The following is a 130,414-nucleotide window of genomic DNA, read 5'->3' as shown; positions in this document are numbered from 1 at the left end:
TGTCAACAGTAACCTTGGGAAAATCCTCTGCATTATTATTAACAGCAGACTCGTACATTTCCTCAATGAAAACAATGTACTGAGCAAATGTCAAATTGGCTTTTGACCAAATTACCGTACAACAGACCATGTATTCACCCTGCACAACCTAATTGACAACCAAACAAACCAAAACAAAGGCAAAGTCTTCTCATGCTTTGTTGATTTCAAAAAAGCCTTCGACTCAATCTGGCATGAGGGTCTGCTATACAAACTGATGGAAAGTGGTGTTGGGGGTAGAACATATGACATTATAAAATCCATGTACACAAACAACAAGTGTGCGGTTAAAATTGGCAAAAACACACACATTTCTTCACACAGGGTCGTGGGGTTAGACAGGGATGCAGCTTAAGCCCCACCCTCTTCAACATATATATCAACGAATTGGCGCGGGCACTAGAAAAGTCTGCAGCACCCGGCCTCCCCTGCTAGAATCCGAAGTCAAATGTCTGCTGTTTGCTGATGATCTGGTGCATCTGTCACCAACCAAGGAGGGCCTACAGCAGCACCTAGATCTTATGCACAGATTCTGTCAGACCTGGGCCCTGACAGTAAATCTCAGTAAGACCAAAATAATGGTGTTCCAAAAAGGTCCAGTCACCAGGACCACAAATACAAATTCCATCTAGACACTGTTGCCCTAGAGCACTCAAAAACTATACATACCTTGGCCTAAACATCAGCGCCACAGGTAACTTCCACAAAGCTGTGAACGATCTGAGAGACAAGGCAAGAAGGGCATTCTATGCCATCAAAAGAAACATACATTTCAACATACCAATTAGGATTTGGCTAAAAATACTTGAATCAGTCATAGAGCCCATTGCCCTTTATGGTTGTGAGGTCTGGGGTCCGCTCACCAACCAAGACTTCACAAAATGGGACAAACACCAAATTGAGACTCTGCACGCAGAATTCTGCAAAAATATCCTCCGTGTACAACGTAAAACACCAAATAATGCATGCAGAATTAGGCCGATACCCACTAATTATCAAAATCCATAAAAGAGCCATTTTTTAAAAAACCTTTATTTAACCAGGCAAGTCAGTTATGAACATATTCTTAATTTCAATGACGGCCTGGGAACAGTGGGTTAACTGCCTGTTCAGGGACAGAACGACAGATTTGTACCTTGTCAGCTCAGGGGTTTGAACTCGCAACCTTCCGGTTACTAGTCCAACACTCTAACCACCTAAAAGGAAGCGATTCACAAACCTTCCATAACAAAGCCATCACCTACAGAGAGATGAACCTGGAGAAGAGTCCCCTAAGCAAGCTGGTCCTGGGGCTCTGTTCACAAACACAAACACCATATTAGAGATACATATTTCCCCCAGATCACAAAGAATTCGAAAACAAATCCAATTTTGCTAAACTCCCATATCTACTGGGTGAAATTCCACAGTGTGACATCACAGCAGCAAGATTTGTGACCTGTTGCCACGAGAAAAGGGCAACCAGTGAAGAACAAACACCATTGTAAATACAACCCATATTTATGCTTATTTATTTTATCTTGTGTCCTTTAACTATTTGTACATTGTATATATATATATATATATATATATAATATGACATTTGTAATGTCTTTACTGTTTTGAAACTTCTGTATGTGTAATGTTTACTGTTCATTTTTGTTGTTTTTCACTTTATATATTCACTTTGTATGTTGTCTACCTCACTTGCTTTGGCAATGTTAACACATGTTTCCCATGTCAATAAAGCCCTTGAATTGAATTGAATTGAATTGAGATAGACAGACAGGCAGACAGAGAGAGATCGACAGACAGGCAGACAGAGAGAGATCGACAGACAGGCAGACAGAGTGAGATCGACAGACAGGCAGACAGAGAGAGATCGACAGACAGGCAGACAGAGTGAGATCGACAGACAGGCAGACAGAGTGAGATAGACAGACAGGCAGACAGAGAGAGATAGACAGGTCCGACAGAGACCGCGTACCAGAATAAGGCTGATATCTTGTGATTAATAATTGGATAGAATACGATGAGAGAGAGGGATGAGGGGAAAAGAGCTTGGTAGGTTGAACGTGGGAATAAACAGAGATATGGAAAATAGAATTGAATGGCTGAATGGAGTATGAGAAGTGGAGAGAGAGGAAGGACAAGAGAGAGAGAGAGAGAGAGAGAGAGAGAGAGACAGAGAGAGAGACAGAGAGAGAGAGACAGAGAGAGAGAGAGAGAGAGAGAGAGAGAGAGAGAGAGAGAGAGAGAGGAGAGAGAGAGAGAGAGAGAGAGAGAGAGAGAGAGAGAGAGAGAGAGAGAGAGAGAGAGAGAGAGAGAGAGAGAGAGAGAGAGAGAGAGAGAGAGAGAGAGAGAATAAAAAAAAATACAGAAATCTAATATTGAAGCTTCCGTATGTGTTAGGTGAAAAACCGCAGTGTGCAATCATCGCAGCAAAATCAAATATCAAATCAAATTTTATTTGTCACATACACATGGTTAGCAGATGTTAATGGGAGTGTAGCGAAATGCTTGTGCTTCTAGTTCCGACAATGCAGTAATAACCAACAAGTAATCTAGCTAACAATTCCAAAACTACTGTCTTATAAACACAAGTGTAAGGGGATAAAGAATATGTACATAAAGATATATTTTTTAATTTTTTATTTTACCTTTATTTAACCAGGCAAGTCAGTTAAGAACACATTCTTATTTTCAATGACGGCCTGGGAGCAGTGGGTTAACTGCCTGTTCAGGGGCAGAACGACAGATTTGTACCTTGTCAGCTCAGGGGTTTGAACTCGCAACCTTCCGGTTACTAGTCCAACGCTCTAACCACTAGGTTACGCTGCCGACCCATATGAATGAGTGATGGTACAGAGCAGCATAGGCAAGATGCAGTAGATGGTATAGAGTACAGTATATACATATGAGATGAGTATGTAAACAAAGTGGCATAGTTAAAGTGGCAAGTGATACATGTATTACATAAGGATGCAGTAGATGATACATGTATATACATATAAAGTATAAACAAAGTGGCAGTAGATGATGCATAGATGATATACAGTGCAGTATATACGTATGCATATGAGATGAATAATGTTGGGTATGTAAACATTATATTAGGTAGCATTGTTTAAAGTGGCTAGTGATATATTTTACATCATTCCCATCAATTCCCATTATTAAAGTGGCTAGAGTTGAGTCAGTGTGTTGGCAGCAGCCACTCAATGTTAGTGGTGGCTGTTTAACAGTCTGATGGCCTTGAGATAGAAGCTGTTTTTCAGTCTCTCGGTCCCAGCTTTGATGTACCTGTACTGACCTCGCCTTCTGGATGATAGCGGGGTGAACAGGCAGTGGCTCGGGTGGTTGATGTCCTTGATGATCTTCATTGCCTTCCTGTGACATCGGGTGGTGTAGGTGTCCTGGAGGGCAGGTAGTTTGCCCCCAGTGATGCGTTGTGCAGACCTCACTACCCTCTGGAGAGCCTTACGGTTGTGGGCAGAGCAGTTGCCGTACCAGGCGGTGATACAGCCCGACAGGATGCTCTCGATTGTGCATCTGTAGAAGTTTGTGAGTGCTTTTGGTGACAAGCCGAATTTCTTCATCCTCCTGAGGTTGAAGAGGCGCTGCTGCACCTTCTTCACGATGCTGTCTGTGTGGGTGGACCAATTCAGTTTGTTTGTGATGTGTACGCCGAGGAACTTAAAACTTACTACCCTCTCCACTACTGTTCCATCAATGTGGATAGGGGGGTGGCTGTTTCCTGAAGTCCACAATTATCTCCTTAGTTTTGTTGACGTTGAGTGTGAGGTTATTTTCCTGACACCACACTCCGAGGGCCCTCACCTCCTCCCTGTAGGCCGTCTCGTCGTTGTTGGTAATCAAGCCTACCACTGTTGTGTAGTCCGCAAACTTGATGATTGGGTTGGAGGCGTGCGTGGCCATGCAGTCGTGGGTGAACAGGGAGTACAGGAGAGGGCTTAGAACGCACCATTGTGGGGCCCCAGTGTTGAGGATCAGCGAGGTGGAGATGTTGTTGCCTACCCTCACCACCTGGGGGCGGCCCGTCAGGAAGTCCAGTACCCAGTTGCACAGGGCGGGGTCGAGACCCAGGGTCTCGAGCTTGATGACGAGCTTGGAGGTCACTATGGTGTTAAATGCCGAGCTGTAGTCGATGAACAGCATTCTCACATAGGTATTCCTCTTGTCCAGATGGGTTAGGGCAGTGTGCAGTGTGGTTGAGATTGCATCGTCTGTGGACCTATTTGGGCGGTAAGCAAATTGGAGTGGGTCTAGGGTGTCAGGTAGGGTGGAGGTGATATGGTCCTTGACTAGTCTCTCAAAGCACTTCATGATGAAGGAAGTGAGTGCTACGGGGCGGTAGTCATTTAGCTTAGTTACCTTAGCTTTCTTGGGAACAGGAACAATGGTGGCCCTCTTGAAGCATGTGGGAACAACAGACTGGGATAGGGATTGATTGAATATGTCCGTAAACACACCAGCCAGCTGGTCTGCGCATGCTCTGAGGGCGCGGCTGGGGATGCCGTCTGGGCATGCAGCCTTGCGAGGGTTAACACATTTAAATGTTTTCCTCACGTCGGCTGCAGTGAAGGAGAGTCCGCATGTTTTGGTTGCAGGTGGCACTGGCACTGTATTGTCCTCAAAGCTATTTCGTCTCCCTGGGAGCAAGACATCCTGGTCCGTGACTGGGCTGGTTTTCTTCTTGTCGTCCATGATTGACTGTAGACCCTGCCACATGCCTCTTGTGTCTGAGCCGTTGAATTGAGATTCTACTTTGTCTCTATACTGACGCTTAGCTTGTTTGATTGCCTTGCGGAGGGAATAGTTACACTGTTTGTATTCGGTCATGTTTCCGGTCACCTTGCCCTGATTAAAAGCAGTGGTTCGCGCTTTCAGTTTCACACGAATGCTGCCATCAATCCACGGTTTCTGGTTTGGGAATGTTTTAATCGTTGCTATAGGAACGACCTCTTCAACGCATGTTCTAATGAACTCGCTCACCGAATCAGAGTATTCGTCAATGTTGTTGTCTGACGCAATACGAAACATATCCCAGTCCACGTGATGGAAGCAGTCTTGGAGCGTGGAATCAGATTGGTCGGACCAGCGTTGAACAGACCTCAGCGTGGGAGCCTCTTGTTTTAGTTTCTGTCTGTAGGCAGGGATCAACCAAATGGAGTAGATAATGCGGTCGACATTTGATTGTGAGGAATTCTAAATCAGGTGAACAGAAGGACTTGAGTTCCTGTATGTTGTTGTGGCCACACCACGTCTCGTTAACCATAAAGCATACGCCCCCGCCCCTCTTCTTACCAGAAAGATGTTTGTTTCTGTCGGCACGATGCGTGGAGAAACCAGCTGGCTGCACCAACTCAGATAGCGTCTCTCCAGTGAGCCATGTTTCCGTGAAGCAAAGAACGTTAGAGTCTCTGATGTCCCTCTGGAATGCTACCCTTGCTCGGATTTCATCAACCTTGTTGTCAAGAGACTGGACATTGGCGAGGAGAATGCTAGGGAGTGGTGCACGATGTGCCCGTCTCCGGAGTCTGACCAGAAGACCGCTTCGTTTTCCCCTTTTACGAAGTCGTTTTTTGGGGTGGCCGGCTGGGATCCATTCTGTTGTCCTGGTTGAAAGGCGGAAGACAGGATCCGCTTCGCGAAAGTCATATTCTTGGTCGTACTGATGGTGAGTTGACGCTGATCTTATGTTCAGTAGTTCTTCTCGACTGTATGTAATGAAACCTAAGATGACCTGGGGTACTAATGTAAGAAATAACACGTAAAAAAACAAAAAAAACTGCATAGTTTCCTAGGAACGCGAAGCGAGGCGGCCATCTCAGTCGGCGCCATTCGATGTGACCTGTAACGAAAAGAAACGGGCAACCAGAGGAACACCAAAGTAAATCAAACCTGAACAAACTGAACAAAAATATAAACCCAACATGCAACCATTTATCAGATTTGATTGAGTTACAGTTCATATAAGGAGTTCAGTCAATTAAAATACATTCAGTAGGATAATCTATGGGAATACAGATCTGTTGATCACGGATAGATTTTTTAAAAAAAGGTAGGGGGGGGCGTGGATCTGAAAACCAGCCAGTATCTGGTGTGACCACCATTTGCCTTCATGCAGCGCGACACATCTCCTTCACATAGAGTTGGTCCGGCTGTTGATTGTTGTATTCGAAGATGCTGGATTTTGGTGGGAACTGGAACACGCTGTCATACACGTCGATCCAGAGCATCCCGAACATGCTCAATGGGTGACATGTCTGGTGACTGAGTATGCAGGCCATGGAAGAACTGGGACATTTTCAGCTTACAAGAATTGTGTACAGATTCTTGCAACATAATGCATATCATGCTGAAACATTAAGTGGCGGTGGATGAATGGCAGGATAATGGGCTTCTGGGATCTCGTCACGGTATCTCTGTGCATTCAAATTGCCATTCATCAAATGTAATTGTGTTTGTTGTCCGTAGCTTATGCCTGCCCCATACCATAAACACACCACCAGCATGGGACACTCTGTTCACAACATTGACATCAGCGAACCGCTCGCCCACACGACACTTGATCTGTGATTGTGAGGCCGGTTGCACGTAAAACGACATTGGAGGCGGCTTATGGTAGAGAAATTAACATTCAAATCTCTGGCAACAGCTCTGGTGGACATTCCTGCAGTCAGTGTGACAATCCCTCAAAACTTGACCTAATCTGTGGTATTGTGTTTGTGTGACAAATAAACTGCACATTTTAGAGTGGCCTTTTAAATGTCCCCAGCACAAGGTGCACCTCTGTAATGAATATGCTGTTTAATCAGCTTTTTGACACGCCACACCTGTCAGGTGGATGGATTATCAAGACAAATGAGAAATGTTCAATAACAGGGCTGTAAACACATTTGCACACACACACACACACACACACACACACACACACACACACACACACACACCAAAATAAATCCATAAACACATTTGGGAACTTTTGTAGAGAAATGAGCTTTTTTTGGGGCGTATGGAACATTTCTGGGATTCTGGAATGCCTCTGTAAACACACACACACACACACACACACACACACACACACACACACACACACACACACACACACACACACACACACACACACACACACACACACACACACACACACACACACACACACACACACACACACACACACAGACAATGAATCTGAACAAACAGAGTACCAAGGCAAAAACATTTACATTCCTGTATTACATCATCATACATGAAGTAGACATGACGCACAGGCCAGGGTCAAAGGAGGGAGGGAGGGAGGGGGAGAGGTGGAGGGAGGGAGGGAGGGAGAGAGGGAGAGAGGTGGAGGGAGGGGGAGACATGGGGAGGGAGGGAGGGAGGTGGAGGGAGGGAGGGGGAGGTGGAGGGAGGGAGGGAGGGAGGGGGAGACATGGGGAGGGGGAGGGAGGGAGGGAGGGAGGGAGGGAGGGAGGGGGAGGGAGGGAGGGAGGGAGGGAGGGAGGGAGGGGGGAGAGGTGGAGGGAGGGAGGGAGAGGGAGAGGTGGAGGGAGGGGGAGACATGGGGAGGGAGGGAGGGAGGGAGACATGGGGGAGGGAGGAGGGGGGAGGGAGGGAGGGAGGGAGGGAGGGAGGGAGGGAGGGAGGGAGGGAGGGAGGGAGGGAGGGAGAGACAGGGTCAGAGTAGGAAGAGAGAGGGAGGGAGAGAGGGTCAGAGTAGGACAGAGAGGGGGAGAGATAGTTAGGGAGAGAGAGTGACAGGGTCAGAGTAGGAAGAGAGGGGGAGGGAGAGAGGGTCAGAGTAGGAAGAGAGGGGGAGGGAGAGAGGGTCAGAGTAGGACGGAGAGGGGGAGAGATAGTTAGGGAGAGAGAGAGACAGGGTCAGAGTAGGAAGAGAGGGGGAGAGATAGTTAGGGAGAGAGAGAGAGAGGGTCAGAGTAGGAAGAGAGGGGGAGAGATAGTTAGGGAGAGAGAGAGAGAGGGTCAGAGTAGGAAGAGAGGGGGAGAGATAGTTAGGGAGAGAGAGAGAGAGGGTCCGAGTAGGAAGAGAGGGGGAGAGATAGTTAGGGAGAGAGAGAGAGAGAGAGAGAGGGTCAGAGTATGAAGAGTAGAGAGAGTGGGGAGAGAGGGAAGAGAGAGATAGAGAGACAGGGAGAAAGAGAGAGAGAGTTAGGGGAGAGAGAGATGGGGGAGGAAGAGAGGAAGAGAGCCTGGTTCCTCTCTAGGTTTCTTCCTAGGTTTTGGCCTTTCTAGGGAGTTTTTCCTAGCCACCGTGCTTCTACACCTGCATTGCTTGCTGTTTGGGGTTTTAGGCTGGGTTTCTGTACAGCACTTTGAGATATCAGCTGATGTATGAAGGGCTATATAAATAAAATTTGATTGATTGATTGAAGAGAGAGAGGGTAACGGAGGTACAGGCTACTGGAACACTGTCATTTGAAAGCAGGGAGAGGGAGAGAGAGAGAGAGAGGGAGTTAGGGGAGAGAGGAGGGGTAAGGGAAAAAGAGGACGGATTGAGAAGCTCATCTGGAAGCAATACATTCTAACACGTGGAAGATTCCACTACGAAAGAACACTGAGTCCTTGCCCTCTTCCCACAAACACGCAAACACGCAGAGACAGAAAAGTTGTATATCAGTGCCAGATACGAGACACGAAACTCTGTTTTGTCGGTACTGCGGCAGAAGGTCACAGAGCTGCGTCAATGAGTCTTCATGCTTCCACCAAATCTACATTTTGGTGATTGATGGCAGGAAACGTGGCAACAATTCACAACATTCTTGTCATGGAGTCAAACACAACATTTCTATGTATTATTTTTCCCTCCCTCCCTCCCTCCCTCCCTCCCTCCCTCCCTCCCTCCCTCCCTCCCTCCCTCCCTCCCTCCCCCCCCCCTCCCTCCCTCCCCTCCCTCCCCTCCCTCCCCTCCCTGCCCTGAGAATGACAGTGATATTTCAAAGTTTTCCCTAACGTAGCCTAGTATCTAACTCAAATGCTGAAAAGCTCTTTGGGTTCTTAACATTGCAAGAAAATTTAAGATGCTTTCCAATCTTGTCTTTATAGCAAACCATTTCTGGATACATAAGACAAGTGTGTTTAACTTGAGCTCCATCAACATGAAGTTCAGCTCTTCATTTTCAGCCATTTTCCTCCTCTGAAACCTCTAGGAAAGTTTCCATGCGTCTCCTTCCTTTAATAAAACCTGTTGAGAAACTCCTGGTAGGTCTGTCTGTGTGCCGAGGCCGCGGGCACAAAATGGCCACCAGGATGAGTCAGCTCCTGAGGCTCCTGGAACAGGGGGAGGAGCTCCAATCTCATCCTATCAGGAATGACCTGATCTTCCTTTCCGGAAACGTGCAGGGAGGAGATGATGAGTGGAGAGAACATGCAGCCAGACTAGATCAAGATCAAGAAGAACGTGTAGCCAGACTAGAACAAGATCAAGAAGAACGTGTAGCCAGACTAGAACAAGATCAAGAAGAATGTGTAGCCAGACTAGAACAAGATCAAGAAGAACGTGTAGCCAGACTAGAACAAGATCAAGAAGAATGTGTAGCCAGACTAGAACAAGATCAAGAAGAACGTGTAGCCAGACTAGAACAAGCACAATGTGCGCATGCCATTCGATTGAAAGAGACAGATCTGGAAGCACTCTGAATCCAGTCAGACCATCCCGAATCCAGTCAGACCTTCCTGAAACCAGTCAGACCTTCCTGAATCCAGTCAGGCCATCCTGAATCCAGTCAGGCCATCCTGAATCCAGTCAGGCCATCCTGAATCCAGTCAGACCATCCTGAATCCAGTCAGACCATCCTGAATCCAGTCAGACCATCCTGAATCCAGTCAGGCCATCCTGAATCCAGTCAGACCATCCTGAATCCAGTCAGACCACCCTGAAACGTCAACAGAGTTTGATCGTGTTCGGAACAGCCGGCTTGTACCATCTTTCAACGAAAAGGAGATGGGTATATTTATCCACTACCGTTCAACAGTTTGGGGTCACTTAGAAATGTCCTTGTTTTTGAAAGAAAAGCAAATTCTTTGTCCATTAAAATAAAAAAAATAACATCAAATTGATCAGAAATACACTGTAATTTTCAACCTCTCCCATCTCCCAGTCTGTAATCCCCACGTGTTTTAAATTGACTACCATAATTTGTGTTCCCAAGAACTCTTAAGGTTTCATGCCACATTTACATTTACATTTAAGTCATTTCAGACGCTCTTATCCAGAAGCCACTTACAAAGTGCATTCACCTTATGACATCCAGTAGAACAGTCACTTTACAATAGTGCATCTAAATCTGAGAAGGATTACTTATCCTATCCTAGGTATTCCTTAAAGTTTGGGGTTTCAGGTGTCTCCGGAAGCTGGTGATTGACTCCGCTGTCCTGGCGTCGTGAGGGGAGTTTGTTCCACCATTGGGGGCCAGAGCAGCGAACAGTTTTGACTGGGCTGGGAACTATATTTCAGTGGTAGGGAGGCCAGCAGGCCAGAGGTGGATGAACAGTTTGTTTGGGTGTAGGGCCTGATCAGAGCCTGGAGGTATGTGCCTTGTTTTGAAAGAAAAGCACCATGGTCTTTGTCCATTAAACTGGAAGCCAAAAAGCGGGGTGACATCAGAACTTGGGAAGGTTGAAACCATACACTGCGGCGTTCTGGATGAGTTGTAGGGGTTTAATGGCACAGGCAGGAGCCCAGCCTCCAGCAGTCAGTAATCCAGACGGGAGATGACAAGTGCCTGGATTAGGACCTGCATAATTTGTGTGAGGCAAGAACTCTGCGGATGTTTAGAGCATGAACCAATGTAGACATTGGTAATGTTGTAAATGACTATTGTAGCTGTAGTTTTGTATGGAATATCTACATAGTCATACAACATTAGAAAACTCTTTTGCAATTATGTTAGCACAGCTGAAAACTTTTGTCCTGATTAAAGAAGCAATAAAACTGGCCTTCTTTAGGCTTGTTGAGTATCTGGAGCATCAGCATTTGTGGGTTCAATTACAGGCTAAAAATGACCAGAAACAAATAACTTTCTTCTGAAATCAGTGTATTCTTGTTCTGAGAAATGATGGCTATTCCATGCAAGAAATTGCCACGAATCTGAAGATCTCGTACAACGCTGTGTACTACTCCCTTCACCGAACAGAGCAAACTGGCTCTAACCAGAATAGAAAGAGGAGTGGGAGGCCATGGTGCACAACCAAGCAAGAGGTCAAGTGCATTAGAGTATCTCGTTTGAGAAACAGACTTTTAACAAGTCCTCAACTGGCAGCTTCATTAAATAGTACCCGCAAAACACCAGTCTCAACGTCAGGCAGAGTTGCAAAGAAAAAGCCATATCTCAGACTGGCCAATAAAAATAAAAGATAAAGATGGACAAAAGAACACAGACAGAGGAACCCTTTCTTGTTGACATTGGGGGAGAGATTGTTGCTCCAGCATCACTCTGACCTCCTCCCCGTAGGCTGACTCATCATCGCCAGTGATCAGGCCTACCACCGTCAAGTCATCAGAGAACTTGATAATGGTGTTGGAGTCGTACAGTCATGGGTGAACAGGGAGTACAGGAGGGGAGTAAGCAGAAACCACTGTGGTAAGCGTGGAGGAGGTGATGTTGCCTCCCTACCTGGGGTCGGTCCGTCAAGATGTCCAGGGTCCAGTTGCAGAGGGAGGTGTTCAGACCCAGTCCTACGCTTGGTGATGAGCTTGGAGGGGACAATGCTGTTGAAGGCTGAGCTGTAGTCAATGAACAGCATTCTCACATAGGTATTCCTCTTATCTAGGTGGGTGAGGGCAGTGTGGAGAGCAATTGAGATTGCGTCATCTGTGGATCTGTTGGGGCGGTATGTAAATTGGAGTGGGTCTAGTGTGTCTGGGATGATAGAGTTAATGTGTGCCATAACCAGCCTCTCAAAGCCCTTCATGATTACAGAAGTGAGTGCTACAGGGCGGTAGTCATTGTGGCATGAAACCTTAAGAGTTCTTGGGAACACAAATGATGGTAGTCAATTTAAAACATGTGGGGATTACGGACTGGGAGTTGGAGAGGTTGAAAATTACTGTGAATATACCTGCCAGCTGTTCTGCACCTACTCTGAGAATGTGCCCTGGAATACCGTCAGGGCCCTCGGCCTTGCCGGTGTTGACCTTATTAAAGAGCCACTCACGTCGGCCTCAGAGAGTGAGATCACCCAATCCTCTGGATCGGTGACGACCCTCTCACCGGCTCGATGTTGTTGTTTTCAAAGCGTGCATAAAAATGCATTGAATTCGTCTGGGAGAGGCATTGTTAGGCAGATCACGGTTGGGTCTTCCTTTGTAATCCGTAATGGAATGTAGTCCCTGCCACATTTGGCGAGCATTGGAGCCTGTGTAATATGATTCCACTATATTGTCCTTTTACTCGTTTATTAACGCTGCAGCAGTCATAACGGGACTTCTTGTACTTATTCCTGTCTTCGGTCGTAACCTCAGGGTTGTTTACAATAGTTCTGTGTGCGGTAGTCATTTTCTTTAGTTCAGTGCCAACCTCTGTGTTAATCCAGGACTTCTGATTGGGGAAGCAGCGAATCCTCACCGTTGGGACAACGTAGCCGATACATTTTTTTTATGAAGTCGGTGACGGAGGTAGTTAGCTCGTCAATGTTATCGGGGGAGTCTCGAAACATATTCCAATCAGCGCAAAGCAAAGCAGTCCTGTAGCATAACCTCTGATTATAGAGACCATTTCTAAATGGAGCTTCTGCTTGTAAACAGGAAGCAAGAGTACCGAGTCATGATCTTATTTGCTGAATGGCGGAAGAGGGAGGGCCTTGTATGCTTGCTTGTGGTCAGAATAGAAGTGGTCTAGGACTTTATCGCCCCTAGTGGCATTGGAGACATGTTGATGGAAGTTGAGCATCATGTGTCTTAGTCACGCCAAATTAAAATCGCTGGGGAACCAGAAAGGCAGCCTCTGGGTGTAGGTTTTCATGCTTGTTAATAGTGCAGTTCGTTAAGCACCAGCTTGTTATTTCACTTGTCCTGAGGTGGAATGTATAACAACAGTCACGATAACTGCTGAAAACTCCCTCGGGAGGTAGAAGGGTCGGCATTTGACCATCAGGTATTCTAAGACGGGTCAGCAGCGGGTCGACACTTCCACCACGCTGGAGTTAGAACAACAGTTGGAGTTGATATAGAGGCAAACCCCTCCCCCCCTCGACTTGCCTGACTCCACTGTCCTGTCCGCCCGGTGAATGGAGATTCCATCGAGTTGGATAGTCGTGTGAGGGTATCTTGTCCAAGAGCCGTGTTTCTGACAAGCAAAGAATATTGCAGTTGAGAGTCCCGTTGGTAGCAGATCAACGATCAGAAGTTATCCATCTTATCATTGAGTGACTGTACATTGGCCAGTAGAAAGGAGGGAAGAGGTGACCGGGTTTAATAACTACCGATTTACCGGGTTTAATAACTACCGATCTACCGGGTTTAATAACTACCGATCTACTGATCAAAAGTTCTTGTTGGTTGTAAGAAAATAATAGCATGAAAATAGAGTAACATTAAATGACAAAGTAGTCACGTTACAGCCTTATTCTAAAAATGGATTCAATCGTTTTTTATTTCTCATCAATCTACACACAATACCACATAATGACATCCCAATACCACATAATGACATCACAATACCACATAATGACATCACAATACCACATAATGACATCACAATACCACATAACGACATCACAATACCACATAATGACATCACAATACCACATAATGACATCACAATCACAATACCACATAATGACATCACAATACAACATAATGACATCACAATACCACATAATGACATCACAATACCACATAATGACATCACAATACCACATAATGACATCCCAATACCACATAATGACATCACAATACCACATAATGACATCACAATACAACATAATGACATCACAATACCACATAATGACATCACAATACCACATAATGACATCACAATACCACATAATGACATCCCAATACCACATAATGACATCACAATACCACATAATGACATCACAATAGCACATAATGACATCCCAATACCACATAATGACATCACAATACCACATAATGACATCCCAATACCACATAATGACATCCCAATACCACATAATGACATCCCAATACCACATAATGACATCACAATACCACATAATGACAAAGCAAAAACAGGTATTTAGACATTTTTTCAAATGTATGAAAAAAAACCTGAAATATCAAATTTACATAAGTATTCAGACCCTTTACTCAGTCCTTTGGTGAAGCACCTTTGGCAGCGATTACAAGTCTTATTGGGTATGACGCTACAAGCTTAGCACACCTGTATTTGTGGAGTTTCTCCCATTCTTCTCTGCAGATCCTCTCAAGCTCTGTCAGGTTGGATGGGGAGTTTCTCCCAGCTTTTTCAGGACCCTCTCAGAGATGTTGGATGGGGGTTTTCAAGTTCTTCCTCAAACAAAGCATTTGGTTGGATGGGGAGTCCTCTCAGATCAGAGGCTGTCAGGGGATGACCAGGGATGTTCTCTGTTTAGTGAGTCCTCCAGATCAGAGGCAGTAGTGATGACCAGGGATGTTCTCTGTTTAGTGAGTCCTCCAGATCAGAGGTAGTAGTGATGAACAGGGATGTTCTCTGTTTAGTGAGTCCGCCAGATCAGAGGCAGTAGGGATGACCAGGGATGTTCTCTGTTTAGTGGGTCCTCCAGATCAGAGGCAGTAGTGATGAACAGGGATGTTCTCTGTTTAGTGAGTCCGCCAGATCAGAGGCAGTAGGGATGACCAGGGATGTTCTCTGTTTAGTGAGTCCTCCACATCAGAGGCAGTAGGGATGACCAGGGAGGTTCTCTTGATAAGTGCATGAATTTGACCATTTTCCTGTCCCTCTAAGCATTGAAAATGTAACTAGTACTTTGGGTTGTCAGGGAATATGTATGCAATAAAAAGTACATAATTTTCTTTTGGAATGTAGTGAAGTAAAAGTTGTCAAACATAAAATACAGATACTCCATTAAAACTACTTAAGTAGTAATTTAAAGTCTTTTTACTTTAGTAGCACTTTAAAGTATTTTGACTTAAGTAGTACTTAAAAGTCTATTTACTTAAGTAGTACTTTAAAGTATTTTTACTTAAAAGTAGTACTTTAAAGTCTTTTTACTTAAGTAGTACTTTAAAGTCTTTTTACTTAAGTAGTACTTTAAAGTCTTTTTACTGAAGTACTTTACACCAATGAACATCGGTAACATCCAAAATGACACCCGATCCACCTTAGGATTTCCTGGCTAAAAGTAGGGCACTCTAAAGTGACATTGCAGACACAAACATTTATTTTGTACTGTATGTATATTTCACTGTGACATTATTTTTGTACTTTTATTTTTTATTGATTTGAATGTACTGAATGTAACGATTAAAAAAAAACAACAACTACTAAATCAATGATTATTTTATGTCCTGTTCATCTTTACCCGTTAAACAATCAATCGGGTGCAGGTGGAAAAGGTTGAACAATAATGTCCTGAGAGACAAAGAGGAAACAAAAGGGTTCATATCAGAGCCGTGTGATTGTTGGTTGGTTGGACGGTTACATTCCATGCCCATAATTAGGAATATAGATAATGAAATCTGATCTCAGATCTGTCGTTGAAGGCAACATTTGCCTCAAAGGGAGAGATGGAGGATAACGATCATAGCAGCTCGCTGCCTCCATCTAGTGGATGGACACTGTTATTTAATGATTGTTTATTTAAAGGCAAACACACATACAAAGAGAGAGAGAGAGAGAGAGAGAGAGAGAAGAGAGAGAGGAGAGAAGAGAGAGAAGAGAGAGAAGAGAGAGAGAGAAGAGAGAGAGAGAGAGAGAGAGAGAGAGAGAGAGAGAGAGAGAGAGAGAGAGAGAGAGAGAGAGAGAGAGAGAGAGAGAGAGAAGAGAGAGAGAGAGGTTAGTATCTAATGCTTATGCATAATATTAAATCAATGTACAATTCGTGAACAAACACTCGGACGTGACTTTTCCCCGTATCAGCGCCGACTTTGCTGATAGCTACTTTGAGGAAAAATGTTTTTACTGCGACTGATATGTTTGTTCCACCTAGCTATCGTTACACGAATGCACTAACTATACGACGCTCTAGATAACAGCATCTACTAAATGACAAAAATGTAAAAATGGGTGGGAACAAGGTTCGGGAAATCTGATCCTAGATCTGTGGATAGGTTAGTATCTATCGCTAGTGACATAGCAACAGATACAATATAGACAGTTCAATCGAGTCCACTGGACTGAAGCTGGCATCGAGACCGCTGAACTGAAGCTGGCATCGAGTCCACTGGACTGAAGCTGGCATCGAGTCCACTGGACTGAAGCTGGCATCGAGACCGCTGAACTGAAGCTGGCATCGAGGCAACTGGACTGAAGCTGGCATCGAGACCGCTGAACTGAAGCTGGCATCGAGACCACAGAACTGAAGCTGGCATCGAGTCCACTGGACTGAAGCTGGGAAGCTGGCATCCACTGGACTGAAGCTGGCATCGAGACCGCTGAACTGAAAGCTGAAGCTGGCATCGAGGTCCACTGGACTGAAGCTGGCATCGAGACCGCTGAACTGGCATCGAGGCTAGCTGGCATCGAGACCACAGAACTGAAGCTGGCATCGAGGACTGAAGCTGGCATCGAGACCGCTGAACTGAAGCTGGCATCGAGGCAACTGGACTGAAGCTGGCATCGAGACCACTGAACTGAAGCTGGCATCGAGACCGCAGAACTGAAGCTGACACTGAACTGAAGCTGCTGGCATCGAGACCTGCTGGACTGAAGCTGGCATCGAGACCACTTAACTGAAGCTGGCATCGAGACCGCTTAACTGAAGCTGGCATCGAGAGACAGTCCACTGAACTGCATCGAGACCTCTTAACTGAAGCTGGCATCGAGACCGCTGGACTGAAGCTGGCATCGAGACCGCTGGACTGAAGCTGGCATCGAGACCGCTTAACTGAAGCTGGCATCGAGAACTGAAGCTGGCACTGAACTGAAGCTGGCTGGCACGAGACTGCTTAACTGAAGCTGGCATCGAGACCACTGAACTGAAGCTGGCATCGAGACCACTTAACTGAAGCTGGCATCGAGACCGCTAGACTGAAGCTGGCATCGAGACCGCTGGACTGAAGCTGGCATCCAGACCGCTCAACTGAAGCTTGCATCGAGACCACAGAACTGAAGCTGGCATCGAGTCCACTGGACTGAAGCTGGCATTGAGACCGCTGAACTAAAGCTGGCATCGAGACCGCTGGACTGAAGCTGGCATCGAGGCAACTGGACTGAAGCTGGCATCGAGGCAACTGGACTGAAGCTGGCATCGAGACCACTGAATTGAAGCTGGCATCGAGTCCACTGGACTGGAGCTGGCATCGAGAAGGCTTAACTGAAGCTGGCATCGAGACCTCTTAACTGAAGCTGGCATCGAGGCAACTGGACTGAAGCTGGCATCGAGACCATTGAACTGAAGCTGGCATCGAGACCGCTTAACTGAAGCTGGCATCGAGACAGCTGAACTGAAGCTGGCTGGCATCGAGACTGCTGGACTGAAGCTGGCATCGAGACCGCTGGACTGAAGCTGGCATCCAGACCGCTTAACTGAAGCTTGCATCTAGACCACTTCACTGAAGCTGGCATCGAGACCTCTTAACTGAAGCTGGCATCGAGACCGCTAGACTGAAGCTGGCATCGAGTCCACTGGACTGAAGCTGGCATCGAGACCGCTGAACTGAAGCTGGCATCGAGACCACTGAACTGAAGCTGGCATCGAGAACGCTGAACTGAAGCTGGCTGGCATCGAGACTGCTGGACTGAAGCTGGCATCGAGACCACTGAACTGAAGCTGGCATCGAGACCACTTAACTGAAGCTGGCATCGAGACCGCTAGACTGAAGCTGGCATCGAGACCGCTGGACTGAAGCTGGCATCCAGACCGCTCAACTGAAGCTTGCATCGAGACCACTTAACTGAAGCTGGCATCGAGACTCTCAACTGAAGCTTGCATCGAGACCACTTAACTGAGGCTGGCATCGAGACCGCTGGACTGAAGCTGGCATCGAGACCACTGAACTGAAGCTGGCATCGAGAACGCTGGACTGAAGCTAGCATCGAGACCGCTGAACTGAAGCTGGCTGGCATCGAGACTGCTGGACTGAAGCTGGCATCGAGACCACTGAACTGAAGCTGGCATCGAGACCGCTGGACTGAAGCTGGCATTGAGACCGCTGAACTGAAGCTGGCATCGAGAATGCTGGACTGAAGCTGGCATTGAGACTGCTGAACTGAAGCTGGCATCGAGACCGCTGGACTGAAGCTGGCATCCAGACTGCTTAAGTGAAGCTGGCATCGAAACCGCTTTGTCCTAAAAATGCTTTCCAGTTTCACTGACGCGCAGCTAACTCGCTTGTGATGGCTGATGCGCCTAAAGCCTCCCTCTCTCTTGTTTCACTTTGTAAAACAATGGATTGTAGCCCAATAACAAGGAACAGCGTTCCCGACCTAAGACTGTTCCTTGTTAATGGGATACAATCCACAGCTACGCTATTTAAAAACAAAAAGCCTTATCGTGGTGTAGTAGGCTATTCTGAATTATTTCTGAACAGACAGCAGTAATTATATAACTTTGGCAAACGTATTTACATTTATCAATGGTGATGCAGTTCCTTCAGAAACCTTCTCGCGATTCTATTAGGAAATAAATGACGAAGTGCAACGCTGGAGAGATGAGAGTTTGCAGCCTGATGTCTTATCAGAGCAGAGAGAGGGAGAGAGATCATAGAAAGTGGGTCTCGTTTTTGTTATGCGAGATATACTGGCGTGCTTCTCACACATAAGTTACAATGTTGCTCAAACCAAATAGGCTCCGGAACAAAACAGTCCAAAGCGTAGAAGATCCGGCTCAAATTAAGCACTGATGACGAGCCTTCAGATGGTGATGGTGGGGAGATTTTTAGTCTTCGGCAACTGTTGCTGTACCACAGCAAGTGAGCGAATGAGGGGTAAGTTGAAATATTTACATTTCAAAATGTTTACCCATTGTTATAAATATAAGAAATGGATTATTGCACAGAGTAATCGCAGCATTGTTTGAACTTGAACCCGAAAAGTTGCTGGATCGAATCCTCGATCTGACAAAGTAAACATCTGTCGTCCTGCCCCACTGTTCACAATTTACGTTTTATGGCTTTTGTGTCATGTATTAAAGTCTATGATACCCTGATGAAGACAGCTTGGCTGTCGTAACGTTGGTAATTACATGTTTGCATCTGAGCTCCTAGAGTGTGCGGCTCTCTTTTTATTTTGAAGTTTTCTACTCTGCATCGCCAGCACCTCGCCGAAATAGGTGTGCGTTTCTTTTTCTTCTAGATGTATTAAAGTCTCACCTTGGCGAAATGACCACATTTGGGCTTTTAAAAGTGAACTTATGAACGGCTGAACGTAAACGGAAGGCCTGCAAACGTCAATTATTCTATGAGGATATGATGGGAAGTCACAACGTTGCGGACTACGCCTCAACCTTGATCCCAGAAACCTGCCACAACTTGAACGTTCTGTTTTAAAACAATTGATCGTGTTGTTGGTGCCCCTCTAATAGTGATATTGTCGATGCGCAGATCTATTTGAACAGTTTTCACGATTCTTTACAGAAAATATAGACAAAATATTGAATCCCAGATTGACAGTAGCCAACCCACACCAGTATTTCTGGTCAGGGGGCACTTCAAGGCAACTATTCTGAGACCATCTACTGCTTCCTTTTCCTCATTTGAGTCTCTCCTTGATACTGTAGCTCACCACGAAGACCTGCCCCTTAGACGTGGTCCCTACTAGACTACTCAGAGGACTACTGTTGGCCCCAACATTGTGTCTATTGTTAGTCTCCCTGACCTCTAGTTCCTTTCCAGACTATTTTAAAACTGCTCTGCATAAACATCTTCTTAAAAAGCATAGACCCCCCCTTACTCACTGAATAGTTGACAAACCATACTCTAAACTTCTTAGTATCAACAACTTATTTTTTTTAATTGTCGGGCTTCCGCCATTGAATGCTCTATCCTAGTTCTCTATCCTAGTTCTCTATCCTAGTTCTCTATCCTAGTTCTCTATCTCCTAGTTCTCTATCTCCTAGTTCTCTATCTCCTAGTTCTCTATCCTAGTTCTCTATCCTAGTTCTCTATCACATAGTTCTCTATCTCCTAGTTCTCTATCTCCTAGTTCTCTATCTCCTAGTTCTCTATCTCCTAGTTCTCTATCTCCTAGTTCTCTATCCTAGTTCTCTATCCTAGTTCTCTATCCTAGTTCTCTATCTCATAGTTCTCTATCTCATAGTTCTCTATCTCCTAGTTCTCTATCCTAGTTCTCTATCCTAGTTCTCTATCTCCTAGTTCTCTATCCTAGTTCTCTATCCTAGTTCTCTATCTCCTAGTTCTCTATTATAGTTCTCTATTCTAGTTCTCTATCCTAGTTCTCTATCCTAGTTCTCTATCCTAGTTCTCTATCCTAGTTCTCTATCCTAGTTCTCTATCTCCTAGTTCTCTATCCTAGTTCTCTATCCTAGTTCTCTATCTCCTAGTTCTCTATCTCCTAGTTCTCTATGTATCCCTGTGTATGTTTTCCCTTTGTGACATCATCCTCTGTCATGATTCCGTTTCACTGCTATGTGGATGACAAGCAGCTTTCTTTACCAATCAGACCCAGTGATCAGGCAAATTAAATCACATTTTATTGGTCACAGTCACGTGGTTAGCAGATGTTAATGCGAGTGTAGTGAAATGCTTGTTCATCTAGTTCTGACAGTGCAGTAATATCTAACAAGTAATCTAACAACTCCACAACAACTACCTAATACACACAAATCTGAAGGGATGGAATAAGAATATGTACATATAAATATGTGGATGAGCGATGACCAAGCTGCATAGGCAAGATGCAATAGATGGTATAAAATACAGTATATACATATGATATGAGTAATGTAAGATATGTAAACATTATTAAAGTGACTGTAATCCCTTTATTAAAGTGGCCAATGATTTCAGTATATACGTATGAGATGAGTATGTAGACAAAGTAAACAGTGGCATAGTTAAAGTGGCTAGTGATACATATATTACATAAGGATGCAGTCGATGATGTAGAGTACAGTATATACGTATGCATATGAGATGAATAATGTAGGGTAAGTAACATTATATAAGGTAGCATTGTTTAAAGTGGCTAGTGATATATTTACATAATTTCCCATCAATTCCCATTATTAAAGTGGCTGGAGTTGGGTCAGTGTCAATGACAGTGTGTTGGCAGCAGCCTCTCTGTGTTAGTGATGGCTGTTTAACAGTCTGATGGCCTTGAGATATGAGCTGTTTTTCAGTCTTTTGGTCCCAGCTTTGATGCACCTGTACTGACTTCGCCTTCTGGATGGTAAGCGGGGTGAATGATCTTGGCCTTCCTGTGACATCGGGTGGTGTAGGTGTCCTGAAGGGAAGATAGTTTGCCCCTGGTGATGTGTTGTGCAGACCTCACTACCCTCTGGAGAGCCTTACAGTTGTGGGCGGTACAGTTGCCATACCAGGCGGTGATACAGCCCGACAGGATGCTCTCAATTGTGCCCCTGTAAAAGTTTGTGAGGGTTTTAGGTGACAGCCAAATTTCTTCAGCCTTCTCTGTGATGTTTACGCCGAGGAGCTTAAAACTTTCCACCTTCTCAACTGCTGTCCCTTCGATGTGGATAGGGGGATGCTCCTGCTTCCTGGAGTCCACGATCATCTCCTTTGTTTTGTTGACGTTGAGTGAGAGGTTGTTTTCCAAACATCACACTCCGAGTAAAATAAAATGGTGATCCTAACTGACCTAAAACAGGGGATTTTTACAAGGGTTAAATGTCAGGAATAGTGAAACTGAGTTTAAATGTATTTGGCTAAGGTGTATGTAAACTTCCGACTTCAACTGTAAGTATTCAGACCCTTTACTTTGAGACTTAAAATTGAGCTCAGGTGCATCCTGTTTCCATTGATCATCCTTGAGATGTTTCTACAACTTGATTGGAGTCCACTTGAGGTAAATGCAAATGCTTGGACATGATTTGGAAAGGCACACACCTGTCTATATATGGTCCCACAGTTGACAGTGCATGTCAGAGCAAAAACCAAGCCATGAGGTCAAAGGAATTGTCCGTAGAGGTCCGAGACAGGATTGTGTCGAGGCACAGATGTACAGAGGGGTACCAAAAATGTCTGCAGCCTTGAAAGGTCCCCAAGACCACAGTGGCCTCCATCATTCTTAAATGGAAGAAGTTTGGAACCACCAAGACCCTTCCTAGAGCTGGCTGTCTAAACTGAGCAATCAGGGGGAGAAGGGCCTTGGTCAGGGAGGTGACCAAGAACCCGATGATCACTCTGACAGAGCTCTAGAGTTCCTCTGTGGAGATGGGAGAACCTTCCATAAGGACAACCATCTCTGCAGCACTCCACCAATCGGGCCTTAATGGTAGAGTGGCCAGACGGAAGCTACTCCACCAATCGGGCCTTCATGGTAGAGTGGGAGAACCTTCCAGAAGGACAACCATCTCTGCAGCACTCCACCAATCGGGCCTTCATGGTAGAGTGGCTAGTGGGAAGCTACTCCACCAATCGGGCCTTCATGGTAGAGTGGCTAGTGGGAAGCTACTCCACCAATCGGGCCTTCATGGTAGAGAGGCTAGTGGGAAGCTACTCCACCAATCAGGCCTTCATGGTAGAGTGGCCAGACGGAAGCTACTCCACCAATCGGGCCTTCATGGTAGAGAGGCTAGTGGGAAGCTACTCCACCAATTGGGCCTTCATGGTAGAGTGGCTAGTGGGAAGCTACTCCACCGATCGGTCCTTCATGGTAGAGTGGCTAGTGGGAAGCTACTCCACCGATCGGGCCTTCATGGTAGAGTGGCTAGTGGGAAGCTACTCCACCAATCGAGCCTTCATGGTAGAGTGGCTAGTGGGAAGCTACTCCACCAATCGGGCCTTCATGGTAGAGTGGCTAGTGGGGAAGCTACTCCACCAATCAGGCCTTCATGGTAGAGAGGCTAGTGGGAAGCTACTCCACCAATCAGGCCTTCATGGTAGAGTGGCCAGACGGAAGCTACTCCACCAATCGGGCCTTCATGGTAGAGAGGCTAGTGGGAAGCTACTCCACCAATCGGGCCTTCATGGTAGAGTGGCTAGTGGGAAGCTACTCCACCAATCGGGCCTTCATGGTAGAGTGGCTAGTGGGAAGCTACTCCACCGATCGGGCCTTCATGGTAGAGTGGCTAGTGGGAAGCTACTCCACCGATCGGGCCTTCATGGTAGAGTGGCTAGTGGGAAGCTACTCCACCGATCGGGCCTTCATGGTAGAGTGGCTAGTGGGAAGCTACTCCACCAATCGGGCCTTCATGGTAGAGTGGCTAGTGGGAAGCTACTCCACCAATTGGGCCTTCATGGTTGAGTGGCTAGTGGGAAGCTACTCCACCGATCGGGCCTTCATGGTAGAGTGGCTAGTGGGAAGCTACTCCACCGATCGGGCCTTCATGGTAGAGTGGCTAGTGGGAAGCTACTCCACCGATCGGGCCTTCATGGTAGAGAGGCTAGTGGGGAAGCTACTCCACCGATCGGGCCTTCATGGTAGAGTGGCTAGTGGGAAGCTACTCCACCGATCGGGCCTTCATGGTAGAGTGGCTAGTGGGAAGCTACTCCACCGATCGGGCCTTCATGGTAGAGTGGCTAGTGGGAAGCTACTCCACCAATCCTTCATGGTAGAGTGGCTAGTGCGAAGCTACTCCACCAATCGGGCCTTCATGGTAGAGTGGCTAGTGGGAAGCTACTCCACCAATCGGGCCTTCATGGTAGAGTGGCTAGTGCGAAGCTACTCCACCAATCGGGCCTTCATGGTAGAGTGGCTAGTGGGAAGCTACTCCACCAATCGGGCCTTCATGGTAGAGTGGCCAGTCGGAAGCTACTCCACCAATCGGGCCTTCATGGTAGAGAGGCTAGTGGGAAGCTACTCCACCAATCGGGCCTTCATGGTAGAGTGGCTAGTGGGAAGCTACTCCACCAATCGGGCCTTCATGGTAGAGTGGCTAGTGGGAAGCTACTCCACCGATCGGGCCTTCATGGTAGAGTGGCTAGTGGGAAGCTACTCCACCAATTGGACCTTCATGGTTGAGTGGCTAGTGGGAAGCTACTCCACCGATCGGGCCTTCATGGTAGAGTGGCTAGTGGGAAGCTACTCCACCGATCGGGCCTTCATGGTAGAGTGGCTAGTGGGAAGCTACTCCACCGATCGGGCCTTCATGGTAGAGAGGCTAGTGGGAAGCTACTCCACCAATCGGGCCTTCATGGTAGAGTGGCTAGTGGGAAGCTACTCCACCGATCGGGCCTTCATGGTAGAGTGGCTTTGGGAAGCTACTCCACCAATCCTTCATGGTAGAGTGGCTAGTGGGAAGCTACTCCACCAATCGGGCCTTCATGGTAGAGTGGCTAGTGGGAAGCTACTCCACCAATCCTTCATGGTAGAGTGGCTAGTGGGAAGCTACTCCACCAATCGGGCCTTCATGGTAGAGTGGCTAGTGGGAAGCTACTCCACCAATTGGGCCTTCATGGTAGAGTGGCTAGTGGGAAGCTACTCCACCAATTGGGCCTTCATGGTAGAGTGGCTAGTGGGAAGCTACTCCACCAATCGGGCCTTCATGGTAGAGTGGCTAGTGGGAAGCTACTCCACCAATCGAGCCTTCATGGTAGAGTGGCTAGTGGGAAGCTACTCCACCAATCGGGCCTTCATGGTAGAGTGGCCAGACGGAAGCTACTCCACCAATCGGGCCTTCATGGTAGAGAGGCTATGGGAAGCTACTCCACCAATCGGGCCTTCATGGTAGAGTGGCAGTGGGAAGCTACTCCACCAATTGGGCCTTCATGGTTGAGTGGCTAGTGGGAAGCTACTCCACCGATCGGGCCTTCATGGTAGAGTGGCTAGTGGGAAGCTACTCCACCAATTGGACCTTCATGGTTGAGTGGCTAGTGGGAAGCTACTCCACCGATCGGGCCTTCATGGTAGAGTGGCTAGTGGGAAGCTACTCCACCGATCGGGCCTTCATGGTAGAGTGGCTAGTGGGAAGCTACTCCACCGATCGGGCCTTCATGGTAGAGGCTAGTGGAAGCTACTCCACCAATCGGGCCTTCATGGTAGAGTGGCTAGTGGGAAGCTACTCCACCGATCGGGCCTTCATGGTAGAGTGGCTAGTGGGAAGCTACTCCACCAATCCTTCATGGTAGAGTGGCTAGTGGGAAGCTACTCCACCAATCGGGCCTTCATGGTAGAGTGGCTAGTGGGAAGCTACTCCACCAATCCTTCATGGTAGAGTGGCTAGTGGGAAGCTACTCCACCAATCGGGCCTTCATGGTAGAGTGGCTAGTGGGAAGCTACTCCACCAATTGGGCCTTCATGGTAGAGTGGCTAGTGGGAAGCTACTCCACCAATCCTTCATGGTAGAGTGGCTAGTGGGAAGCTACTCCACCAATCGGGCCTTCATGGTAGAGTGGCTAGTGGGAAGCTACTCCACCAATTGGGCCTTCATGGTAGAGTGGCTAGACGGAAGCTACTCCACCGATCGGGCCTTCATGGTAGAGTGGCCAGACGGAAGCTACTCCACCGATCGGGCCTTCATGGTAGAGTGGCTAGTGGGAAGCTACTCCACCAATCGGGCCTTCATGGTAGAGTGGCTAGTGGGAAGCTACTCCACCAATTGGGCCTTCATGGTTGAGTGGCTAGTGGGAAGCTACTCCACCGATCGGGCCTTCATGGTAGAGTGGCTAGTGGGAAGCTACTCCACCGATCGGGCCTTCATGGTAGAGTGGCTAGTGGGAAGCTACTCCACCGATCGGGCCTTCATGGTAGAGTGGCTAGTGGGAAGCTACTCCACCGATCGGGCCTTCATGGTAGAGTGGCTAGTGGGAAGCTACTCCACCAATCGGGCCTTCATGGTAGAGTGGCTAGTGGGAAGCTACTCCACCGATCGGGCCTTCATGGTAGAGTGGCTAGTGGGAAGCTACTCCACCAATCCTTCATGGTAGAGTGGCTAGTGGGAAGCTACTCCACCAATCGGGCCTTCATGGTAGAGTGGCTAGTGGGAAGCTACTCCACCAATCGGGCCTTCATGGTAGAGTGGCTAGTGGGGAAGCTACTCCACCAATCAGGCCTTCATGGTAGAGAGGCTAGTGGGAAGCTACTCCACCAATCAGGCCTTCATGGTAGAGTGGCCAGACGGAAGCTACTCCACCAATCGGGCCTTCATGGTAGAGAGGCTAGTGGGAAGCTACTCCACCAATCGGGCCTTCATGGTAGAGTGGCTAGTGGGAAGCTACTCCACCAATTGGGCCTTCATGGTTGAGTGGCTAGTGGGAAGCTACTCCACCGATCGGGCCTTCATGGTAGAGTGGCTAGTGGGAAGCTACTCCACCAATTGGACCTTCATGGTTGAGTGGCTAGTGGGAAGCTACTCCACCGATCGGGCCTTCATGGTAGAGTGGCTAGTGGGAAGCTACTCCACCGATCGGGCCTTCGTGGTAGAGTGGCTAGTGGGAAGCTACTCCACCGATCGGGCCTTCATGGTAGAGAGGCTAGTGGGAAGCTACTCCACCAATCGGGCCTTCATGGTAGAGTGGTTGGGAAGCTACTCCACCAATCGGGCCTTCATGGTAGAGTGGCTAGTGGGAAGCTACTCCACCAATCCTTCATGGTAGAGTGGCTAGTGGGAAGCTACTCCACCAATCGGGCCTTCATGGTAGAGTGGCTAGTGGGAAGCTACTCCACCAATCGGGCCTTCATGGTAGAGTGGCTAGTGGGAAGCTACTCCACCAATCCTTCATGGTAGAGTGGCTAGTGGGAAGCTACTCCACCAATCGGGCCTTCATGGTAGAGTGGCTAGTGCGAAGCTACTCCACCAATCGGGCCTTCATGGTAGAGTGGCTAGTGGGAAGCTACTCCACCAATCGGGCCTTCATGGTAGAGTGGCTAGTGCGAAGCTACTCCACCAATCGGGCCTTCATGGTAGAGTGGCTAGTGGGAAGCTACTCCACCAATCGGGCCTTCATGGTAGAGTGGCTAGTGGGAAGCTGAGGGAAAGATGTATCTCTGATATCTGTGGTCGTCGTGTCTGACATAAAGAATGTATCACTGTGTTGTTCTCAATAAACCTAGTCCTGAACTAAAGAGCCTGGATCCTCTCTAGGTTTCATCCTAGGTTTTGGACTTTCTAGGGAGTTTTTCCTTGCCACCGTGCTTCTACACCTGCATTGCTTGCTGTTTGGGGTTTTAGGCTGGGTTTCTGTACAGCACTTTGAGATATCAGCTGATGTAAGAAGGGCTTTATAAATACATTTGATTGAGTTCAGTAGAGAATCTCTATGGATAATGATTTTTAACCCTGGACTAGGTTTAATCTGTGTCTGGGAAATCGGCCCTCTAGTGGTATAACTGTATCAGTACACCCGTAGCACTTTTATTTTTATCTAGAACTAAAAAGGGTTCTTCAGCTGTCCCCATACGAGAACCCTTTTGAAGAAACACTTTTGGTTCCATGTAGAACCATTTCCGCAGAGAGTTCTACATGGAACCCGAAAGAGTTTAACCTGGAACCAAAAAAAAAAAGAAAAAAAAGGGTTCACCTGTTTATACAGCCGCAGAATACGTTTGGAACCCTTTTTTGTTCTAAGTGTTCGGGAGTGCAGTTCACACAGACAGACAGCAGGGGGAGACAATGCTCTGCTCTATTGGACGGAACACTGCAGGCTTTTGTTCCATTCCAGCACTAACAAACTTGATGCTAACATAACTAAATGATCAGACAGACATTGTTTAGTTAAATCTGGGGGAGGAGAGTTAGTATGGGACTAGGACGGAACCTCCCTCCAGCCATGCTTGTACCAATCCGTTACTTTATGCCTGCTTGAGTAGAGTGAACGAGTGTATACTTCTGGAGAGAGGGAAGCTCAATGGATACATTTATTTGTACAGTGACGGGTTTAGACCGCTCCTGTAGATTATACTGTACATTCACCTGGGACCAGGTGATTTTTCAGGGACATCAGTCAAAATGCCTAGAAGTGAGTACAATTTAAAAAATCAAGTCAATAAAAATAAAAAAAACAAGTACATAGATGCTATTGGGCCTAAATGTAGATATGATAAGTGATATGATTTAGTAGATAAAATGGTTAAGGTTTGTTTTAACGAGTTTGGCGTTTTTGTGTTGTTAGAAAGAAAAAAAAAATCTATATCTATTAATGTAATTTTATTTTTTTGACGAAGCGAACTCATCCACTCACGTTTCGAACGCGCATGATTTACTTCCCCTTGCTTGGCGCGTTCATGTTCCCCCCTATATGCAGTATTTATTTGTTTACAACATCTACAAAATGTTTATCTTGTTGTTGTTTTAACTCGTTCGCAAATATCGTCAGTATTTACTGTGAGCTAATCATGTATGGAGGAAATGTTTGGTCCAGTCGCTATATGGTTAAATTCCTCTTGATTAACGGATAGCCATGTTGGTTTCTGCACTCTGAGATTACGACAAAGCTTTTGAAATCTTTTCATATATATATATATTTTTTGCAATTACTGTTTGGTCAACAAGGAATCACAAAAAAACTCAGTGTCACACAATAAGGCGAATGTCAACTATGATGTTGCGTTTGAATGGATTTATCAAGCTATCGGCTCGGGGGGGGGGGGGGGGCAGGAACATTTGTCATGAAAGTCTGGTTGGGTCATATCGTCACACTGATTTCGGGGCGTGTCATGTGAAACCTATTGAAACCTATTGAAGCCTCTGCATATCCATCACATGGGACAGAAGGCTCACATTTGAACTAATGTGAAAACACTCATTTACACACACATGCATATTTATGAATTTTATTAAAAATTCATTTTGTTATACCTTTGTTTCAACAAGGAACACAGAGTGAGATCAAGGTCTCTGTTACAACTGGGCCCTGACCGAGGTCTCTGTTACAGCTGGGCCCTGACCGAGGTCTCTGTTACAGCTGGGCCCTGACCAAGGTCTCTGTTACAGCTGGGCCCTGATCAAGGTCTCTGTTACAGCTGGGCCCTGACCAAGGTCTCTGTTACAGCTGGGCCCTGACCGAGGTCTCTGTTACAGCTGGGCCCTGACCAAGGTCTCTGTTACAGCTGGGCCCTGACCAAGGTCTCTGTTACAGCTGGGCCCTGACCGAGGTCTCTGTTACAGCTGGGCCCTGACCAAGGTCTCTGTTACAGCTGGGCCCTGACCAAGGTCTCTGTTACAGCTGGGCCCTGACCGAGGTCTCTGTTACAACTGGGCCCTGATCAAGGTCTCTGTTACAACTGGGCCCTGACCGAGGTCTCTGTTACAGCTGGGCCCTGACCGAGGTCTCTGTTACAGCTGGGCCCTGACCGAGGTCTCTGTTACAGCTGGGCCCTGACCGAGGTCTCTGTTACAGCTGGGCCCTGACCGAGGTCTCTGTTACAGCTGGGCCCTGACCAAGGTCTCTGTTACAGCTGGGCCCTGCGTATACATGTTTACACGTACAGTTTAGGTACAATGATTTAAGAAACTACACAAAACTACACAAAACACAATAAAAACATACAGCAACAGATTACATTTACACACAGGTTATTCTACTAACAGGTTATTCCACTAACAGGTTATTCCCCTTAACAGGTTATTCCCCTTAACAGGTTATTCCCCTTAACAGGTTATTCCCCTTAACAGGTTATTCCCCTTAACAGGTTATTCCCCTAACAGGTTATTCCACTAACAGGTTATTCCACTAACAGGTTATTCCACTAACAGGTTATTCCCCTAACAGGTTATTCCCCTAACAGGTTATTCCCCTAACAGGTTATTCCCCTAACAGGTTATTCCCCTAACAGGTTATTCCCTAACAGGTTATTCCCCTAACCCTAACAGGTTATTCCACTAACAGGTTATTCCCCTAACAGGTTATTCCCCTAACAGGTTATTCCCTAACAGGTTATTCTAACCCTAACAGGTTATTCCCTAACAGGTTATTCCCTAACAGGTTATTCCCCTAACAGGTTATTCCCCTAACAGGTTATTCCCTAACAGGTTATTCCCTAACAGGTTATTCCCTAACAGGTTATTCCACTAACAGGTTATTCCCTAACAGGTTATTCCCCTAACAGGTTATTCCCCTAACAGGTTATTCCCTAACAGGTTATTCCCCTAACAGGTTATTCCACTAACAGGTTATTCTACTAACAGGTTATTCCCTAACAGGTTATTCCCCTAACAGGTTATTCCCCTAACAGGTTATTCCACTAACAGGTTACTAAGGTTATTCCACTAACAGGTTATTCCCTAACAGGTTATTCCCCTAACAGGTTATTCTACTACGGGTTACAGGTTATTCCCCTAACAGGTTATTCCACTAACAGGTTATTCCCACAGGTTATTAACAGGTTATTCACTAACAGGTTATTCTACTAACAGGTTATTCCCTAACAGGTTATTCCCCTAACAGGTTATTCCCTAACAGGTTATTCCCCTAACAGGTTATTCCACTAACAGGTTATTCCCCTAACAGGTTATTCCCTAACAGGTTATTCCACTAACAGGTTATTCCCCTAACAGGTTATTCCCCTAACAGGTTATTCCCCTAACAGGTTATTCCACTAACAGGTTATTCCACTAACAGGTTATTCCACTAACAGGTTATTCCACTAACAGGTTATTCCACTAACAGGTTATTCCCCTAACAGGTTATTCCCCTAACAGGTTATTCCACTAACAGGTTATTCCCCTAACAGGTTATTCCCCTAACAGGTTATTCTACTGCCAGGTTATTCTACTGCCAGGTTATTCCCCTAACAGGTTATTCCCCTAACAGGTTATTCCCCTAACAGGTTATTCCCCTAACAGGTTATTCTACTTACAGGTTATTCCCCTAACAGGTTATTCCCCTAACAGGTTATTCCCCTAACAGGTTATTCTCCTAACAGGTTATTCCATCCTAACAGGTTATTCCCCTAACAGGTTATTCCCCCTAACAGGTTATTCCACTAACAGGTTATTCTACTAACAGGTTATTCTACTAACAGGTTATTCTACTAACAGGTTATTCTACTAACAGGTTATTCTACTAACAGGTTATTCCACTAACAGGTTATTCCACTAACAGGTTATTCCCCTAACAGGTTATTCTCCTAACAGGTTATTCTCCTAACAGGTTATTTCCCCCTAACAGGTTATTCCCCCTAACAGGTTATTCCCCCTAACAGGTTATTCCCCCTAACAGGTTATTCCCCCTAACAGGTTATTCCACTAACAGGTTATTCCCCTAACAGGTTATTCCCCTAACAGGTTATTCCCCTAACAGGTTATTCCCCTAACAGGTTATTCCCCTAACAGGTTATTCCCCTAACAGGTTATTCTACTAACAGGTTAATGGGCGACAGGGGGACAACAGTCTCAGGTTTAAGTTTAGTCTGCAGGCTATTCCACAGGCAAGGAGCGTAACAGGAAAAGGCAGCCCTACCTGTGGAAATCACATGGGCCTCAAGTGGAATCCATGCTTGAGACCTGGTTTTAGGAATTATAATTCTGATATTGATGAGTGATGTTAAATAAGAAGGTTATTAGCTTATTCAGAAGTGCTTTATAGACAAACACGAAGCATGTTGTTCTCCCCTAACAGGACAGAAGTTATTCCAACCCACATTATGATATAAAACACAGTGGTGAGTTCTGTAGCCAGCACCAGTATAAACCTGAGTGGTGAGTTCTGTAGCCACCGTTAATAAACCTGAGTGGTGAGTTCTGTAGCCAGCACCAGTAATAAACCAGGAGTGGTGAGTTCTGTAGCCAGCACCAGTAATAAACCTGAGTGGTGAGTTCTGTAGCCACCGTAATAAACCTGAGTGGTGAGTTCTAACAGGTTATTCCCCTAGCCACCGTAATAAACCTGTTATTCCCTAAGTGGTGAGTTCTGTTATTAGCCAGTTATTCCACCAGTTATTCCATAAACCTAACAGGAGTGGTGAGTTCTGTAGCCACCGTAATAAACCTGAGTGGTGAGTTCTGTAGCCACCGTAATAAACCTGAGTGGTGAGTTCTGTAGCCACCGTAATAAACCTGAGTGGTGAGTTCTGTAGCCAGCACCAGTAATAAACCTGAGTGGTGAGTTCTGTAGCCAGCACCAGTAATAAACCTGAGTGGTGAGTTCTTAGCCACCGTAATAAACCTGAGTGGTGAGTTCTGTAGCCACCAGTAATAAACCTGAGTGGTGAGTTCTGTAGCCAGCACCAGTAATAAACCTGAGTGGTGAGTTCTGTAGCCAGCACCAGTAATAAACCTGAGTGGTGAGTTCTGTAGCCAGCACCAGTAATAAACCTGAGTGGTGAGTTCTGTAGCCAGCACCAGTAATAAACCTGAGTGGTGAGTTCTGTAGCCAGCACCAGTAATAAACCTGAGTGGTGAGTTCTGTAGCCAGCACCAGTAATAAACCTGATTGGTGAGTTCTGTAGCCAGCACCAGTAATAAACCTGAGTGGTGAGTTCTGTAGCCACCGTAATAAACCTGAGTGGTGAGTTCTGTAGCCACCGTAATAAACCTGAGTGGTGAGTTCTGTAGCCACCGTAATAAACCTGAGTGGTGAGTTCTGTAGCCACCGTAATAAACCTGAGTGGTGAGTTCTGTAGCCACCGTAATAAACCTGAGTGGTGAGTTCTGGTAGTTCCAGCACCAGTAATAAACCTGAGTGGTGAGTTCTGTAGCCAGCACCCGTAATAAACCTGAGTGGTGAGTTCTGTAGCCAGCACCAGTAATAAACCTGAGTGGTGAGTTCTGTAGCCAGCACCAGTAATAAACCTGAGTGGTGAGTTCTGTAGCCAGCACCAGTAATAAACCCTAGCCAGGTAATAAACAGTGGTGAGTTCTGTAGCCAGCACCAGTAATAAACCTGAGTGGTGAGTTCTGTAGCCACCGTAATAAACCTGAGTGGTGAGTTCTGTAGCCAGGACCCGTAATAAACCTGAGTGGTGAGTTCTGTAGCCACCGTAATAAACCTGAGTGGTGAGTTCTGTAGCCACCGTAATAAACCTGAGTGGTGAGTTCTGTAGCCAGGACCCGTAATAAACCTGAGTGGTTAGAACACAGACACTGGACAGAGATATGGCTTTTTCAATCCTCTGCCTAGAAGGCCAGCATCCCAGAGTCCCTCTTCAATTTCATGGTTGTTTTAATGTGTTTTCTTTCAAAAACAAGCACATTTCTACGTGACCCCAAACTTTTCAATGGTAGTGTATACATTTTCACAGCGTTACCATGGAGTCTTATGAAGAATAATCCACAGTTCTGAAGCACCGTATGCTTACAGGTTAGCGCCTTCTCGTATATTCCTGCACTGAAAAACAATTAAATAAAACTGCTTTAATTGACATATTAAACATGTGTGTGTGTGTCTGATCTGCCATTCAAACATTTAGCTCTTACTAAAGATGGGAAAATGTCGAGAGACATTTCAGAACTGTTCACAAGAATTATTCCCTAACTGACTTTCCAGCTAACAGTAAAAGAGTTGAATTCTCAACTAGCTGCCTAACAATCAAAGGCTCAAAATCATTCAGGTGATTTTATTTTTACCTTTATTTAACCAGGCAAGTCAGTTAAGAACAAATTCTTATTTTCAATGACGGCCTGGGAACAGTGGGTTCACTGCCTGTTCAGGGGCAGAACGACAGATTTGTACCTTGTCAGCTCGGGAATTTGAACTTGCAACCTTCCCGGTTACTAGTCCAACGCTTGACCACTAGGCTACCCTGCCGCCTTATTCTACACTCTAACCACTAGGCTACCCTGCCGCCTCTACACTCTAACCACTAGGCTACCCTGCCGCCTCTACACTCTAACCACTAGGCTACCCTGCCGCCTCTACACTCTAACCACTAGGCTACCCTGCCGCCCCTACACTCTAACCACTAGGCTACCCTGCCGCCCCTACACTCTAACCACTAGGCTACCCTACCGCCCCTACACTCTAACCACTAGGCTACCCTACGGCCCCTACACTCTAACCACTAGACTACCCTGCCGCCCTACACTCTAACCACTAGACTACCCTGCCGCCCCCCTACACTCTAACCACTAGGCTACCCCGCCCCTACACTCTAACCACTAGGTTACCCTACCGCCCCTACACTCTAACCACTAGGTTTACCCTGCCGCCCCTACACTCTAACCACTAGACTACCCTGCCGCCCCTACACTCTAACCACTAGGCTACCTGCCGCCTCTACACTCTAACCACTAGGCTACCCTGCCCCCTACACTCTAACCACTAGACTACCTAACCCCCTACACTCTAACCACTAGGCTACCCTGCCCCCCTACACTCTAACCACTAGGCTACCTGCCCCCTACACTCTAACCACTAGGCTACCCTACTGTCACTTACATTTATCAACATCGGTATCTCTATTAAGACCCATTTATCGATGAATAGATTAAGGTATTGCCTAAATATTTGCTTTTCTCCTTGCAAAATTAAGTTCATACTCATGGAAGACACTCTGACCGTGCTTCTACACCTGCATTGCTTGCTGTTTGGGGTTTTAGGCTGGGTTTCTGTACAGCACTTTGAGATATCAGCTGATGTACGAAGGGCTATATAAATAAAATTTGATTGATTGATTGATTGATTGATGTGACAACTTGCCCCGTAGCTGACAGTATGGGGCAAGTTGTCACAATGTTAGCTGTGCTGTTTGTGTCAACAGTTGAATCAGTATACATCAACTGATACTATTTGAAGAAATATATATATATACACATTAGTTTTTTTTAAATTTTTTTAAATTAAGATTGCAAGTATATCTAAACGTCAATGCTTTATTGGATATTAATTGCACCTGATTGTGGCACATCCCTTATAAAATTAACTGAACACAAATAATGGGTTCTTTATTAGAACATATTAGAACAAACTTTGGTTTGACACAAAACATTCATCATTTTAAAAGCTGCGTGTGTGTGTGTGTATGTGGTGTGTGTATGTGGTGTGTATGTGGTGTGTGTATGTGGTGTGTGTGTATATGTGGTGTGTGTGTGTGTATATATGTATATGTGGTGTGTATGTATATGTGTGTGTGTGTATGTGGTGTGTGTGTATGTGTGTATATGTGGTGTGTGTGTGTGTATGTATATGTGGTGTGTGTGTATGTGTGTGTGTGTGTATGTGTGTATGTGGTGTGTGTGTGTATATGTGGTGTGTGTATGTGTGTGTATGTGTGTATGTGTGTGTGTATGTGTGTGTGTGTATGTGGTGTGTGTGTATGTGTGTATGCACCAGTGTATGTGTGTGTGTGTGTGTGTGTGTGTGTGTGTGTGTGTGTGTGTGTGTATGTGTGTATGTGGTGTGTGTGTGTATGTGGTGTGTGTGTGTATGTGGTGTATGTGGTGTGTGTATGTGTGTGTATGTGGTGTGTGTGTGTATGTGTGTGTATGTGTGTGTGTGTGTATGTGGTGTGTGTGTGTATGTGTGTGTATGTGGTGTGTGTGTATGTGGTGTGTGTATGTGTGTGTATGTGGTGTGTGTGTGTATGTGGTGTGTGTATGTGTGTGGTGTGTGTGTGTATGTGTGTGGTGTGTGTGTGTGTGTATGTGGTGTGTGTGTGTGTATGTGGTGTGTGTATGTGTGTGTGTGTGTGTATGTGTGTGGTGTGTGTGTGTACTACATTTATGTGTGTGTGTATGTGTGTATGTGTGTATGTGTGTGTGTGTGTGTGTGTGTGTGTGTGTGTGTGTGTGTGTGTATGTGGTGTGTGTGTATGAGTGTGTGTGTATATGTGGTGTGTGTGTGTGTATGTGGTGTGTGTATGTGGTGTGTGTGTGTATGTGTGTGTGTGTGTGTATGTGTGTATGTGTGTATGTGTGCCGCCTACGTGTATGTTATTTATTTATTTAATAATAATCATCTTAACTCCGTCCTCGCAGGACGTCTTTTGACTTCTGGACGGCCGTCATTGTAAATAATAATTAGTTCTTAACTGACTTGCCTAGTTAAATAAAGGTACAATAAAATAAATCAAATGTAGTAAAAACATACTGACGAAAAAAAAAAGGATATACTGGCCTTCAAGAACATGTCATTGCGCACTCAGGTTTATTACGGTGGCTACAGAACTCACCACTCAGGTTTATTACGGTGGCTACAGAACTCACCACTCAGGTTTATTACTGGTGCTGGCTACAGAACTCACCACTCAGGTTTATTACTGGTGCTGGCTACAGAACTCACCACTCAGGTTTATTACGGTGGCTACAGAAATCACCACTCAGGTTTATTACGGTGGCTACAGAACTCACCACTCAGGTTTATTACTGGTGCTGGCTACAGAACTCACCACTCAGGTTTATTACGGTGGCTACAGAACTCACCACTCAGGTTTATTACGGTGGCTACAGAACTCACCACTCAGGTTTATTACGGTGGCTACAGAACTCACCACTCAGGTTTATTACGGGTGCTGGCTACAGAACTCACCACTCAGGTTTATTACGGTGGCTACAGAACTCACCACTCAGGTTTATTACGGTGGCTACAGAACTCACCACTCAGGTTTATTACGGGTCCTGGCTACAGAACTCACCACTCAGGTTTATTACTGGTGCTGGCTACAGAACTCACCACTCAGGTTTATTACTGGTGCTGGCTACAGAACTCACCACTCAGGTTTATTACTGGTGCTGGCTCACAGAACTCACCACTAAAGCAGGTTTATTACTGGTGCTGGCTACAGAACTCACCATCAGGTTTATTACTAGGTGCTGGCTACAGAACTCACCACTCAGGTTTATTACTGGTGCTGGCTCAACAGAACTCACCACTCAGGTTTATTACTGGTGCTGGCTATCGGGGGGTCTTAATAGAGATAGCCTATGTTGATAAATGTAAGTGACAGTAGGGTAGCCTGGTGGTTGGAGTGTAAGGGGCGGCAGGGTAGAACTCACCACCAGGTTTATTACTGGTGCTGGCTACAGAACTCACCACTCAGGTGCTTCAGAACTGTGGATTATTCTTCATAAGACTCCATGGTAACGCTGTGAAAATGTATACACTACCATTGAAAAGTTTGGGGTCACGTAGAAATGTGCTTGTTTTTGAAAGAAAAGCACATTAAAACAACCATGAAATTGAAGAGGCGACTCTGGGATGCTGGCCTTCTAGGCAGAGGATTGAAAAATCCATATCTCTGTCCAGTGTCTGTGTTCTACTCACCACTCAGGTTTATTACGGTGGCTACAGAACTCACCACTCAGGTTTATTACGGGTCCTGGCTAGCCAGAACTCACCACTCAGGAAGTGGTCAGAACTCACCACTCAGCTTCAGAACTGTGGATTATTCTTCATAAGACATGGTAACGCTGTGAAAATGTATACACTACCATTGAAAAGTTTGGGGTCACGTAGAAATGTGCTTGTTTTTGAAAGAAAAACATTCACCATGAAATTGAAGAGGCGACTCTGGGAGGCCTTCTAGGCAGAGGATTGAAAAGCCATATCTCTGTCCAGTGTCTGGTTCTACTCACCACCAGGTTTATTACGGGTCCTGGCTACAGAACTCACCACTCAGGTGCTTCAGAACTGTGGATTATTCTTCATAAGACTCCATGGTAACGCTGTGAAAATGTATACACTACCATTGAAAAGTTTGGGGTCACGTAGAAATGTGCTTGTTTTTGAAAGAAAAGCACATTAAAACAACCATGAAATTGAAGAGGCGACTCTGGGATGCTGGCCTTCTAGGCAGAGGATTGAAAAAGCCATATCTCTGTCCAGTGTCTGTGTTCTTCACCACTCAGGTTTATTACGGGTCCTGGCTACAGAACTCACCACTCAGGTGCTTCAGAACTGTGGATTATTCTTCATAAGACTCCATGGTAACGCTGTGAAAATGTATACACTACCATTGAAAAGTTTGGGGTCACGTAGAAATGTGCTTGTTTTTGAAAGAAAAGCACATTAAAACAACCATGAAATTGAAGAGGCGACTCTGGGATGCTGGCCTTCTAGGCAGAGGATGTGCTTGTTTTTGAAAAAGCCATATCTCTGTCCAGTGTCTGTGTTCTTTTTTCCATCTTAATCTTTTATTTTATTGGCCAGTCTGAGATATATTTCTTTGCAACTCTGCCTAGAAGGCCAGCATCCTCTTCACTGTTGACGTTGAGACTGGACAGAGGAACTCTGCCTGGTGTTTTGTGGGTGAGACTGGTGTTTTGTGGGTACTATTTAATAATGCTGCCAGTTGAGGACTCTGCCTAGAAGGCCAGCATCATCTTCAGTGACGTTGAGACTGGACAGAGGAACTCTGCCTAGAAGGACAGCATCCCAGAGTCACCTCTTCACTGTTGTGAGACTGGTGTTTTGTGGGTCTATTTCAAACTGAGACACTCTAATGTACTTGTCCTCTTGCTCAGTTGTGCACCGGGGCCTCCCACTCGTTCTATTCTGGTTAGGGCCAGTTTGCGCTGTTCTGTGACGGGAGTAGTACACAGCGTTATACAAGATCTTCAATTTCTTGACAATTTCTCGCATGGAATAGTCTTCATTTCTCAGAACAAGAATAGACTGATGAGTTTCAGAAGAAAGTACTTTATTTCTGGCCATTTTGAGCCTGTAATCGAACCCACAAATGCTGATGCTCCAGATACTCATCTAGTCTAAAGAAGGCCCGTTTTATTGCTTCTTTAAATCAGGACAACAGTTTTCAGCGGGGCTAACATAATTGCAAAAAGGGTTTTCTAATGATCAATTAGCCTTTTAAAATTATAAACTTGGATTAGCTAATACAACGTGCCATTGGAACACAGGAGTGATGGTTGCTGATAATGGGCCTCTGTAGATATTTCATAAAAATTCAGCCGTTTCCAGCTACAATAGTCATTTACAACATTAACAATGTCCACACTGTATTTCTGATCAATTTGATGTTATTTTAATGGACAGAAAAATACGTTTTTCTGTAAAAAGGACATTTCTAAGTGACGTAAAACTTTTGAACTGTAGTATATCTTTAGAAAACTTTTATGCGGTCTACTAGAAAGAAGTTTGACCTGTCGACCATGATCGACGTCCTGGGCACCAATAGGTTTCTGGGATAATTGTGTTGAGGTGAGTAATTGTTGTCCTGATATCCAGAAGCTCTTTTCAGTCATAAGAGACGGTGACATAAGTGTTATGTACAAAATAAGTTAGAAATAACGTGAAAAAACCCCACACTAACAAAATTGGTTAGGAGCCCGAAAAACGGCAGCTATCTCCTCCGGCACCATATCTCTCCAACCTGATGGTCACTCTGACAGAGTTCCTCTGTGGAGGTGGGAGAACCATCCATAAGGATAATCTCTGCAGCACTCCACCAATCAGGCCTTTATTGTAGAGTGGCCAGACGGAAGCCATTCCTCAGTAAAAAGCACATGGCAGCCCACTTGGAATTTGCCAATTGGCACTTATAGGACTCTCAGACCATGAGAAACAAGATTCTCTGGTCTGATGAAACTGGCCTGAATGCCAAGAGTAATATCTGGAGGAAACTGATAAATTGGCGAACCTGCCGTAAGGGTGAAAAGACCAGAGTTTTTACATTCCAAAATCGCCAACTAATGTGTGTTTGACGCTAGCCTTAGCTCTAGACAAAAAATAGAGCCCGATTAGTGATGTTTTGTTTTCAATAAGTTATTGAAGAAATGTTTAATGAGTGAGTTTATTGGATTTTTAATTTGAATTTTATTTTATATTATATAAATATATATATATACTTTTCTATCTGTTGTGCATGTATGTATTGATGTCAGAGTATTATATATAATAATAATAATATATAATAATATATATGCCATTTAGCAGACGCTTTTATCCAAAGCGACTTACAGTCATGTGTGCATACATTCTACGTATGGGTGGTCCCGGGAATCGAACCCACTACCCTGGCGTTACAAGCGCCATGCTCTACCAACTGAGCTACAGAAGGACCAGTTCTGATGATGTCCATGTCCATGATGTCCATGGATTTCAACATATCTTGACATGCAACATATTTAATGTTTATATTATTTACAGTTGAAGTCAGAAGTTTACAAACACCGTAGCTAAATATATGAACTGCAAAAGTCTCTGAAGCTGGAGACTCATATCTCCCTCCCCTTCATTCATTCCCTCATCTCCCTCACTAGCTTTAAGCACCAGCTGTCAGAGCAGCTCACAGATCACTGCACCTGTACATAGCACATCTATCTACCTACCTCATCCCCATACAGTATTTATTTATTTATCTTGCTCCTTTGCACCCCAGTATCTCTACTTGCACACTCATCTACTGCAGATCTACCATTCCAGTGTTTAATTGCTATATTTGAATTACTTCGCCACCATGGCCTATTTATTGCCTTAACTCTCTTATCTTACCTCATTTGCACACACTGTATATAGACCTTTTGTTCTACTGTATTATTGACTGTGTTTTGTTTATTCCATGTGTAACTCTGTGTTGTTGTGTGTCGAATTGCTACGCTTTATCTTGGCCAGGTCGCAGTTGTAAATGAGAACTTGTTCTCAACTCGCCTACCTGGTTAAATAAAGGTGAAATAATATTTAAAAAATACATTTAAACTCAGTTTTTCACAATCCCTGATACTTAATCTTAGTAGAAATTCTCTGTCCTAGGTCTGTTAGGATCACCACTTTATTTTAAGAATGTGAAATGTCAGAATAATAGTAGAGTGATTTATTTCAGCTTGTATTTCGTTCACAACATTCCCAGTGGGTCAGAAGTTTACAACATTCCCAGTGGGTCAGAAGTTTACAACATTCCCAGTGGGTCAGAAGTTTACAACATTCCCAGTGGGTCAGAAGTTTACAACATTCCCAGTGGGTCAGAAGTTTACAACATTCCCAGTGGGTCAGAAGTTTACAACATTCCCAGTGGGTCAGAAGTTTACAACATTCCCAGTGGGTCAGAAGTTTACAACATTCCCAGTGGGTCAGAAGTTTACAACATTCCCAGTGGGTCAGAAGTTTACAACATTCCCAGTGGGTCAGAAGTTTACAACATATTCCCAGTGGGTCAGAAGTTTACAACATTCCCAGTGGGTCAGAAGTTTACAACATTCCCAGTGGGTCAGAAGTTTACAACATTCCCAGTGGGTCAGAAGTTTACAACATTCCCAGTGGGTCAGAAGTTTACATTTTGGCACAACATTGGAAGTTGGATGCTTGGGGTCATTGTCCATTTGGAAGACCCCATTTCGACCAAGCTTTAACTTAGCTTTAACTGATGTCTTGAGATGTTGCTTCAATATATCCACATAATTTTCTTTCGTCACGATGCCATCTATTTTGCGAAGTGCACCAATCTCTCCTGCAGCAAAGCACCCCCACAACATGATGCTGCCACCCCCGTGCTTCACGGTTGGGATGGTGTTCTTTGGCTTGCAAACCTCCCCCTTTTTCCTACGAACATAACGATGGTCATTATGGCCAAACAGTTCTATTTCATGTTTAATCAGACCAGAGGACATTTCTTTGTCCAGATGTGCAGTTGCAAACCGTAGTCTGTCTTTTTTATGGTGGTTTTGGAACAGTGGCTTCTTCCTTGCTGAGCAGCCTTTTAGGTTATGTCGATATAGGACTCGTTTTACTGTGGATATAGATACTTTTGTACCTGTTTCCTCCAGCATCTTCACAAGGTTTCTGTAACTTTAATGGGTTTAATTTAATTTAAATTAATTTAACAGAGTTTAATTAATTGAGCTGTATCTAAATACATTTTCTTTACAGTTATTTACATGTGTTATTGTATTAGAATTTGTGTGTTGGAGATTGAGAGAACTACATACATATTTTGTTGTATTGAATTACGCTTTTGACTGCAAGTTCCAGAATGCCTTGCGACAGGAAGTAGAGAGAGAACGCACCAGTTATGTGGATCATCCTGATTTTTCGCTTGCAACTTACTTTCATAGAATCTAAAGTTGTTTAAATGTAACGTGAACAAGTATTATTACTAAAAGAAGCTTTCAAACTCGACGTCCCGAGTCATTACTTTGAAGATAGTTATTCTATACAAGGTCCTTTGCTGTTGTTCCGGGACTGACTTTTTGCACTTTTCGCACCAAAGTACGTTAATCTCTAGGAGACAGAACGAGTCTCCTTCCTGAGCGGTATGACGGCTGCGTGGTCCCATGGTGTTTATACTTGCGTACTATTGTTTGTACAGATGAACCTGGTACCTTCAGGCATTTGGAAATTGCTCCCAAGAATGAACCAGAATGGTGGAGGTCTACCATTTTTGGTCTTGGCTGATTTCTTTTGATTTTCCCATGATGTCAAGCAAAGAGGCACTGAGTTTGAAGGTAGGCCTTGAAATACATCCACAGGTACACCTCAAATTGACTCAAATGATGTCAATTAGCCATTCAGAAGCTTCTAAAGCCATGACATAATTTTCTGGAATTTTCCAAGCTGTTTAAAGGCACAGTCAACTTTAGTGTATGTAAACGTCCGACCCACTGGAATTGTGATACAGTGAAATAATCTGTCTGTAAACAGATGGCGATGTCATGCACAAAGTAGATGTCCTAACCGACTTGCAGAAACTATAGTTTGTTAACAAGAAATGTATGGAGTGTATGTAAACTAGTTTTAATGACTCCAACCTAAGTGGATGTAAACTAGTTTTAATGACTCCAACCTGAGTGTATTAATGACTCCAACCTGAGTGGATGTAAACTAGTTTTAATGACTCCAACCTAAGTGGATGTAAACTAGTTTTAATGACTCCAACCTAAGTGGATGTAAACTAGTTTTAATGACTCCAACCTAAGTGTATGTAAACTAGTTTTAATGACTCCAACCTGAGTGGATGTAAACTAGTTTTAATGACTCCAACCTGAGTATATGTAAACTAGTTTTAATGACTCCAACCTGAATGTATGTAAACTAGTTTTAATGACTCCAACCCAAGTGGATGTAAACTAGTTTTAATGACTCCAACCTGAGTGTATGTAAACTAGTTTTAATGACTCCAACCTGAGTGTATTAATGACTCCAACCCAAGTGGATGTAAACTAGTTTTAATGACTCCAACCCAAGTGGATGTAAACTAGTTTTAATGACTCCAACCTGAATGGATGTAAACTAGTTTTAATGACTCCAACCTGAGTGTATGTAAACTAGTTTTAATGACTCCAACCTGAGTGGATGTAAACTAGTTTTAATGACTCCAACCCAAGTGGATGTAAACTAGTTTTAATGACTCCAACCTGAGTGTATGTAAACTAGTTTTAATGACTCCAACCTGAGTGTATGTAAACTAGTTTTAATGACTCCAACCTGAGTGTATGTAAACTAGTTTTAATGACTCCAACCTGAGTGTATGTAAACTAGTTTTAATGACTCCAACCTGAGTGTATGTAAACTAGTTTTAATGACTCCAACCTGAGTGTATGTAAACTAGTTTTAATGACTCCAACCTAAGTGTATGTAAACTAGTTTTAATGACTTAGTGGATGACTAGTTTTAATGACTCCAACCTAAGTGGATGTAAACTAGTTTTAATGACTCCAACCTAAGTGTATGTAAACTAGTTTTAATGACTCCAACCTGAGTGGATGTAAACTAGTTTTAATGACTCCAACCTGAGTGTATGTAAACTAGTTTTAATGACTCCAACCTGAGTGTATGTAAACTAGTTTTAATGACTCCAACCCGAGTGTATGTAAACTAGTTTTAATGACTCCAACCCAAGTGGATGTAAACTAGTTTTAATGACTCCAACCCAAGTGGATGTAAACTAGTTTTAATGACTCCAACCTGAGTGGATGTAAACTAGTATTAATGACTCCAACCTGAGTGTATGTAAACTAGTTTTAATGACTCCAACCTGAGTGTATTAATGACTCCAACCTGAGTGGATGTAAACTAGTTTTAATGACTCCAACCTGAGTGTATGTAAACTAGTTTTAATGACTCCAACCTGTTTTAATGACTCCAACCTGAGTATGTAAACTGGTTTTAATGACTCCAACCTGAATGTATGTAAACTAGTTTTAATGACTCCAATCTGAGTGGATGTAAACTAGTATTAATGACTCCAACCTGAGTGGATGTAAACTAGTTTTAATGACTCCAACCTGAGTGTATGTAAACTAGTTTTAATGACTCCAACCTGAGTATATGTAAACTAGTATTAATGACTCCAACCTGAGTATATGTAAACTAGTATTAATGACTCCAACCTGAGTATATGTAAACTAGTATTAATGACTCCAACCTGAGTGTATGTAAACTAGTTTTAATGACTCCAACCTGAGTGTATGTAAACTAGTTTTAATGACTCCAACCCGAGTGTATGTAAACTAGTTTTAATGACTCCAACCCAAGTGGATGTAAACTAGTTTTAATGACTCCAACCTGAGTGTATTAATGACTCCAACCTGAGTGGATGTAAACTAGTTTTAATGACTCCAACCTGAGTATATGTAAACTAGTTTTAATGACTCCAACCTGAGTGTATGTAAACTAGTTTTAATGACTCCAACCTGAGTGTATGTAAACTAGTTTTAATGACTCCAACCTGAGTGTATGTAAACTAGTTTTAATGACTCCAACCTGAGTGTATGTAAACTAGTTTTAATGACTCCAACCTGAGTGTATGTAAACTAGTTTTAATGACTCCAACCTGAGTGTATGTAAACTAGTTTTAATGACTCCAACCTGAGTGTATGTAAACTAGTTTTAATGACTCCAACCTGAGTGTATGTAAACTAGTTTTAATGACTCCAACCTAAGTGTATGTCAACTTCAGACTTCAACTGTAAATAATTATATTTATTTAAGAAATATGACAAAATTGGCATTTCTGTATCACGAACACAGTCATTTCTGTATCACGAACACAGTCATTTCTGTATCACGAACACAGTCATTTCTGTATCACGAACACAGTCATTTCTGTATCACGAACACAGTCATTTCTGTATCACGAACACAGTCATTTCTGTATCACGAACACAGTCATTTCTGTATCACGAACACAGTCATTTCTGTATCATGAACACAGTCACAGGTTTTATATTATATGGCTTGTTTGGCCAGATGCGATTGTGGAGTTGTGCTTTTAAATGCTTTTATAAAACTGTTACCAACATATTATAAATAACAATGACTGACATATTTTCATTAAAATTGTATTTTGATAATTAAATTCATAAAAGGTCATTCTTCCACCAAAAGATATAGGACTCTAAAATCGAGTTGTTCTTTTGGTTGTTGCTACAGTCGTTCATTTAATTTGGCAAAGCTTCTGGTTGTCTGTTTTTTAAATAAATAGGTGACTTTGCAGGCTGGATAACAGTATTGTCACTTGCTAGCTAACTTCAGTTAACTCACGTCAAACATTGAACCTTGAATGACTAACTGCATTTTTGTTTGTTAGAGCTTTTTTTTCCCCTATTGGCATTTACTTGGATATGTCCATGATAATGACGTTGAAGAGTGTGTTTTTTTCCCCTGGCTCAGAAACAGTTGCCTTGGCACCATTCACTCTATGTATGGAGATCACAATTCAAAACTGAAACCTTTTTTTCAGGGGTTGGGCACAGTCATTTCTGCTTCCACACAGTACACCAAACATTAGGAACCCCCAGGTTGCCCTCAGAACATCCTCAATTGTTGGGCATACACATCTATATTATACAGTATACACATCTTTATAATACAGTATACACATCTATATTATACAGTATACACATCTATATATTTTCAGTATACATATCTATATAATATATACAGTATACACATCTATATATATACAGTATAACATCTATATATATACAGTATACACATCTATCGTATATATACAGTATACACATCTATCTATTTTTAAGTATACACATCTATATATATATACAGTATACACATCTATATAATATACAGTTACACTCTATATATATACAGTATACACATCTATATATATACAGTATACACATTTATTTATATACAGTTTACACATCTATATATATACAGTATACATCCATGATAATGACAGTATACACATCTATATATATATATACAGTATACACATCTATATATTATATACAGTATACACATCAAAATATCAATACAGTATACACATCTATTTTATACAGTATGGGCACATCTATATATATACAGTATACACATCTATATATATATACAGTATACACATCTATATATATATACAGTATACACATCTATATATATATACAGTATACACATCTATATATATATACAGTATACACATCTATATATATATACAGTATACACATCTATATATATATACAGTATACACATCTATATATATATACAGTATACACATCTATATATATATACAGTATACACATCTATATATATACAGTATACACATCTATATATATATACAGTATACACATCTATATATATACAGTATACACATCTATATATATATACAGTATACACATCTATATATATATACAGTATACACATCTATATATATACAGTATACATATCTATATATATACAGTATACACATCTATATATATACAGTATACATATCTCCCGGGCATATTCCATTATTTATGCAGCAGCATAGAATACATTTCTGGACTCCCCTTGTTGTGCTGTGCTCACTTGAACAGGAAGGTGGCACGGCGGACCTTCTTGGGAAAATGTTGTCAGCCTTCTTGGATGGGCACTTCTAATGTAACTCTATGCCATCGCCCAAGGGGCTTGAATAATCTAGCTCTACCTGTGGATTTTGTGGTGACGTAGTGTCCCCATGAGTGACAGAACACTGAGCTGAAAAAAAACCCACAAAAAAAACAATGTCAAAATAAAACATAATAAAAAGTTTGAGGGGGCCGTGTTTTTTTTACAGCTAATGTCTGTTTGCCTGAGGCTGATGCCGTGCAGGTGTTTGTACACATGTATATACACACACTCTCAAATGCACCCATGTGCTCATACATGGGGACACACACAGGTAAATAATGCCATACAGACACTCAAACGTATCCAGCTGTTACAATGTTTTTGTTGCTGTTTTTGATGTCTGTTAGTTAATGAAGAGACAATTTATGCATATTTTTTTTTTGTTGTCATAAAATTAATTTAACTGGCTAACTTTATGGGTGTTGTGACCTGAGTATGAAATCGTAATTCGCGTTTAATGTTTTACGGACTCCTGAGAAAAACACCAAACCAGGCTGTCGTCTTGTGAAACAGTGGATGTAAGGAATCTAGCTAGCTGAAGCATTTACAGCCAATTGAATGTACAATTTTGTAAGCTTGCTGGTATTTGCCATGCAATGCAGCTGAAGTAGCGTAGCAAGCTAACTATTTTCTTGATTATTGTGCAGTGGAGAACACAAATACCCATATGCCTATGGATGTGTAGCTAGCTAGCTATCTAGCTGACCCAAACGTTTGTTTGGTATCAATATTAGTTCAGAACCGAGTTATGAACCTCGGCTTTCATAGCCGGCTGTATCCACTTCAAAACAGTCTGAATGGCATTAATGAAGCCAATGGATGGAGTAGAATATAATTTAACTTTATTGTGCTAATGATGGAAGTCATATACATATAGTTATTACCAAGCATGAGATCCCCACATTGTAGCCTGTACATTGAATATATCCACTGATCATGTGCTCTACCTTGGCAAATAAAGGTGCGGTTCAGGTCTTTTTCAGTCATATCCAACACCAAGAATATCAAACTCCAGTCTTTGAACGATGCTTTGTCTGCATGTTTGTATTACAATTATACACTTCAACCATGTTTACCAATCCTGGTCCATGTGAGAGTATAAAAGACAGAAAGAGGTGGGGAGAGAGGTGGGGAGAGAGGTGGGGAGAGAGGTGAGAGAGTGTAATAGGGAAAGAGGTGGGGGGAGAGGTGTGAGTGTAATATGAAGAGAGGTGTGGGGAGAGAGGTGGGGAGAGGTGTGAGAGTGTAATAGGGAAAGAGGTGGGGGGAGAGGTGGGGGAGAGGTGGGGAGAGAGGTGTGAGAGTGTAATTTGAAGAGAGGTGTGGAGAGAGGTGTGGAGAGAGGTGTGAGAGTGTAATAGGGAGAGAGGTGTGGAGAGAGGTGTGGAGAGTGTGGAGAGGTGTGAGAGAGGTGTGAGTGTAATAGGGAGAGAGGTGTGGAGAGAGGTGTGAGTGTAATAGGGAGAGAGGTGTGGAGAGAGGTGTGAGTGTAATAGGGAGAGAGGTGTGGAGAGAGGTGTGAGTGTAATAGGGAGAGAGGTGTGGAGAGAGGTGTGAGTGTAATAGGGAGAGAGGTGTGGAGAGAGGTGGGAGAGTGTAATAGGGAGAGAGGTGTGGAGAGAGGTGTGGAGAGAGTGTAATAGGGAGAGAGGTGTGGAGAGAGGTGGGAGAGTGTAATAGGGAGAGAGGTGTGGAGAGAGGTGTGGAGAGAGGTGGGAGAGTGTAATAGGGAGAGAGGTGTGAGTGTAATATGAAGAGAGATGTGGAGAGAGGTGTGGAGAGATGTGGAGAGAGGTGGGAGAGTGTAATAGGGAGAGAGGTGTGAGAGTGTAATATGAAGAGAGGTGTGGAGAGAGATGTGGAGAGAGGTGTGAGAGTGTAATATGAAGAGAGGTGTGGAGAGAGATGTGGAGAGAGGTGTGAGAGTGTAATAGGGAGAGAGGTGTGGAGAGAGATGGGAGAGTGTAATAGGGAAATAGGTGTGAGAGTGTAATAGGGAGAGAGGTGTGCGAGTGTAATATGGAGAGAGGTGTAATAGAGAGAGAGGTGGGAGAGAGGTGGGAGAGTGTAATAGGGAAATAGGTGTGAGAGTGTAATAGGGAGAGAGGTGTGAGAGTGTAATATGGAGAGAGGTGTAATAGAGAGAGAGGTGGGAGAGAGGTGTGAGAGTGTAATAGGGAAATAGGTGTGAGAGTGTAATAGGGAGAGAGGTGGGAGAGAGGTGGGAGAGTGTAATAGGGAGAGAGGTGGGAGAGTGTAATAGGGAGAGAGGTGTGAGAGTGTAATAGGGAGAGAGGTGTGGAGAGAGGTGTGGAGAGAGATGTGGAGAGTGTAATAGGGAGAGAGGTGTGGAGAGATGTGGAGAGAGGTGTGAGAGTGTAATAGGGAGAGAGGTGGGAGAGTGTAATAGGGAGAGAGGTGGGAGAGTGTAATAGGGAGAGAGATGTGGAGAGAGATGTGGAGAGAGGTGGGAGAGTGTAATAGGGAGAGAGATGTGGAGAGAGATGTGGAGAGTGTAATATGAAGAGAGGTGTGGAGAGAGGTGGGAGAGTGTAATAGGGAGAGAGGTGTGGAGAGAGGTGTGGAGAGAGATGTGGAGAGTGTAATAGGGAGAGAGGTGTGGAGAGATGTGGAGAGAGGTGTGAGAGTGTAATAGGGAGAGAGGTGGGAGAGTGTAATAGGGAGAGAGGTGGGAGAGTGTAATAGGGAGAGAGATGTGGAGAGAGGTGGGAGAGTGTAATAGGGAGAGAGATGTGGAGAGAGATGTGGAGAGTGTAATATGAAGAGAGGTGTGGAGAGAGATGTGGAGAGAGGTGGGAGAGTGTAATAGGGAGAGAGGTGTGAGAGTGTAATAGGGAGAGAGGTGTGAGAGTGTAATAGGGAGAGAGGTGGGAGAGTGTAATAGGGAGAGAGGTGTGAGAGTGTAATAGGGAGAGAGGTGTGCGAGTGTAATAGGGAGAGAGGTGTGGAGAGAGATGTGGAGAGAGGTGTGAGAGTGTAATAGGGAGAGAGGTGTGGAGAGAGGTGTGGAGAGAGGTGTGAGTGTAATAGGGAGAGAGGTGTGGAGAGAGATGTGGAGAGAGGTGGGAGAGTGTAATAGGGAGAGAGGTGTGGAGAGAGGTGTGGAGAGAGGTGGGAGAGTGTAATAGGGAGAGAGGTGTGAGAGTGTAATATGAAGAGAGGTGTGGAGAGAGATGTGGAGAGAGGTGTGGAGAGAGATGTGGAGAGAGGTGGGAGAGTGTAATAGGGAGAGAGGTGTGAGAGTGTAATATGAAGAGAGGTGTGGAGAGAGATGTGGAGAGAGGTGTGGAGAGTGTAATAGGGAGAGAGGTGTGAGAGTGTAATATGAAGAGAGGTGTGGAGAGAGATGGGAGAGTGTAATAGGGAAATAGGTGTGAGAATGTAATAGGGAGAGAGGTGTGAGAGAGGTGTGAGAGTGTAATAGGGAGAGAGGTGTGGAGAGAGATGGGAGAGTGTAATAGGGAAATAGGTGTGAGAATGTAATAGGGAGAGAGGTGTGAGAGAGGTGTGAGAGTGTAATAGGAAATAGGTGTGAGAGTGTAATAGGGAGAGAGATGTGAGAGTGTAATAGGGAAATAGGTGTGAGAGTGTAATAGGAGAGAGGTGTGGAGAGAGATGTGAGAGTGTAATAGGGAAATAGGTGTGAGAGTGTAATAGGGAAATAGGTGTGAGAGTGTAATAGGGAGAGAGGTGTGGAGAGTGTAATAGGGAGAGAGGTGGGAGAGGTAGGGGAGAGGTGTAATAGGGAGAGAGGTGGGAGAGTGTAATAGGGAGAGAGGTGGGAGAGTGTAATAGGGAGAGAGGTGGGAGAGTGTAATAGGGAGAGAGATGTGGAGAGAGATGTGGAGAGTGTAATATGAAGAGAGGTGTGGAGAGAGATGTGGAGAGAGGTGGGGAGAGTGTAATAGGGAGAGAGGTGTGGAGAGAGTGTAATAGGGAGAGAGGTGTGGAGAGAGGTGGGAGAGTGTAATAGGGAGAGAGGTGTGGAGAGAGGTGTGGAGAGAGGTGGGAGAGTGTAATAGGGAGAGAGGTGTGAGAGTGTAATATGAAGAGAGGTGTGGAGAGAGATGTGGAGAGAGGTGTGGAGAGATGTGGAGAGAGGTGGGAGAGTGTAATAGGGAGAGAGGTGTGAGAGTGTAATATGAAGAGAGGTGTGGAGAGAGGTGTGGAGAGAGGTGTGGAGAGAGATGTGGAGAGAGGTGTGGAGAGTGTAATAGGGAGAGAGGTGTGAGAGTGTAATATGAAGAGAGGTGTGGAGAGAGATGTGGAGAGAGGTGTGCGAGTGTAATAGGGAGAGAGGTGTGGAGAGAGATGTGGAGAGAGGTGTGAGAGTGTAATAATGAGAGTGTAATATGAAGAGAGTGTGGAGAGAGATGGGAGAGTGTGGAGAGATGTGAGAGAGGTGGGGAAATAGGTGTGAGAGTGTAATAGGGAGAGAGGTGTGGAGAGAGGTGTGGAGAGATATGGAGAGAGGTGAGGTGTAATAGGGAGAGAGGTGTGGAGAGAGAGGTGGGAGAGAGGTGGGAGAGTGTAATAGGGAAATAGGTGTGAGAGTGTAATAGGGAGAGAGGTGTGAGAGTGTAATATGGAGAGAGGTGTAATAGAGAGAGAGGTGGGAGAGAGGTGTGAGAGTGTAATAGGGAAATAGGTGTGAGAGTGTAATAGGGAGAGAGGTGGGAGAGAGGTGGGAGAGTGTAATAGGGAGAGAGGTGTGCGAGTGTAATAGGGAGAGAGGTGTGAGAGTGTAATAGGGAGAGAGGTGTGGAGAGAGATGTGGAGAGTGTAATAGGGAGAGAGGTGTGGAGAGATGTGGAGAGAGGTGTGAGAGTGTAATAGGGAGAGAGATGTGGAGAGAGGTGTGGAGAGAGGTGGGAGAGTGTAATAGGGAGAGAGGTGGGAGAGAGGTGGGAGAGTGTAATAGGGAAATAGGTGTGAGAGTGTAATAGGGAGAGAGGTGGGAGAGAGGTGGGAGAGTGTAATAGGGAGAGAGGTGTGCGAGTGTAATAGGGAGAGAGGTGTGGAGAGAGGTGTGGAGAGAGATGTGGAGAGTGTAATAGGGAGAGAGGTGTGGAGAGATGTGGAGAGAGGTGTGAGAGTGTAATAGGGAGAGAGGTGGGAGAGTGTAATAGGGAGAGAGGTGGGAGAGTGTAATAGGGAGAGAGATGTGGAGAGAGATGTGGAGAGAGGTGGGAGAGTGTAATAGGGAGAGAGATGTGGAGAGAGATGTGGAGAGTGTAATATGAAGAGAGGTGTGGAGAGAGATGTGGAGAGAGGTGTGAGAGTGTAATAGGGAGAGAGGTGTGAGAGTGTAATAGGGAGAGAGGTGTGAGAGTGTAATAGGGAGAGAGGTGGGAGAGTGTAATAGGGAGAGAGGTGTGGAGAGAGATGTGGAGAGAGGTGGGAGAGTGTAATAGGGAGAGAGGTGTGGAGAGAGATGTGGAGAGAGGTGTGAGAGTGTAATAGGGAGAGAGGTGTGGAGAGAGATGTGGAGAGAGGTGTGAGAGTGTAATAGGGAGAGAGGTGTGGAGAGAGGTGTGGAGAGAGGTGTGAGTGTAATAGGGAGAGAGGTGTGGAGAGAGATGTGGAGAGAGGTGGGAGAGTGTAATAGGGAGAGAGGTGTGGAGAGAGGTGTGGAGAGAGGTGGGAGAGTGTAATAGGGAGAGAGGTGTGAGAGTGTAATATGAAGAGAGGTGTGGAGAGAGATGTGGAGAGAGGTGTGGAGAGGTGTGGAGAGAGATGTGGAGAGAGGTGGGAGAGTGTAATAGGGAGAGAGGTGTGAGAGTGTAATATGAAGAGAGGTGTGGAGAGAGATGTGGAGAGAGGTGTGGAGAGTGTAATAGGGAGAGAGGTGTGAGAGTGTAATATGAAGAGAGGTGTGGAGAGAGATGTGGAGAGAGGTGTGAGAGTGTAATAGGGAGAGAGGTGTGGAGAGAGATGGGAGAGTGTAATAGGGAAATAGGTGTGAGAATGTAATAGGGAGAGAGGTGTGAGAGAGGTGGGAGAGTGTAATAGGGAAATAGGTGTGAGAGTGTAATAGGGAGAGAGATGTGAGAGTGTAATAGGGAAATAGGTGTGAGAGTGTAATAGGGAGAGAGGTGTGGAGAGAGATGTGAGAGTGTAATAGGGAAATAGGTGTGAGAGTGTAATAGGGAAATAGGTGTGAGAGTGTAATAGGGAGAGAGGTGAGAGAGTGTAATAGGGAGAGAGGTGTGGAGAGTGTAATAGGGAGAGAGGTGTGGAGAGAGGTGGGAGAGTGTAATAGGGAGAGAGGTGGGAGAGTGTAATAGGGAGAGAGGTGGGAGAGTGTAATAGGGAGAGAGATGTGGAGAGAGATGTGGAGAGTGTAATATGAAGAGAGGTGTGGAGAGAGATGTGGAGAGAGGTGGGAGAGTGTAATAGGGAGAGAGGTGTGGAGAGAGATGTGGAGAGAGGTGTGAGAGTGTAATATGAAGAGAGGTGTGGAGAGAGGTGTGGAGAGTGTAATAGGGAGAGAGGTGGGAGAGTGTAATAGGGAGAGAGGTGGGAGAGAGATGTGGAGAGAGGTGGGAGAGTGTAATAGGGAGAGAGGTGTGGAGAGAGGTGGGAGAGTGTAATAGGGAGAGAGGTGTGGAGAGAGATGTGGAGAGAGGTGGGAGAGTGTAATAGGGAGAGAGGTGTGGAGAGAGGTGGGAGAGTGTAATAGGGAGAGAGGTGGGAGAGTGTAATAGGGAGAGAGATGTGGAGAGAGATGTGGAGAGAGGTGGGAGAGTGTAATAGGGAGAGAGGTGGGAGAGTGTAATAGGGAGAGAGGTGGGAGAGTGTAATAGGGAGAGAGGTGGGAGAGTGTAATATGAAGAGAGGTGTGGAGAGAGATGTGGAGAGAGGTGGGAGAGTGTAATAGGGAAATAGGTGGGGCGAAACCCATCATCTGGTCGTCGTCCAGACTGGAAGATCTGGGCAGTAACTTAGGCAGATGTTAACAATGCACTCATGAAATATATATAATTACATTCATTCCCCAATGAGTGGCGGTGTGGCACTAAGTGATGGTTGTATGGGGACTTTATGTTTATGGCTCTATCACTTCCTAAGTGTCAAACTGTGTCGAACTGAACCGAAAAGGAATGAAAGCATAAACAAAAGATATACCAAATATAGTTCTCACACAAAAATCATCTAATTGGACTGTATTCTATACACGTCCAATGTTCTGGCAAAATGACATCCTGGCATTGTCTCTAATGTCTGGGGTTGTCCGACTTGGTGTGCTGCTTAGGCACTATCCTAAGTTGATATATATACAACTATATGATATGTTTACAGCTGGAAGGCACTAGTTTTGGGCAGTCCACAGGGATGACCTATGGACTTCTGGGAAGAAAACTGGTGAGTGCTGTAGAGTGAAAGGCCTAGAAGTAAATGTTCAACTTTATTTACTAAGGCTGGTATTTTGCTTGGACCCTTAAGTGATCCTAGCATAAATCCTAATTGGATGTTCCGTTGTGCATGTGTGTTTATGCTTACACAAGCGCGCATGTCAAGGGAAGAAAACCAAGTATCCTGGCAGATTACAACTTGTTCAGAATGAGTCTGACGTAGTCAGGTAATTTTCAGGTCAATGCCTGGAGGTCAGTCAGAATTGGTGTCGAGGGAGTCTGTAGTAGTTTTTACTACAAGTCACTATGTCTTCCACTAATGTAGTGGTGATAGCTATGAAATAGACGTCATACCTATGTTATCCACGGAGGAGCTAACCTCACGACGGAAGTACTCTAAGTATTGGACCAGTCGTACGTTGTGTGATCGTGGTTAATGATTCTAATAATTTTCCTCCTGAATGGAGGATTCTGTTTCTTAGTGAGATGTGTGTTAACCATTGGAAAAGTGCACTGGAGATTCCCTTCCACGTGTTGCACTCTGAGTGAATCATATGTCGCTATTGTCAAGGGTAATTTGATTGGTTGCGTCTCTAACCTTCTTACTGATTGTAGCTGGACTGACTGTCGCTGGTATTGGTACTGGTACTCAAAGGGACCAGTTATCCTACCGATTTATTCTGAAATATTATACTACCGGAACACATGATGGGAGCATTTTACTAGTTGTATTGTAGTTGAACCTACACATGGCAAGGAATGATTATTGTTGCCCATTTGTTTTGGAGGTGGACAAGTCCACTGGACCTTTACGGCCAGTGTGGTACACCTCAGTACTACCTTAGATGTGTTCACCTCAGTACTATGGTAGATGTGTTCACCTCAGGACTATCTTAGATGTGTAGTAAGATAATCCCCGTCTAGGGGCCTGTCTGCTCCTCACTGTTCTCAAAGGGGAGTTTACAACTAGATTTGATTTATGCTCCGGCGGCCTCGTACGGTGTTCTCCGTAGTCTCGTTTCTAGTTTCAGCATGACTCTCAATGTGAGAGGCGAGGTAGTCTGAGTGACCCCTCGAAGTGTAGCGTCGCATCGTTCCACTTTTAACCAACGTTTAGTTGGCTTCAAAGCCCTTTTGAGATCATCAAACGATGTTTGAGAGATGAGTGATATTGTCGCACCCGAATCAATTAGCGCATGACAAGTTAAACAGTCCTCCAGCACTGTTTCCAGGTATGGCCGTTTCGATTCGTGGTTAGTGGACATATTCCCCACAAAGTGGAGTGGTCGTTCGCAACGACGTGATGTGCCATTTTTGTTCCAGGTGGAAGCAGATTGACTTTTCCGATTTTGAGTGCGTTTGGCTTTAACGAAGCGTTTTACCTTTTTTCTTCGCAACCTTTGTATCAGAGTCTATAGATAAAGCCCGGGGGCTTGTTTCTTGATCAAGCGGGCCCTGGATAGGGTCTCGAGTGAGAGCGGGAGAAATTTGAATTTTAACGTCCTTACTATGGGTGTTAATTCCTGCGGACCTGGTGTCCGGAAATTCCTCGTCTAGTCCTTGCGACTTATCTTTTACCCTTTTCTCAAATGTTTCTCGCTTTAGTTCTTCACGTAGTGGAACGTCTGGAGAACATTGGTCTACGTTTTGATCACCATTCAACGCTTTGTTACCCTTGTGTTCTGACACTTTTTGCAGGTTGGGTGCAGGAACGTAGCGAACAGGTCGATTGTAGCGGTAGTCGTTTCGTGTGGGTTGGGTGCAGGACTGTAGGTAACAGGTCGATTGTAGCGGTAGTCGTTTTGTGTGGGTTGCGTGCAGGAACGTAGGGAACAGGTCGATTGTAGCGGTAGTCGTTTTGTGTGGGTTGGGTGCAGGAACGTAGCGAACAGGTCGATTGTAGCGGTAGTCATGTTGATGGAGACGTACTTTACAGTTATTTAGACCGCAGAGGTTATTGGAATCATGGTTCGTGGTAGAAACTTTTGTTGTGCGTCATCTCTGAACGCTCGAATAGCTGATAATGCACCCTCTAACTGGAGTGAGTGCTCCTGGTCAAACTTCAAAACCGAGTGGTCAGGGCTCTTAACGTTGTGAACTTTTTGATGCCTCAAAAGCTGTGCTTGCAAGCTCTCTGAGTTGTAAGATAGACAAGCCAACGTGGGCGGCAGGGCCCAAATAGGTAGGATACATGTTCGACAAGAACATTTGTTTAAAAGGTAACAGGTCTTCCATGCCTCAAATCAAATCAACAGGTAAACCCTGTCAGAACCCGTAGCGTCCGGGTTGCCATCCAACGCATACTCTTATGTCAGCTAGGAACGTCTCAGTATCGTTTGGCTGACCTGGAACGGGGTCAAAGGTGGGGAAGGTCTTGATGAGTTTGTCAAGGTATTCCGCGCCAAGCGGGTGGAGAGGGTTGGCTTCATCCTGTGGGGAAAGTGGGGCGGAAAGGCCAAGAGGAGAAGCCAAGCCTTGTTGTTGTTGGCCAAGAGGCGCAATATTACTCAATGCCAAATGGCCAAGAGGAGAAGACTGAGGGACACATGAGGGGGGCAAGGTCTGAAACCTTCTTTACTCCTGTGAGTACAGGGCTCCGGTTGCTTGGATTGGTAGTCCCGCTGTAGAGCGTGACCATTCTGGACTTCCTCCAGATGGTACCTAAGGGTGGTATTCTGCTGCATTGCAGAGTCCACATGAGCGCTTAGAGTACTGATTTTGGACACGTGATTGTCACACTTGTTCCTTTCGGTCTCAAACTTATCTGTCATGGTTTGCAGATAGAGGTCTTGAGTACGGAGCGAGAGATTCAGTGATGAGATTTCCTCTGCTTGCTTAGAAATCAATATTTCCATCTTCATCACCTGATTTCTCTCATCATTCATTTGGTCATTGTGTTCATTAACTGATCGTCTTTGGTCTGCAGCGTTTTGAGTAGAATCCTGTTACTTTGCGTAACGTTCAACAAAACTGCATGCATGTTATCAAGTTTAGTGCTCCTGTTTGTAGTTAACTCTTCAAATTGATCTAGTTTGGCGTGGACATTATCGTATTTAGTTTTGGCTAAATCGAGTTGTTCCTGTAGCATATGATACTACCGGAGGCGCTATGTAGCCTCTTCAAATGGGAACACGCATACAACCAATTTTAATGTATACAAAGCTGTCTGTTCGTACACTGTTCGTACACTGTTCGTACACTGTTCGTACACTGTTCGTACACTGTTTGTACACTTATGTTCGTACAATTGATATATAGAATTCCACAGCAAAGTCTAATTCTATATTAGATTCCTCACACAGGGCACCATAAATGTATATTATCAAAATTACGTGCGTCCTAGTTTTAAAGGCCTCACACGGGGTGCCATTATTGTCATGTCTTTACTATCATTAACTGAAGACTGATAGTTTTTATCAAAGATTCTCTGTAATTAGTTATTACGAGATTAGACTGATTGATCATGTAACCGTAATTACTAGGAAGTCGGGGCACCAAGGAAAAATATTCAGATTACAAAGTTATCATTTCCTAAAATTACTTTTCAGATATTTTATCTGATCAATTAGTCTTCGAATTAATGAATGATTTACTTTACGTCACGTTAGTCTCATTCCAAAATTGTTGGTTATCTGCTGGAACCCAGTCTTCACTATGAGTCATCCATACATCAATTGTCTTAGTAATTAATATCAAAGACTTGTTCTTATTCTGTCGGTATCGATAGTTTAAGAGTTTAACCACGTGGTATGGTTAAAAGATTCAGCAATGGTCTTGTCCCCCTCCTAATGGAGAAAAACATGATCTGCAACCTGTAGCCATCTCGTAATTGAGGTAAGCTCGGTCTGCTGATCGACAACCCGAGTGGGGATTTTATTCGGAAATGGCAGAAAAGGGCTGTCCCAGGATGTCTGACCCTAACTGGGCTCAGGGGCGGTCCAGGATGTCTGACCCTAACTGGGCTCAGGGGCGGTCCAGGATGTCTGACCCTAACTGGGCTCAGGGGCTGTCCCAGGATGTCTGACCCTAACTGGGCTGAGGGGCGGTCCTCTGATTTAGTTCAAATCCAATTCCCTTTTTGAGTTTTCCTTCATTAAACAGTCCAAAATCACATTGTAAAATTGTGTAAACAGTATCATACTCACTCATTCATCTTATACAACAATTAGATGTAAACCTCATATCTGAGGCTATTATATAAACAGCGTTATGGTAATGTGGACACACCGTCTCCCATGAGCTTCCCCAAGTTGTGACAAACGGACCAGTTCGTAGCTGGATTCTTCACCGATCTTTATACTTTTTCCGGAACATGAAATTTGTTCGTACCTCAAGTTCTGTGAGGTGGAAGAAATTGCTTTGTTCTCTATGAAAATTTACTCTGCCTCTTATACTATGTGGCCATGTGGCAGGGTCTTCTCAGGAATTTACGACCTCTGACCACAGCAGCCTAGTTGAAGGAGGCAAGGGGGAGGCAGGGAGAGGAGGATGGGGTTGCTATACCCAAAGAGGCCAACGTCACGACACTAGGGACAGCAAGGAGTCATCAGGCCAGGTAGTCCTGAGGCATGGTCCTAGGGCTCAGGTCCTCTGAGAGAGAGAAAAAAAGATAGAAAGAGAGAATTAGAGAGGGCATACTTAAATTCACACAGGACACCGGATAAGACAGGAGAAGTACTCCAGATATAACAGACTGACCCTAGCCCCCCGACACAAACTACTGCAGCATAAATACTGGAGGCTGAGACAGGAGGGGTCGGGAGACACTGTGGCCCCGTCCGACGGCACCCCTGGACAGGGCCAACCAGAGGGTGCAACAGGAATCTGTGTGTGACCTCACCTGGTGTCCACACTAAGTGGCTGCAGAGTATTTTATACTGAAAAACATGAACGGACACACGAGGACAAACAATATAGCATGGTTCTAGAATAATAATAATAATAATAATAATATATAATAATAATATATAATAATAATATATAATAATAATATATAATAATAATAATAATAATAATATATAATAATAATAATAATAATAATAATAATAATATATGCCATTTAGCTGACGCTTTTATCCAAAGCGACTTACAGTCATGTGTGCATACATTCTACGTATGGGTGGTCCCGGGAATCGAACCCACTACCCTGGCGTTACAAGCGCCATGCTCTACCAACTGAGCCACAGAAGGACCATAGAAATGATGAAGTGTCTTACTATTCTCCATGGTTCTTCCCTGTTCTTTGAAGGAGCCACACACCTGACTGAGCCTGTTTACTCCATCAATCAGATACATGAATGTGTCGGTGTCGAATTGTTCTACAAAAGAAACATCTAAATGGTTGACCGTTAAAAAAAGCCTGTTTTTGTACCGACATCACACCTTTACCTAAACAGCCCCCTCACCTGAGAAGGGAGAGGAACTTGGAATTGAATAACTGATCCATGCAGCAGGTTCGTTACGAAGCCGATTTAACTAGCCTGTTTAATATTGATACTCGGTGTGTGAATGTTTGTTACCACTATTATCAATATTACCAGGTTAGTTAATCAGTTTCGTAAACAAACCTTTTGCAGGTCAAAGTCTCTCTTTCTTTCTTTTCTTTTTCATTTTTTTTTTAAAGATCTTGATGTTAGATCTATTATGTGTCTGCACATCAAATACACAGATATGATGACATTTTCATAAACTAATCTAAGTTTACAGTACTTGTTATTTTGCAGAAATATAACTTTGACTTTTTTTCTTCTTTTTTTTTCCCAGGACGTGAACATTTCCAACTTGCTTTAGTACTAGCTGCGGGAATGACTATCTGCTGGTGAGGACATCTGACAAGCTGCAGCCAAAATGTGGAATCTTTTATATTATTGTCATATATTATCCATCTTTATTGTTGTTATTGATTTTATATAATTGTATATTCTCCTCTCAACAAAGGCTCGTCTTCTCATACTGTGCATCCGTGTCTCTCACGTAAGAAAACATTGTATTGTCTCGTGCTGGTTGAAAGCTGTGTGGCTAAGGCTGGGTCAAAGGGGAAACTGGCTTGATGCTGTGTTTGTCTTTATTTGTGTAGTGAACAGGATAAACTGGTTTTTTTTCTGGCCTCTTCCCAGAATTCTGTGTTTGGCAGAGGTTCTTTATGATTGGATGACATATAAGGTGATCCTGCGGTGTTGTGAATAGACCCAATTGTCACCCGGTTACTTATGTACTGCACTCCTTTACTAAATAGGGACAGGATGGTATTTGGGACACTCCTTTACTAAATAGGGACAGGATGGTATTTGGGACACTCCTTTACTAAATAGGGACAGGATGGTATTTGGGACACTACTTTACTAAATAGGGACAGGATGGTATTTGGGACAGTACTTTACTAAATAGGGACAGGATGATATTTGGGACACTCCTTTACTAAATAGAGACAGGATGGTATTTGGGACACTCCTTTACTAAATAGGGACAGGATGTTATTTGGGACACTACTTTACTAAATAGGGACACGATGGTATTTGGGACACTCCTTTACTAAATAGGGACAGGATGGTATTTGGGACACTCCTTTACTAAATAGGGACAGGATGGTATTTGGGACACTACTTTACTAAATAGGGACAGGATGGTATTTGGGACACTCCTTTACTAAATAGAGACAGGATGGTATTTGGGACACTCCTTTACTAAATAGGGACAGGATTGTATTTGGGACACTCCTTTACTAAATAGGGACAGGATGGTATTTGGGACACTCCTTTACTAAATAGGGACAGGATGGTATTTGGGACACTCCTTTACTAAATAGGGACAGGATGGTATTTGGGACACTCCTTTACTAAATAGGGACAGGATGGTATTTGGGACACTCCTTTACTAAATAGGGACAGGATGGTATTTGGGACACTCCTTTACTAAATAGGGACAGGATGGTATTTGGGACACTCCTTTACTAAATAGGGACAGGATTGTATTTGGGACACTCCTTTACTAAATAGGGACAGGATGGTATTTGGGACACTCCTTTACTAAATAGGGACAGGATGGTATTTGGGACACTACTTTACTAAATAGGGACAGGATGGTATTTGGGACAGTACTTTACTAAATAGGGACAGGATGATATTTGGGACACTCCTTTACTAAATAGAGACAGGATGGTATTTGGGACACTCCTTTACTAAATAGGGACAGGATGTTATTTGGGACACTACTTTACTAAATAGGGACACGATGGTATTTGGGACACTCCTTTACTAAATAGGGACAGGATGGTATTTGGGACACTCCTTTACTAAATAGGGACAGGATGGTATTTGGGACACTACTTTACTAAATAGGGACAGGATGGTATTTGGGACACTCCTTTACTAAATAGGGACAGGATGGTATTTGGGACACTCCTTTACTAAATAGAGACAGGATGGTATTTGGGACACTCCTTTACTAAATAGGGACAGGATTGTATTTGGGACACTCCTTTACTAAATAGGGACAGGATGGTATTTGGGACACTCCTTTACTAAATAGGGACAGGATGGTATTTGGGACACTCCTTTACTAAATAGGGACAGGATGGTATTTGGGACACTCCTTTACTAAATAGGGACAGGATGGTATTTGGGACACTCCTTTACTAAATAGGGACAGGATGGTATTTGGGACACTCCTTTACTAAATAGGGACAGGATGGTATTTGGGACACTCCTTTACTAAATAGAGACAGGATGGTATTTAGGACACTCCTTTACTAAATAGGGACAGGATGGTATTTGGGACAGTGTAACGGCTTTCTTCCGTTGAAGGAGAGTCGGACCAAAATGCAGCGTGGTTAGTTCGATACATCTTTAATAAATGGAAAAACACGAACAATACAAAAACCACAAACGGAATGTGAAAACCTATACAGCCTATCTGGTGACAACTAACACAGAGATAGGAGCAATCACCCACGACATACTCAAAGAATATGGCTGCCTAAATATGGTTCCCAATCAGAGACAACGAAAATCACCTGACTCTGATTGAGAACCGCCTCAGGCAGCCATAGACTAAGCTAGACACCCCACAAAAACCCCATGACAAAAACACACCACAATAACCCATGTCACCCCCTGGCCTGACCAAATAAATGAAGACAAACATGCATACTTCGACCAGGGCGTGACAGAACCCCCCCTAAGGTACAGACTCCCGGACGCACATCAAAACAATAGGGAGGGTCCGGGTGGGCGTCTGTCCATGGTGGCGGCTCCGGCTCGGGACGTGGACCCCACTCCATCAATGTCTTAGTTCCTCCCCCTCGCGTCCTAGGATAGTCCACCCTCGCCGCCGACCATGGCCTAGTAGTCCTCACCCAGAACCCCACTGGACTGAGGGGCAGCTCGGGACTGAGGGGCAGCTCGGCACTGAGAGGAAGCCCGGCACTGAGAGGAAGCCCGGCACTGAGAGGAAGCCCGGCACTGAGAGGAAGCTCGGCACTGAGAGGAAGCTCAGGCAGGTAGTTGGCTCCGGCAGATCCTGGCTGGCTGGCGCATCTGGAAGAGTCTGGTTGACTGGCGGATCTGGAAGTGTCTGGTTGACTGGCGGATCTGGAAGTGTCTGGTTGACTGGCGGATCTGGAAGTGTCTGGTTGACTGGCGGATCTGGAAGTGTCTGGTTGACTGGCGGATCTGGAAGAGTCTGGTTGACTGGCGGATCTGGAAGTGTCTGGTTGACTGGCGGATCTGGAAGTGTCTGGTTGACTGGCGGATCTGGAAGTGTCTGGTTGACTGGCGGATCTGGAAGTGTCTGGTTGACTGGCGGATCTGGAAGTGTCTGGTTGACTGGCGGATCTGGAAGTGTCTGGCTGACTGGCAGATCTGGAAGAGTCTGGCTGACTGGCAGATCTGGAAGAGTCTGGCTGACTGGCAGATCTGGAAGAGTCTGGCTGACTGGCAGATCTGGAAGAGTATGGCTGACTGGCAGATCTGGGCTGACTGGCGGATCTAGCTGCTCTGGCTGCTCCATGCAGACTGGCAGCTCTGGCTGCTCCATGCAGACTGGCAGCTCTGGCTGCTCCATGCAGACTTGCAGCTCTGGCTGCTCTATGCAGACTGGCAGCTCCATGCAGACTGGCAGCTCTGGCTGCTCTATGCAGACTGACAGCTCTATGCAGACTGGCAGCTCTGGCTGCTCCATGCAAACTGGCAGCTCTATGCAGACTGGCAGCTCTGGCTGCTCCATGCAAACTGGCAGCTCTGGCTGCTCCATGCAGACTGGCAGCTCTGGCTGCTCCATGCAGACTGGCAGCTCTGGCTGCTCCATGCAGACTGGCAGCTCTGGCTGCTCCATGCAGACTGGCAGCTCTGGCTGCTCCATGCAGACTGGCAGCTCTGGCTGCTCCATGCAGACTGGCAGCTCTGGCTGCTCCATGCAGACTGGCAGCTCTGGCTTCTCCATGCAGACTGGCAGCTCAGGCTGCTCCATGCAGGCTGGCAGCTCTGGCTGCGCTGAACAGGCAGGAGACTCCAGCAGCGCTGTAGAGGAGGAAGGCTCTGGCTGCGCTGAATAGGCGGGAGACTCCGACAGCGCTGGAGAGGAGGAAGGCTCTGGCTGTGCTGAACAGGCGGGAGGCTCCGACAGTGCTAGAGAGAAGGAAGGCTCTGATAGCGCTAGACAGGCGAGGCGCACTGAAGGCCTGGTGCGTGGTGCTGGCACTGGTGGTACTGGACCGAGGACACGCACAGGAAGCCTGGTGCGGGGAGCTGCCACCGGAGGACTGGTGTGTGGAGGTGGCACTGGATAGACCGGACCGTGCAGGCGCACTGGAGCTCTTGAGCACCGAGCCTGCCCAACCTTACCTGGCTCGATGCCCACTCTAGCCCGGCCAATACGAAGAGCTGGTATGTACCGCACCGGGCTATGCACCCGCACTGGAGACACTGTGCGCTCCATAGCATAACACGGTGCCTGCCCGATCTCTTTAGCCCCCCGGTAAGCACAGGAAGTTTGCGCAGGTCTCCTACCTGGTGTAGCCATACTCTCTGTGAGCCTCCCCCCAATACATTTTTGGGGCTGACTTTCGGGCTTCCTTGCCAACCGTGTTCCCTCGTATCGTCGGCTCCTCTCTCCGGCTGCCTCTGCTCTCCTAAGTGCCTCCACCTGTTCCCATGGGAGGCGATCTCTTCCAGCCAGTATCTCCTCCCAAGTGTAACAACCCTTGCCATCCAACACGTCTTCCCATGTCCATTCCTCCTTTCGCTGCTTCTGCTGTCGCTGCCTATCACCACGCTGCTTGGTCCTGGTGTGGTGGGTGATTCTGTAACGGCTTTCTTCCGTCGAAGGAGAGTCGGACCAAAATGCAGCGTGGTTAGTTCGATACATGTTTAATAATGATGAAACACGAACAATACAAAAACCACAAACGGAATGTGAAAACCTATACAGCCTATCTGGTGACAACTAACACAGAGACAGGAACAATCACCCACGACATACTCAAAGAATATGGCTGCCTAAATATGGTTCCCAATCAGAGACAACGATAATCACCTGACTCTGATTGAGAACCGCCTCAGGCAGCCATAGACTAAGCTAGACACCCCACAAAAACCCCATGACAAAAAACACACCACAATAACCCATGTCACCCCCTGGCCTGACCAAATAAATGAAGACAAACATGCATACTTCGACCAGGGCGTGACAGACACTACTTTACTAAATAGGGACAGGATGGTATTTAGGACACTCCTTTACTAAATAGGGTCAGGATGGTATTTAGGACACTCCTTTACTAAATAGGGACAGGATGGTATTTGGGACACTACTTTACTAAATAGAGACAGGATGGTATTTGGGACACTACTTTACTAAATAGGGTCAGGATGGTATTTAGGACACCCCTTTACTAAATAGGGTCAGGATGGTATTTAGGACACTTCTTTACTAAATAGGGACAGGATGGTATTTAGGACACTACTTTACTAAATAGAGACAGGATGGTATTTGGGACACTACTTTACTAAATAGAGACAGGATGGTATTTGGGACACTACTTTACTAAATGGGGACAGGATGGTATTTGGGACAGTACTCTACTAAATAGAGACAGGATGGTATTTGGGACACTACTTTACTAAATAGGGACAGGATGGTATTTGGGACACTACTTTACTAAATAGGGACAGGATGGTATTTGGGACACTACTTTACTAAATAGGGACAGGATGGTATTTGGGACACTAACTTACTAAATAGGGACAGGATGGTATTTGGGACACTACTTAGTGGTGGACCTGTGTGGCTGAGTTGGTTGAACACGGCACTTGCAAAACCAAGGATTGTGGGTTTGATTCTCTCCATGGCCACACATAAGACAAATGTATGCATGCTCTGGTGGTTAATTTCTTTACTATCAAATGAGAGACAAACTTGTCACACAAGTCAGTTATACTTAAACTAAATCTGTATTCACTTATTAATAAGGGAACAGGTTAATACAACACACACATATAAAGTGAATTGATTGAGTGCTCTAAGATAATGATAGCTGGTTCGACGAATCCCCCTCAGATGATTCGTTGAGAGCCCCTAGACAAAAGTCCAAATGTATTTTATAGCCAAGATACACCACCTTCAGTCTACATGACAAACAACAGATGTATGGAATGGGTCACAAGATTAAGATTAGTATGAAAGACACTTATATTTCACAGCAGACAGTATCTGCTTTAAAAACAGTTATCTTTGTGTAGAGACCAAGGTCTGGCCCCGCTTCATCTCTCCCTGGTACCTTACAGTACAGACACATTAACCTGTGCTCTGGATTTGCTGTATCCTCAAAGACATCGTAAATCTCCCAGAGGCCCATGCTCAGTAGAACACAGATGAGCGTTCTAACAACCCCTTTATTCTGTTGCATAAAACAACAATTTTATTCAATAATAGCATTATAACAATTTTGTAATTTCCACTATAATGCAAATGAACTGGATACTCCACTCAGGTGTTTCTGCTTGGACAGGTGCTTAGACAGGTATCAATTGTAAGATTATTATCTCTGTTTACATCTCACTCTTTTCCTTCTCATCTGTCAGCCAGGTGAATCGCCAGGTTGTGCTGAATCACAGGTGAGCGAGTACATGTGGGTATCCGTACTACACTGGTGTGGCAGCTATCTGCTAAGTTTGGTAGAGAAGGAATAATGGTCTGGGGCTGTTTTTCTTGGTTCCGGCCCCTTAGTTCCAGTGAAGGGAAATCTTAACGCTACAGCATACAATGACATTCTAGATGATTCTGTGCTTCCAACTTCGTGGCAACAGTTTGGGGAAAGCCCTTTCCTGTTTCAGCTTGACAATGCCCCCATACACGAAGCGAGGTCCATACAGAAATGGTTTGTCGAGTTCGGTGTGGAAGAACTTGACTGGCCTGCACAGAGCCCTGACCTCATCCCCATTGAACACCTTTGGGATCAATTGGAATGCCGACTGCAAGCCAGGCTTAATTGCCCAACAGTGTCCGACCTCAATAATGCTCTTGTGGCTGAATGGAAGGAAGTCCCCGCAGCAATGTTCCAACATCGAGTGGAGGCTGTTATAGCAGCACAGGGGGAACCAACTCCATATTAATGCCCATGTGTAACGACGTTCGTCTGTTGAAGAAAGAGAGTCGGACCGAAATGCAGCGTGTTGGTTACTCATGACTTTAATGAAAGAAACGCGGTACATGAAATAACTGATACTAAATACAAAAAAACAACAAAACGGAACGTGAAACTATTACAGCCTATCTGGTGACCACAACACAGAGACAGGAACAATCACCCACGAAATACAAAGCGAAACTATGGCTCCCTAAATACAGTTCCCAATCAGAGACAACGAGAATCACCTGACTCTGATTGAGAATCTCCTCAGGCAGCCAAGCCTAACAACACCCCTAATCAGCCGCGATCCCAAATAATACAAACCCCAATACGAAAACAACATATAAACCCATGTCACACCCTGGCCTAACCAAACATATAACAAAAACACAAAATACAATGACCAAGGCGTGACACCATGATTTTGGAATGAGATGTTCGACGAGCTTATGCATGTGCGTCCTTTTGGAGGAGTTGGGTTAAAAGTGGAAGTCAAATTTTGGTGGACCTTGTGTGCAATTGACCAATAAAGTGATCTTTTACTATTTATATCTACATGTATGTTTCAAATAATGAATCAACCAAGTGTAGCCTGGTCCCAGGTCAGTTTGTGGCACCATGCCACCACCTTTTTGATTCCGAACATGAAGGAGTGACATGATGTCACAAACAAACTGGTAACTCAAGCAAGTCTTATCCTTGGAACAAAATACCTGATTATGTCAGTATCAGTCTGTTTCTGCTGAAAGTGAAGCTGCTCCCACTGTTTTTCAGATTACAGCGTAAACAAGCCAAACTGATGGAACCGGTGTAAGTGGCAGCAGAATGCAGATAACAGAATTTCAATAGAGGTTTATTATTTTATTCTACTCTATATGCCATTATACCATTATGGTCAACGCATTCTATGCAGTACATACCTGTAAATGTCTCATAGTGTTACCACTAACGGCGGTTTATCTTGATTATCTTGACGATTATCTATCTGATTTATGTTCTGAAAATACAAATGTGCGTTATTATTTATTATTATTATTATTGTTATTATTATTATTATTATTACTATTATTATTATTATTACTAGTATTATTAGTATTAGTATTATTATTCAGGAGGACTGAAGTGCAGACCCTGTGGCTGGTAAAAAAAAAAGTTTTCCTTTTTCCTTCTTGTTATTCCATCCACTTTCTCCTACTTCCTTCTCTTTATTTTTTCATCTGTCTTCCTTTCTACTTCCTCTTCCATCTCCTTTCTCCTACTTTCTACTCCTTCTCTTTCTACTTTCTTCTTCTTTCTTCTCCTTCTTCCTTCTCTGTTCTCCTTCTCTTTCCTTCTTCCTCTTTCTCCCTTCTCCTTCCTTTCTCCTAATTTCTACTCCTTCTCTTCTTTCTTCTTCTTCGTTCTCCCTCTTCCTTCTCCTTCCTTTCTCCTTCCTTTCTACTTCCTCTTCCATCTCCTTTCTCCTACTTTCTACTCCTTCTCTTTCTACTTTCTTCTTCTTCGTTCTCATTCTTCCTTCTTCCTTTGTCCTTCTCCTTCTTTTCCCCTTCCTCAGGAGGACTGACGTGCTGACTGTCACCCCGTGGCTGGCTCCTATAGTCTGGGAAGGGACTTTTGACCCCCAGGTCATAGACGAGGCCTTTATGTCCCAAAACCTCACCATCGCTACCACTGTGTTCGCTGTAGGGAGGTAAGTCACAAGACTCCATGTGTAGTAAACCTGTTGCTACGGCAGTGGTTTACACCACTTCCTGTGTGCATGTGCTGCCTTTTATGCACATTTTGCAGCACCTTGGGCCCAAAAGAAATGTCTGTGTTATTCAAAACCTTATCATGGGGAGACTATTTTTGTGTCTCATCTGGTGTTAAGGATGTCTTGCTGCTTGCTTAATGAGTATCGTTCCCCCCTGATTTGGCTCATGGCGAGGCTCGAACTCAGAACCTCTGCCTCACAAACACATGTGACCACCTTACGGCAGGTAGCCTACTGGTTAAAGCGTTGGGCCAGTAACTCGAAAGGTTGCTGGATCGAATCCCCGAGCTGACAAGGTAAAATTCTGTCGTTCTTTACAAGGAACCCTTTGATTCCCGGGTGCCGAAGACTTTCTGATTCAGAGTTCTTGCGGAAGACACATTTCAGTTGAATACATTCTTACTTACTTCCTTTGTCGTCATGGGGACATTTTGTTGCAGTGTCATGTACACATTTAAAGTTGCGTTTAAATACAAAACAAAATTGACAATACAACTTTTATAACAGTTACGCACCAATAAAAATAATAATAGAAATAAATAAGAAATAAAATATTAAATAAAGAAGAAAAGACTAGCCTGCTTGCCTTACGGAGTCAATGGGAAGATTCGCCCGAGGTATTTAGGAGGGATATCACTCCTGGCACAAATGATTGTCTAGTTCTGTTTTTCCTGCTGAGCGGTGCCCTATACCTGCGCCCTATACCTGCGCCCAGAGGGGAGTAATTCAAAGTCCAAGGTACAGGGGGTGGCTTGGGTCTAAAATGATTTAGTGAGCCTTACGGAGGGCCCTGACCTTAAAGATCTCAGCCTGTCTAATTCTGTTGTACAACTGACTAGGAATCCCCCTTTTCCTTTTCCTGAGGCGTCTTGCTCCGTCGCGCAGTGAGTTTCACAGATAACAAGATGCTACACTGGCACCTTGTTCCTGTACAGTACCCTATTTTACTCTACCCCATAGGGGCCCTGGTTAAAAGTAATTGTCCATAAGCGGTAATAAGGTGCCGTTTTAAGGATTCACACTATAGCCTTATATCAATCGTTTTGCGTCATATTTTCCCAAATGAATGCAATCTCATGTTAATTCAGATTGTCTTGTCAAACTGTCTATACATAAACATTTTCACGTGCTTGTGCTATACCCGACCGTTTCACATGGTTCTTTTCTCCAGATCCATGTGATTAATACACATCTGGATGTGTCACACAGATGCATCTCCTCACCCCCCCTATCCATCTTTGGAAGATGTAATGACTTTGTAGTTTTGTCATTTCTTCTTTTTCCATCTCTATTCGTCCTCGCAGATACACTCGTTTTCTCCGGGACTTCTTAGAGTCAGCTGAGAAGCACTTCATGGTGAGAATCTATCAAATGGATTGACCGGTATGGTCTAAAGAAGGTCCAGGGATTACTCATTAAAGGAATATTCTGGGCCCGTATTATTTATACTCATTAAAGGAATATTCTGGGCCCGTAGTTATAGAGGGATTACTCATTAAAGGAACATTCTGGGCCCGTAGTTATAGAGGGATTACGCATGAAAGGAATATTCTGGGCCCGTAGTTATAGAGGGATTACTCATTAAAGGAATATTCTGGGCCTGTATTTATAAAAACTACTCTAGGACTAGGTCCACCCTGCCCATGTGATCTCATTCATTGGTCCAAATATTTAATTCAATTAGTTTTAAATCAGTTCATATGTATAATTTTATTTCAATTCAAAGTCGATAGAAAGTTCATCCCTTTTCAATTAGTTTTAAATCCTTTCAATTCAAATGTATGGAAAGTCCACCCCGTCTAACGTGATTCCAGGTGGGGCTGGACGTGCACTACTACGTGTTCACCGACGTGCCCGGCGACGTGCCCGACAACGTGACTCTGGGTGTCGGCAGACTGCTCAGCATTGTGAGGGTGCCGAAGTTCGACCGCTGGCAGGAGATATCCCTCCGTCGTATGGAGCTCATCCAGGTTATTATAGATAATATATTACGTTGTTGTCACATTGAATGGAAGTTTATTTTCAGGATACAGCGTAATGTAGAATGAAATAATAAAATGCTACTAACACGCTCTTCTGTCAGTACAGTAGCTATAGAAATACTATAGATCTACACACGCTCCAAACTGTCAACAGACTATCAGTTGTAACTCTGTTGATAATAGGCAACAGTTAGGTTTAGGGTTAGGTTTAGTTTAGAGATAGGGTTAGGTTTAGGTTTAGGGATAGGTTTAAGGTTAGTTTAGGGTTAGGTTTAAGGTTAGTTTAGGTTTAGGGTTAGGTTTAAGGTTAGTTTAGGTTTAGGGTTAGTTTAGGTTTAGGGTTAGGTTTAAGGTTAGTTTAGGTTTAGGGTTAGGTTTAAGGTTAGTTTAGGTTTAGGGTTAGGTTTAGTTTAGAGTTACGGAAAGGTTTAGGTTTAGTTTAGAGATAGGGTTAGGTTTGGTTTAGGGATAGGTTTAAGGTTAGTTTAGGGTTAGGTTTAAGGTTAGTTTAGGTTTAGGGTTAGGTTTAAGGTTAGTTTAGGTTTAGGGTTAGTTTAGGTTTAGGGTTAGGTTTAAGGTTAGTTTAGGTTTAGGGTTAGGTTTAAGGTTAGTTTAGGTTTAGGGTTAGGTTTAGTTTAGAGTTACGGAAAGGTTTAGGTTTAGTTTAGAGATAGGGTTAGGTTTGGTTTAGGGATAGGTTTAAGGTTAGTTTAGGTTTAGGGTTAGGTTTAAGGTTAGTTTAGGTTTAGGGTTAGGTTTAGTTTAGAGTTACGGAAAGGGTTAGGTTTAGTGTTTAGTTTAGCTTAGGGTTTGGTTTAGGGATAGGTTTAGGTTTAGCGTTAGGGATAGGGTTAGGTTTAGTTTAGAGTTAGGGAAAGGTTTAGATTTAGTTTAGAGATGGGGATTAGGGTTAGGGTTAAGTTATGATGATATGCCTATTGGGTTAGTGCATACTAGATAGTTGAAATGTTGTTGACTATGGACTTTGTGTATTTCTATCATGTTAGCCCTGCCCTACAAACTACATTTCCATCTGAGGACAAAGTTTCATTTGATTGGTTGGTTGATTTAATATCTACTGAACATCCACCATGTATTTGGGGGCAGACTGCCATTAAGGATCGCATCCACCGGGGGGCGAACTACATATTCTGCCTGGACGTAGACATGAGGTTCCACGGCCGTGTGGGTCCCGAAGCTCTGGGGAGACTGGTGGGCGCCATCCACCCCTGGTAATACTTCCTTAAAGGGCCAGCATCCACCTCTGGTAATACTTACTTAAAGAGCCAGCATCCACCCCTGGTAATACTTCCTTAAAGGGCCAGCACCCACCCCTGGTAATACTTCCTTAGAGCCAGCATCCACCCCTGGTAATACTTCCTTAGAGCCAGCATCCACCCCTGGTAATACTTCCTTAAAGGGCCAGCACCCACCCCTGGTAATACTTACTTAAAGAGCCAGCATCCACCCCTGGTAATACTTCCTTAGAGCCAGCATCCACCCCTGGTAATACTTCCTTAAAGGGCCAGCACCCACCCCTGGTAATACTTACTTAAAGAGCCAGCATCCACCCCTGGTAATACTTCCTTAGAGCCAGCATCCACCCCTGGTAATACTTCCTTAGAGCCAGCATCCACCCCTGGTAATACTTACTTAAAGGGCTAGCATCCACCCCTGGTAATACTTCCTTAGAGCCAGCATCCACCCCTGGTAATACTTCCTTAGAGCCAGCATCCACCCCTGGTAATACTTCCTTAGAGCCAGCATCCACCCCTGGTAATACTTACTTAAAGGGCTAGAATCCACCCCTGGTAATACTTACTTAAAGAGCCAGCATCCACCCCTGGTAATACTTCCTTAGAGCCAGCATCCACCCCTGGTAATACTTACTTAAAGGGCTAGCATCCACCCCTGGTAATACTTCCTTAGAGCCAGCATCCACCCCTGGTAATACTTCCTTAGAGCCAGCATCCACCCCTGGTAATACTTCCTTAGAGCCAGCATCCACCCCTGGTAATACTTACTTAAAGGCCCAGCATCCACCCCTGGTAATACTTCCTTAGAGCCAGCACCCACCTCTGGTAATACTTCCTTAAAGGGCCAGCATCCACCCCTGGTAATACTTACTTAAAGGGCTAGCATCCACCCCTGGTAATACTTCCTTAGAGCCAGCATCCACCCCTGGTAATACTTCCTTAGAGCCAGCATCCACCCCTGGTAATACTTCCTTAGAGCCAGCATCCACCCCTGGTAATACTTACTTAAAGGGCTAGCATCCACCCCTGGTAATACTTACTTAAAGAGCCAGCATCCACCCCTGGTAATACTTCCTTAGAGCCAGCACCCACCTCTGGTAATACTTACTTAAAGGGCCAGCACCCACCTCTGGTAATACTTCCTTAAAGAGCCAGCATCCACCCCTGGTAATACTTCCTTAGAGCCAGCATCCACCCCTGGTAATACTTCCTTAGAGCCAGCACCCACCTCTGGTAATACTTACTTAAAGGGCCAGCACCCACCTCTGGTAATACTTACTTAAAGGCCCAGCATCCACCCCTGGTAATACTTACTTAAAGGGCCAGCACCCACCTCTGGTAATACTTACTTAAAGGGCCAGCACCCACCTCTGGTAATACTTACTTAAAGGCCCAGCATCCACCCCTGGTAATACTTCCTTAGAGCCAGCACCCACCTCTGGTAATACTTCCTTAAAGGGCCAGCATCCACCCCTGGTAATACTTACTTAAAGGGCCAGCACCCACCTCTGGTAATACTTACTTAAAGGGCCAGCACCCACCTCTGGTAATACTTACTTAAAGGCCCAGCATCCACCCCTGGTAATACTTACTTAAAGGGCCAGCACCCACCTCTGGTAATACTTACTTAAAGGGCCAGCACCCACCTCTGGTAATACTTACTTAAAGGCCCAGCATCCACCCCTGGTAATACTTCCTTAGAGCCAGCACCCACCTCTGGTAATACTTACTTAAAGGCCCAGCATCCACTCCTGGTAATACTTCCTTAAAGGGCTAGCACCCACCTCTGGTAATACTTAACTAATTTTAAACTCTGATGGAGGAAAATGTTGTTGACCCCTCTTTTATTGTGTGCACCTACATGCTGACTACTTCCTGTTGACCTCTTGTCAGGTCTACTTCACAAAGATGGTTTCTAACCTCAAGGGTTATTTAAAAAAAATTAAAGTAACAATACAAAACTATATTGCGTTTTTGCAGGTTCTACATGTACCCCCGGAGCCAGTTCCCCTACGAGCGGAGGACCGTCTCCACAGCCTACATACCCATGGACCAGGGAGACTTCTACTACCAGGCCAACATATTCGGAGGAGCGTTGGAAGATGTTCACCGGCTGACCAAGACATGCAGGGAGCACCTGGAGGTAGGTACTTGCGCACGCAGGAATACGGTTAGTCACTCACGTACTGTACTGACCCCATCCCTCCTCTACCCTACCCCCTTCCTCCCTCTAGGTTGATAAGTCAGTGGGCGTGGAGGCTGTGTGGCAGGAAGAGAGTCACCTGAATTGGTACCTGTTGAGGAACAAGCCCACCAAGCTCCTGTCACCGGAGTATGTTTGGGACGACGCTAAAGGACAGGATGCCAAGGAGATAAAACTGGTCCGCTTCTCCTCTGTCATTAAGAACAAGGCAGAGGTCAGGGAGAACCTCTGAGAGGAGAAAAGAATATGTCTTTGACACAAGCTGCAGGGAAGAGAGGAGAAAAGTGGAGAGGATGGAAGGAGGAGAGGAAGGAGGAGAGGGAAGGAGGAGAGGGAAGAGGGAAGGAGGAGAGGGAAGGAGGAGAGGAGAGGGAAGGGAAGGAGGAGATGAAAGAGGGAAGGAGGAGAGGGGAGGAGAGGAGAGGAGGAGAGGAGAGGAGAGGAGAGGAGAGGAGAGGAGAGGAGGAGATGAGAGGAGGAGATGAAAGAGGGAAGGAGGAGATGAAAGAGGGAAGGAGGAGAGGAGAGGAGAGGAGAGGAGAGGAGAGGAGGAGATGAGAGGAGGAGATGAAAGAGGGAAGGAGGAGATGAAAGAGGGAAGGAGGAGAGGAGAGGAGAGGAGAGGAGGAGATGAAAGAGAGGAGAGGAGAGGAGAGGAGGAGATGAAAGAGAGGAGGGAAGAGAGGGGAGAGGAGAGGAGAGCGAACACTTATCTTTAATACAGACCGTTACTTTACCTGGTTATATTTTTGCACACTGCACTTTTGGTTCAGTGAAATGTGGGTTTGTTCTTGTTTTGGTGTCTTTGTGACATAGGCTATGCCCGAAATGACACCCTAGAACTCCTGGTTAAGAAGTGCACTATTTAGGGTGCCAACTCAGACTTAGCCATCTTTAGTTGATGTACCATGGGATGGGGTCCATCGTTTTTGGCATGTTTGATAAAGATGAGGAAAAAATACTGTATAAAATAAATAATACTATATTGTAAGCCTATGCTCAAAGAAACTGAGTAATTATATTATAATACAATTTCTCAGAGAAACATATTTTTTTAAACAATTAATAATGAAAAAAAGATCTGGGTTAAAATGATCAGGACCTCTGTTTTCAGTCCTCCAGCACTCTGCGAGGATAACGGCACTGAGCCTTTGTACAAGGTCACGCGGTAACAGTCACACCCCTCATTTTAAAAAACGGCCATATTTTTCTTACGATCAGGGACAAGTGTGTGTTTTTTAAATATTTTTTTTGTACGTAACTGTTAGTGCTTTGAATGCAAATACAAACAAGTTATTGTTTTAAATGAACAAAATCTCTAATTAGTGCTTGTAGCAGAGTCACAGCCGGTTAAGATCTTACATAACACGAGGTTCTTTAGTGATATTCCATTTATATAACACATTATCTGATAAATTACTAAGTTGACTACACCAACTCTACACCAACTCTACACCAACTCTACACCAACTCTACACCAACTCTATACCAACTCTACACCAACTCTACACCAACTCTACACCAACTCTACACCAACTCTACACCAACTCTACACCAACTCTACACCAACTCTACATAAACTCTATACCAACTCTATATAAACTCTACACCAACTCTATATAAACTCTACACCAACTCTACACCAACTCTATATCAACTCTACACCAACTCTATACCAACTCTATACCAACTCTATACCAACTCTATACCAACTCTACATAAACTCTATACCAACTCTACACCAACTCTACACCAACTCTATACCAACTCTACACCAACTCTATACCAACTCTATACCAACTCTACACCAACTCTACACCAACTCTATACCAACTCTACACCAACTCTACACCAACTCTATACCAACTCTACACCAACTCTATACCAACTCTATACCAACTCTACACCAACTCTACACCAACTCTACACCAACTCTACACCAACTCTACACCAACTCTACACCAACTCTACACCAACTCTACATAAACTCTATACCAACTCTATACCAACTCTACACCAACTCTACACCAACTCTATACCAACTCTACACCAACTCTACATAAACTCTATACCAACTCTACACCAACTCTACATAAACTCTATACCAACTCTACACCAACTCTATATAAACTCTACACCAACTCTATACCAACTCTATACCAACTCTACACCAACTCTACATCAACTCTATATAAACTCTACACCAACTCTATACCAACTCTATACCAACTCTACACCAACTCTATATAAACTCTACACCAACTCTATACCAACTCTACACCAACTCTACACCAACTCTACATCAACTCTATATAAACTCTACACCAACTCTATACCAACTCTATACCAACTCTACACCAACTCTACATCAACTCTATATAAACTCTACACCAACTCTATACCAACTCTACACCAACTCTACACCAACTCTACATCAACTCTATATAAACTCTACACCAACTCTATACCAACTCTATACCAACTCTACACCAACTCTATATAAACTCTACACCAACTCTATATAAACTCTACACCAACTCTATATAAACTCTACACCAACTCTATATAAACTCTACACCAACTCTATACCAACTCTACACCAACTCTACATCAACTCTATACCAACTCTACACCAACTCTATATAAACTCTACACCAACTCTATATAAACTCTACACCAACTCTATATAAACTCTACACCAACTCTATATAAACTCTACACCAACTCTATATAAACTCTACACCAACTCTATATAAACTCTACACCAACTCTATACCAACTCTACACCAACTCTACATAAACTCTATACCAACTCTACACCAACTCTATATAAACTCTACACCAACTCTATATAAACTCTACACCAACTCTACATAAACTCTATACCAACTCTACACCAACTCTATATAAACTCTACACCAACTCTATATAAACTCTACACCAACTCTATATAAACTCTATATAAACTCTACACCAACTCTATATAAACTCTATATAAACTCTATATAAACTCTATATAAACTCTACACCAACTCTATATAAACTCTATATAAACTCTACACCAACTCTATACCAACTCTACACAAACTCTATATAAACTCTATATAAACTCTACACCAACTCTATACCAACTCTACACCAACTCTACATAAACTCTACACCAATTCCTCACCAACTCTGCACCAACTCTGCACCAACTCGACACCAATTCTATACCAATTCTACACCAATTCTACACCAACTCTATATAAACTCTACATAAACTCTATACCAACTCTACACCAACTCTATATAAACTCTATACCAACTCTACACCAACTCTATACCAACTCTACACCAACTCTACATAAACTCTACACCAACTCTATATAAACTCTACACCAACTCTATATAAACTCTATATAAACTCTACACCAACTATAAACTCTATATAAACTCTATATAAACTCTATATAAACTCTATATAAACTCTATATAAACTCTACACCAACTCTATATAAACTCTATATAAACTCTACACCAACTCTATACCAACTCTACACCAACTCTATATAAACTCTATATAAACTCTACACCAACTCTATACCAACTCTACACCAACTCTACATAAACTCTACACCAATTCCTCACCAACTCTGCACCAACTCTGCACCAACTCGACACCAATTCTATACCAATTCTACACCAATTCTACACCAACTCTACATAAACTCTATACCAACTCTATACCAACTCTACACCAACTCTGGTCCTTCTCTAGCCAGTTGGTACAGCATGGCGCTCTTGTAACGCCAGAGTAGTGGGTTCGATTCACCAACTCGGGACCACCCATACGTAGAATCTATGCACACATGACTGTAAGTCAACTTTATAAAAGCGTCTCTAAATGGCATATATTATTATTATATTACTTATATAAACTCTACACCAACTCTATACCAACTCTACACCAACTCTACATCAACTCTATATCAACTCTATACCAACTCTATACCAACTCTACACCAACTCTATATAAACTCTACACCAACTCTATACCAACTCTATACCAACTCTACACCAACTCTACCAATCAATCAACTCTATATAAACTCTACACCAACTCTATACCAACTCTATACCAACTCTACACCAACTCTACATCAACTCTATATAAACTCTACACCAACTCTATACCAACTCTACACCAACTCTACACCAACTCTACATCAACTCTATATAAACTCTACACCAACTCTACACCAACTCTACACCAACTCTATACCAACTCTACACCAACTCTATACCAACTCTACACCAACTCTACACCAACTCTATACCAACTCTACACCAACTCTACACCAACTCTATACCAACTCTATACCAACTCTACACCAACTCTACACCAACTCTACACCAACTCTACATAAACTCTACACCAATTCCTCACCAACTCTGCACCAACTCTGCACCAACTCGACACCAATTCTATACCAATTCTACACCAATTCTACACCAACTCTACATAAACTCTATACCAACTCTATACCAACTCTACACCAACTCTATATAAACTCTACACCAACTCTATACCAACTCTACACCAACTCTACATCAACTCTATATCAACTCTATACCAACTCTATACCAACTCTACACCAACTCTATATAAACTCTACACCAACTCTATACCAACTCTACACCAACTCTACACCAACTCTACATCAACTCTATATAAACTCTACACCAACTCTATACCAACTCTATACCAACTCTACACCAACTCTACATCAACTCTATATAAACTCTACACCAACTCTATACCAACTCTACACCAACTCTACACCAACTCTACATCAACTCTATATAAACTCTACACCAACTCTATACCAACTCTATACCAACTCTACACCAACTCTATATAAACTCTACATCAACTCTATATAAACTCTACACCAACTCTATACCAACTCTATACCAACTCTATATAAACTCTATATAAACTCTACACCAACTCTATACCAACTCTACACCAACTCTACATCAACTCTATACCAACTCTACACCAACTCTATATAAACTCTATATAAATTCTACACCAACTCTATATAAACTCTACACCAACTCTATATACACCAACTCTACACCAACTCTACATCAACTCTATATAAACTCTACACCAACTCTATATAAACTCTACACAAACTCTATAGAAACTCTACACCAACTCTATATAAACTCTATACCAACTCTACATAAACTCTATACCAACTCTACATAAACTCTATACCAACTCTACACCAACTCTATATAAACTCTACACCAACTCTACATAAACTCTATATAAACTCTACACCAACTCTACACCAACTCTATATAAACTCTACACCAACTCTATATAAACTCTATATAAACTCTACACAAACTCTACACAAACTCTATAGAAACTCTACACCAACTCTATATAAACTATATAAACTCTACACCAACTCTACACCAACTCTACACCAACTCTATATAAACTCTATATAAACTCTACACCAACTCTATACCAACTCTACATAAACTCTACACCAATTCCTCACCAACTCTGCACCAACTCGACACCAATTCTATACCAATTCTACACCAACTCTACATAAACTCTACACCAATTCTACACCAACTCTATATAAACTCTATACCAACTCTATATAAACTCTATACCAACTCTATACAAACTCTATATAAACTCTATATAAACTCTACACCAACTCTATATAAACTCTATACCAACTCTACATAAACTCTACACCAATTCTACACCAACTCTATATAAACTCTACACCAACTCTACACCAACTCTATACCAACTCTACACCAACTCTACATAAACTCTATACCAACTCTACACCAACTCTATATAAACTCTACACCAACTCTATATAAACTCTATACCAACTCTACATAAACTCTATACCAACTCTACACCAACTCTATATAAACTCTACACCAACTCTACACCAACTCTATACCAACTCTACACCAACTCTACATAAACTCTACACCAACTCTACACCAACTCTATATAAACTCTACACCAACTCTATATAAACTCTATATAAACTCTACACCAACTCTATACAAACTCTATACAAACTCTATATAAACTCTATATAAACTCTACACCAACTCTATATAAACTCTATATAAACTCTACACCAACTCTACACCAACTCTACACCAACTCTATATAAACTCTATATAAACTCTACACCAACTCTATACCAACTCTACACCAACTCTACATAAACTCTACACCAATTCCTCACCAACTCTGCACCAACTCTGCACCAACTCGACACCAATTCTATACCAATTCTACACCAATTCTACACCAACTCTACATAAACTCTACACCAATTCTACACCAACTCTATATAAACTCTATACCAACTCTATACCAACTCTATATAAACTCTACACCAACTCTACACCAACTCTACACCAACTCTATATAAACTCTATACCAACTCTACATAAACTCTACACCAACTCTATATAAACTCTCTACCAACTCTATACAAACTCTATATAAACTCTACACCAATTCTACACCAACTCTATATAAACTCTATACCAACTCTACATAAACTCTACACCAATTCTACACCAACTCTACACCAACTCTATATAAACTCTATACCAACTCTACATAAACTCTACACCAACACTATATAAACTCTCTACCAACTCTATACAAACTCTATATAAACTCTACACCAATTCTACACCAACTCTACACCAACTCTATATAAACTCTATACCAACTCTACATAAACTCTACACCAACTCTACACCAACACTATATAAACTCTCTACCAACTCTATACAAACTCTATATAAACTCTACACCAATTCTACACCAACTCTACACCAACTCTATATAAACTCTACACCAATTCTACACCAATTCTACACCAACTCTATATAAACTCTCTACCAACTCTATACAAACTCTATATAAACTCTACACCAACTCTACACCAACTCTATATAAACTCTATAACAATTCTACACCAATTCTACACCAACTCTATATAAACTCTATAAAAACTCTATACCAACTCTACACCAATTCTACACCAACTCTACACCAACTCTACACAAACTCTATATAAACTCTACATAAACTCTACACCAACTCTACACCAACTCTATATAAACTGTCTACCAACTCTATATAAACTCTACACCAATTCTACACCAACTCTGCACCAACTCTATATAAACTCTATACCAATTCTACACCAACTCTACACCAACTCTATATAAACTCTCTACAAACTCTATATAAACTCTACACCAACTCTATATAAACTCTATACCAACTCTATACAAACTCTATATAAACTCTATACCAACTCTACATAAACTCTACACCAACTCTACACCAACTCTATATAAACTGTCTACCAACTCTATATAAACTCTACACCAACTCTACACCAACTCTATATAAACTCTCTACAAACTCTATATAAACTCTACACCAATTCTACACCAACTCTACACCAACTCTATATAAACTCTATACCAACTCTACACAAACTCTATATAAACTCTACACCAACTCTACACCAACTCTATATAAACTCTACACCAACTCTACACAAACTCTATATAAACTACACCAACTCTACACCAACTCTACACCAACTCTACACCAACTCTACACCAACTCTATATAAACTATATATAAACTCTATATAAACTCTATACCAACTCTATACCAACTCTATATAAATTCTATACCAACTCTATATAAACTCTATACCAACTCTATACAAACTTTATACCAACTCTATATAAACTCTATACAAACTCTATATAAATTCTATACCAACTCTATACCAACTCTATACTAACTCTATACCAACTCTATACCAACTCTATATAAACTCTATATAAACTCTATACCAACTCTATATAAACTCTATACCAACTCTATACAAACTCTATACCAACTCTACCAACTCTATCTACACTATATCAACACTGTGAAATTAAATTTAGTTGATCACATATACATGGTTAGCAGATGTTATTGTGAGTGAAGCGAAAGGCTTGTGTTTCTAGTTCTGACAGTGCAGCAGTATCTAACATGTAATCTAACAATTCCACAACAACTCCCTAATACACACAAATCTATGTAAAGGAATGGAATAAGAGTATATACATATAAATATATGGATGAGCAATGACAGAGCGGCATAGGCAAGATGCAATAGATGGTATAAAATACAGTATATACATGAGATGAGTAATGCAAGATATGTAAACATTATTAAAGTGGCATTATTAAAGTGACTAGTGATCCATTTATTTAAGTGGCCACAGATTTTTTTTAGTGATGTCTGATGGCCTTGAGATACAAGCTGTTTTCAGTCTCTTGGTCCCACCTGTACTGACCTCACCTTCTGGATGATATAATAATAATAATATAATATATGCCATTTAGCAGACGCTTTTATCCAAAGCGACTTACAGTCATGTGTGCATACATTCTACGTATGGGTGGTCCCGGGGATCGAACCCACTACCCTGGCGTTACAAGCGCCATGCTCTACCAACTGAGCTACAGAAGGACCGATGATGATAGCGGGGTAAACAGGCAGTGGTTTTTGTCCTTATTGGCCTTCCTATGACATCGGGAGCTGTAGATGTCCTGGAGGGCAGGTAGTTTGCCCCCGGTGATGCGTTGTGCAGACCACACCACCCTCTGAGAGCGTTGCGATTGTGGGTGGTGCAGTTGCCGTACCAGGCTGTAAAACAGCCCAACAGGATGCTCTCAGTTGTGCATCTGTAAAAGTTTGTGAGGGTTTTAGGTGACAAGCCAAATTTCTTCAACCTCCAGCCTGTCTGTGTGGGTGGACCATTTCAGTTTGTCCGTGAGGTGTACCCCAAGGATCTTAAAACTTTCCAACTTCTCCACTGCTGTCCTGTTGTAGTGGATAGGGGGGGCTCCCTCTGCTGTTTCTTGAAGTCCACGATCATCTCCTTTGTTTTGTTGACCTTGCTGCCACAACACTCTGAGTGCCCTCACCTCCTCCCCTGTAGGCTGTCTCGTCGTTGTTGGTAATCAAGCCCATTATTGTTGTGTCGTCTGCAAACTTAATGATTGAGTTGCATGGCCATGCAGTCATGGTTGAACAGGGAGTACAGGAGAGGGCTGAGCACGCACCTTTGTGGGGCCACAGTGTTAAGGATCAGCGGAGTGGAGGTGTTGTTTCCTACCTTCACCACCTGGGGGCGGCCTGGCAGGAAGTCCAGGATCCAATTGTACAGGTTGGGGTTGAGACCCAGGGCCTCAAGCTTAATGATGAGTTTGGAGGGTACTATGGTGTTGAATGCTAAGCTATAGTCAAAGAACAGCATTCTTACATAAGTATTCCTCTTGTCCAGATGGAATAGGGCAGTGTGCAGTGTTATGGCGATTGCATTGTCTGTGGACCTATTGGGGCGGTAAGCAAATTGAAGTGGGTCTAGGTTGACAGGTAAGGTGGAGGTGATATGATCCTTGACTAGCCTATCAAAGCACTTCATGATGACAGAAGTGAGTGCTTCAGGGCAATAGTAATTTAGTTCAATTACTTTTGCCTTATTGGGTACAGGAACAATGGTGGACATCTTGAAGCATGTGGGGACAGCAGAATGGGATAGGAAGGTGTTGAATATGTCCGTAAACACAATCGCCAGCTCAAGTTCCTTGAGGGCCGTCGTGGAATCGGTTTGAGGGGGGATATACACAGCTGTGTCAATGACCGAGGAGAATTCTCTTGGGAGGTAATACGGTTGTCATTTGATTGTGGGGAATTCTACATCAGGTGAACAAATGGACTGGAGTTCCTTTATGTTGTTACAATTACACCATGAGTCGTTAATCATGCCCTCCTTCCCAGAGAGATGTTTATTCCTGTCGACACGACGTACAAAGAATCCAGGTTGCGAATCAGTTCAAATGCAGTTTGGACAAAGGATCCTTCGGGAAAGTCGTATTCCTGGTCGTAGTGCTGGTAAGTTGACGTGGCTCTGATATCTAATAGTTCTTCCCGTCTGTATGTAATAACACTTAAGGTTTTCTGGGCCTAGCAGTGTTAGAAATAATGCATGAAACACTAAATAAAGTTTCCTAAGGACTAGAAGCAAGGCAGCCCTCTGTCGGTGCCATCTTTTTCGCAACACTATCAACACCACATCAATGCTTTTGTTGATTTTCGGTGGAGATACAATTCTCAAACCTAATTTACATGAATTAAATCTGTAAACAAATCAGTTTTACACATGAAACCTTTTAACGTTATATCCAATCATTAACTAAAGCAAGTCAACTAAGAAAAAATTCTTATTTACAATGTCGTCCTACCGGGGAACAGTGGGTTAACTGCCTTGTTCAGGGGGAGAAAGACAGATTTTTTTGAAGTGGGTCTAGCTCGGAATTCGATCTAGCAACCTTTCGGTTACTTGCCCAACTTTCTAACCACTGAATTCGTTGTATGTTGTGCTGACAGGAAACTGCCGTCCCTACACTCTAACCACTAGGCTACCTGTCCCCCCTACACTCTAACCACTAGACTACCTGCTGCCCCTACACTCTAACCACTAGGCTACCTAACCCCCCTACACTCTAACCACTAGGCTACCTAACCCCCCTACACTCTAACCACTAGGCTACCTGCCACCCCACACTCTAACCACTAGACTATCCGCCGCCCCTACACTCTAACCACTAGGCTACCCTGCCGTCCCTACACTCTAACCACTAGACTACCTGCCGTCCCTACACTCTAACCACTAGACTACCTACCGTCCCTACACTCTAACCACTAGGCTACCTGCCGTCCCTACACTCTAACCACTAGGCTACCTGCTGCCCCTACACTCTAACCACTAGACTACCTACCGTCCCTACACTCTAACCACTAGGCTACCTGCCGTCCCTACACTCTAACCACTAGGCTACCTGCCGTCCCTACACTCTAACCACCACCGTCCCTAATGCTCTTATTGGAGATGTCATTTGCTGTAGAAAAAAGGGGAAAACAACAGTCACTCTTGTTTAAACCATCTTCACTTCTGATGGAATCTAGTTAGATACATTATGAAGTGAACTCAATGAACTCTAAAAAGCCATTTCTCATTGTGTGTGTATAATATATATATATATATAGCATCAAGCGACTCTGAATCACATGTGTGTTACGTAGATGCTAACGTGACCTTTGGCTCTTGGATTGTAACTGATGCTATGGTCAGATGACATGAAAATAGAGCTGCAGCATATCTGCCTAAGGCTGCATTTCATATAACTACTACATTTAATAATGTAACTACTACATTTAATAATGTAACTACTACATTTAATAATGTAACTAATACATTTAATAATGTAACTAATACATTTAATAATGTAACTAATACATTTAATAATGTAACTAATACATTTAATAATGTAACTAATACATTTAATAATGTAACTAATACATTTAATAATGTAACTAATACATTTAATAATGTAACTAATACATTTAATAATGTAACTAATACATTTAATAATGTAACTAATACATTTAATAATGTAACTAATGCATTTAATAATGTAACTAATACATTTAATAATGTAACTAATGCATGTAATAATGTAACTAATACATGTAATAATGTAACTAATACATGTAATAATGTAACTAATGCATTTAATAATGTAACTAATGCATTTAATAATGTAACTAATGCATTTAATGTAACTAATACATTTAATAATGTAACTAATACATTTAATAATGTAACTAATACATTTAATAATGTAACTAATACATTTAATAATGTAACTAATGCATTTAATGTAACTACTACATTTAATAATGTAACTAATACATTTCATAATGTAACTAATGCATTTCATATAACTAATACATTTAATAATGTAACTAATGCATTTCATATAACTAATACATTTAATAATGTAACTAATACATTTAATAATGTAACTAATACATGTAATAATGTAACTAATACATGTAATAATGTAACTAATACATGTAATAATGTAACTTATACATTTAATAATGTAACTTATACATTTAATAATGTAACTAATACATTTAATAATGTAACTAATACATTTAATAATGTAACTAATACATTTAATAATGTAACTAATACATTTAATAATGTAACTACTACATATAATGTAACTAATACATTTAATAATGTAACTAATGCATTTAATAATGTAACTACTGCATTTAATAATGTAACTACTGCATTTAATAATGTAACTAATGCATTTAATAATGTAACTAATACATTTAATAATTAACTAATACATTTAATAATGTAACTACTACATTTAATAATGTAACTAATACATATAATGTAACTAATGCATTTAATAATGTAACTACTAGATTTAATAATGTAACTACTACATTTAATAATGTAACTACTACATTTAATAATGTAACTACTACATTTAATAATGTAACTAAGACTAACTTTTCCTTCTTCTATAGGAAGTCATTTCAGAAGGGAAACGTGTGATATCCTGGAGAGAAGTAAATCTACTCATCAAGCCCTTTTGATTAGTGGAATTAGGTGTGTAAGGACAGGTTGCCCTCGCACCATACAGCTGATTCAAATGATCAAAGCTTGATGAGTTGATTATTTGAATCAGCCCTCGGGACAAACAACAAAATGTGCACCCTTTGAGGTACCCAGGACTGAGTTTGGGGAACCGTTGGGGGAATCTGCTTTTTTTAAAAATTAAGTTGACCAAACTACTAATTGCTTCACACAGGAAGAAGTAAAGCTACATTAATTCTACCCTTTTAATAAAAAAAATATAGTTTACTTAACTAAGGCTACTTGGGTAAAGTAGTTCAGTACATCCAAATTACTTCATGATAAATTATCATATCCAAATCTGAAATGTCATAGACTCTAAATTGCAGGAACGGATCACTCTGGAGTCCGATGTTAACAGAATGTGTAATTTAGTCTATTAAATACACAAATGATGGAAATTCTTGCCTACTTCCCTCCCGTGGTTTATTTAATGTTCTCAAAAAAAGAAAAAGAAAGAAAGTGGTGTAGTAATTGGTGTAGTGGTGTAGTAATTGGTGTAGTGGTGTAGTAATTAGTGTAGTGGCGTAGTAATTGGTGTAGTGGTGTAGTAATTGGTGTAGTGGTGTAGTAATTGGTGTAGTGGTGTAGTAATTGGTGTAGTGGTGTAGTAATTGGTGTAGTGGTGTAGTAATTGGTGTAGTGGTGTAGTAATTGGTGTAGTGGTGTAGTAATTGGTGTAGTGGTGTAGTAATTGGTGTAGTAATTGGTGTAGTGGTGTAGTAATTGGTGTAGTGGCGTAGTAATTGGTGTAGTGGTGTAAGTGTAGTAAGTGGTGTAGTAATTGGTGTAGTGGTGTAGTAATTGGTGTAGTAATTGGTGTAGTAATTGGTGTAGTGGTGTAGTAATTGGTGTAGTGGTGTAGTAATTATTAACTACTGAAAACACTACCAAGTTATGGTCCTTCTGTAGCTCAGTTGGTAGAGCATGGCGTAGTAACGCCAGGGTAGTGGGTGATCCCCGGGACCACCCATACGTAGAATTATGCACACATGACTGTAAAAAAACTCCGCTAAATGGCATATATTATTATTATTAATTTAGTTCAACGAGCACCAAGCTACTGTAAAAATGTAGTTCAATTACTCGTTGAACTATTACCAAAGTTCACTTACTGCCCACCACTGGGTTAGGGAAATCTGATCTCAGATCTGAGGTTGGAGCAACAGGAAGAGATGGAGGGTAATGTTCATAGCAGCTCACTGGCTCCATCTAGTGGATAGACACTGCCATTTATTTTAGGAATACACACACACACTGTGGTTAGGTTAGTATCTAATGCTTAGGAATAGGGTTAAGGAAGTTTGATCCTAGGTCAGTGGTTAGGTTAGTATCTAATGCCTATGGTTAGGAATAGGGTTAAGGAAATCTGATCCTAGGTCTGTGGTTAGGTTAGCATCTAATGCCCATGGTTAGGAATAGGGTTAACGCAATCTGATCCTAGGTCAGTGGTTAGGTTAGCATCTAATGCCTATGGTTAGGAATAGGGTTAAGGAAATCTGATCCTAGGTCTGTGGTTAGGTTAGCATCTAATGCCCATGGTTAGGAATAGGGTTAACGCAATCTGATCCTAGGTCAGTGGTTAGGTTAGCATCTAATGCCCATGGTTAGGAATAGGGTTAACGAAATCTGATCCTAGGTCTGTGGTAATGTACCTCAACTGTTCACAGCATAGAGGCAGTTACAGGATGCAACAGAGTATCTGTCCCATTATGGTGTCGTCGCTCATCTACATCATAGACTTGGATAGAAGACTCAACTGAGTATCTGTCCCATTATGGTGTCGTCGCTCATCTACATCATAGACTTGGATAGAAGACTCAACTGAGTATCTGTCCCATTATGGTGTCTGTGAGAGCATGGGCAGAGACATTTTGAACAGGTCCATTTTCTTTTTCTACTACTTGTATGAGTTGGTAAACAACCCGGAGAGGTGCATACTGCCACCTGGAGGGTGTTGTTTGATCAGGAATAAAAAGCCCAGGTTTAATATTTTCTGCCACCTGCAGCTGTGGAATGTTTGCTCACAATTCATTGGCTGATCCCTCCTAATGACCTGGATGGAAGTACGTGTTCTTTCCTGAACCCACAGGAAGTCCCACCCAGTGGCGGATGTCCTCAATGGTGCTACCCATACTTAAAACGGGCTTCTGGGCACTTGAGTCCTCTATTCATCTCTATGGATCACAGGGAGAGGGAGTGGATGGCTGGAGGCTGAACACAGTCGTTTGTATACATGAATGTTTATGTTGTTTACGGTTGCATATCTAGTAAGTGTTATGGGTGAGGTCTCCCACGTGAAACCTATGTTTTAACCATCATCATGCCGAGAAAGAATTCCCTCTTAGACGGAGGGCGAGATCGCAGGCAGGGCGAGATCGCAGGCAGGGCGAGATCGCAGGCAGGCCGAGATCGCAGGCAGGGCGAGATCGCAGGCAGGGCGAGATCGCAGGCAGGGCGAGATCGCAGGCAGGGCTAGCTCATCACAAGAGCGTGAGTTGGACTAACCTCTGCTGCATATAGGCCTAATCAAGTTAAATACATGAAGATCACAATTCTATTCAAAATGAGTCATGGCCCTGCACACGTGTCCTTTCTGAATGTAAGTCCTGGCAGAGTGTTAGTGATCTTAGGGCAAATTCAAATCTGGACCGCTTTCATTTCCCCCTCGAATCAGGGACTGATTTAGACCTGAGACACCCAGGTGGGTGATTCCCCTCTAATCAGGGTCTGGTTTAGACCTGGGACACCCAGGTGGGTGATTCCCCTCTAATCAGGGTCTGATTTAGACCTGAGACACCCAGGTGGGTGATTCCCCTCTAATCAGGGTCTGATTTAGACCTGGGACTCCCAGGTGGGTGATTCCCTCTAATCAGGGTCTGATTTAGACCTGGGACTCCCAGGTGGGTGATTCCCCTCTAATCGGGGTCTGATTTAGACCTGAGACACCCAGGTGGGTGATTTCCCTCTAATCAGGGTCTGGTTTAGACCTGGGACACCCAGGTGGGTGATTCCCCTCTAATCAGGGTCTGATTTAGACCTGAGACACCCAGGTGGGTGATTCCCCTCTAATCAGGGTCTGATTTAGACCTGGGACTCCCAGGTGGGTGATTCCCTTCTAATCAGGGTCTGGTTTAGACCTGGGACACCCAGGTGGGTGATTTCCATCTAATCAGGGTCTGGTTTAGACCTGGGACACCCAGGTGGGTGATTCCCCTCTAATCAGGGTCTGATTTAGACCTGGGACTCCCAGGTGGGTGATTCCCTTCTAATCAGGGTCTGGTTTAGACCTGGGACACCCAGGTGGGTGATTTCCATCTAATCAGGGTCTGGTTTAGACCTGGGACACCCAGGTGGGTGATTCCCCTCTAATCAGGGTCTGATTTAGACCTGGGACACCAGGTGGGTGATTCCCCCTTTTCTCCAAGTAAATCTCTCTCTCTCTCTCTCTGTCTCTCTCTCTGTCTCTCTCTCCTTCTCTGTCTCTGTCTCTCTCTCTCTCACACACTCTCTCTCACACACATGTGAGAGGAACTTTAAGTCAGGCAGATGTGAGAGCAACTCGTCCATCCTATTGAAAACAAGCGTGACACAATGTTCAGCAACGCCTGGCTTACTTGTCATCACTTTACATTCACATTACTGTAACGTTTATTTCCAATGCTCAATGCCTATAAAACCGTGGGCCTAAAGCGTGTGAAGCGAACTAGATAACCACTACGCTACAGAAACAACATGTCCTGCAACAGACTGTTCACATTCTAGATGTATAACTTACAGCGTTTCATTAGCACAGAGCTACTAGATGTATAACTTACAGCGTTTCATTAGCACAGAGCTACTAGATGTATAACTTACAGCGTTTCATTAGCACAGAGCTACTAGATGTATAACTTACAGCGTTTCATTAGAGCACAGAGCTACTAGATGTATAACTTACAGCGTTTCATTAGCACAGGGCTACTAGATGTATAACTTACAGCGTTTCATTAGCACAGAGCTACTAGATGTATAACTTATAGCGTTTCATTAGCACAGAGCTACTAGATGTATAACTTACAGCGTTTCATTAGCACAGAGCTACTAGATGTATAACTTACAGCGTTTCATTAGCACAGAGCTACTAGATGTATAACTTACAGCGTTTCATTAGCACAGAGCTACTAGATGTATAACTTACAGCGTTTCATTAGCACAGGGCTACTAGATGTATAACTTACAGCGTTTCATTAGCACAGGGCTACTAGATGTATAACTTACAGCGTTTCATTAGCACAGAGCTACTAGATGTATAACTTACAGCGTTTCATTAGCACAGAGCTACTAGATGTATAACTTACAGCGTTTCATTAGCACAGAGCTACTAGATGTATAACTTACAGCGTTTCATTAGCACAGAGCTACTAGATGTATAACTTACAGCGTTTCATTAGAGCACAGAGCTACTAGATGTATAACTTACAGCGTTTCATTAGCACAGAGCTACTAGATGTATAACTTACAGCGTTTCATTAGCACAGAGCTACTAGATGTATAACTTACAGCGTTTCATTAGCACAGAGCTACTAGATGTATAACTTACAGCGTTTCATTAGCACAGAGCTACTAGATGTATAACTTACAGCGTTTCATTAGCACAGAGCTACTAGATGTATAACTTACAGCGTTTCATTAGCACAGAGCTACTAGATGTATAACTTACAGCGTTTCATTAGCACAGAGCTACTAGATGTATAACTTACAGCGTTTCATTAGCACAGGGCTACTAGATGTATAACTATCAGCGTTTCATTAGCACAGAGCGGTATAGCAACAAGAGCAAAGAAAAGCAAGGAGATATATTTTCCTTTAAAGACCAAAACAGATTCTGGAATGTGAATGATGGAGAAAATGGCAGCCACATCCTGGTCACTCCCAGACGACCTCCTGACCTCCTGTTGTGTGAACACAGCTTCTGTGTTCTGTTGTCTGTCCAGCTTCTTCCCCTGTCTCCCAGACGACCTCCTGTTGTGTGAACACAGCATCTGTGTTCTGTTGTCTGTCCAGCTTCTCCCCCTGTCTCCCAGACGACCTCCTTCAGAGATCCAGTCTTCCTGTTGTGTGAACACAGCTTCTGTGTTCTGTTGTCTTCCCAGCTTCTCCCCCTGTCTCCCAGACGACCTCCTGACCTCCTGTTGTGTGAACACAGCGTCTGTGTTCTGTTGTCCCAGCTTCTCCCCCTGTCTCCCAGACGACCTCCTTCAGAGATCCAGTCTTCCTGTTGTGTGAACACAGCTTCAGTGTTCTGTTGTCTTCCCCTGTCTTCCCCTGTCTAGAGAAAAGCTGGGAATCCAAGGAACCTTCTGGATGTCCACTTTGTTAGTCAAATATCCTTAATGGATCCTCCACTTTACTTGGCCTTGAGGAACCTGTGTGAGGTCTTCTTCCAGGACAGAGAACCGTCATTTTCAGACTCCCCTTGCCTCAGCAGTGCCTGAGGTAGTCTGCATAGAGAGAAACTCAAGCTCATCTGTCTAGGCGACGGTGTCTAGATAGAATTGGTATTTGTTGTCTTGGCGACTGGACCTTTTTTTGGAGCACCATTATTTTTTGTCTTACTGAGATTCACTTTCAGGACCCAAGTCTGACAAGATCTGTGCAAAAGGATCTAGGTGCTGCTGTAGGCCCTCCTTGTTTGGGGACAGAAGCACCAGATCATCAGCAAATAGTAGACATCAGATTCTAGTAGGGCGAGGCCGGGTGCTGCAGCCTGTTCTTACAGGGGGTGTTGTTGTGTTGGTCTGTGTCTAATATATAATAATAATAATATATGCCATTTAGCAGACGCTTTTATCCAAAGCGACTTACAGTCATGTGTGCATACATTCTACGTATGGGTGGTCCCGGGGATCGAACCCACTACCCTGGCGTTACAAGCGCCATGCTCTACCAACTGAGCTACAGAAGGACCACGTGCTGAGTGTCTGTGCTGAGTGGAGTGTGTTCACCTGCTGTTCCAGCTCCACCTACCTAGCCTCCAGCTGGGTGGATGTATCCTACGTTTCAGTGAGGGAGTAGTGTTCTGTGCTGGGAGGGTTGACTTTCTGTTTGGGGTTGCTCGTCTGTGGGGATGTTTAAGGAAGAAGTCTGGTCTTAGTCACTCGGAGTGGGTGAGTCTTCATCGAGAGAGAGCTTCTCCTGCTGCGCTCCCCTTTTAATTATTTGGAAGTCCAGCTGAACCTGTTTGGGGTTGCCCTGTACCAATACTGTTCCAGACTTGTACAGGTTGACATTGGCTGACACACTGTCATTGTTGTCTCGTATCCTGAGTGTGTTAATGTATTTTTTTAACATTTTATTTAACCTTTATTTAACTAGGCAAGTCAGTTAAGAACAAATTCTTATTTGACTGCCTAGGAACAATGGGTTTAACTGCCTTGTTAAGGGGCAGAATGACAGATTTTTACCTTGTCCGCTCTGGGATTTGTTCTAGCAACTTCCCCTGGCCCAACACTCTAACCACTAGGCTTCCTGTGCCCCAAAATATAGCGCTGTGCCATGCCAGGGGAAGTTGCTTACGTTCACGTGCTTACGTTCACTGTATTGTGATAACCTATATCTGCATTGCTTGCTGTTTGGGGTTTTAGGCTGGGTTTCTGTACAGCACTTTGTGACATCAGCTGATGTAAGAAGTGGCTTTATAAATACATTTGATTTATACATTTGATTGATTGACCTCTGCACAGAGGGAAGCAATGGAGCAGGGTTCCTCAAAGGCCTGTGCATTTGGGTGGAGGAGGCTGTGAATCTCTCCTGTCATTGTTGGACTTGAGGACTTTGACAGCTCTCACTTCACACCTCAGTTGCTAATTGCAGTTGCAGCCAGATCTGTTCTATCAAACTTGATTTAGCATTCAGTCCTTATTATTATATATATATATATTATATATCTTATTATTCTAATCTAGTTTTATTCTGTGCTTTTAAAAGTAGCTTCAGACTAAACTGTCAGTTCCTGGAATTCAAATAATATTTTTAAAAATATTTATATTCATGAAATCACAAGTGTAATACAGCAAAACACAGCTTAGCCTTTTGTTAATCCACCTGTCGTGTCAGATTTTGAAAATGTGCTTTACAGCGAAAGCAATCCAAGCGTTTGTGTAAGTTAATCAATCGCTCGACAAAACATTATGAACACCTAGCATCAAGTAGCATGGTCACGAAAATCAGAAATCCAGGTTTCTGTTGTGCTTCTTTTTGCTGGTCAATGTTTTGTCAGAGCGTTTGCTGTTTCCTTTGGAAATAAAAAAAATACTTGATATCTTTCCTGGTAATTTAGTCCAAAATTGTAGGTTGTAGGTTTGAAGTTTTGATTTGAAGCTTTGTGCAGGTCTACAATTTTATCCCTGATGTCCTTACACAGCTCTCTGGTCTTGGCCATTGTGGAGAGGTTGGAGTCTGCTTGATTGAGTGTGTGGACAGGTGTCTTTTATACAGGTAACGAGTTCAAAACAGGTGCAGTTAATACAGGTAATGAGTGGAGAACAGGAGGGCTTCTTAAAGAAAAACTAACAGGTCTGTGAGAGCCCGGAATTCTTACTGGTTGGTAGGTGATCAAATACTTATGTCATGAAATAAAATAAAAATGAATTACTTAAATCATACAATGTGATTTTCTGGATTTTTGTTTTAGATTCTGTCTTTCACAGTTGAAGTGTACCTATGATAAAAACTAGAGACCTCTACATGCTTTGTAAGTAGGAAAACCTGCAAAATCGGCAGTGTATCAAATACTTGTTCTCCTCACTGTATGTGTTCTTGTGAAAAAAAATCCAAATGTATCCAAATTTTCCTAAACATGCTGAAAAATTCAGGAGCTCATCTGCTCATGACCCGTCTCTCTCTATTCTACTCTCTTTCTCTTCACCTCTCACTCTACTCTCTCTCTTTCACCTTTCTCTTTCCACCCCTCTCTCCATCTCTCTCTTTTTCACCCCCTCCGCTCCCTATTTTTCCCTTTGTCATCCCACTCTTCCTCTACCTTGCTCTTCCCCTCTATCTCAATCCCCCTCCTATTCCGTCCATCTCTTTCTACTTCTCTCTTTCTCAATCCCCCTTCTATTCTGTCCATCTCTCTTTCTACCTACCTCTCTCTTTCTCAATCCCCCTTCTATTCCGTCCATCTCCATCTCTACCTCCCTCTCTTTCTCCGTCTCTGACCCTCTCACCCAGGTTTTTCTCTAACTTGCTCTCCCTCTACCTCTGTCCCTCCATCCTCTCCATCCCTCCCTCCATCGCTCTGTGGTGGATAGACTGAGCAGAAGCCTCAGTGCTGTCATGCAGAGTATAACCAGACCTGTTCCTCGGGTGGGTTGCTAAACTCTCTCTCTAATTGGCCTTTGTATCATCTCAGAACTCGATCTATAATATTGTTGCTGTCTATAAATAAGGACAAACCACCTGGTATCGACAACCTCGATGGTAAAATTGCTGAGGTTGGTAATGGAATACATTGTAACTCCTGTTTGCCACATCTTCAATTTTAAGCCTAGAAGATGGTATGTGCCCTAAAACACGTAGGGAGGCAAAGGTCATTCAGCTAACAATCAGCCTGTTACAAGTGCTTAGTAAACCTTTTGAAAAAAAATCCATAATTCTTAAATGGAAGAAGGGAAGTGACCAAGAACCCAATGGACACTCTGATAGAGCTCCAGAGTTCCTCTGTGGAGATGGGAGAATCTTTCAGAAGGACAACCATCTCAGCAGCACTCCACCAATCAGGCCTTTATGGTAGAGTGGCCAGAAGGAAGCCACTCCTCAGTAAAAAGCACATGGCAGCCCACTTGGAGTTGGCTAAAAGGCACCTAAAGGACTCTCAGACCATGAGAAACAAGATTCTCTGGTCTGATGAAACCAAGATTGAACTATTTTGGCCTGAATGCCAAGCGTCACACCTGGAGAAAATCTGGCACCATCCCTACGGTGAAGCATGGTGGTGGCACCATCCCTACGGTGAAGCATGGTGGTGGCACCATCCCTACTGTGAAGCATGGTGGTGGCACCATCCCTACGGTGAAGCATGGTGGTGGCAGCATCCCTACGGTGAAGCATGGTGGTGGCAGCATCATGCTATGGGGATGTTTTTCAGCGGCAGGGACTGGGAGACTAGTCTGGATCGAGGCAAAGATGAACGGGGAAAAGTTTTTAAAATATTATATTTTAAACCTTTTTTTGTGGCGGCTGTCACTGTTTGGCTTTTTAAGGTGAGGCTTTGTTACTGCCCTTTTTAGTGAGTTTGGTACATACAGGGAGATGTTTATTATGTTCAACATTGAAGTGACAGGCACAGGAAGTAGCTCTTTCAGTATTGCACCCTATAGTAGGAACAGGGTGCGGTAGGCAGCTGGAAGGTTTAGAGTTCATGATGAGAGATACAGGATAAAAATAAACTGTCTCTCTTTCTCTGAGTTTCTCAGAGAGGCAGTTCTGTGCAGACTCGGGACAACTGAGTTTTGGAGAAATACGCATACTCAAAGAGGAGACCTTAGTTTGCTTAACGATCGTGATCTTTTCGTCAAAGAAGTTCATGAATTCATCACTGCTGAAGTGAATGCCATCCTCACTCGTGGAATCCTGTTGCATAGTTAGCTTTGGAACCATTTAGAATTGTTTTGAATTCTCCTCACTCAGGTTGGAAAAATAGGCTGATCTCGCAGAGGGCTTTTGCACGGTACTCACTTCCCAAGCTAGTTGGCAGACTTCCAATTTGGTGGAGGGCCATTTCCCCTTCCAATATTTCTGGAAGCTTGTTTTAGGGTATTTTCTTTTATAGCTAGTTTCTTGTGACATTTTATTGAGTTGTTTTTAGCGGTACGACTGCATCTGGATTTTTACCCCGAGGTTAAGTTTCTTCAGTTAGGTGGTTAACTGATTTTTCATCCTCCAACGTCGTGGTGTAAGGTGGAGGGAGTCTGGAAGGGCATCTAGGAATCTTTGCGTTGTTCAAGAATTTATAGTGACATTTGATAATCCTTGGTTGGGGTCTGAGCAAGTAGTTTGTTGCGATTGCATACGTACAAAGATGGTGGTCCGATAATCCAGGATTATGAGGAAGATCCACGATATCTATTCCACGGGACATAACTAGATACAGGGTATGATTGTGGTAATGTGTAGGTCCCGAAACATGTTGGACAACCCATTGAGTCGATGATGGCTCCGAAAGCCTTTTGGAGTGGGTCTGTGTATTTCTCCATGTGAAGATTGAAAACATACATTTGAATTGTTATCTGCCATGACTACGAGGTCCGGTAGGACTTCAGGGAACTCAGTGAGGAACGTTGTATACGGCCCAGGAGGCCTGTAACCAGTAGCTATACGGCCCAGGAGGCCTGTAAACATACATACGGCCCAGGAGGCCTGTAAACAGTAGCTATACGACCCAGGAGGCCTGTAGTAGCTGCCCAGGAGGCCTGTAAACAGAGCTACCCAGGAGGCCTGTAAACAGTCCGGCCCAGGAGGCCTGTAAACAGTAGCTATACGACCGAGGAGGCCTGTAACCAGTAGCTATACGGCCCAGGAGGCCTGTAAACAGTAGCTATACGACCCAGGAGGCCTGTAAACAGTAGCTATACGGCCCAGGAGGTCGGTAAACAGTAGCTATTAAAAGTGATTGAGTAGCCTGCATAGGTTTCATGACTAGAAGCTCAAAAGACAAAACGCAGTCATTACATTTTTTTTGTAAATTGAAATTTGCTATCGTATCGAATCCATCAAATATGAATTAATAAACTGGGAAATATTTGAATCCTATCAGAACAGATCAGTAACAGAAAGAATCCATCAGCAGTTTGAGGACAACAAGCAGTAGCATAATGATTATTTGGAATATGAGCAGTTTTGTTGATGCAAGCACTCAAATTATAATCAAGCAATTTAAATAGCTACCAATAACATATTCCTAAAATGGAGAATTCCTACCGGCAGGAATTCTTTGTCTTTAGCTCTCGGCTTGTCATCTATGGCTTCAATACATTCTAAAATGGATGATATCTCTCTGGTCATCTCCCCGTTCTTCCTCTTCATCATCTGACATCTGCTCCTCTTCCTCCCTCAGGGCAGCTATCCTGGCCGTCTCTTAATCTCGTAGAAACTGGTGAAGCTTCTCAAACCTTTCCCCAGCACAAGGTGCACCTCTGTAATGACGTTGACAAAGCAGAAATGCTCACCAACAGGGATGCAAAAAATTCTGCACAAAATTGGAGAGAAATAAGCCTCAATTAAAAGTAAAAGTCACCCAGTAAAATCCTACTTGAGTAAAAGTAAAGATACCTTAATAGAAAATGCCTCAATTAAAAGTGAAAGTCACCCAGTAAAATACTACTTGAGTAAAAGTCTAAAAGTATTTGGTTTTAAATATACTTAAGTATCAAAAGTAAAAGTATAAATCATTTCACATTCTTCATAGTAAGCAAACCGTTTTTGTATTTAAATGTACAGCTAACCAGGGGAACACACCGACACTCAGACATTTTCCAAATGAAGCATGTGTGTTTAGTGAGTCTGCCAGATTAGAGGCAGCAGGGATGACCAGGGATGTTCTCTGGATAAGTGTGTGAATTGCACCATTTCTCTGTCCTGCCAAGCATTCAAAATGTAACAAGTACTTTTTGGGTGTCAGTGAAAATGGATGGAGTAAAAAGTACATTTATTTTTTTAGGAATGCAGTAAAGTAAAAGTTGTCAAACATATAATTAGTAAAGTACAGATAGTACAGTAGTACTTTTTAAAGTGTTTTTAATTAAGTACTTTACACCACTGTAATCTAAGCTTTTTTGTGTGTATGGAACATTTTTTGGGATCGTTTATTTCAGCTCATGAAAACATGTGAGCAAAACATTTACATGTTGCGTTTATATTTCTAGTTCAGTATAGCATGATTCACCTTCCTGGTTTTATGGTTACAACGTCCGTGGCGCACAATGCAATGCAACTTCTGGAGATGTTTGAATGTGATCTGATCTGTGGTTCTGATGATGTTTTATAAAACAGGCCTATTGGGGAGCAGTATAACTGTGGACATTCTCCCATTCTATTTATGTTGGATCTTTGTCCTGCTACTGTGGAAAGAACTAGAATTAGAATCAATTAGAATCTTGCTTATTGACAATGTTTGGCGTGTCCATGTGCAGCCATAATGTAATGTACAGTAGGCATTGCCCCTATATCTGTCACACCCGGATCTGTTTCCCCTGTCTTTGTGATTGTCTCCATCCCCCTCCAGGTGTCGTCCATTTCCCCCATTATCCCCTGTGTATTTATACCTGTGTTCTCTGTTTGTCTGTTGCCAGTTCATTTTTGTTTTGTCAAGACTACCAGCGGGTTTCCCCTCTGCTCCTGTCTCTCGATTGTTCCTGTTTCCTAGTTTTCCCGGGGGTTGACCATTCTGCCTACCCTGACCAAGAGACTGCCTGCCGTACTGTACCTTTACTATGTGGAGTACTGACCTCTGCCTGCCCTTGACCTGTCTTTTGCCTGTCCCTGTTCGATTAATAAACTGTTGTTACTTTGACGTTGTCTGCATTTGGGTCTTACCTGAAATGTGATAATATCAGTGTGAATTCTATTGAAGCCATGCAATTACTTAGAACAATGTGGACTGCAAATGAGTTCAAGTTCATGTATTTAGCAAAAGATAAGTCTACATTTTGTTATTTCATTTTTGTAAGCCATTTATCAAACTACAATTAACATTGATTCTATTGAAGCCAGGCCATCTTCTGTTCTCCATAGCTTGCATGTGCAAAAGACACAGTAGGATCTTCCCTAAAGATGGCACAGGGTATCTACATTTCGAGTCGTTTCCAAGGCAACACATAAAAAAACGTAAATACATAAATTAAAGCATCCACATATCTCGCCATTGAGCACACTCTGATTGGCCAGTGAGGGGCCAAGCCTCGACACACCCACAACTTGTATATTCATCAAAACCCTTCGGCTCCAACACCAGCAAGTCTGCCGATTAATTGTGAAAACAGCAAAAATATTTCTGACACACCACTATTGCGCTACCACCTGCCCTTAGGTTTACCTTTGTGTCAGGTTAGTTAAAATAGAGCCCTCAGGTTTACCTTTGTGTCAGGTTTGTTAAAATAGAGCCCTCAGGTTTACCTTTAAGCTAGGTTTGTTAAAATAGAGCCCTCAGGTTTACCTTTAAGCTAGGTTAGTTAAAATAGAGCACTTAGAGGTTTGTTTACCAATGTTTCAGGTCAAATACCTAATTTTGAAATTCCAGGAGAAACTCAAGTCTGAACAGCTATGGCTTGTTCTTCTGTGGCCACTGACTTGAGGCAGTCATCAACCTTGACTGTTTCTTCATGAGTTGTCTTCTGGTCAGGGTTTACGGGAGAAGCTGAATGCCTTTAGTGAAGGCATAGTCACTAGTGATCAAACAGGAGGAGCTGAATGCCTTTTAGTGAAGGCATAGTCACTAGTGATCAAACAGGAGAAGCTTTAATGCCTTTTAGTGAAGGCATAGTTGTGATCAAAATAGAAGCTGAATGCCTTTTAGTTTAGTCACTAGTGATCAAACAAGGAGAAGCTGTTTCATGAAGTTTTGATTTAACATTGTTAAGAGGAGTTCATCACCCATCCAAAAGCTGAATGCCAGGAGAAACTCAAACAGGAGTCTGAAGCCTTTTAGTGAAGGCATAGTCACTAGTGATCAAACAGGAGAAGCTGAATGCCTTTTAGTGAAGGCATAGTCACTAGTGATCAAACAGGAGAAGCTGAATGCCTTTTAGTGAAGGCATAGTCACTAGTGATCAAACAGGAGAAGCTGAATGCCTTTTAGTGAAGGCATGGTCACTAGTGATCAAACAGGAGAAGCTGAATGCCTTTTAGTGAAGGCATAGTCACTAGTGATCAAACAGGAGAAGCTGAATGCCTTTTAGTGAAGGCATAGTCACTAGTGATCAAACAGGAGAAGCTGAATGCCTTTTAGTGAAGGCATAGTCACTAGTGATCAAACAGCAAACACAGTAAGGTGAGAAATCTGAGCTGCCAGAGTTGTTAACCACTTTACTGTTTATTTATCCAGACCCAGCACACAGAAAGGAAGATGAAGGATAAGTTTGAGAAGCTTCGCGATTATACCGCAGTAGGTCTTTTGTCTCTTGGTAGGCCATCATTGCAAATACACATTTGTTCTTAACTGACTTGCCTAGTTCAATAAAGATGAAATAAAAATAAAAAAATTTAAAAAGGTGGACCTTGTGCTGGGGCTAAAAAACAAACACACATTTTAGAGTGGTGTTTTAATCACACAATGTCTAACATTTTGAAGGAGTGTACAATCGACATGCTGACTGCAGGAATGTCCACCAGAGTTTTTGCCAGAGAATTTCATGTTCACTTCTCCACTATATGCTGCCTGCAACGTCGTTTTAGATAATTTTTTTCAGTATGTCCAACCGGCCTCACAACCGCAGACCATGTGTAACCACGCCAGCCCAGGACCTCCACATCAGGCTTCACATCAACCGCGGGATGGTCTGAGCCCAGCCACTCGGACAGCTGATGAAACTGAGGAGTGGTTATTTCTGTAATTAAGCCCTTTTGTGGGGGAAAAAAACTAAATCTGATTGGCTTGGCCTGGCTCCCCAATGGATGGGCCTGGCTCCCCAATGGATGGGCTTGGCTCCCCAATGGATGGGCCTGGCTCCCCAATGGATGGGCCTGGCTCCCAAATGGACGGGCCTGGCTCCCCAATGGACGCGCCTGGCTCCCCAATGGACGGGCCTGGCTCCCCAATGGACGGGCCTGGCTCCCCAATGGACGGGCCTGGCTCCCCAATGGATGGGCCTGGCTCCCCAATGGATGGGCCTGGCTCCCCAATGGATGGGCCTGGCTCCCAAATGGACGGGCCTGGCTCCCCAATGGACGCGCCTGGCTCCCCAATGGACGGGCCTGGCTCCCCAATGGATGGGCCTGGCTCCCCAATGGATGGGCCTGGCTCCCCAATGGATGGGCCTGGCTCCCCAATGGACGGGCCTGGCTCCCCAATGGACGGGCCTGGCTCCCCAATGGATGGGCCTGGCTCCCCAATGGATGGGCCTGGCTCCCAAATGGACGGGCCTGGCTCCCCAATGGACGCGCCTGGCTCCCCAATAGACGGGCCTGGCTCCCCAATGGATGGGCCTGGCTCCCCAATGGATGGGCCTGGCTCCCCAATGGATGGGCCTGGCTCCCCAATGGACGGGCCTGGCTCCCAAATGGACGGGCCTGGCTCCCCAATGGACGCGCCTGGCTCCCCAATGGACGGGGCGCCTGGCTCCCCAATGGACGGGCCTGGCTCCCCAATGGACGGGCCTGGCTCCCCAATGGATGGGCCTGGCTCCCCAATGGACGGGCCTGGCTCCCCAATGGACGGGCCTGGCTCCCCAATGGACGGGCCTGGCTCCCCAATGGACGGGCCTGGCTCCCCAATGGACGGGCCTGGCTCCCCAATGGACGGGCCTGGCTCCCCAATGGACGGGCCTGGCTCCCCAATGGACGGGCCTGGCTCCCCAATGGACGGGCCTGGCTCCCCAATGGACGGGCCTGGCTCCCCAATGGACGGGCCTGGTTCCCAAATGGACGGGCCTGGCTCCCCAATGGACGGGCCTGGCTCCCCAATGGATGGGCCTGGCTCCCCAATGGATGGGCCTGGCTCCCCAATGGACGCGCCTGGCTCCCAAGTGGGTAGAACTGCGCCCAATCGTGAAATCCACAGATTAAGGCCTAATGAATTGATTTCTATTGACAGATTTCCTTCTATGAGCTGTAACTCCGTAAAATAGTTGAAATTGTTCCATATTGCGTTGATATTTTTCTTCAGTATAATAAGATGACTTGTTTATCGTTTCGTTTTATTACAAACAATCAATTTTTTTTAAACAACAACAATAAATACATGTGAAATGGGTTTCGAACGGAAGAATAAGCTATTGTTACAGACACTGTAGGATTAAAACCCCAGTAAAACACGACACTGTAGGATTAAAACCCCAGTAAAACACGACACTGTAGGATTAAAACCCAGTAAAACACGACACTGTAGGATTAAAACCCAGTAAAACACGACACTGTAGGATTAAACCCCAGTAAAACACAACACTGTAGGATTAAACCCCAGTAAAACACGACACTGTAGGATTAAAACCCAGTAAAACACGACACTGTAGGATTAAAACCCAGTAAAACACGACACTGTAGGATTAAACCCCAGTAAAACACAACACTGTAGGATTAAAACCCAGTAAAACACGACACTGTAGGATTAAACCCCAGTAAAACACGACACTGTAGGATTAAAACCCAGTAAAACACGACACTGTAGGATTAAAACCCAGTAAAACACGACACTGTAGGATTAAAACCCAGTAAAACACGACACTGTAGGATTAAAACCCAGTAAAACACGACACTGTAGGATTAAAACCCAGTAAAACACGACACTGTAGGATTAAACCCCAGTAAAACACAACACTGTAGGATTAAACCCCAGTAAAACACGACACTGTAGGATAAAAACCCAGTAAAACACGACACTGTAGGATTAAAACCCAGTAAAACACGACACTGTAGGATTAAAACCCAGTAAAACACGACACTAGGATTAAACCCCAGTAAAACACGACACTGTAGGATTAAACCCCAGTAAAACACGACACTGTAGGATTAAAACCCCAGTAAAACACGACACTGTAGGATTAAAACCCAGTAAAACACGACACTGTAGGATTAAACCCCAGTAAAACACGACACTGTAGGATAAAAACCCAGTAAAACACGACACTGTAGGATTAAAACCCAGTAAAACACGACACTGTAGGATTAAACCCCAGTAAAACACGACACTGTAGGATTAAAACCCCAGTAAAACACGACACTGTAGGATTAAAACCCAGTAAAACACGACACTGTAGGATTAAAACCCAGTAAAACACGACACTGTAGGATTAAACCCCAGTAAAACACAACACTGTAGGATTAAACCCCAGTAAAACACGACACTGTAGGATAAAAACCCAGTAAAACACGACACTGTAGGATTAAAACCCAGTAAAACACGACACTGTAGGATTAAAACCCAGTAAAACACGACACTAGGATTAAACCCCAGTAAAACACGACACTGTAGGTTTAAACCCCAGTAAAACACGACACTGTAGGATTAAAACCCAGTAAAACACGACACTGTAGGATTAAACCCCAGTAAAACATGACACTGTAGGATTAAAACCCAGTAAAACACGACACTGTAGGATTAAACCCCAGTAAAACACGACACTGTAGGATAAAACCCCAGTAAAACACGACACTGTAGGATTAAAACCCAGTAAAACACGACACTGTAGGATTAAAACCCAGTAAAACACGACACTGTAGGATTAAAACCCAGTAAAACACGACACTGTAGGATTAAAACCCAGTAAAACACGACACTGTAGGATTAAAACCCAGTAAAACACGACACTGTAGGATTAAAACCCAGTAAAACACGACACTGTAGGATTAAAACCCAGTAAAACACGACACTGTAGGATTAAAACCCAGTAAAACACGACACTGTAGGATTAAAACCCCAGTAAAACACGACACTGTAGGATTAAAACCCAGTAAAACACGACACTGTAGGATTAAACCCCAGTAAAACACGACACTGTAGGATTAAAACCCAGTAAAACACGACACTGTAGGATTAAAACCCAGTAAAACACGACACTGTAGGATTAAAACCCAGTAAAACATGACACTAGGATTAAAACCCAGTAAAACACGACACTGTAGGATTAAAACCCCAATAAAACACGACACTGTAGGATTAAACCCCAGTAAAACACGACACTGTAGGATTAAACCCCAGTAAAACACGACACTGTAGGATTAAACCCCAGTAAAACACGACACTGTAGGATTAAAACCCAGTAAAACACGACACTGTAGGATTAAAACCCAGTAAAACACGACACTGTAGGATTAAACCCCAGTAAAACACGACACTGTAGGATAAAACCCAATAAAACACGACACTGTAGGATTAAACCCCAATAAAACACGACACTGTAGGATTAAAACCCAGTAAAACACGACACTGTAGGATTAAAACCCAGTAAAACATGACACTGTAGGATTAAAACCCAGTAAAACACGACACTGTAGGATTAAACCCCAGTAAAACACGACACTGTAGGATTAAACCCCAGTAAAACACGACACTGTAGGATTAAAACCCAGTAAAACACGACACTGTAGGATTAAAACCCCAGTAAAACACGACACTGTAGGATTAAACCCCAGTAAAACATGACACTGTAGGATTAAAACCCCAGTAAAACACGACACTGTAGGATTAAAACCCCAATAAAACACGACACTGTAGGATTAAAACCCCAGTAAAACACGACACTGTAGGATTAAAACCCAGTAAAACACGACACTGTAGGATTAAAACCCCAATAAAACACGACACTGTAGGATTAAAACCCCAGTAAAACACGACACTGTAGGATTAAACCCCAGTAAAACACGACACTGTAGGATTAAAACCCAGTAAAACACGACACTGTAGGTTTAAAACCCAGTAAAACACGACACTGTAGGATTAAAACCCAGTAAAACATGACACTGTAGGTTTAAAACCCAGTAAAACACGACACTGTAGGATTAAAACCCAATAAAACACTACACTGTAGGATAAAACCCCAGTAAAACACGACACTGTAGGATTAAAACCCAGTAAAACACGACACTGTAGGATTAAAACCCCAGTAAAACACGACACTGTAGGATAAAACCCCAGTAAAACACGACACTGTAGGATTAAAACCCAGTAAAACACGACACTGTAGGATTAAAACCCCAGACACTGTAGGATTAAAACCCCAGTAAAACACGACACTGTAGGATAAAACCCCAATAAAACACGACACTGTAGGATTAAAACCCCAGTAAAACACGACACTGTAGGATTAAAACCCAGTAAAACACCACACTGTAGGATTAAAACCCAGTAAAACACGACACTGTAGGATTAAAACCCAGTAAAACACGACACTGTAGGATTAAACCCCAGTAAAACACGACACTGTAGGATTAAAACCCAGTAAAACACGACACTGTAGGATTAAAACCCAGTAAAACACGACACTGTAGGATTAAAACCCAGTAAAACACGACACTGTAGGATTAAACCCCAGTAAAACACGACACTGTAGGATTAAGCCCCAGTAAAACACGACACTGTAGGATTAAAACCCAGTAAAACACGACACTGTAGGATTAAACCCCAGTAAAACACGACACTGTAGGATTAAACCCCAGTAAAACACGACACTGTAGGATTAAACCCATTAAAACACGACACTGTAGGATTAAAACCCCAGTAAAACACGACACTGTAGGATTAAACCCCAGTAAAACACGACACTGTAGGATTAAAACCCAGTAAAACACGACACTGTAGGATTAAAACCCCAGTAAAACACGACACTGTAGGATTAAACCCCAGTAAAACACGACACTGTAGGATTAAACCCCAGTAAAACACGACACTGTAGGATTAAACCCCAGTAAAACACGACACTGTAGGATTAAACCCCAGTAAAACACGACACTGTAGGATTAAACCCCAGTAAAACATGACACTGTAGGATTAAACCCCAGTAAAACACGACACTGTAGGATTAAAACCCCAGTAAAACACGACACTAGGATTAAAACCCAGTAAAACACGACACTAGGATTAAAACCCAGTAAAACACGACACTGTAGGATTAAACCCCAGTAAAACACGACACTGTAGGATTAAAACCCCAGTAAAACACGACACTGTAGGATTAAAACCCCAGTAAAACACGACACTAGGATTAAAACCCAGTAAAACACGACACTGTAGGATTAAAACCCAGTAAAACACGACACTGTAGGATTAAACCCCAGTAAAACACGACACTGTAGGATTAAAACCCCAGTAAAACACGACACTGTAGGATTAAACCCCAGTAAAACACGACACTGTAGGATTAAAACCCAGTAAAACACGACACTGTAGGATTAAAACCCAGTAAAACACGACACTGTAGGATTAAAACCCAGTAAAACACGACACTGTAGGATTAAACCCCAGTAAAACACGACACTGTAGGATTAAGCCCCAGTAAAACACGACACTGTAGGATTAAAACCCAGTAAAACACGACACTGTAGGATTAAACCCCAGTAAAACACGACACTGTAGGATTAAAACCCAGTAAAACACGACACTGTAGGATTAAAACCCCAGTAAAACACGACACTGTAGGATTAAAACCCAGTAAAACACGACACTGTAGGATTAAAACCCAGTAAAACACGACACTGTAGGATAAAACCCAGTAAAACATGACACTGTAGGATTAAAACCCATTAAAACACGACACTGTAGGATTAAACCCCAGTAAAACATGACACTGTAGGATTAAACCCCAGTAAAACACGACACTAGGATTAAACCCCAGTAAAACACGACACTGTAGGATTAAAACCCAGTAAAACACGACACTGTAGGATTAAACCCAGTAAAACACGACACTGTAGGATTAAACCCCAGTAAAACACGACACTGTAGGATTAAAACCCAGTAAAACACGACACTGTAGGATTAAACCCCAATAAAACACGACACTGTAGGATTAAACCCAGTAAAACACGACACTGTAGGATTAAACCCAGTAAAACACGACACTGTAGGATTAAAACCCCAGTAAAACACGACACTGTAGGATTAAAACCCCAGTAAAACACGACACTAGGATTAAAACCCCAGTAAAACACGACACTGTAGGATTAAACCCCAGTAAAACACGACACTGTAGGATTAAAACCCAGTAAAACACGACACTGTAGGATTAAACCCCAGTAAAACACGACACTGTAGGATTAAAACCCAGTAAAACACGACACTGTAGGATTAAAACCCAGTAAAACACGACACTGTAGGATTAAAACCCAGTAAAACACGACACTGTAGGATTAAACCCCAGTAAAACACGACACTGTAGGATTAAAACCCAGTAAAACACGACACTGTAGGATTAAAACCCAGTAAAACACGACACTGTAGGATTAAAACCCAGTAAAACACGACACTGTAGGATTAAACCCCAGTAAAACACGACACTGTAGGATTAAGCCCCAGTAAAACACGACACTGTAGGATTAAAACCCAGTAAAACACGACACTGTAGGATTAAACCCCAGTAAAACACGACACTGTAGGATTAAACCCCAGTAAAACACGACACTGTAGGATTAAACCCATTAAAACACGACACTGTAGGATTAAAACCCCAGTAAAACACGACACTGTAGGATTAAACCCCAGTAAAACACGACACTGTAGGATTAAAACCCAGTAAAACACGACACTGTAGGATTAAAACCCCAGTAAAACACGACACTGTAGGATTAAACCCCAGTAAAACACGACACTGTAGGATTAAACCCCAGTAAAACACGACACTGTAGGATTAAACCCCAGTAAAACACGACACTGTAGGATTAAACCCCAGTAAAACACGACACTGTAGGATTAAACCCCAGTAAAACACGACACTGTAGGATTAAACCCCAGTAAAACACGACACTGTAGGATTAAAACCCCAGTAAAACACGACACTAGGATTAAAACCCAGTAAAACACGACACTAGGATTAAAACCCAGTAAAACACGACACTGTAGGATTAAACCCCAGTAAAACACGACACTGTAGGATTAAAACCCCAGTAAAACACAACACTGTAGGATTAAAACCCCAGTAAAACACGACACTGTAGGATTAAAACCCAGTAAAACACGACACTGTAGGATTAAAACCCAGTAAAACACGACACTGTAGGATTAAACCCCAGTAAAACACGACACTGTAGGATTAAAACCCCAGTAAAACACGACACTGTAGGATTAAACCCCAGTAAAACACGACACTGTAGGATTAAAACCCAGTAAAACACGACACTGTAGGATTAAAACCCAGTAAAACACGACACTGTAGGATTAAAAACCCAGTAAAACACGACACTGTAGGATTAAACCCCAGTAAAACACGACACTGTAGGATTAAGCCCCAGTAAAACACGACACTGTAGGATTAAAACCCAGTAAAACACGACACTGTAGGATTAAACCCCAGTAAAACACGACACTGTAGGATTAAAACCCCAGTAAAACACGACACTGTAGGATTAAAACCCAGTAAAACACGACACTGTAGGATTAAAACCCAGTAAAACACGACACTGTAGGATAAAACCCAGTAAAACATGACACTGTAGGATTAAAACCCATTAAAACACGACACTGTAGGATTAAACCCCAGTAAAACACGACACTGTAGGATTAAAACCCAGTAAAACACGACACTGTAGGATTAAACCCAGTAAAACACGACACTGTAGGATTAAACCCCAGTAAAACACGACACTGTAGGATAAAACCCAGTAAAACATGACACTGTAGGATTAAAACCCATTAAAACACGACACTGTAGGATTAAACCCCAGTAAAACACGACACTGTAGGATTAAAACCCAGTAAAACACGACACTGTAGGATTAAACCCAGTAAAACACGACACTGTAGGATTAAACCCCAGTAAAACACGACACTGTAGGATAAAACCCAGTAAAACACGACACTGTAGGTTTAAACCCCAGTAAAACACGACACTGTAGGATAAAACCCCAGTAAAACACGACACTGTAGGATTAAACCCCAGTAAAACACGACACTGTAGGATTAAACCCCAGTAAAACACGACACTGTAGGATTAAACCCCAGTAAAACACGACACTGTAGGATTAAACCCCAGTAAAACACGACACTGTAGGATTAAACCCCAGTAAAACACGACACTGTAGGATTAAACCCCAGTAAAACACGACACTGTAGGATTAAACCCCAGTAAAACACGACACTGTAGGATTAAACCCCAGTAAAACACGACACTGTAGGATTAAACCCCAGTAAAACACGACACTGTAGGATTAAAACCCAGTAAAACACGACACTGTAGGATTAAACCCAGTAAAACATGGGTCGACGTCTTTTTGGTTGTTGGTGCGGGACGGACCGGCCTTGATTTTCAACATCCAAATCTGAACCAATCACAGACATCTATATCCGGATAGGCCTATAATATATTTAGCCCAAACACAGATGTCTATGATTGGTTTAGATTTGGTCCGGTCCGGACCGGCCTTGACTTGGCCCAAACATTTTGACTGGACCAAATCTGAACTATGTTTCACAAGTTTGGACAACACAGTACAGCGCAACAGAGTGCAGTACAATACAATACAGTAAAGTAAAGTATAGTTTAGTATAAGGTACTGTATTGTACTCTACTCCAAACGTCTTTTCACTTTTCATTCAGAACCTAAAATTAACCTAACTTCAATATTTGGAAAAATACTTATTATATATATTTTTTTCAACATATTTTTATAATAATAATAATAATAATAATAATAATATTTTTGCCTCCTAGGGCAGCAAAACAGACAGGACCGGGCGTGTGTGTGTGTGTGTGTGTGTGTGTGTGTGTGTGTGTGTGTGTGTGTGTGTGTGTGTGTGTGTGTGGGGGGGAACTCATGTATCCATTGGTGATTATTGGCCCCTTAATTAACTTGATCACTCGAGCCACATAAAGGAGAAAAGGAAGTAAAGGAGGAAGAGAGAGAGTGAAAGTAGGAAGTAGATAACCTTGATAGAAAACGAACGTGAAGCAACTCTCCTTTCCTCTTCGAAACGTTGTTCGAAAAGAATTTGCCCTCCTCTCCCATCCTTATCTCACACACACACACACACACACACACACACACACACACACACACACACACACACACACACACACACACACACACACACACACACACACACACACACACACTTCTATCTATGGAGCTTACAATCCAGTGACCCAGTTATCCAAATAGGGTGGGGGACGTGGCCACTCACAGCTCAGCCTCGATGCCTCCTACTCAGCTGTGAGTTGGCCTTCTGTCCCTGGAAGGAGAGGTAGATAATGGCCAAGAAAACGCATATGACACAAGCTTCAGCCGTGCGTGTGCGTGTGCGTGTGTGCCTTCATATGACAGAACAGAGAACACAGCTGTCAGTCAGCTGCCCTCAGAACCCTCTCTGTCTCTGAGTTCTGAAGAGAAGTGAAGAATAGATAGATACAGATAGATGTGGGGAGGAGGAAGAGAGAGAGGGGTGGGGGTGGGGAGGAAAAGCGAGAGATGAGAGAGAGGGATGGGGAGGGAGAGAGAGAGAGGGGTGGTGAGGGAGAGAGAGAGAGAGGGTGGTGAGGGAGAGAGAGAGAGGGGTGGGGAGGAAAAAGAGAGAGGGGTGGTGAGGGGGAGAGAGAGGGGTGGTGGGGAGGGAGAGAGAGAGGGGTGGTGAGGGGAGAGAGAGAGGGGTGGTGAGGGAGAGAGAGAGAGGGGTGGGGAGGAAAAAAAGAGAGAGGGGTGGTGAGGGGGAGAGAGAGGGGTGGTGAGGGAGAGAGAGAGAGGGGTGGTGAGGGGGGAGAGAGAGAGGGGTGGGGAGGAAAAAGAGAGAGGGGTGGTGAGGGGGAGAGAGAGGGGTGGGGAGGAAGAAAGAGAGAGGGGTGGTGAGGGAGAGAGAGAGAGAGAGGGGTGGGGAGGAATAAAGAGAGAGGGGTGGTGAGGGAGAGAGAGAGGGGCGGGGAGGAAGAGAGAGAAGGGTGGGGAGGAAGAGAGAGGGATGGTGGGGATGGGGAGAGAGGGGTGGTGAGGGGCGGGGAGGAAGAGAGAGAGGGGTGGGGAGGAAGAGAGAGAGAGGGGTGGTGAGGGATAGAGAGAGAGAGGGATGGGGAGAGAGAGGGGTGGTGAGGGAGAGAGAGAGGGGTGGGGAGGAAGAAAGAGAGAGGGGTGGTGAGGGAGAGAGAGAGAGGGGTGGGGAGGAATAAGAGAGAGGGGTGGTGAGGGAGAGAGAGAGGGGCGGTGAGGGAGAGAGAGAGGGGCGGGGAGGAAGAGAGAGAAGGGTGGGGAGGAAGAGAGAGAGAGGGATGGTGGGGGAGGAAGAGGGAGAGAGGGGTGGTGAGGGGCGGGGAGGAAGAGAGAGAGGGGTGGGGAGGAAGAGAGAGAAGGGTGGGGAGGAAAGAGAGAGAGGGGTGGTGAGGGATAGAGAGAGAGAGGGAGGGGGAGGGAGAGAGAGAGAGGGGTGGTGAGGGAGAGAGAGAGAGGGGTGGGGAGGAAGAAAGAGAGAGGGGTGGTGAGGGGGAGAGAGAGAGGGGTGGGGAGGAAAAGAGAGAGGGGTGGTGAGGGAGAGAGAGAGAGAGAGTGGTGGGGAGGAAGAAAGAGAGAGGGGTGGTGAGGGGAGAGAGAGAGGGGGGGGGAGGAAGAAAGAGCGAGGGGTGGTGAGGGAGAGAGAGAGGGGCAGGGAGGAAGAGAGAGAAGGGTGGGGAGGAAGAGAGAGAGGGGTGGGGAGGGAGAGGGAGAGAGGGGTGTGGAGGAAGAGAGAGAGAGTGGTGGTGAGGGATAGAGAGAGAGAGGGATGGGGAGGGAGAGAGAGAGAGAGGGGTGGGGAGGGAGATAGAGAAGGGGGGGGAGGAAGAGAGAGAAGGGCGGGGAGGGAGAGAGAAAAGGGTGGGGAGGAAGAGAGAGAGGGGGTGGGGAGGAAGAGGGAGAGAGAGAGAGAGGGGCGGGGAGGAAGAGAGAGAAGGGTGGGGAGGAAAAGAGAGAGAGGGATGGTGGGGAGGAAGAGGGAGAGAGGGGTGGTGAGGGGCGGGGAGGAAGAGAGAGAGGGGTGGGGAGGAAGAGAGAGAAGGTTGGGGAGGAAGAGAGAGAGAGGGGTGGTGAGGGATAGAGAGAGAGAGGGGTGGTGAGGGGAGAGAGAGAGAGGGGTGGGGAGGAAGAAAGAGAGAGGGGTGGTGAGGGGGAGAGAGAGAGGGGTGGGGAGGAAGAAGAGAGAGGGGTGGTGAGGGAGAGAGAGAGAGAGAGGGGTGGGGAGGAAGAAAGAGAGAGGGGTGGTGAGGGAGAGAGAGAGAGGGGTGGGGAGGAATAAAGAGCGAGGGGTGGTGAGGGAGAGAGAGAGGGGCAGGGAGGAAGAGAGAGAAGGGTGGGGAGGAAGAGAGAGAGGGGTGGGAGGGAGAGGGAGAGAGGGGTGTGGAGGAAAGAGAGAGAGTGGTGGTGAGGGATAGAGAGAGAGAGGGATGGGGAGGGAGAGAGAGAGAGAGGGGGTGGGGAGGAAGAGAGAGAAGGGCGGGGAGGGAGAGAGAAAAGGGTGGGGAGGAGAGAGAGAGAGGGGGTGGGGAGGAAGAGGGAGAGAGAGAGAGAGGGGGGGGGAGGAGAGAGAGACCTTGAGAAGAGAGAGAGAGAGAGAGAGAGAGAGAGAGAGAGAGAGAGAGAGAGAGAGGCGGGGAGGAAGAGGGAGAGAGGGGTGGGGAGGGAGGGAGAGAGAGAGAGAGGGGTGGGGAAAGCAGGCTCTGGCTCAGATCGAGTGAGATTTGGTGAATATATAGAAAGGAGAGAGATGTGAGATGAAATGAGGGGAGAAGTTACATTAAAGGGGAAGAGGAGGGATTTGGCTTAATTAGCAACCTGTAATCATTCTCATTAGCTGCTATCAGAGAGAGAGAGAGAGAGAGAGAGAGAGAGAGAAAGAGGGAGAGTGAAATGGAGGAGGTTGTTATATATGTTATACTGTATGTTTTTTATAGTGTTTTTAGTTGTTTTAGTTGTTTTAATTGTTATGGTTGTTATGGTTGTTATGGTTGTTATTGTTGTTATTGTTGTTATTGTTGTTATGGTTGTTATGGTTGTTATGGTTGTTTTATGAATGTTATGGTTGTTTTATGAATGTTATGGTTGTTATGGTTGTTATTGTTGTTATTGTTGTTATGGTTGTTATGGTTGTTATGGTTGTTTTATGAATGTTATGGTTGTTTTATGAATGTTATGGTTGTTATGGTTGTTATTGTTGTTATTGTTGTTATGGTTGTTATGGTTGTTATGGTTGTTTTATGAATGTTATGGTTGTTTTATGAATGTTATGGTTGTTATGGTTGTTATTGTTGTTATTGTTGTTATGGTTGTTATGGTTGTTATTGTTGTTATTGTTGTTATGGTTGTTATGGTTGTTATGGTTGTTTTATGAATGTTATGGTTGTTATGGTTGTTATTGTTGTTATTGTTGTTATGGTTGTTATTGTTGTTATGGTTGTTATGGTTGTTATTGTTGTTATTGTTGTTATGGTTGTTATGGTTGTTATTGTTGTTATTGTTGTTATGGTTGTTATGGTTGTTATGGTTGTTTTATGAATGTTATGGTTGTTTTATGAATGTTATGGTTGTTATGGTTGTTATTGTTGTTATTGTTGTTATGGTTGTTATGGTTGTTATTGTTGTTATTGTTGTTATGGTTGTTATGGTTGTTATGGTTGTTTTATGAATGTTATTGTTGTTATGGTTGTTATGGTTGTTTTATGAATGTTATGGTTGTTATGGTTGTTATGGTTGTTTTATGAATGTTATGGTTGTTTTATGAATGTTATGGTTGTTATGGTTACTATAGTTATTATAGCTTTTATGGTTGTTATGGTTACTATAGTTATTATAGCTGTTATGGTTGTTTTATGAATGTTATGGTTGTTTTATGAATGTTATGGTTGTTATGGTTACTATAGTTATTATAGCTTTTATGGTTGTTATGGTTACTATAGTTATTATAGCTGTTATGGTTGTTTTATGAATGTTATGGTTGTTATACTTGTTATGGTTGTTTTATGAATGTTATGGTTGTTATACTTGTTATGGTTGTTTTATGAATGTTATGGTTGTTATGGTTGTTATAGCTGTTATGGTTGTTTTATGAATGTTATGGTTGTTATAGTTGTTATGGTTGTTATGGTTACTATAGTTGTTATGGTTGTTATTGTTTTTTAAAAATGTTTTGGTTGTTATGGTTGTTATATATATGTTATACGGTATAGTTTTTATAGTTGTTATGGTTGTTATGGTTACTATAGTTGTTATAGTTGTTATGGTTGTTGTATGAATGTTATGGTTGTTATATATATGTTATACGGTATAGTTTTTATAGTTGTTATGGTTGTTATGGTTACTATAGTTGTTATAGTTGTTATGGTTACTATAGTTGTTATGGTTTTTATGGTTGTTATGGTTACTATAGTTGTTATAGTTGTTATGGTTGTTATGGTTACTATAGTTGTTATAGTTGTTATGGTTACTATAGTTGTTATGGTTGTTATGGTTACTATAGTTGTTATAGTTGTTATGGTTGTTATGGTTACTATAGTTGTTATGATTGTTATGGTTGTTATATATGTGTTGTACTGCATGGTTTTTATAGTTGTTATGGTTGTTATAGTTGTTTTTACTGTTATATTTGTTATACTGTATGGTTTTTATAGTTGTTATAGTAGTTTTTACTGTTATATTTGTTATACTGTATGGTTTTTAATAGTTGTTATGGTTGTTATAGTAGTTTTTACTGTTATATTTGTTATACTGTATGGTTTTTATAGTTGTTATAGTAGTTTTTACTGTTATATTTGTTATACTGTATGGTTTTTATAGTTGTTATGGTTGTTATAGTAGTTTTTACTGTTATATTTGTTATACTGTATAGTTGTTATGGTTGTTATAGTAGTTTTTACTGTTATATTTGTTATACTGTATGGTTTTTATAGTTGTTATGGTTGTTATAATAGTTTTTACTGTTATATTTGTTATACTGTATGGTTTTTATAGTTGTTATGGTTGTTATAGTAGTTTTTACTGTTATATTTGTTATACTGTATGGTTTTTATAGTTGTTATGGTTGTTATAATAGTTTTTACTGTTATATTTGTTATACTGTATAGTTGTTATGGTTGTTATGGTTGTTATAATAGTTTTTACTGTTATATTTGTTGTACTGTATGGTTTTTATAGTTGTTATGGTTGTTATAGTAGTTTTTACTGTTATATTTGTTATACTGTATGGTTTTTATAGTTGTTATGGTTGTTATAGTAGTTTTTACTGTTATATTTGTTATACTGTATGGTTTTTATAGTTGTTATGGTTGTTATAATAGTTTTTACTGTTATATTTGTTATACTGTATGGTTTTTATAGTTGTTATGGTTGTTATAGTAGTTTTTACTGTTATATTTGTTATACTGTATAGTTGTTATGGTTGTTATGGTTGTTATAGTAGTTTTTACTGTTATATTTGTTATACTGTATGGTTTTTATAGTTGTTATGGTTGTTATAGTAGTTTTTACTACTAGTCAGTTTTAGTAAGTTTTTGTTGTCTCCCACGCTTCCATTCTTTCCACTTCCCATTATCTCTAAGTTTTTGTTGTCTCTCCCGCTTCCATTCACCCTCTCTCCTTCTTTCTCTCCACCTGTCTCTCACCATTCCTCTCTATGAAGTCTCTATCTCTGCCCCTTCACTCTCCCTCTCTCTCTATTTCTCTCCACCTGTCTCTCACCATTCCTTTCTATGAAGTCTCTATCTCTGCCCCTTCACTCTCCCTCTCTCTCTATTTCTCTCCACCTGTCTCTCACCATTCCTTTCTATGAAGTCTCTATCTCTGCCCCTTCACTCTCCCTCTCTCTCTATTTCTCTCCACCTGTCTCTCACCATTCCTTTCTATGAAGTCTCTATCTCTGCCCCTTCACTCTCCCTCTCTCTCTATTTCTCTCCACCTGTCTCTCACCATTCATTTCTATGAAGTCTCTATCTCTGCCCCTTCACTCTCCCTCTCTCTCTATTTCTCTCCACCTGTCTCTCACCATTCATTTCTATGAAGTCTCTATCTATGCCCCTTCACTCTCCCTCTCTCTCTATTTCTCTCCACCTGTCTCTCACCATTCATTTCTATGAAGTCTCTATCTCTGCCCCTTCACTCTCCCTCTCTCTCTATTTCTCTCCACCTGTCTCTCACCATTCATTTCTATGAAGTCTCTATCTCTGCCCCTTCACTCTCCCTCTCTCTCTATTTCTCTCCACCTGTCTCTCACCATTCCTTTCTATGAAGTCTCTATCTCTGCCCCTTCACTCTCCCTCTCTCTATATTTCTCTCCACCTGTCTCTCACCATTCCTCTCTATGAAGTCTCTAGCTCTGCCCCTTCACTCTCCCTCTCTCTCTATTTCTCTCCACCTGTCTCTCACCATTCCTTTCTATGAAGTCTCTATCTCTGCCCCTTCACTCTCCCTCTCTCTCTATTTCTCTCCACCTGTCTCTCACCATTCATTTCTATCAAGTCTCTATCTCTGCCCCTTCACTCTCCCTCTCTCTCTATTTCTCTCCACATGTCTCTCACCATTCCTTTCTATGAAGTCTCTATCTCTGCCCCTTCACTCTCCCTCTCTCTCTATTTCTCTCCACCTGTCTCTCACCATTCCTTTCTATGAAGTCTCTATCTCTGCCCCTTCACTCTCCCTCTCTCTCTATTTCTCTCCACCTGTCTCTCACCATTCCTTTCTATGAAGTCTCTATCTCTGCCCCTTCACTCTCCCTCTCTCTCTATTTCTCTCCACCTGTCTCTCACCATTCATTTCTATGAAGTCTCTATCTCTTCCCCTTCACTCTCCCTCTCTCTCTATTTCTCTCCACCTGTCTCTCACCATTCATTTCTATGAAGTCTCTATCTCTGCCCCTTCACTCTCCCTCTCTCTCTATTTCTCTCCACCTGTCTCTCACCATTCCTTTCTATGAAGTCTCTATCTCTGCCCCTTCACTCTCCCTCTCTCTATATTTCTCTCCACCTGTCTCTCACCATTCCTCTCTATGAAGTCTCTATCTCTGCCCCTTCACTCTCCCTCTCTCTCTATTTCTCTCCACCTGTCTCTCACCATTCCTTTCTATGAAGTCTCTATCTCTGCCCCTTCACTCTCCCTCTCTCTCTATTTCTCTCCACCTGTCTCTCACCATTCATTTCTATGAAGTCTCTATCTCTGCCCCTTCACTCTCCCTCTCTCTCTATTTCTCTCCCTCTGTTTTGTGTCACCATCCCTTTGTCTGAGGTCTGTCGTGTCTGAAATCTGTCTTGTCTACTATTTACTGAACTGCATACTGTGTACTAATCGTACATGGAAGGTACGGCAGTAAAAACAAATCCAGTCTCCTCCTACAGAGAATGAATAACATCACAGGCCCACTAAGCTCCTCCTACAGAGAATGAATAACATCAAAGGCCCACTAAGCTCCTCCTACAGAGAATGAATAACATCACAGGCCCACTAAGCTCCTCCTACAGAGAATGAATAACATCACAGGCCCACTAGGCTCCTCCTACAGAGAATGAATAACATCACAGGCCCACTAAGCTCCTCCTACAGAGAATGAATAACATCAAAGGCCCACTAGGCTCCTCCTACAGAGAATGAATAACATCAAAGGCCCACTAGGCTCCTCCTACAGAGAATGAATAACATCAAAGGCCCACTAAGCTCCTCCTACAGAGAACGAATAACATCAAAGGCCCACTAAGCTCCTCCTACAGAGAATGAATAACATCAAAGGCCCACTAAGCTCCTCCTACAGAGAATGAATAACATCAAAGGCCCACTAGGCTCCTCCTACAGAGAATGAATAACATCAAAGGCCCACTAGGCTCCTCCTACAGAGAACGAATAACATCAAAGGCCCACTAGGCTCCTCCTACAGAGAACGAATAACATCAAAGGCCCACTAGGCTCCTCCTACAGGGAATGAATAACATCAAAGGCCCACTAGGCTCCTCCTACAGAGAATGAATAACATCACAGGCCCACTAGGCTCCTCCTACAGAGAATGAATAACATCAAAGGCCCACTATGCTCCTCCTACAAAGAATGAATAACATCAAAGGCCCACTAGGCTCCTCCTACAGAGAATTAATAACATCAAAGGCCCACTAGGCTCCTCCTACAGAGAATGAATAACATCACAGGCCCACTAAGCTCCTCCTACAGAGAATGAATAACATCAAAGGCCCACTAAGCTCCTCCTACAGAGAATGAATAACATCACAGGCCCACTAGGCTCCTCCTACAGAGAATGAATAACATCACAGGCCCACTAAGCTCCTCCTACAGAGAATGAATAACATCAAAGGCCCACTAGGCTCCTCCTACAGAGAATGAATAACATCAAAGGCCCACTAGGCTCCTCCTACAGAGAATGAATAACATCACAGGCCCACTAAGCTCCTCCTACAGAGAATGAATAACATCAAAGGCCCACTAGGCTCCTCCTACAGAGAATGAATAACATCAAAGGCCCACTAGGCTCCTCCTACAGAGAATGAATAACATCACAGGCCCACTAGGCTCCTCCTACAGAGAATGAATAACATCACAGGCCCACTAAGCTCCTCCTACAGAGAATAACATCACAGGCCCACTAAGCTCCTCCTACAGAGAATGAATAACATCACAGGCACACTACGCTCCTCCTACAGAGAATGAATAACATCAAAGGCCCACTAAGCTCCTCCTACAGAGAATGAATAACATCAAAGGCCCACTAAGCTCCTCCTACAGAGAATGAATAACATCACAGGCCCACTAGGCTCCTCCTACAGAGAATGAATAACATCACAGGCCCACGAAGCTCCTCCTACAGAGAATGAATAACATCAAAGGCCCACTAGGCTCCTCCTACAGAGAATGAATAACATCAAAGGCCCACTAGGCTCCTCCTACAGAGAATGAATAACATCAAAGGCCCACTAGGCTCCTCCTACAGAGAACGAATAACATCAAAGGCCCACTAGGCTCCTCCTACAGAGAACGAATAACATCAAAGGCCCACTAGGCTCCTCCTACAGGGAATGAATAACATCAAAGGCCCACTAGGCTCCTCCTACAGAGAATGAATAACATCACAGGCCCACTAAGCTCCTCCTACAGAGAATGAATGACATCAAAGGCCCACTAGGCTCCTCCTACAGAGAATGAATAACATCACAGGCCCACTAGGCTCCTCCTACACAGAATGAATAACATCAAAAGCCCACTAGGCTCCTCCTACAGAGAATGAATAACATCAAAGGCCCACTAGGCTCCTCCTACAGAGAATGAATAACATCAAAGGCCCACTAGGCTCCTCCAACAGAGAACAAATAACATCAAAGGCCCACTAGGCTCCTCCTACAGAGAACGAATAACATCAAAGGCCCACTAGGCTCCTCCTACAGAGAATGAATAACATCAAAGGCCCACTAGGCTCCTCCTACAGAGAATGAATAACATCAAAGGCCCACTAAGCTCCTCCTACAGAGAACGAATAACATCAAAGGCCCACTAAGCTCCTCCTACAGAGAATGAATAACATCAAAGGCCCACTAAGCTCCTCCTACAGAGAATGAATAACATCAAAGGCCCACTAAGCTCCTCCTACAGATAATGAATAACATCAAAGGCCCACTAGGCTCCTCCTACAGAGAATAAATAACATCAAAGGCCCACTAGGCTCCTCCTACAGAGAATGAATAACATCACAGGCCCACTAGGCTCCTCCTACAGAGAATGAATAACATCAAAGGCCCACTAGGCTCCTCCTACAGAGAATGAATAACATCAAAGGCCCACTAGGCTCCTCCTACAGAGAATGAATAACATCACAGGCCCACTAGGCTCCTCCTACAGAGAATGAATAACATCACAGGCCCACTAAGCTCCTCCTACAGAGAATGAATAACATCACAGGCCCACTAAGCTCCTCCTACAGAGAATGAATAACATCACAGGCCCACTAGGCTCCTCCTACAGAGAATGAATAACATCAAAGGCCCACTAAGCTCCTCCTACAGAGAATGAATAACATCAAAGGCCCACTAAGCTCCTCCTACAGAGAATGAATAACATCAAAGGCCCACTAAGCTCCTCCTACAGAGAATGAATAACATCAAAGGCCCACTAAGCTCCTCCTACAGAGAATGAATAACATCAAAGGCCCACTAAGCTCCTCCTACAGAGAACGAATAACATCAAAGGCCCACTAAGCTCCTCCTACAGAGAATGAATAACATCACAGGCCCACTAGGCTCCTCCTACAGAGAATGAATAACATCAAAAGCCCACTAGGCTCCTCCTACAGAGAATGAATAACATCAAAGGCCCACTAGGCTCCTCCTACAGAGAATGAATAACATCAAAGGCCCACTAGGCTCCTCCTACAGAGAATGAATAACATCAAAAGCCCACTAGGCTCCTCCTACAGAGAACGAATAACATCAAAGGCCCACTAGGCTCCTCCTACAGAGAACGAATAACATCAAAGGCCCACTAGGCTCCTCCTACAGAGAACGAATAACATCAAAGGCCCACTAGGCTCCTCCTACAGGGAATGAATAACATCAAAGGCCCACTAGGCTCCTCCTACAGAGAATGAATAACATCACAGGCCCACTAAGCTCCTCCTACAGAGAATGAATAACATCAAAGGCCCACTAGGCTCCTCCTACAGAGAATGAATAACATCACAGACCCACTAGGCTCCTCCTACAGAGTTGAGTCATCTAATGTGTAGATTCCCGTCATTGGTTGATTTTGGTACAGCATGTCTCCTCAGCTGATTATAAACTGTTGTCTAACACACGTGGGTCTCAAAATATGATTATCTTCTTCAATAGTGTGCAGTGAAATTTATGAGATGAAAAGACAAAATTAATATGACATCCTGGCATTTAAAGCAAACAATATTGTCTACAATTCACATCCTCCCCTCTCCCTCTTTCTCTCCTTCTGTCATCCCTCTCTCTGCAGTTTCTTTCGCCACCCCTCCACTCCCTTGTCTCTCCAACCAGGGTTTGTGGTCCACTCCCTTGTCTCTCCAACCAGGGTTTGTGGTCCACTCCCTTGTCTCTCCAACCAGGGTTTGTGGTCCACTCCCTTGTCTCTCCAACCAGGGTTTGTGGTCCACTCCGTTGTCTCTCCAACCAGGGTTTGTGGTCCACTCCCTTGTCTCTCCAACCAGGGTTTGTGGTCCACTCCCTTGTCTCTCCAACCAGGGTTTGTGGTCCACTCCGTTTTCTCTCCAACCAGGGTTTGTGGTCTACTCCCTTGTCTCTCCAACCAGGGTCTGTGTTCCACTCCCTTGTCTCTCCAACCAGGGTTCGTGTTCCACTCCCTTGTCTCTCCAACCAGGGTCTGTGTTCCACTCCCTTGTCTCTCCAACCAGGGTTCGTGTTCCACTCCCTTGTCTCTCCAACCAGGGTCTGTGTTCCATTCCCTTGTCTCTCCAACCAGGGTTTGTTGTTTTCTACAAGCATATTTCAATTAGTTAATTGAATTTACATTTCCTTTTTGAATTGACAGAGTAAAAAATTGCATTTACCTCCCTGTCTCCCTCTATCCTTCTAACCCTCTACCCCACTATTACTCTATCCCTCTAACCTTCTCTTCTTCTCCCTCTAACCTTCCCCTGGTCCTTCTGTAGCTCAGTTGGTAGAGCATGGCGCTTGTAACGCCAGGGTAGTGGGTTCGATTCCCGGGACCACCCATACGTAGAATGTATGCACACATGACTGTAAGTCGCTTTGGATAAAAGCGTCTGCTAAATGGCATATATTATATTATTATTATTCTATCATTCTATCCCTCTAACCTTCTATCACACACACTTCCGGGTTGGAGCGAGCGGTCGCATCCGCACTTCGCTCCGCAGGTAGTATAACTTTTCATTACATTTCATTACATTTCATTATAGTACAACGGTTTGATTTGTCTAATCTTAGCAATTTCTTCTTAGCTAGCTACATAGCCGTCTTTGTATCAAAGATAATTGCGTAATTATCGTATTTCGTCGTCCTAACGTAGTCTACACTGCTATCTGCCCAGCAGCTAGCCAGCTAGCAAACGTCCACCGTCTACCGAATAGCAGCACTGTAGAAACTATTACACTCAACTGAACGACTTGATTAGTGTAGTGTTAGCTAGCTACATAGTTGTCTTTGCTGTCTTCGTATCCAAGATAATTGTGTAGTTTAGAGTGTGTAGTCTTAGAGTGATTATCTTAATCTTAATTATCTTAATTAATTTACCGAGGTTAGCTAGCCAGCTATTTGTCGTCCTTAACGTAGGAGACACTGCTAGCTAGCCAACAGCTAGCCAACGTCCACCGAATAGAACTTCCGCACTCAACAACCCGGTCGCATTCCGCTTCGCTCCACAGGTAGTATCACATTTTCATTTCATTTCATTACAGCACAACGGTTTGATTTGTTTGATCGTAGCTAGCTACATAGCTAGCGTCATAGCCGTCTTTGTATCAAAGATAATTGTGTAGTCTAGAGCGATTTTCTAAGTTAGCTAGCCAGCTATTGTCGTTCTTTTAACGCAACGTAACGTAATCAACACTGCTAGCTAGCCAGCTAGCCCCCGAATAGCAGCACTGTAGAAACTATTACACTCAACGGAACGATTTGATTAGTGTAGTGTCAACAACGCAGCCACTGCCAGCTAGCCTACAAAGTCAACAACGCAGCCACTGCCAGCTAGCCTACTTCAGCAGTACTGTATCATTTTAATCATTTTAGTCAATAAGATTCTTGCTACGTAAGCTTAACCTGTTAGAACTCTAGGGGCAGTATTTCATTTTGGATAAAAAGACGTGCCCGTTTTTAGCGCGATATTTTGTCACGAAAAGATGCTCGACTATGCTTGGAATTGATAGTTTTGGAAAGAAGACACTCTGACGTTTCCAGAACTGTAAAGATTTTCACTGTGAGTGCCATAGAACAATATCTACAGGCAAAACCAAGATGTTTGAGTGACCAGGAAATCAACAGGATTTTTGAAGGCACGTTTTCAATGATCTCCTTATATGGCTGTGAATGGCACAGGAATCAACGGACACTTCCTATCGTTTCCCCAGGTGTCTGCAGCATTGTGACGTATTTGTAGGCATATCATTGGAAGATTGGCCATAAGAGCCTACAATTACCAAGTGTCCCGCATGGTGTCTGCGTGGAAATTGGTGCGCAAAGTCAGGTCCCAGTATTTTTCCATCCGAATCAGAGAAGAATGCACGTGTCTAGGACTGGCATTTCAATGAAGAGATATATGACCAAACACCTTGAGGATTGATTCAAACAACGTTTTCCATGTTTCAGTCGATATTATGGAGTTAATTCGGAAAAAAGTTGACGTTTAGGTGACTGAATTTTCGGTTAGTTTCGGTAGCCAAATGCATAGTAACAAAAGCGTTGTGTCCTACACAAGCATCTTTCAGGAAAAACTGGACATCTGCTATGTAACTGAGAGTCTCCTCATTGAAACATCTGAAGTTCTTCAAAGGTAAATTATTTTATTTGATCCCTTTGCTGGTTTTTGTGAATGTTGCGTGCTAAATGCTAACGCTAAATGCTACGCTAGCTATCACCACTCTTACACAAATTATTGATTTTCTCTGGTTCTAAAGCATATTTTGAAAATCTGAGACGACAGGATTGTTAAGAAAAGGATAAGCTTGAGGACAGGCATATTTATTTCATTTATTTTGCAATTTTCAGAAATCGCTAATGTTGCGTCATGGTAATGAGCTTGAGGCTGTAGTCACAATCCCGGATCCGGGATGGGGCGGCCCTAACAGGTTAACTTTCTGAACATTCGAGACGTGTAGTCCACTTGTCATTCCAATCTCCTTGCATTAGCGTAGCCTCTTCTGTAGCCTGTCAACTATGTGTCTGTCTATCCCTGTTCTCTCCTCTCTGCACAGACCATACAAACGCTCCACACCGAACGCGGCCACCTAATCTGGTGGTCACAGCGCGCACGACCCACGTGGAGTTCCAGGTCTCCGGTAGCCTCTGGAACTGCCGATCTGCGGCCAACAAGGCAGAGTTCATCTCAGCCTATGCCTCCCTCCAGTCCCTCGACTTCTTGGCACTGACGGAAACATGGATCACCACAGATAACACTGCTACTCCTACTGCTCTCTCTTCGTCCGCCCACGTGTTCTCGCACACCCCGAGAGCTTCTGGTCAGCGGGGTGGTGGCACCGGGATCCTCATCTCTCCCAAGTGGTCATTCTCTCTTTCTCCCCTTACCCATCTGTCTATCGCCTCCTTTGAATTCCATGCTGTCACAGTTACCAGCCCTTTCAAGCTTAACATCCTTATCATTTATCGCCCTCCAGGTCCCCTCGGAGAGTTCATCAATGAGCTTGATGCCTTGATAAGCTCCTTTCCTGAGGACGGCTCATCTCTCACAGTTCTGGGCGACTTTAACCTCCCCACGTCTACCTTTGACTCATTCCTCTCTGCCTCCTTTCCACTCCTCTCCTCTTTTGACCTCACCCTCTCACCTTCCCCCCCTACTCACAAGGCAGGCAATACGCTCGACCTCATCTTTACTAGATGCTGTTCTTCCACTAACCTCATTGCAACTCCCCTCCAAGTCTCCGACCACTACCTTGTATCCTTTTCCCTCTCGCTCTCATCCAACACTTTCCACACTGCCCCTACTCGGATGGTATCGCGCCGTCCCAACCTTCGCTCTCTCTCCCCCGCTACTCTCTCCTCTTCCATCCTATCATCTCTTCCCTCTGCTCAAACCTTCTCCAACCTATCTCCTGATTCTGCCTCCTCAACCCTCCTCTCCTCCCTTTCTGCATCCTTTGACTCTCTATGTCCCCTATCCTCCAGGCCGGCTCGGTCCTCCCCTCCCGCTCCGTGGCTCGACGACTCATTGCGAGCTCACAGAACAGGGCTCCGGGCAGCCGAGCGGAAATGGAGGAAAACTCGCCTCCCTGCGGACCTGGCATCCTTTCACTCCCTCCTCTCTACATTTTCCTCCTCTGTCTCTGCTGCTAAAGCCACTTTCTACCACTCTAAATTCCAAGCATCTGCCTCTAACCCTAGGAAGCTCTTTGCCACCTTCTCCTCCCTCCTGAATCCTCCCCCCCTCCCCCCTCTCTGCAGATGACTTCGTCAACCATTTTGAAAAGAAGGTCGACGACATCCGATCCTCGTTTGCTAAGTCAAACAACACCGCTGGTTCTGCTCACACTGCCCTACCCTATGCTCTGACCTCTTTCTCCCATCTCTCTCCAGATGAAATCTCGCGTCTTGTGACGGCCGGCCGCCCAACAACCTGCCCGCTTGACCCTATCCCCTCCTCTCTTCTCCAGACCATTTCCGGAGACCTTCTCCCTTACCTCACCTCGCTCATCAACTCATCCCTGACCGCTGGCTACGTCCCTTCCGTCTTCAAGAGAGCGAGAGTTGCACCCCTTCTGAAAAAACCTACACTCGATCCCTCCGATGTCAACAACTACAGACCAGTATTCCTTCTTTCTTTTCTCTCCAAAACTCTTGAACGTGCCGTCCTTGGCCAGCTCTCCCTCTATCTCTCTCAGAATGACCTTCTTGATCCAAATCAGTCAGGTTTCAAGACTAGTCATTCAACTGAGACTGCTCTTCTCTGTATCACGGAGGCGCTCCGCACTGCTAAAGCTAACTCTCTCTCCTCTGCTCTCATCCTTCTAGACCTATCGGCTGCCTTCGATACTGTGAACCATCAGATCCTCCCTCTCCACCCTCTCCGAGTTGGGCATCTCTGGCGCGGCCCACGCTTGGATTGCGTCCTACCTGACAGGTCGCTCCTACCAGGTGGCGTGGCGAGAATCTGTCTCCTCACCACGCGCTCTCACCACTGGTGTCCCCAGGGCTCTGTTCTAGGCCCTCTCCTATTCTCGCTATACACCAAGTCACTTGGCTCTGTTATAACCTCACATGGTCTCTCCTATCATTGCTATGCAGACGACACACAATTAATCTTCTCCTTTCCCCCTTCTGATGACCAGGTGGCGAATCGCATCTCTGCATGTCTGGCAGACATATCAGTGTGGATGACGGATCACCACCTCAAGCTGAACCTCGGCAAGACGGAGCTGCTCTTCCTCCCGGGGAAGGACTGCCCGTTCCATGACCTCGCCATCACGGTTGACAACTCCATTGTGTCCTCCTCCCAGAACGCCAAGAACCTTGGCGTGATCCTGGACAACACCCTGTCGTTCTCAACTAACATCAAGGCGGTGGCCCGTTCCTGTAGGTTCATGCTCTACAACATCCGCAGACTACGACCCTGCCTCACACAGGAAGCGGCGCAGGTCCTAATCCAGGCACTTGTCATCTCCCGTCTGGATTACTGCAACTCGCTGTTGGCTGGGCTCCCTGCCTGTGCCATTAAACCCCTACAACTCATCCAGAACGCCGCAGCCCGTCTGGTGTTCAACCTTCCCAAGTTCTCTCACGTCACCCCGCTCCTCCGCTCTCTCCACTGGCTTCCAGTTGAAGCTCGCATCCGCTACAAGACCATGGTGCTTGCCTACGGAGCTGTGAGGGGAACGGCACCTCAGTACCTCCAGGCTCTGATCAGGCCCTACACCCAAACAAGGGCACTGCGTTCATCCACCTCTGGCCTGCTCGCCTCCCTACCACTGAGGAAGTACAGTTCCCGCTCAGCCCAGTCAAAACTGTTCGCTGCTCTGGCCCCCCAATGGTGGAACAAACTCCCTCACGACGCCAGGACAGCGGAGTCAATCACCACCTTCCAGAGACACCTGAAACCCCACCTCTTTAAGGAATACCTAGGATAGGTTAAAGTAATCCTTCTCACCCCCCCCCCTCAAAAGATTTAGATGCACTATTGTAAAGTGGCTGTTCCACTGGATGTCATAAGGTGAATCCACCAATTTGTAAGTCGCTCTGGATAAGAGCGTCTGCTAAATGACTTAAATGTAAATGTAATGATTCTATCCCTCTAACCTTCTATCATTCTATCCCTGTAATCTTCTATCATTCTAACCTTCTATCCCACTATTACTCTATCCCTCTAACCTTCTATCATTCTATCCCTCTAACCTTCTATCATTCTATCCCTCTAACCTTCTATCATTCTATCCCTCTAATCTTCTATCATTCTAACCTTCTATCCCACTATTACTCTATCCCTCTAACCTTCTATCATTCTATCCCTCTAACCTTCTATCATTCTATCCCTCTAATCTTCTATCATTCTAACCTTCTATCCCTCTAACCTTCTATCATTCTATCCCTCTGACCTTCTAACCTTCTATCCCTCTAAACTTCTAACCTTCTAAACTTCTAACCTTCTAACCTTCCATCCCTCCCACCTTCTATCCTTCAAAACTTCCATCCCTCTCACCTTCCATCCCTCTAACCTTCTATCCCGCTATCTCACACTTGCACTCACAACAAGTGATAGGAATGTTCTCTCAACTCCTCCCCCGCCTCTCTCTCAGTCCTTATCAAATATCATGGTCCAAGAGGCAAGTCAGTTTGGAAATCTAATTTACAGATACCAAGCCCTCAAAGAGTGAGACCTACAGCATATGGTGTTGCACAACTGGTATAGCAGTGAGTAACAGACAGAAGCAGAAGATGTGACATATTTGTGAACACCAAACTCTCTATAGATTCTATATATACACTACCATAGAAATGTCATTGTTTTTGAAAGAAAAGCACATTTTTCAACCATTAAAATAACAACAAATTGATCAGAAATACAGTGTAGACATTGTTAATGTTGTAAATGACTATTGTAGCTGAAAACGGCTGATAAAAAAAAAAAGAATATCTACATAGACGAACAGAGGTCCATTATCAGCAACCATCATTCCTGTGTTCCAATGGCACGTTGTGTTAGCTAATCCAAGTTTATCATTTTAAAAGGCTAATTGATTATTAGAAAATCCTTTTGCAATTATGTTAGCATATCTGAAAACTGTCGTCCTGATTAAAGAAGCAATAAGACTGACCTTCTTTAAACAATTTGAGTATCTGGAGCATCAGCATTTAAGGGTTCGCTTAAAGGCTCAAAATGTCCAGAAACAAAGAACTTTCTTCTGAAACTCTTCAGTCTATTCTTGTTCTGAGAAATGAAGGCTGTTCCAGGCTTTTTTTGGGGGGGGGGCCTTTCTAGGGAGTTTTTCCTAGCCACCGTGCTTCTACACCTGCATTGCTTGCTGTTTGGGGTTTTAGGCTGGGTTTCTGTACAGCACTTTGAGATATCAGCTGATGTACGAAGGGCTATATACATCAAATTTGATTGATTGATTGATTGATTGATTGATTCCATGCGAGAAATTGCCAAGAATCTGAAGATCTCGTACAACGCTGTGTACTACTCCCTTCCCAGAACAGCGCAAACTGGCCCTAACCAGAATAGAAAGAGGAGTGGGAGGCCCAGGTGCACAACTGAGCAGGTGGACAAGTATATAAGGGTGTCTAGTTTTTGAGAAGCAGATGCCTCAGAAGTCCTCAACTGGCAGCTTCATTAAATAGTACACGCAAAACACCAGTCTCAACGTCAACAGTGAAGAGGCGACTCTGGGATGCTGGCCTTCTAGGCAGAGTTCCTCTGTCCAGTCTCAACATCAACAGTGAAGAGGCGACTCCGGGATGCTGGCCTTCTAGGCAGAGTTCCTCTGTCCAGTCTCAACGTCGACAGTGAAGAGGTGACTCCGGGATGCTGGCCTTCTAGGCAGAGTTCCTCTGTCCAGTCTCAACGTCGACAGTGAAGAGGTGACTCCGGGATGCTGGCCTTCTAGGCAGAGTTCCTCTGTCCAGTCTCAACGTCGACAGTGAAGAGGCGACTCCGGGATGCTGGCCTTCTAGGCAGAGTTCCTCTGTCCAGTCTCAACGTCGACAGTGAAGAGGCGACTCCGGGATGCTGTCCTTCTAGGCAGAGTTCCTCTGTCCAGTCTCAACGTCGACAGTGAAGAGGTGACTCCGGGATGCTGGCCTTCTAGGCAGAGTTCCTCTGTCCAGTCTCAACGTCGACAGTGAAGAGGTGACTCCGGGATGCTGGCCTTCTAGGCCAGAGTTCCTCTGTCCAGTCTCAACGTCGACAGTGAAGAGGTGACTCCGGGATGCTGGCCTTCTAGGCCAGAGTTCCTCTGTCCAGTCTCAACGTCGACAGTGAAGAGGTGACTCCGGGATGCTGGCCTTCTAGGCAGAGTTCCTCTGTCCAGTCTCAACGTCGACAGTGAAGAGGTGACTCCGGGATGCTGGCCTTCTAGGCCAGAGTTCCTCTGTCCAGTCTCAACGTCGACAGTGAAGAGGCGACTCCGGGATGCTGTCCTTCTAGGCAGAGTTCCTCTGTCCAGTCTCAACGTCGACAGTGAAGAGGTGACTCCGGGATGCTGGCCTTCTAGGCAGAGTTCCTCTGTCCAGTCTCAACGTCGACAGTGAAGAGGCGACTCCGGGATGCTGGCCTTCTAGGCAGAGTTCCTCTGTCCAGTCTCAACGTCGACAGTGAAGAGGTGACTCCGGGATGCTGGCCTTCTAGGCAGAGTTCCTCTGTCCAGTCTCAACGTCGACAGTGAAGAGGTGACTCCGGGATGCTGGCCTTCTAGGCAGAGTTCCTCTGTCCAGTCTCAACGTCGACAGTGAAGAGGCGACTCCGGGATGCTGGCCTTCTAGGCAGAGTTCCTCTGTCCAGTCTCAACGTCGACAGTGAAGAGGTGACTCCGGGATGCTGGCCTTCTAGGCAGAGTTCCTCTGTCCAGTCTCAACGTCGACAGTGAAGAGGTGACTCCGGGATGCTGGCCTTCTAGGCAGAGTTCCTCTGTCCAGTCTCAACGTCGACAGTGAAGAGGTGACTCCGGGATGC

The 130,414-nt window shown here is 43.9% G+C and overlaps 1 protein-coding gene and 4 long non-coding RNA genes across 7 annotated transcripts; 3 read left to right on the top strand and 2 right to left on the bottom strand.

The window, feature by feature from the left end:
- The first annotated feature begins 18,658 nt into the window (after positions 1–18,658).
- LOC118380367 (globoside alpha-1,3-N-acetylgalactosaminyltransferase 1-like) lies at positions 18,659–99,296 on the top strand. Of its 2 annotated transcripts, none has more exons than XM_052529104.1 (14): positions 18,659–19,108; positions 60,046–60,100; positions 60,220–60,255; positions 66,360–66,392; positions 67,682–67,717; positions 68,463–68,597; positions 69,965–70,016; positions 70,475–70,630; positions 71,750–71,874; positions 73,879–74,041; positions 74,133–74,279; positions 84,022–84,135; positions 86,635–86,716; positions 99,076–99,296. In XM_052529104.1, exons 1-13 carry the CDS (start codon positions 19,024–19,026, stop codon positions 86,701–86,703), a joined length of 1,206 nt encoding a protein of 401 aa, XP_052385064.1. In that variant the 5' UTR covers positions 18,659–19,023; the 3' UTR covers positions 86,704–86,716; positions 99,076–99,296. The 2 variants fall into 2 exon arrangements, with proteins under 2 accessions (XP_052385064.1, XP_052385065.1); XM_052529105.1 differs by lacking the exon at positions 18,659–19,108 and adding an exon at positions 28,073–28,219.
- Positions 29,124–29,706, top strand: LOC127932995 (uncharacterized). Its single transcript, XR_008146729.1, has 3 exons — positions 29,124–29,180; positions 29,268–29,412; positions 29,616–29,706. It is a non-coding gene; the product is annotated as an uncharacterized LOC127932995 (long non-coding RNA).
- On the bottom strand, positions 32,184–33,017 carry LOC127932997 (uncharacterized). The gene is made up of 3 exons (XR_008146731.1): positions 32,916–33,017; positions 32,401–32,628; positions 32,184–32,332 (listed from the first exon to the last, which is right to left on the bottom strand). It is a non-coding gene; the product is annotated as an uncharacterized LOC127932997 (long non-coding RNA).
- Positions 48,586–50,415, top strand: LOC127932998 (uncharacterized). Of its 2 annotated transcripts, none has more exons than XR_008146732.1 (3): positions 48,586–48,774; positions 49,845–49,930; positions 50,372–50,415. It is a non-coding gene; the product is annotated as an uncharacterized LOC127932998 (long non-coding RNA). The 2 variants fall into 2 exon arrangements; XR_008146733.1 differs by lacking the exon at positions 48,586–48,774 and adding an exon at positions 48,776–48,823.
- On the bottom strand, positions 72,979–73,872 carry LOC127932996 (uncharacterized). The gene is made up of 4 exons (XR_008146730.1): positions 73,613–73,872; positions 73,405–73,439; positions 73,127–73,334; positions 72,979–73,025 (listed from the first exon to the last, which is right to left on the bottom strand). It is a non-coding gene; the product is annotated as an uncharacterized LOC127932996 (long non-coding RNA).
- Positions 99,297–130,414: the final 31,118 nt, after the last annotated feature.

Source organism: Oncorhynchus keta, chromosome 11 (genome assembly GCF_023373465.1).
Source record: "Oncorhynchus keta strain PuntledgeMale-10-30-2019 chromosome 11, Oket_V2, whole genome shotgun sequence".
NCBI lineage: Eukaryota > Metazoa > Chordata > Actinopteri > Salmoniformes > Salmonidae > Oncorhynchus > Oncorhynchus keta.
The sequence above is the reverse complement of the archived record's forward strand: the minus strand, read 5'-3'. Positions and strand labels throughout refer to the sequence as shown.

Coding starts and splice junctions, on each gene's coding strand:
- LOC118380367 (XM_052529104.1), top strand. CDS start 19,024: ATGACGAGCCTTCAGATGGTGATGGTGGGGAGATTTTTAGTCTTCGGC. Junction 66,393..67,681: donor CAGGTTGTGCTGAATCACAG/GTGAGCGAGTAC, acceptor ACTGTTTTTCAG/ATTACAGCGTAAACAAGCCA. Junction 68,598..69,964: donor ACTGTGTTCGCTGTAGGGAG/GTAAGTCACAAG, acceptor TCGTCCTCGCAG/ATACACTCGTTTTCTCCGGG.